Source organism: Dipodomys spectabilis, unplaced genomic scaffold (assembly GCF_019054845.1).
Source record: "Dipodomys spectabilis isolate Male_0828 unplaced genomic scaffold, ASM1905484v1 ptg000297l, whole genome shotgun sequence".
NCBI classification, from domain to species: domain Eukaryota; kingdom Metazoa; phylum Chordata; class Mammalia; order Rodentia; family Heteromyidae; genus Dipodomys; species Dipodomys spectabilis.
In genome coordinates, this window is record NW_024870974.1 from 22,228,455 (window position 1) to 22,355,911 (window position 127,457).

General features: G+C 43.0%; 4 protein-coding genes across 5 annotated transcripts; 3 read left to right on the plus strand and 1 right to left on the minus strand.

Moving 5' to 3' along the window:
- Window positions 1–12,895: 12,895 nt before the first annotated feature.
- Naa15 (N-alpha-acetyltransferase 15, NatA auxiliary subunit) lies at window positions 12,896–76,653 on the minus strand. 2 transcript variants are annotated; one of them, XM_042701570.1, is made up of 20 exons: window positions 76,435–76,653; window positions 58,192–58,276; window positions 54,421–54,525; window positions 52,918–53,075; window positions 51,211–51,345; window positions 49,008–49,161; window positions 47,894–48,013; window positions 46,645–46,740; window positions 44,797–44,903; window positions 42,663–42,735; window positions 40,260–40,429; window positions 37,071–37,223; window positions 34,769–34,897; window positions 33,202–33,415; window positions 27,361–27,554; window positions 25,135–25,243; window positions 20,647–20,745; window positions 18,244–18,387; window positions 17,361–17,458; window positions 12,896–15,573 (listed from the first exon to the last, which is right to left on the minus strand). In XM_042701570.1, exons 1-20 carry the CDS (start codon window positions 76,486–76,488, stop codon window positions 15,373–15,375), a joined length of 2,598 nt encoding a protein of 865 aa, XP_042557504.1. In that variant the 5' UTR covers window positions 76,489–76,653; the 3' UTR covers window positions 12,896–15,372. The 2 variants fall into 2 exon arrangements, with proteins under 2 accessions (XP_042557504.1, XP_042557503.1); XM_042701569.1 differs by having other exon boundaries at window positions 18,244–18,390; window positions 76,435–76,649.
- LOC122127062 (THO complex subunit 7 homolog) lies at window positions 71,895–72,640 on the plus strand. The gene has a single exon (XM_042701571.1). It carries the CDS (start codon window positions 71,928–71,930, stop codon window positions 72,540–72,542), a length of 615 nt encoding a protein of 204 aa, XP_042557505.1. The 5' UTR covers window positions 71,895–71,927; the 3' UTR covers window positions 72,543–72,640.
- A 5,755-nt stretch (window positions 76,654–82,408) lies between the features above and the next one.
- Window positions 82,409–86,759, plus strand: Ndufc1 (NADH:ubiquinone oxidoreductase subunit C1). The gene is made up of 4 exons (XM_042701770.1): window positions 82,409–82,492; window positions 82,839–82,942; window positions 85,170–85,247; window positions 86,608–86,759. Exons 1-3 carry the CDS (start codon window positions 82,426–82,428, stop codon window positions 85,227–85,229), a joined length of 231 nt encoding a protein of 76 aa, XP_042557704.1. The 5' UTR covers window positions 82,409–82,425; the 3' UTR covers window positions 85,230–85,247; window positions 86,608–86,759.
- A 7,561-nt stretch (window positions 86,760–94,320) lies between these two features.
- LOC122127205 (mitochondria localized glutamic acid rich protein) lies at window positions 94,321–103,434 on the plus strand. The gene is made up of 4 exons (XM_042701818.1): window positions 94,321–94,446; window positions 97,690–97,793; window positions 100,205–100,298; window positions 102,623–103,434. The coding sequence occupies exons 1-4, from the start codon at window positions 94,365–94,367 to the stop codon at window positions 103,060–103,062; spliced, it is 720 nt and encodes a 239-aa protein (XP_042557752.1). The 5' UTR covers window positions 94,321–94,364; the 3' UTR covers window positions 103,063–103,434.
- The last annotated feature ends 24,023 nt before the right edge of the window (window positions 103,435–127,457 follow it).

Sequence of the window (127,457 nt, forward strand, 5' to 3'; positions counted from 1 at the left end):
GCCCCGCCCCGCCCCGCCCCGCCCCGCCACGTCCGGTTCCCGCTCACCCCGACCCCTCCTCCCCCGCGGAAGCACGCGATGACGCCAGGACGGTGCGCGCGCACTCTCTCGCGAGAGAGGCGGGGCGCGCGGGTGGGCGGGCGCAGAGAGAAAGCTAGGTCCGGGCCGGACGGCCCGCGGAGGCCCCGCGCTGGCCCGGCTGCTGGCCCGGCTCCTGGCCTGGCGCCCTCCCTCCCGCACGGTCCCAGGGCAGGCCGCACAGGGGCCCTGGGTGTGGCGGGGCTGCGTGCCGGCGAGCTGAGGCGGGGCACCGTGGGCTGCCTGCTCCGAAGCCGGGCGAGACGACACGAGGACGGAGGAGAGAGTGGCCACGTGTGATTAGGGCCGGGCGCCCGGCCGAACGAATCGAGCTCAAGCCCCAGCACCACCACGAAGATGACAACGATGTTCGTCCGTGAGGCGTTTACAGTCTCACGGCAGAAGCGTGCATAAGAGACCATTGGTGAATGCTCCGGTTTAGCCTAGAAGGGATGGAGAGGAGAGCTGAAGGAGCTTAAGGGTGCTCTGCGCCCTGCGCGCACACCGAGAGTTAGGCCAGCAGGTCTTGTGGTGTGCCTGGGCAGGAGCATTCCTATAGTAAACGACCCCAACTTGGAGCCTGGAAACATCTCTTGTAGGTGAAAAATGCAGTCATGGTGGCATCTCCCTCTCTCTGCTTTCAAAACATTACAATACACAGTTGTCTCTGTGTTTGTAAGCTCAGCAGGAATGAAGACTTTTTAAAAAATATCTGAGAATTAACATATTAAAGTTTATAACTTGCAGATAAAAGAAGGCACTGCATATGTGCATGCACTAGAATTAGGGCTTGAACTCAGGGCCTCGAGCTCTGCTTCTCTGAACTGCAATCCTCAGATCTCAGCCTTCAGTGAGTTTCACTTTCCTACAGTAGACTTGTGCAATCAGAAGTTTTCCCAAAACCAGATAGCAATTAATCTCTGCACACCTGCCATCTAGTGGTTGCCACAGGTCAATTTCTTTCTTTTTTTTTTTTTAAACCTATCACCTTTAGTAGAGGTGATAAAAAGTTACTTTGACGCTGGGAGCCCATGGCTCACCAAGCCTGTAATCCTAGCTACTCAGGAGGCTAAGATCTGAGGACTGCAGTTCAAAGCCAGCCCGGAAAGTCCATGAGACTCATCTCCAATTAACCACCAGAAAACCAGAAGTGGCAATGTGGCTCAATGGCAGACAGCTCCAGCTCAACTTGAGCTGAAGAGCTCAGGGACAGTGCCCAGGACCAGAGTTCAAGCCCCACAACCAACAACAACAACAAAAAAAAGTTACTTTGGGCCAGGCTCCAGTGGCTCACACCTATAATCCTAGCTACTCAGGAGGCAGAGATCTGAGGATCATGACTGAAAGCTGCCCAGGCAAGAAAGGCTGTGTGACAGTCTTTTACTTCCAATTAACCACTCAAACACCAGTAGTGGAGCTGTGGCTCAAAACAAAAAGAGCTCAGGAATGGCACCTAGGCCCTGAGTTCATGATCAAACAACAAAAAAATGTTACTTTGGGTTTGTGTGTGTAGCTCGATGGCAGAGCACGTGGCTCAGCATGCATGAAGCCTGCGTTCAATCTCCAGCATCAACATAAGTAAATAAAACCATCAAAAAGCCTTCAACATCACCTACATTCTACAGGTGTTAGGACAAAAACCTTAAGCACTTGCTACAGTGAACGCTGTTAGTAGGACCAGACAGTAGCAAACACAGAGCCTGTTCCTCAATCCTTCATATGGTTTTCTCATTCAATCCTCAAGGAACCATGGGGCAGGTCCTGTATTTCTCATTTGTCCTGAGGCTCAGAGGACGTAATAGACATATTTATCCAAAGTCATATACTGCTAGAGCCCGAAAATTCAAGCTGTGAAACGCGAAAGGACTGAGAATTTGGAATACCTTCTCCCAACATACTCTCAGAATGCAGAGAATTTCCTGGAAAGGGCAATCAGTCCAACCTTAACAGGAATTCAGATTTCTATCCTGGGTGTGAGCTAACTCCACCCTAAACTGTGTGGGAGCCTGAGTGCAGACTTAGGTTTATGCAAATTATAAGCTGGTTACTGTTTAGCTCTGCTTTCTCAGAATAAGGAGGTCAGCTACCACTTTTATACAAAATATTGTCACATGTGAAGTGTGTACCTTACTTCCTGTTTGGTGAATGGAATCTTGGCATCTGTTGCTGGCAGAAGGCTACAGATCCCCTGGTGCCCCAAACCTCAGTTCTGTGGTGGTCTGGTCTCCTTTACTGCCTTGCTCCTGGTGGCAGCTGATTAAGGAGCATGTGGTGGGATTTAACAATATACTTGGGACAAAGCAGCACTAGGAAGCCTGTCACCTCCTCTCCTGGACCTCATAGTCTCTGTTAGCCTAGACTTTCTACCCTATCCCACGGCTTCACCTCAAAATGTTCTGCTGATAATTTAGCATGTACTTGCGTTATGTTCTTCATAAAAAAAAAGCAGTATAAGAATTTCCTGAGAAGTGTAAGAAACCAAAGTAACCTCACCCCAGCTTCTTCTAAGACCCTGTCCAGATACTAGACTTCCTTAATACCACTGGAAGCCCTTGTTCATCTACTTCCTCCCCTCTCTTCTAGAACACCCCCAATTCTCAGGGAAGGCTCAGCCTTTTGCTCTACCTGTGAAAGACTAAACTTCAATCTCTTCCACCACCATGTCTCATCTGTCTTACTACACTTTGTAGAGCCTCTGCTAGTCCCTTTCTCGACATGGCCTAGATTTCATAATTCAACTTTCTGTGAACACACTCATGCTTACCCAGCCTGAGAACAACACAACTCTGTCCTCAGGCCTCCAAATGTCTGGGCAAAAAAAAAGATGTTTGGTTGTCTGTTAAAGAAATCAAGTGCAATAGTCAGAACAAAGTTTAATGGAAGGACACTGGGGTGGGCCTATGTCATTTGTCCATGGACAGGCCACGGTGAAGCTGGGCCTCAGCGACAACCCACACCAGGGACTCGCACTAATTTTTTTCCCCATATTATAGAAAATATCCTCAGGTATCACATCCCACAATTTCCATCCTCGGGAAATCACCCCTCTTCCTCTCTTTCAATCTGTTGGGTTTTTTGTTGTTGTTGTTGTTTTGGTGCTGGTCCTGGGGCTTGAACTCAAGAGCTTGAGCACTGTCCCTAAGCCTCTTTATGGTCAAGGCTAACACTCTACCTCTTGAGCCATAGGGCCACTTCTGGCTCCTTTGAGTAGTTTATTGGAGTCTCATGGGAACTTTTCTGCCCTGGCTGGCTTTGAACCTCAGTTCTCAGACCTCAGCCTTATGGGTAGCTAGGATTGCAGACATGAGCCACTGGCTCCCAGCTTGACCTTTTATTTCTTATAGGTCAGAAACCTGAAGACATGATGTTAATGTTAATTAGCTTAATGTTCCCTCACAAGTAAGTGATCTAGAATGGACAAGATTCTTTTCACTGGTAGCTTCCATTAGAAACATGTAGCAGAGTCGGAAAAGGAGCAGTTTTTCTACACAAAGAGTACTGGGCTACCCGCTACCCCAACTTCTGGAGATGCTTCAGAGGGACCCTCAGAACTGTCTTAAAATGCTTGTCCTTAAGATTTTTGTTGATTCTTTGTTCTCAGTTCCTTAATAATAGAATTTTGAGTGGCTTCATAATCATGTAGTACTATTCTTTCAGAACTTTATAAATTTACCTAGCTCTTGAGTTTGAACTCTATCAAATCTGATACTTTCCAAGTACTGATTATTGCATAGAGAGCTATGGGTGTCTGAGTTTGAAAAAAGAAGTGTTTATTCTGGAGAGATCCTGTAACCATGAACAGCTTGAACTTTCATTAGATCTAACCAATGCCTTCTCTATTAGTGACCACATTCTAAATGACACAACCACAGAGTAAGCTTAGGTCCTACTGTACCATGGGGACTCCAGAAGGGCCAGGTATACTTTGATGGCACGGCTCCTTAGCAAATGGATTGTTCTCCACGTGTAGAGCCCACAGTCCAAAGTGAACAGGCACTTGGGTAGAGATTGGCTCTTACTGATTTACTTCCTAATGGCTCAAATGATATGTTAACTTTTGAACAAAGGTAACATTTTGGCATTTGACTTTTTATTTCGAGACAAGATTTTGCTGTGTAGCCCAAGCTGGCCTGAAACTCAGAATGTAACCTCCATCTCAGGTCCTTGGCCGCTCCTACAAAACCACTGGATCTGGCCTGGCCTGGCCGCTTCTCTCACTCCACTTCCCAGAGCTGTTTTACCCCTAGCCCCTGACTATAAATTTGACCCTGAACAGAGAACGAGCGCCATTTCTCTCTTCCATGGAGAAGGTGGTCTTGTCAGCCTCAGCTGGCAATAAACTGCTTTTCCTGTATGTGACTGTGTCCATGTGTTCTGGGATGAGTGCTTTCAGGCTGGCCTCAAACTCACAGTCCTCCTGAATACTGGGATTACAGGCATGTGTCTGGCTCTTTTATAATTTATGTAATTTATCTACTTTCTAACCTTACATGAACTTCTAGGTTTTCCATCTCATAAGCTTTAGCAGCATGGTTCCTAAAGTCTAAAATTCAAGTTGGAGTGGACAATGATCTTCTAAAGACTTTTCAAATCCTGAGTCCCCTGCACAATCATGGGGACTATGGCTTGTCTGTATGACTAGTCTAAAGCGGACTAGACACCTTGAAGGATGATACTTGTTGTAGGAAATTAATACATGTAAACTGGTAGTCTAATTTAGTGAACAGCTTATATAAACTGACTTCCCAGAACTTTATCACCAGTAAGTAAATTTTTAAAATAGAATTCATGAACCTAAGCTGCAAAGCAGTATCCAACCCTCATCAGATAACATTCTATTAGGAAAAGCAGCCTACAGGTAAACTCCTAACTACCAGAGGTATAGGGAAATACAATTAATCTTGTTCTATGTCTTTATAAGTTGACTTTGATGATGGAAATTGTGCAATTTTAACTAATCAAATTAAGGGCATATCTGTCTTCCCAGTGCATTTTAAGGAAGAAAAGAATCCATTAATACTCAGGGAGCATCTCTGTCATCAAAGGTTCTACGATAAGGGCAGTGAAGTCTCATTTGGAGCACAAATTTCTATAAAATGTTCTGTCATCAAGAACAGAAAAGTGAGCTATCCCAAACATCATATTCGGGAAGGGGGTAGGGAAGGTTGGGGTTTTTGTTTCTGTTTTTTTGCCAGTCCTGGGGCTTGAACTCGGGGCCTGGGCACTGATCCTGAGCCTCTCTATGCTCAAGGCTAGCGCTCTACCACTTGGCCCACAGTGCCACCTCCATCTTTTTGTTTATGTGGTACTGAACCCAAGACTTCATGCATGTCAGGCAAGCACTCTACCACTAAGCCACATTCCCAGCCGCTAAACCTGTTATTCTGAAGTACTTAGTAAGGATGGGAACCCTGAACTCATAAAAGAAAGGCTCACCCTGGTTAAAAGGGTCAGGAGTACTCTGCTAGGACAGGAAGGAATGGCACGTACCCAATGAAGAAGTACACAAGCAGGCCCCAGGCACTTGCATTTCTTTTTTCTTTTTTTTTTGTCAGTCGTGGGGCTTGAATTCTGGGCCTGGGCACTGTCCCTCAGCTCTTCAGCTCAAGGCGAGTGCTCTTCCACTTGAGCCACAGCACCACTTCTGGTTTTCTGGTGGTTTATTGGAGATAAGAGTCTCATGGACTTTCCTGCCCGGGCTGGCTTTGAACCCTGATCCTCAGATCTCAGCCTCCTGAGTAGCTAGGAGGACAGGTGTGACCCCTGGTGCCCAGCTGGTGTGTCTTTTCTAAGGCTATAGGTGTGAATGCTATACTACAGTCAGCTGCTCATGCACAGTACTAAGCACAGTACTAAGCCTCCCTTACCCTCACGGCTTTCCTATACTTTACACATGCAAGCTAAAGAAAACAAGACTAGAACTCCTGCCCTGAGAGCAGTCTAGCTGGGCAAGCATACAGCTAAGCATTTTAGCATAGTATAGTGGATGCTAAAGAGTGAAACCAGACAACATTCGTAATATAGGAGTAAAGGGAAGAAGAGTAAATGGAAGAATGGAGGGAAAGGAGAGCAATGTGGAAATATGGGGCAGTCAGGGAATGACAGAAGAGATTCTGCAGGCTCCTTTCAAGCTTTTATTCCAGGAGCAACAGGAAGTTGCCAGAAATAACATTCTGGCTTCAGTACAGAGAATAGATAAAAAGGAAATAAGATCAGAAGCAGAGAGAGAAACACAGTTGTCAGGGTAATTTGGTCAAGAGAGAATGATGGTAAACTAAGATTATAAACATGGAAATGGAGAAAAGTGGGTGGATTTGAAAGATGTCTTGTAGAAACAGTAAACGTGACTTGCCAGGGAACTAGATGAGGAAAATGAGGTAGAGGGAAAAGCCAAAGCTGACTTCCATGCTTGACTTGAAAACCCAGTATGGGTTCAGCCCCTGCAAGGGTCCAGCAATCACCACCCCACCGTGTCACATAAACCTGTCCTCTACCTCACGAGGACACCCCTTTCAAGGACTCAGATGAGCTAACAAATGTATACTGTTCCTTGGCACACAGCACTGTTACTAGTCATTAACCCAACACTAAGAATCTAGATGAGTCTCGTGCCTCCAGTCCAGCTCCCCAGCCCACCATCACACTGGAAGTAGAACTGTCTCAAATGTGTTGTCCTTCTGTAATTCAGTAACTGTCCTTTGCTTATAAAAACCTAAATGTACCTATTATTTCTTAAAATTAAGCCATCTAATTCTCTAAGCCCCAACCTCATTGCTCACATTCTGTTCACCCTAGGCTACCTTAAATCTCTGAATACACAATCTTGCTCCATGTATATGTGCCTTCAGGCACAAACTATCAAAGGGGTACTAATTCCTAGGGAGTTATATATTGCTGCTGCCAATCCTATCTTCATCTATCAGTCTCCTTTAGGATCCTATTTAAATATGAGAGTAAAGACTATGTCATATACTCCCAGTATGAAACTTGGTGCCTGGAGGTGGCAGGTATTCATTCAGTAATTAGTAGATGGATAAAGGAGAGAAATCTGAGACTGTTCCCACTTCACACCTTGTAATAATTTTTTTTTTTTTTGGGGTCTGGTGGTGGGGCCTGAACTCTGAGCCTGGGCGCTGTCCCTCAGCTCTTCAGCTCAAGGCTAGCACTCTACCACTTGAGCCACAGGCCACTTCCGGCTTTTTTCTTTTTTCCACACCTTATAATAATTTTAAACAAGCAGCAAGGTGAAATCAGCTAGGTTTACTAACACTTTTCATGTTTTCAACAAATATCAAAATTATCATGGTGGATGGAGATACTAAACGACTACATGCTCTACTATGTAAATTAGTGATAGCAAATATAAAGTAAAATACAAAACAAATAGCCATCATTTGAGCCAACAGTATCTAGGAAAGTGCACTGTGGCTCAAGTGGTAGAGTGCTTGCCTTGAGCTGAAGAGCTCAGGGATAGCACCGAAGCCCAGAGTTCAAGTCCCATGACTGACAAAAAAAATTTTTTTAATGTATAAAGAATGATCTAGGAGGGAAAAAAAAGCAAGGACTTTGAAACCAATCTGTAAGCTCTTGAAAGTTCCAAGTCTGAGTTCTTTTATGTAAAACAAGTAAAAGTTAAATGTTACACTTACTTTGCTCTCTGACCTCTTTAGGGAAAAAAATTATTTTCAACCTCATCAGAAAATGGTTCTTTATTTTGGATATACCCTTAGGATCACTGTGGAAGGTAAGAGTGGGAAGGGAAGAATGAGAAGGCATGTTTATAACTAGAATGGACCCCAGATCATTTAAATCAGAACCTTTGAAGGTGGGCCTGGATATCAATATTCATTTTTTTCAATATTCATTTTTATAATCCCCCTTGGACTCCAATATACTGGCATTCAGTGCATGACATAAAGGATTCAACTACCCACTCCAAGTAGAGGATGTCCAGTGTGATAGGAAGCTATTGGTTTTGATGGCACTGACTGAGGTATCCAGAGAGAAGACAACAGGCTCCTACTACTGCTTCTTGTAATAATTACAGCACTATAGCCAGGCACTGATGGCTCACACCTGTAAGCCTGACTACTTAAGAGGCTGAGATCTGAAGATTGACGTTCAAAGCCAGCCCAAGCAGGTAGGTCCATGAGACTCTTATCTTCAAACAAGGATCAAAAAAGCCAGAAGTGGCCAGGCACTGGTGGCTCACGCCTATAATCCTACTCAGGAGGCTGAGATCTGAGGATCACAATTCAAAGCCAGCCTGGGCAGGAAGGTCCGTAAGACTTTTATCTCCAATAAACTACTAGAAAACCGGAAGTGGAGCTATGGCTCAGGGACAGCGCCCAAGCCCAGAGTTCAAGCCCCACGACAACAAGAGAAAAAAAAAAGCCAGAAGTGGGGCTGTGGCTCAAGTAGTAGAGAGCCAGCCTTGAGTGAAAAAGCTCAAGAGACAGGGCCCAGGCCTTAAGTTCAAGCCCAGGACTGGAACAAAAAGGAACAGACACTAGACAAGTTTTCAAAAAGTGTGTTCTAAGTAGGTAATGTATTACCAGGGCTCTGGTATTTTTTGAAAGCTCAATGACTAACTGCCAATCGTTGAGCAACTCAATTCCAATGGTATGACATTACCTGGAGGCTGGTTGCTAAAGACATGGGGATGGTGAGATTTCACTGCCAACTGGAGCCACAACTGAGAAAATTAGAGGACAGTCTTCCAGGCATCTGCTTCCTATGAGGCCAGTACAACCACTCCTCTGTCCAACTATAAAAACAAACAAAGAAAGGGTTACATGTGAGAAATATCCCCATAGCACAAATATAAAAGATCTAAAGTATTTTGAAGGAACTCCTTAAAATCAACAGAGGGATTAGATGACAGACAGCAGTATCCTAAATCAACTACATAGAAGAGGTTAAAAAAAAATTTGTGAGACTTTACAGATAACCTGAAAGTTAACAGTACTTTATTGCTATTTTTTACAATCTGTAGGGAAACCATATTCACAGCAGACTAACAAGGATGGGAGTTACTACTGTGCACTGTCCTAGTCACTCTATCTTCACATCAAAATGTAATAACCACCGCAAATTCGTATGATTTCATACAGTACACCAAAAGTGGATTTACAGGAATCTGAACCCACTCAATAATTTAACTTCATGTTGTAACTAGACAGTTCTCTCAAATAAAAAGCACCTTAGGAGGTAAATAAAAATGATATGCCAAATGGAATGTTTGAGACAAAAAAGCAAAAACAAAAAAACACCACTCCAGAACATTTTGGGTATTAAAAAATTACAAGTGAAGCAGTGAGCTTATTTTTAGGTCTTTTATTAATAAAGTGTATTTCTTAATCCCAACAATACTAGAACTTGAATTCAAGGCTTCACACTCATTTGGCTTCCTTACCATTGGTGCTGTAACACCTGAGCCACATCTCCCTCCAGTCAGGCTTTTTTGGTGGTTAATTGGAGATGGGAGTTTGACTTTCCCGCTTCAAACCATAATCCTCTAGATCTCAGCCTCCTGAGTAGCTACTACAAGTGTGAACCACCCATGGCTGATTTTTAATATTAACTGAATAGGGGTGTGTGTGTGTGTGTCTGCATATGCGTGCTAACCACTTGAGCTACAGCTCCATTTCTGACTTTAACTGGGTAAATATCTCCTGGACTTCGTTGCCTAGGATGGCTTTGAACCACAATCCTCAGATCTCAGCCTCTTGAATAGATAGAATTTCAGGCATGAGCCACCAGCACTTGGCAATTGCTTCAGAATATTTCTACACTATTAAATATGACCCAGGCTCAGAGTTCAAGCCCCACAACCGACAAAAAAAAAAAAAAAAAAAACCTACCTTAACAAAAGAAGCAATTAGCATTTAGTATTTCAGAATCACAAAATTAAGATCTAGGTGTGTTATTACCTATTTCAAATGGCCACCTTTTCATTTTCAAATCAGTAATAAGGCAAATAAGTAGTTCACGTGGAAAGATGACAGTAGCTATTAACAAGAGAGTTCTGGAAGAATACTTTGCCCATTTGTAGTGAGGCAGGTGGCACTGGATAGTCCACCTGACAAGCTTGCACACTCACCAGAGTAAAATTTTATGTAAGTCCTAAGAGAAAACAAGGTTAGTGTGTTGGTAACTGAATATAGAAGAGTTAGTTACTAGCTGAAAACAGGCCATGGAATCCAAGGCATTCTCCAAGAAGTTCCTCAGCTGCTATTTGTAAATAAACTGGCAATTTGTACTTCTTGGGGCCAAATGGAAGATTTAGCAATAGAATCTTTGTATCACAGAAAAATTTCCAACAGATTCCCCATCATAGCCGGTGGCTCATGACTGTCATACTAGCTGCTCAGGAGGTTGAGATATGAGGATTGCAGTTCAAAGCCAGCCCAGGCAGAAAACTCCTGGTGAGACTTATGGTCCAATTAACCACCAGAAAACCAGAAGTGGTGCTGTGGCTCAAAGTGGTAGAGCACTAGCCTTGAGCTAAAAGAGCTTAGGGATTGCGCCCAGGCTCTGAGTTCAAACCCTATCACTAACACACACACACACACACACACACACACACACACACACACACACACACACACACACACACACACACACACACACACACACACACACACACACACACACACACACACACACACACACACACAAATTTTGTTAGAAAGAATCTTTCTACTTGTATGAAATAATGCAGACTGTCTATATCGTTTTGATACATTGCAAAGAATCAAATTTACTTTTGGTACAAGCAGACTAGAAACAAAATCTTATTACTTTTGGCACACATAGTTCTATAAAGAGCAATTTATGATAAAAGTATCTAAGCTTGCATATAATTGTCAGTAAAAGCTCTAATTTATTCAGAATGTATTTTCTTTCTTCAGGCTATAATCCTCCAAATGTGTTTCAGAAGCAAGTGGATAAACTTTTAGACAGTAGTGAGAAACTCTTACTTCCCTAAAATATACTGCTTATTTTCACCTTGAGACAGTCTTTGTTGCTCAGACTGGCTTCATGAGTGATCCCATGACCTCTGCCTCTGCAGTACAGGGATTATAGCCATTAACTATCAAGTCAGCCATTCTCTGCTCATTTTCAATGTTATAATTGGGTATGTAGAAGTGGAAGTGAAAGTTTATAGTTTCACAACCTAGAGAGAATAGAAAGATATTCTGCTTCATTAAAACAGAGCATTTTCCAATAGGAAGTGTACTCATTACCTTACTCATGTAACTGTAACCCTCTGTATAGTATCTTTACAATAAAAAAAAAAGACATAAAAAATAAAAATAAAAACAGCAATTTTCTCCAGAACCTCCTAGACACTATCAAAAATTTGATTTCTATACCCATCTTACAGGGTTGTGTACTGAAATACACAGGTACAATTAGAGACAATATTTTCTAAAGATGCCGGGCACCAGTGGCTCACACCTGTAATCCTAGCTACTCAGAGGGCTGAGATCTGAGGATCGAGGTTCAAAGCCAACCCCAGGCAAGAAAGTCTGTGATACTCTTATCTCCAATAAACCTCTAGAAAACCAGAAGTGGCACTGTAGCTCAAACGGTAGAGCGCTCACCTTGAGCTGAAGAGCTGAGGGATAGCACTCAAGCCCAGAGTTCAAGGGCCACGACTGACAAAAAAAAAATGCACATAGATATTCCAAAGATGTTTAACTGCCATAGGTGGTGAGAGTTGCAACCATGAAAACTGGAACAAAACTGGTTGTTTCCTACAGTGTAACAGCATTGCCATTTCATGGGATTTGACTTTTTAGACTTAGCCAAATTTAGGAAAGCTTAGATGACAGAAAAATGGTACTGTACCAAGAAATCTTTAGATTGCTGAGAATATAGTTCATATGCTTGCTTAGCCTGTGCAAAGCCCTTAGCTTGATCCCCAGTGACACACACACACACACACACACACACACATATTTTGCTGGGAATAATGCATTTTTATAATCCCAGCATTCAGTAGGATTACCAGTTTGAGACCAGCATGGCTACACTGGTCAAACACTCCCCAAAGAAACCTTTACTGAGAGCAGAAGCTAGAATAAAAAGACTTTTTCTACTTGAAAAGGCGTCTTTTGAGTTCTCAAGATTAATTTGAAAACTCAAGGCTATCAATGATCTAAGACAAACATATTACTAGCCAGGTACTGGTGACTCACACCTGTAATCCTAGCTACTCAGGAGGCTGATAGCTGAGGATCATGATTCAAAGCCAGCACAAGCAGAAAAGTCTGTGAGATTCTTATCTCCAACTAATCACTACAAAGCTATAAGTAGAACTGTGGATCAAGTGTTAGCGAGCTATCATTGGGCAGGAAAAGCTCAGGGACAGCACCCAGGCCTGGAGTTCAAGCCCCAGGACTAGCACAACAACAAAAATATATCCCCATTTTGCCCATTCACATTTTAACTTTTCCCAAAGGGATACACATGTCAAGTGAAGTATTCCTAGAAGTTGTACAGCTTTCCTGGAACTTACCCCTGTCTGAATCTGGAACAAGCTGTTCTAACTCCTTCATACAGTCACATTTTTCACTCTACAGCTCTAACAGCAACATGCCATGGTGTACAAACATTGTGAAAACCTAAACCCAGATAAAGTCCTCTACTAACACTGGCACTACTTTAGTCATGCTATTGTAATTATACTTTTATTGCTGTGCATAAATACAAAAAATGGTGAAAATATATGACTCAACTATGTTAAAGTGGAGAAAACTAACCTAGTCAGTCTAGATTTTCAATGAGAAATGACAAGAGTAACTGAATATAAAGAAAACAAAAAGAACTTTACTTTCCTATGTTAATACAGGTCAAGGGACCCTTTCTTATCAAAAGGGTTGATAACACCAGTTCTTAGCAATAAACATAAGGCACTTGGTTTGGATTACATCATCACTGCATTTTTTTCCACTTGTTTCTAATCCTGTCCCCCCACGCCCACCACATGGTATTATTAGGAAATAAAAGAATGATTGAGGAAACTGTGACCAGATCCAGGTGGTACTACTTAAAGCAAGAAAGCATACAGTACAATGTTTTAGGGGTGATGTCTGGACACAAAATGAACCCAATCAAGGTCCTCTGACACCAGACAAGGTATCCAACTTGTCAAGTAAACCTGAAAGAAAATATAAGATTTATTCAATAATTCCAGTAAATTGGGTTGTAATACAATATACATGTTCCTCATGGGTGGCATCTGCCTTAGAGCTCTGAATAGTCATTCAGAGACAATCTACATCATTTGAACATTGTCAAGACATATAGATGAGCTTTGTTTTAATACACAGTAGAGTTCAAACAAAATTCACATACACCTCCTATATGGCTGGTGCCTCCTCTGAACACCTCATCGGTGGCAGAGGTAGCACGTATTCTTTCCCAACAGTAAGTTCAGTTGCCACTCACAAGGGGAAAAAAAAGGCTTTGTTTTTTTGCCATTGGTTAAGATGTTCCTGAGACAGGGTCAGTTAAACAAAAGAAAGCACTGGAATTCAGTCTGTACCTCTTTTCCTATCACTAACTAACCTGTCAGACTGGGATGTGGAATGCAGGTCATGTACTATGAAAGAAAAGGATCGGGTGTTTTGAAAATTCCCTTTCGAGTATATACTCGAAAAACTAAAAGCACTACAAAAGGTCTGATAATATATACATTTGATACATTTTATTTAATTTTACTTGCTCAGAACTTGCAAATGCAATGATTATTGAGCCCGAGGCTAGTTCTCAGTGAACAGGTATGACATGTTTAAGGCTCATTTTCTTAATTAAAAGAACAGTTTTAGCTTGCTTTTCAGATTATGCATTCCATTCATAGCACCTGCCACCATCCTAGTCCTCATCAATCTTCCCGCAGAGAAGCCTTCTACCTCACTTGGAACTTCCCTGACACCAGCACTTAACCTGCTGTAAAAGCTCCCAGCCAGGATAGCGGAGTAGTGCCTTTACACTGAAACCTCTGTTTCCACCTGTGTGTTCTCACAGAAGCCCAACACGGATTAGTGGAAATATTCACACAACTGTTTTTCAAAACAATTTATTGCATCATATTTGGTACCTTATGTTTGACAACAAAAAAAATTACATCTGTAATTGCAGGAAAAAGAAGCTGGTCTGTTACTGGAAAAAAAAAATCTTGGGCCCTTTAAAAATTACAAAGTCTTGGGCTTGCCTGAAACAACTGAGCAAGAAATATATTCTTAGAAATGTAGGGCTTCAAGTATTACAAACCTGTGACACTGTGGAAAAATTCCAGAGGTATCTAAACTGCAGCACTTTTTCTGCATATCGTGAACAAGGCCTGCTGAGGTTTTTAACTATTAGTCTCTTGATCAGTCATAGAATGGTAGTCAGGAGTTCTGCTCTTTTAACTTCAAGCCATGGTAGATTTTCTTTTTTCACTCTTGGGTGAAAAGTTCCTGCTTACTATTAGTTGGTGCCACATCACAGTGCATTTGGTTCTTGCATTACAGTTTTAACAAGTTTGGCCAAAACAATGCTGAAAGGTTTGCATTGTTATTTTAGTTCTTCAAGTTTTAGTTAAAATTGAGATTGTTCCAACTGGTTCCTTCAGGTTAAAAACTGTGGTACAAGAACACCAAACTGATCATGTACAGTGAATTTTGGAAACACAACAAGCGTATTCAACACCTTCTAGGTTTCTTTTAATCCTGCGTGGTATCTATATGTCCCCATTTCTACAACATCAAGCACTGTTGTAGATTCTGTCAATAGTGATTCACATTGCGTACTTCCTATGGTCAGAACCAACCCCGTAACAAAATCAGTCAGATGCTAAAGCCCCAACAACTCTTTGTGCTCAGTGAAAGAATCCAGTGCTAAAACAGCATTTATGCTGTCTGAGATATAGTAAAATCTCACAAGACAAACTTAAAGTAATATTTCTGCCACACACCTGCTTTGTTAGCTGTAACAGCCTCCAAATTGTATATAAATTAGTTTAAAAACATGGATGGGAAGGTAGGAATAGGATAGGCATCATTTTTTTAACCCTTCAATTTTAGCAGCTTTTAATTTTTTTAAGAAACTGAACCTATATCCTGTAATGTGAGATAGTTTATATATATTTTCAGCAGGATAAAAAACGTAAAACACTATTTGAAGGCAAGAACATTTACTCCTCTCATTCTGTGAAAGTTAGAGCAATGCAGCAGGTGCGTGACAAAAATATTATACACTAGATATGGTCCAAAGTCATCCCATTTGCTTGTTTAATGATGTTCAAATTTCATTGGCCAGCTCTTCAGTCTCTGCAGAACTATCTCCATTAACCGTGATCTTCAGGTCCTCTTCACACCCGGGAGGCAGGAAAGCCAGAGCGTAAGGGAAAAGCTTATGACAACTCGCTCTGTAAGCTTCAGCAGCTTCTGTACAGTCTCCAAGACTACCGTCACGCAAGGCTGTCAACACCTCCATGCAAGTCTAAACAAAGAGAAAGGCCCCATCAGGACTTGTCTCATCGTGAGTTCATGACACATTTCAACATTAATGTATTTTGAAAACAACAGAGGAAAAAGGGGCATATTCACTAAGAAAGATGGTAGCATTTACCCATATCCCAGATTATTTCATTAGTCTATTCTTAAAGGTCTAAAAAGGGGGCAGGAGGAAATTGCTAAATACGGACAAGACTAAGTGAGTCACTGGAGCTGCATCTCTGTAGATGTGCCAAACACGTACACACCGCCCTAGGTAACAATTTTGCTATATGCACCAACGCCATAAATTTTTTTTTGCAGGTTTACAAACATTTTCAATTTTCTATATTCAAATTAAGAAGAAATCTTAAGTAATACCCTATAACTTAAGTAGAAGATGATCTCAAACACAAGGATTATATTGCAACAAAACACAAGTTCAGGAAAATCAATATTTCAACACCCCAAGCCTTTAACCAAGTCTATTTCTTATATTTTTAAATGATTCATGTGGACTTACATTCCCCATTTTCTTAACTGTTTCAGTAAGAAAGCACTACCTACTTTCCATTACGTTAATAGGATTTTGATGTTTCTAGCAGTGGTGCGTGGACTTAAAACTCAAGAGTGCTTACTCATCTTTCTTGCTTGGCTGAAACCCTACCACTTAAGTCATGCTTTCAGCCCACCTTTGAGCTGTTTCTCTCTCTTACTTTCTTTTCTAATTGTCCAAGACAGCTTTTGCTCATTGGCTGACACTCTACCACTTGACACATGCCTCCAACACTTTAGCTGCTTTAATTTTTGAGAAGAAGCTGGAATTACAGAAACGAGCCACTTATATTAGCCTTATTCTCAAGTTCTGAACTTAGCTTATGATAAATAAGTAAGTCTTCTTTTTTTTGGTCAGTTGTGGAGCTTGAACTCAGGGCCTGGGCAATGTCCCTGAGCTCTTTTGCTCAAAGCTACCACTTTGAGCCACAGTGCCACTTCTGGTTTTTAAGTGGCTAACTGAAGATAAAGGAGTCTCACAGAGACTTTTTTGTTTTGCCCAGGCTGGCTTTGAACAGGGATCCTTAGATTTGAGCCTCCTGTGTAACTAGGATTGATTACAGGCATCAGCCACTAGTTCCCAACAGTGAATACATCTTAAAAACGTAAGAAGCTCTCTTACAGCTATTACTTACTGAGAAATACATATATAAAAATCAATCTCTTGGGGCTGGGAAGGTGGCTCAGTGGTAGAGTGCTTGCCTTGCATGCATGAGGCCCTGGGTTCGATTCCTCAGCACCACATAAACAGAAAAGGCTGGAAGTGGGGCTGACGCTCAAGTGGTAGAGTGCTAGCCTTCAGCTGAAGAGCTGAGGGACACCACGCAGGCCCAGAGTTCAGACCCCACAACCGACCCCCCCCCCCAAATCAATCTCAAGCCAACTATGGAGTCTTCAAACCACTTTTTGATAATTTTGTTATTATTAAACTGCTGTATAGAGGGGTTACCATTTCGTAAGTCAAGTAGTCTTCATATAATTTTACTGAGACATTTCTTAAAGTCACTCCCAAATTGCAAATGTGAAACTAGTTGTATAGAGCCAAACAATGGTGTACATACATGTATGTATATATACACACGCATTTGTACATGCAAACAGTCCTAAATAAATTTAAAATAAGGTAGGTTCCAGGCAGATTCATAGTAGTTTGGAGTGCGGTATGCATAATTATTTCTCTCAGGAAAAAGTGAAAATGTATTTACATTCTTACAGAGGGATTAAAAAAAAAATCTTTACCTGGAGATTTCTGTTAGTGAGGGATTCATCGAGTGTTGTTACCAACTCTATAGCTCGTTTCTGACTAGAAGACTCTAAATAATATATCATTTTGGCAGCTAAATGAGAAGAAAAGAGTAAATTTATTTTAGATAAAACTAAAATATTAGCCTCTACCTATTCATATAAAATACAAGGTATTATGTGCAGTGTTGTTTTTATTAGAAAAAAAGGGGAAAAGCCATTTACTTAAAAAAAAAAAACTGAAGTAGAAGAGATTAAGGTACATTATGGATACCCAGTAAAATTTATCAGTAAGTGCACAAAAAGATGAATAGAAATATTCTAGCAAGACTGTCTAGTAATTTGGTGATAAGGGGAAAACTGGAGGCTGTAAAAGGAATAATGAGTAATACCTAGTACCTTGATAGTATTAAGACAACAAACTGAATTTAGCTTTCTACAAAGATATGCAAAAGTAATGGGTCTCTTAATCAGGTATTAAGCACAAACTACTTCAGCCCTACCCATGTAATCTCATGTCTAGCCTTTTTTTTCATGGCCACAGACTTATGCGTTACACTCCTTTGAACTACAGGTGGTTTTAGTTATTTAGTACTACCAGATATGATGCTCAGACAAGCATGAAAAACGGAAGGTGATAGTCACATGGAATAAGCACAATGATGGAAGAATGAGAAGAAAGTTAAGTTCAACTTCCATCGTATATAATATTCATTTAAAGCCCACTGCTTCAAAATATATAGGTAACAAAAACTTCCACAGGATTAAAATGTACCATATATGCATACATCTTCTGAGAGCTGAGAATGTACACCTTACCTACTCACGGATTTAATACTGGAACTGATTTTGATGGTCAACAGAAGGGCCAATTAATTACCTGATAATCTGTGTGGCAATGAATCAGAATTTCTTTTCAGAAAAGTTTCATTAAAATTCTTTGGATTTGTTGCTCCAAAAAGGCGATTCATTTCTTGTTTTAATACTGTTCTAACGGTTTCAGGTAAATCTTTACTTTCACACACTGCTGAATAAATAAAACCAAAATCTCTTACAAGTTAGGTACTCTGATAAAGGTTTATAGTAATTAAATTACCTACTTAAATAGGCTAATAAAATACAGCAATTATATGCAAAGACTAAATAACTCGGCATTTAAAAATCTACCTATAGGGCTGGGAAGGTGACTCAGTGGTAGAGTGTTTGCCTTGCATGCATGAAGCCCTAGGTTCGATTCCTCAGCAACACATAAGCAGAAAACGCCTGAAGTGGTGCTGTGGCTCAAGTGGTAGAGTGCTAGCCCAGGCCCAGAGTTTAGGCCCCACGACCGACCAAAAAAAACCAAAACCAAAAAACAAAAAAAAAACCCTACCTATACAAATTTAAAGTGTGTGCATGTGTGTGTATGTATATCTCAGCAGAACAATGTAATGGTTGTTTTAAAAGCAATGAAAGAGTAGCCAGGTGCTCATGACTCACACCTGTAATCCTAGCTACTCACTCAGGAGGTTAAGATCTGAAGATCCTGGTTCAAAGCCAGCCCAGGCAAGTAAGTTCTTGAGACTCTCATCTCCAATTAACCATCAGAAAACTGGAAGTGGCACCGTGGGGCTCAAGTGGTAGAACTCTTGCCTTGAGCTGAGGAACTCAGGAATGGTGCCCAGGCCCAGAGTTCAAGCCCCATGACGGTCCTTTGCCCTCCCTTCTCCCTTACCCCCCTCCCCCCCAAAAAATTTTCATTACAGATAAATTCATTCCAGGAACTAAAAAATATATTTTAAAACTAGTTCCACAGCCTTTTAAGGCCCTAAGGTTGTCCCTTGCCTGCCTGATAAATAATGTCACAACAAATAAGTAGTGTGAAAGACTTGAGACTCTTATCTCCAATTAACCACCAGAAAACTGTAAGTGGTACTGTGGCTCAAGTGGTGGAACATTTGCCTTGAGCTGAAGAACTGAGGGACAGCGCCCCAGGCCCAGAGTTCAAGCCCCACAACCGAAGAAAGAAAAGAAAGAGAGAGAGAAAGAGAGAGAGAGAGAGAGAGAGAGGGAGGGAGGGAGGGAGAGGAGGGAGGAAGGAAGGAAGGAAGGAAGGAAGGAAGGAAGGAAGGAAGGAAGGAAGGAAGGAAGGAAGGAAGGAAGGAAGGAAGGAAGGACTGTAGAGGAACTGGGTATGTGGAAGGAAGGAAGGAAGGACTGTAGAGGAACTGGGTATGTGGCTTAGTGGTAGAGTGCTTGCCTAGCATGTATGAAGCCCTGGGTTTGATTTCTCAGTACCACATAAATAGAAAAAGCAGGAAGTGGCACTGTGGCTCAAGTAATAGAGTGCTAGCCTTGAGCAGAGAGGCTCAGGGACAGTGACCAGGCCCTGAGTTTAAGTTCCAGGACTGGCAATAAACAAACAAACAAACAAACAAACAAGAAATGTAGAGCCAGGCACTACTGGCTCATACCTCTAATCCCAGCTACTTAGCAGGCCAAGACCTGAGGCTCATACTTCAAAGTCAGTCAGAGCAAGAAAATATGTTAGACTTTTATCTTTAGTAAGTTACTCAGAAAAAGCCAAAAGTGACAACACACACACACACACACACACACACACACACACACACACACACACACACACACACACACACACACACACACACACACACACACACACACACACACACACACACACACACACACACACACACACACACACAGAAAAAAGAAAAAGCCAAAAGTGGAACTGTGGCTCTAGTCGTAGAACACTACTACTCTTGAGCAAAAGAAGCTCAAGGACAGAGCCCAGGCCTAAAGTTCAAGCCCATAACAGGCCAAAAAAAGAAGAAATGAAAAAATAAACAAGGTAACCATTTTACAACCCTTAAAATTCTGTACAAAACAAACTTAATACATGCAAATTGACATCTGCAAGACAAATAAAGGAGAAAGGTAGCCAATTTCAATTTAATTTTAAAACAGTTTAATTAAAGGCTTATATAAAACAGTAATCCTAAACTTCAATTTACATGTAACTTTTTAGAAAAGGAAGGAACCAAAGGTAGAACTTTCAAATATCTTCACTGAAACATTTTATTGCAAAATCAGGTAACATTTACACAGCTTCAAAGACCTTTACCTTCAAGAAAACAGCCCTATTTTGCCTTCTGCTATTTTAAGTACGCAACAGCTTTGCTTCAAAATGACTGATAAAACTTATGATAAATCTGTACAGATTACTTCTACAGTCATCATCAACTACTTAAGTGAACACCTGAGTAATGGTAAACAAACTTACCAGTACTGAAGAGTCGAATCATGCACTCATGAAGCCATGGATGACTAGAATCAATGGCAAAGGCCCTCTTCACTGATTGTAACATCAAGAGAAACTTTTCTATAAAAATCAAAAGAAGATGACATAAGTTTCCCTCCTTTGGATTACTGAGACCATATAAATAGAAAAGGTAAATTTAAATACAATCACATAATTGAAGTAAACAACACCTAATTGAAACATGCAATCTTCATCCAATTAAGAACATTAGCTACTTCTTTTCTTTCTTAATTTCTTGAAGTACTGGGTTTGATTTCAAGATGTGTGCTCCCTGGGCAGGCATGCTACAACTCCAGCTATGTCCCTACTCATTTGTTTTAGTTACTTTTCAGATAGGTGTTGTTGCCTGGGATTGGCCTGGTGAGCCTCCTACCTAGGCCTTCCACACAGGTGGAATTATATCGAGCTTGCTGCTTGAAATTAAGCCTAATTATTTTGCTTAGGCTGTTCCCAAACTGTGTTTCATCCTACCTCTTTCAACAGAGCAGCTAGTTAGTTACAGGTGTGTACCATACCACCACATTCTTTTTCTGTTTGTTTTTGGGTTCAGTCGTGGGCCTGAACTCTGGGCATGGGCGCTGTCCCTCGCTCTTCAGCTCAAGGCTAGCACTCTTACCACTTGAGCCACAGCACCACTTCTGGCTTTTTTTTCCTGTTTATGTGGTGCTGAGGAATCCAACCCAGGGCCTCATGCATGCAAGGTATTTTTCATAACATCTCTCAAGAAAAAAGGTTTTACAAAATGTCGAAGCCTTATACAGCAATCAGTAATATTCAAAGTATTTCCATATAAACAAAGAAAATTTAAAGCCAGTTCATTTCCTTTCTGCCTTTAATTAAAAACCTTGTTTCAAACGGTCCCCCTTGTATCACACTATTCCTCCTCTCCTGTCCATCTCTGACTCACCCAGGTTGAGCTGCTTCCAATGTCTCTCTATGCTTTCCCTATTACCATTCTTGATCTTTTAAAGCCTCCATAGTGTTTGCACTTGTTAAGTAGATACTTGCACTCTAAGTCTTCTTTATAATCACTTTTGTTGAGACGTCCCTAACTTGGTACTCAATATTCTCCAATGACTGAAATATAAAACTCCAAGTTCTTAAAACAGTTCTGTTAATCCTTGTACCCAACACTCAGGAAACTAAAAAGACCACTGTGCTATTTGTCATTAACCATTTCACACTACTATAGAAGAGACAAAGAGTGCAGAAACCAAATTGAGGTCAAACACAGCCATGACAGAAACCTAACAACAGGCTTAGACTGTCCTTCCCTACCTTTTTTTGTCGGTGGTGGGGGCTTGAACTCAGGACCCGAGCCATTGCTGAGCATTTTCCTCAAAGCTAGCACCCTTTGAGTCACTTCTGGTTTTGGTGGGTAACTGGAGTCTCATGGACGGGCACCACTGCCTCATGCCTATAATCCTAGACACTCAGGAGGCTGAAATCTGAGGATCACAGTTCAAAGCCAGCCCAAGCAGGAAAGTTGGTGAGACTCTTACCTCCAATTAACCACTAGAAAGCCAAAGATGGCACTGTGGCTCAAGTAGTAGAGCATTAGCCTTGAGCTGACAAGTTGAGGGACCTAGACCTAGACCAGGACCCAGGCCTAGACCTAGAGTTCAAGCCCCACGACCGACAAAAAAAAACCCAACTAACAAACAAGAAAAACATCAGAATTACCCAGCCAGGTACTGGTGGCTCACACCTGTTATCCGTACTCAGCGCAGTCCAAAGGTAGCCCAGGCAAGAAACTCCATGAGACTCTTCTCTCTAACCACCAGGAAACTGAAGTGGCACTGTGGTTCAAGTGAGCCGAAGAGTTCAGGGACAGTGCCCAGGCCCAGAGTTCAAACCTCGAGAGTCTCATGGACTTTCCTACCTGGGCTGGCTTAGAACCACAATCCTCAGATCTCCGTGTCCTGAGTAGGTAGGATTACAGACATGAGCCACCAGCCCCAAGCTCTTCCCACTTCAAACAAAGCAACTTTTTAAAAAATCTTATTTCAGGGTTCAATTTAAGAAATATTTCAATTCTTCATTTTCTTATTTATCTTTGAGACGTAGCCCAGGCTGGCCTCAGCTCACTGATCTTCCTTTCTTCCACATCCTAAGTAGAATTACAAATGCCTAACACTACACACAATTCTAAAGTATTTTTGGAAAGTGAGGTTCTCTAAGACTAGCAGTGGCTTACACCTATAATCCCAGCTATTCAAAAGGCCAGGACTGGGAGCATCAAGGTCAAGGCCAGCGTGGGCACGTTTTATCAAGCCCCTACCACACACTGGATATGGGCCATCCACAGCTGAGTGAGTGTGTGGGGTGGCTGCACATCGGAAGGCTAAACATGAGCAGAAGCGTATCAAAGTCCATCTAGGCTGGCCCCTGGCACAAACACACGACCTGTCCAAAAGAGCCCTCAAAGGGGCTTTTGGTACATCTCAAATATTAGAGCTCCTCTAGCAAGCATGAAACCCTGAATTCCAACCTTAACACTTCCGAAAGAATGGGCTTATAAGAAGTTTGAAAGTTACCGATTAAACTTATTTTCTAAGTTATACTTGTGGAAAATATACAATACAATATATATGTAACCACTCAAAATGTACCTTTCTCCCAGTTATTTCTGTCTTATATACATATGGAAATACACTTATTGTAATAAAGATTTGGTAGCTAGTGTATTACTTTGAAATGGAACAATATAGTGACTATCTCACGTTTGTGTTTTTTGTTATTTTTTTTCCTAGATAGCCTCGCTGGCCTTTAGCTCCTTAGTTTGAAGCAATCCTACTGCCTCAGTATTCTAAATACCTTGAATCTGAGGCATGAATTGCCATTAATTTCCCAAAAATTAATTCTGGAATCTGCAACCTCTTGTTCAATCTTTTTTTTAACTATCAGTTCTTCTTCCTTTCACTATTTTGTTAAATGAACCACTTGGAATGCACCAATTCAGAACTATTTATGTATATAACCAGCATCTAGACCTGAAAAACAAGACTCTTGATTTAGCTTTTACTCGGCTTTAGCAATATATGTACCAACATCAATTACAAAATCTTGAATTGCCTTAATGGACACTCTTCCTTTTCATTTATCTATTCCATTAGAAAAAGGAACATGACCCTTCTTCTAGAAGGAGCACAAAGATAAAGCTTTCAGTCTGTTTGTCATGCCAGTACAGGAGCTTTAACTCAGAGCCTGGGTAAAGTCTCTTAGCTTTTCCCTTCAAGACTCTACCACTGACCCTCACCTTCACTTCTAGCTTTTTTGCTGTTTAATTGGGCTAAGAGTGTCCCACGAACTTTTATTACCCAGGCAGTCTTCAAATAGCAATCCCCAGATGTGAACCTCCTCAGTAGCTAGAATAACAGGTGTGAGACATCAGTGCCCAACTTATCCCTGTAACAGCTAAAAGTTACTGAAGGCTGGACACTGGTGGCTCACACCTGTTATCATAGCTACTAAGGAGGCTAAGATCTGAGGATCACTATTAAATAAAGCCAGCCCAGGCAGGAAAGGCCGTGAAAGGCATATCTCCAATTAACTACCAGGAAACGGGAAGTGGAGCTGTGTGACTCAAGTGGCAGAGCACTCACCTTGAGCTGAAGAGCTCAGGGACAGTGCCCAGGCCCAGAGTTCAAGCCCCACAACCGAACAAAAAAAAAAAAGGTTACTGAAGAGCTGGACACTGGTTGTGCAGGTCTGTAATCCTAGCTACTCAGGTGACTGAGATCTAAGGATCACTGTTCAAAGCCAGCCCAGGAGAGAAACTCCATGAGATTCTCATCTCCAATTAACCACCAGAATACCAGAAGTAAAGATGTGGCTCAAAGTAGTAGAGCACTAGCCTTGAGCAAAAGAGCTCCGGGAGGGGCTGGGAAGGTGGCTCAGTGGTAGAGCTCTTGCTTTGCATGCATGAGGTCCTGGGTTCGATTCCTCAGCACCACATAAGCAAAGAAAAGAAAAAAGCCGGCAGTGGCGCTGTGGCTCAAGTGGTAGAGCGCTAGCCTTGAGCTGAAGAGCTGAGGGACAGCACCCAGGCCCAGAGTTCAGGCCCCATGACCGGACTCAAAAAAAAACAAAAGAGCTCCGGGACAGCATCCAGACCCAGACTTGAAGCCCCACAACCGAGGGGGGGAAAAAAAAAGAAAAAAGTCATTGAAGTTTTATCCACAACAATATTATTTTTCATTAAAGCATATACAAGTTAATATCCAAATTTGATCATAACCCTGGTTATGTAAGTATATCTAAGGTTGGCTTTTAGGTCGCAAAAGAGGTAATTACATTGTTGTACTTTACCACAATTCTGTATCTAACAGCTGTTTCTGTAAGGAAGTTGTATTAAGCATTTCAAAAAAAACTACAATGATGAGGCTGGATGACTATACCTAAGTAATTATCAGCATTATATGGACCTGTTATTTCTTAAACACTTACCTTTCCTAAAGTAAATCTCAAAGGCAAAAAGATGAGTTTCTATCTTGTTCTTCACCAAGTTCTTCAAAGGTGTTAAAAACTTAATAGCTTCTTCTAAAGGAGTTTCAACCTAACAAAAATAAAAGGTAGTATCTAAATAAAATTGATTCTTGAGGAATTGATTTTATTCTACTAAAGATAACACTTTTGTTAGCGGAAAAAAAAAAAATCACTTACCAGTCGCCCAGAAATGCATTGCCATATTTTACCTTCCCATGATCTAAACAAAGGAGATTCTGAATAGTATAGTTCTTAAATGATTTTTAACCACAGATATTACATGATTTTGGAGAGAAACTACCCAACAAGACATGAAAAAAAGAGAGCCGGTGAAAAATAATCATACAAACAGGTCAGATCGTGAAAAGGAAAAAAGATAGATTTGAAATATGACAAAAGGGGGTATAAAGGAAAAACTGTAGAGAACATTACCAAATGAATGTTCTTTATAATCGAACACTATGAACTGAAATCAAGCTATTAAAAATAGTATCCTATCCATTCTATAGTACTTTGTTCTACTACAAATTCTACATTTCATCTTGGTTACAAGACTTTTATTCAAATACTATGCTCAGAAATGGCACTTAAGGGGCTGGGAACGTGGCTCAGTGGTAGAGTGCTTGCCTTGCATGCATGAGGCCCTGGGTTCGATTCCTCAGTACCACATAAGCAGGAAAAAGTCAAAAGTGGTGGTATGACCCAAGTGGTAGAGTGCTAGCATTGAGCTGAAGAGCTGAGGAACAGTGCCCAGGCCCAGTGTTCAGGCCCCACAACCGACCAAAAAAAAAAAAAAAAAAGAAAAAAGAAGAAAAAGAAAAGAAATGGCACTTAAATGACCTATATTTGTAGAACTCTTTCCTTCCCATCCTTTAATAATTACAAAACTTCCTTATTAGTTATGCACCTATAATCCTAACTAGTATAATGTTTACTATACGATGGTGCTAGTGTTATACTTGTAGGCTGAATATTGAGACAAGACTATTCCTGCACACTGCACACCATACTTATCAAAGTGATTCTGCATTCAATTTTCTCATCATGAAAGCATTAACAATGTTTTCAATACTTCTATCTCCAGAGTAGTTGGAATTATAGTCATGTACCACCATTGCAAGTTGCTCTAGTAAAATACTAAAAAAATTTCTAACTTTTGTTTGCTTGCTATTATAATTCTTCCTTAAATAAGTGTTGTCAAGAAAGTGAGTTTTAATTTTTAGTTATTCATAAAACTAAAATTAAAGTCTAATATACTGCTTTGGCGTAATGAATTATACGATTATTTTCATACAGAGTAGGATATCAAAAGTACATACATATATCTAAAGACTTTAAGATACTAGGTTCAAATTGAGAAGACCAGTAAGAATACTGTCAACTCACATGGGTGATTAAGAGACACATGTTGTTCTTGGTTTACAATAAACTCAATTCAAATCAGATATAAAGACTTGCATGATACCAAATGTAAGATAAATGCTTTTAATGTGTACCATATCTCTAGTCTTGTAAAGATTTACCTTAATTCTGTTTTATAAATGAGAAAACTATCAAAAAGAGGTTAGACCAAAGTGTCCAAGCAAACATAGTGGAAGCTTTACAACTGATTTCCAAATCTAGACCAACGTAATCCAAAAGCCAAAACTGTTTCCATTATACTATACCAGGATCACCACCATTTCAGGTTGTATGATTGGAAGCAATATAATGAAAGAGTATTTAAAATGGAAGTAACACAGCTGGATGGTGGTGGCTCACACTTATAATCCAAGCTACTCAGAAAGCTGAGATCGGAAGTGGCGTTGTAGCTCAAGCAGTAGAGCGCTAGCCTTGAGCTGAAGAGCTGAGGAACAGCGCCCAGGTCCAGAGTTCAAGCCCCACGACCGACCAAAAGAAAAAAGAAAAAAAAAAAGAAAAAAGAAAGCTGAGATCTGAGAATTACAGTTCAAAGCCAGCCTGGGCAACAAAGTCTGTGAGACTCTTATCTCCAATTAACCACCAGAAAACCAGAAGTGGCATTGTGGCTCAAGGGCTAACAGCAATAGCCTTGAGCTGAAGAGCACAGGGACAGTGCCCAGGCCTAGCAGTCAAGCCCCATGAATCACCACCCCACACCAAAAAAAAAAAAGACAATTGTGGGATATGAAATGTCACTCAATCAGACTAAATATTGCTGTGAGATACCTTGGCCAGTTTCTCTGGAATAAGTTCTTCCTTTGGACCTCCAATCTCTTCATCATCATCATCTTTCTTCTTTTTCTGATTTCTCTGCTGCTTTTCTTTTTCTGCATTCTTTTTCTCTTCTTCTATTTGGGCTTTCTTTTGAGCTCGTCTTTGTTTGTTACGTAGTTTCTTTAGCTCCTTGTCAGACATATTTGCTATAGGCAAAAAGAGTTCATGAAATTATAAGCAAGTTAATGAGATTAATAATTATCAACTACTATTTCCTAATATTCTCAACAACAATAAGATATTCCACAGCATGCAAATAAACGTGCCTGTCACCACCTAGAATTCTAATGGTTCGTATCAGGTAGCAAACAAACTAAGCCTTTATGAATTACATATGTGCAAACAGCACAGCATCTAAGTTCCACAAGTAGTATTAAACTACCTGTAATTTTAGAGAAAAGCAAGGTGCTCCATGCAGTACTTCTGTGGTTCTGGACTGCACACTCTCTTAATTTGTACTTTTTAAATGTGTCCACTTTCATTCCTTTCTCTCTTATCACAGTCTCTACTGATATGCCTGCTTCTTTTTTATTAATTTTTAGTATAATGCTGAGGACTGAACTGAGGGCCTCAGAGGTATACCAGACACGTGGCTCTACCACTGAGCCAAGTCACTACTCCTTCATCTCTTTTAGATTGCATGCTCCTTAGTGGACAAAATCTGTATTACTGGGCTGGGAAGGTGGCTCAGTGGTAGAGCACTTGCCTTGCATGCTCAAGGCCCTGGGTTCAATTCCTCAGCACCACATAAGAAAAAAGCCGGAAGTGGCACTGTGACTCAGGTGGCAGAGTGCTAGCCTTGAGCTGAAGAGCTGAGGGACAGCGCCCAGGCCCAGAATTCAGGCCCCACGACCGGACCCCCCCCCCCCAAAAATCTGTATTACTCATCATCTCCATATTTTCAAGGCTAGCACAGCAAGCAAAGCATACAGGACATAAGCACACATTTGTTGACAGAACAAATAAATAACTCTACAATAAATTAAATTTTTATATAAAAACTATCCTTAGCGATATAAAGTTGGGAGTATCTCAAAAGAAAAACTGGACATCAATGACAAATGTTATAATAAAAGGAAAGTTGTAAACTGTTTAAATTACAAGTAACAAATTGGAAAACGACTTGCTCATTTGTCAGTATTGAAAAATGTCATTCCAAAATACCTCACCAACTGTAGTGCTTCGAAAAGATGTTCAGAAATTCTTATCCTGAAGGTAAAGACTATTCCCCTCCTCAAATGTGGACTACATTCTTAAGTGACTCACTTGCTATAAAATAGAAAGTATTTAAAAATGAAAGTACAAGCTGAACACTGGTAGCTTGTACCTATCATCCTAGCTACTCAGAAGGCTGAGATCTGAGGCTTGTTGTTCAAAGCCAGCCCAGGCAGAAGAGTCCATAAGACCCTTATCTCCAATAAACTACTCAGAAAAAGCCAAAGTGGCGCTGTGGCTCAGGTGGTAGAGCACTCCAGAGGCCTTGAGTTCATAAAGCCTAGTATTTGGCCAGACTAGGACTATAGATTTATCTGTGTTTTTTTTGTTGTTGTTGTTTTGGATTACTCAGAGGAGAAACTAGCTGCTATGCTAACAGGAGATCCAACCAAACTTTAGGAAAGACCCAAAGGACCAAGAACTGTGGGCTATAACAATAAGAGTACACCATCACAGAAGCAGCCCAAGTCAATTCTTTGAACACCTTTGTTGACAACTGTCCTCAAGTTCCTGAGTCATATGGCCAAAGGATTTAGAATTTCTGGCCCACACAAACAGTTGAGAAGTTTTGCTGTGTAAATGTGCTAAATTTTGAAGTAATTTGTTTTGTACTAGTTTGTCGAAAAATGGCTGATGACGGGGGAAAAAAACCCAAGGCACTGTCAGGAAAACATCTCAAGAAGGAAAACAAGAAGTTTGCCTTTAAAATCTTTTAAGACTCAGAACTTAAGGACTGGGGATATGGCTCAATGATAGAATGCTGGTTTAACAAACATGAAGCTCAGAGTAGTTAAAACCCTAGTACTATCAAATAGACACACACACACAGAGAACTCAGAAAGATGGCACATCTGAGGACCGGTCTGCTTTGAAGGAAGGATTTCTAAAATTTTAATGGTATGATTCAAAGATGGTCTCAATCAATAAATAAAACTTTTTATTTTTACTTTTGGTCTGTCAAGGGGCTTCAACTCTGGGCCTGGGTGCTGTCCCTCAGCACTTCAGCTCAAGGCAAGTGCTCTACCACTTGAGCCACAGTGCTACTTCCAGTTTTCTGGTAGTTTATTGGAGATAAGAGTCTCACAGATTTTCCTGCCTAGGATGGCTTTGAACTGTGATCCTCAGATCTCAGCCTCCTGGAAAGCTAGGATTACAGGTATGAGCCTCTGTCACCTGGCTGTAACAATAAAATTTTTTAAGAAATTTAAAGATGTTGCTCCCTTAGCAAAACCTCAATGTGCATTCTGATTCCAACAAAATTCACAAAAAGATATGATGTTCTTTTAGAGATAGTACAAAGGGCACAATTTTACTGGCAGAACACAGAGAAAGTATGCAGACAAATGCACTTCCAAGGAAAATGAAGAGATGATTCAGAAGGTAGAATAAAGAACTCAGACAGCAGAGCCAAGAGCTATAGAAAGTAACTCTAACATCTTCAGTGTACTCAAGTAACTTTTAATTTGTGCTCTACTGAACTGTGATATGAACCAGCAACCTTTGTGAACTTTTGTTACTTGATAAACATTTTATTCTGGGTGTATAATGGGAAATATAACTTGACTGTTTAGTTCATAGGAGTTCACATCAATGGCTATACTTGAGAAGCTGTACTCTAAAGGAAATAGGGCTCTATACTCAAGGTGTCCCACCAGCACCTATATTTGATTTATATCGTAACATTCTGATAACATTCTGGTTAGGTTAATAATGCTATATGGGATTAAACTTCTGATAAGTGTGGGAAGAGTGACTGTATTTTGTAAATACAGAACAATGCAAATAATTTGTAGCATGTAGTTAAAATGTCCATAAAAAAATTCTTCAGTTTTCCTTCCTTGTACTTGGGGACTTCTTTCCAACCAATTAAGATGTAAAAAAGTAAGAGGATATGATAAAAGTACAAAACATTAAAAAGTATTATGGCTTTGTTCATGTTCATTTGATGGCTAGTCATAATGAGGCAAGAAATTCTAGAAACCCTCTGGAAAGACTAGTAGCTTACTAAAGCTTACTACCATCAGCCATGTGAGTGAGCCACTTAGGACATGGACCCTTCAGTCCCAGTAAGCCATCAGGAGACTGCAGGCTCAGTTCAAATCAACACTACAACTTCGTAAGAGACTGGTGTGGTGGCACAGACCTGTAGTACCAGCACAGGGGAAGCAGAAGCTTCAGGAGAATCCAGAGTTCAAAGCCAGCCTAAGCTATGTAGCACAGCCTGTTTCAAAAAAAAAACACACAACTGAGGATGTATGTCAGTGGCAGAGTGCTTGTCTACCATGCCAAAGGCTCTGGGTTGGATCTCCAGCAAAATAAAACCAGTAATATAAAACACTCCATGGAAGAATCTAAGCTAGAACCACTTAGACGCTTCTTAATCCCGGACCCACCAAAACAGTTGTTTTAAGATGCCAGATTTGGGGATGATTTATTATCCAGCAATATATAATATTCATATATCACCAAGAAAAAATGTATGGGTTTTTTTTATGGTAAAGAATCCCTAAAAACACAAAATTACAAAGACAAAAAAATTGCATTTTAAAAGCAAGACCTTATTAATGTATGAGCACATAAATGTTGACTTAAAACAAAACACAACAAAATTTTATGGGGGATGGGTTTAGGGGGTAGGCCTCACTGTTCCCTGGACTAGGCTCAAATTCGTGACCCCAAGTAGCTGGGATTACAATACAAGTATGCACTTTAAAGGCTGGCAATGCTAACTTCTGAAGGATTTGTAAATTGCAACTCTGCCACGTTACATACAGTGCATACACACTTAATGTTTTCCAACAGGATGTGAATTAAGAACACAGTTCCAGAATCTACATCTCTATGCCAGAATAAAACTAATCTCATCTCAATACTAAACTTGTAGACTTTGTTTTTTCTGAGTATTTCCTAAACAATATAACAACTGTCTATATAGCATTTATATCACTGTAGTAGATTTAAGTCAGCTAGAAGAGGTTCCTGGAACCCATCCTGAGGACACTAAGAGACAACTAGTAGAAAAAAAACAAGTACCACAGGGTTGAAAAGGGTTAAATTTGTACTGTCTTTAACAGCTCAAGACAGTAAAAGACATAGTAAAATTTTAAATCTACTGTGACTCCAAAGTCTTTAGCTTTTTGATTATGCTACAATACACAAAGGGTCAGCAAACTTCTGCAAGAGTACATTTAGCTTTTTAAGCCAGAGATGGGTCTCTGCTGCAACTGAACAGCCTTAGCACAAAGACAGCATAAATAATATAAACATGGGTTTTGTTTTATTCCAATAAAATTTCATTTGCCAAATCAAGACTGCTGGTTGGATTTGACTCAATGGACAGTGTTCCATGTGTGGTCCTTCTTTCCTTACCTCCTCTCCTTTTCTTTAAAAGGGAGGGGCCAGAGTTTCCTGGGAATCAAACTCAGGGCCTTGAATATACTAAGAAAGAACCACTGAGCTACATCTTTAATCTTCAGTTTTTGGATTGAGATAGTATCTTATATTATGTTCTTCAGTTAGCTTGAATTTACTCTGTGATCAAGCTAGCCTCAAATTCTGTCTTTCCAGGTTCTACCTCCCGGGTACATGCACCATCTGGCAGTGACTGTATTCTGTTAACTGACACTATTTTTGTTTTGTTTTTCTTTTAGTACTGATGACTGAACTCAAGTTTTGTGCTTGCTAGGTTGGAGCTGTACTGAATCATTCTTCTAGCCCTTCTATCACTGGTTATTTTCCAGGTAGGGGAATGCAGCCTAGGCCCAGGCCTAGCCACTGGCTGAGACGGAATCTGTTGCAAACCTTTTTTGTTTTTTGGTGGGGCAGGCATACCCAGGGGTTTCTGCCCAAGCTGCTACAATCACAGGCTTAGCTACCTCACTTGGCAACTTCCACTATCTTAAAATGATACTTGTCAGTTCAATACAGTAGTTGCCACAAGTCACAAAATACTTATACACACAATTACTTTATATCCTCCTGTATGAGAAACCACTTTCTGAGATATGTCTAGGGAAGGCTTCCCTAAAATGCTGATCCTGCTATAAAACAGCATTTTTCTAATTTAATCCCAAGATGATTTTTCATATTAAAAATTAACCTATTTTACTAAATTAATCATAAGTTACTATTTTAAAAAAGAGTAACTAGTTTCACTAACAGTCAATAGACTAATTGCGTAATTACAATACGAAGTACTATAATTAGCTGTGTAAATTTTGTGTTTAATGCAAAAATTTATGAAATACCTACTTTTACTTAAGAGGAATAACTAGTTCCAAATGAAATCTATGGGGTGGGGATGTAGCACACTGGCAGAGCACTTGACTGACATTCTGAAGGATATGAGTTTAATCCCCAGCACCACAGAAAACAAATAAACCAAATCCTTAATTGAATTTGAAAGTATAAAATATTTTTCTTCTGTTGGTCAGAAAAATTCACACAACATTCATCATTTCCTACCTCTACATAATATCTTCCCATAAAGATGAAAAACAAGAAACTCAGAGGGGGGGAACCCTCAAAACAGTATCTACATATACACACCAGAGTCAACAAGAAATCTGAATCTTATACCTGTGTCAGCCTCATGTTCTTTATTCTCATCTGTAAGAGGGTTGTCGTGAAGCTTCAAATAGATCTCTATAGCAATTCTTGCTGCCTTGAAGTAAAATGGATGCTGTCGAAGTACATCTTCTAGTTTTAATAAGTCCACATATGATCTAAGGGTAATCTTCCTCATACAGTATGTATGAAAGTCAAACTGGTCATCAGTGATTTCTATAAAATGCTAACAAAATTACCTTCTTATTATTACAATGAACTATAGCAATGTGTAAGAAAACTATAAAACTGAAAAGCTTGAAAATAATTGTACCATTGGCATGATAAATTTGTAAAAACACAAAACACTTTAAAATTAAAATTACAATTATTCCATACACTTTGCATATCAAATAAGCAAAACAGTTGGCGATTATATAGCACATTATATGACATACAGACACTGAATTGCTGAAAATACAGAAAAATATTTAAAAAACATTTGTCTGTAAGTATATATCCATCCTACTTAAGAAAGTTATTCTGACAAACCAACCATAATTGGTCAAAATCTAAAATAGAGAACTACAGTACACACGATGTGAGGTTTTGTTATTTAGAAAAATTTATGAAGGATTAAAATATGTAGATTTTTGACTTTTTGAATCTATAAAGGAAATCAAGAAAATTTTATCAGAAAATGAACAGGATACAAAAACATTATAAAAAGGTTTGAAAGTTAGGCTCTTTAGGGTTAAACCACACAACCCCATAGTAAACAGTATTCTAGGATCATTTAATGAAATCTTACATAGTATGGAACAGGCAGCTGCAATTCCAAAAAAGATTAAAAATCACTAAAAACATAGCCACAGGATTTTAATAAAGGCTAAAAAACTCCTAAAAGAAAGAATTAACATTGGAAGTGCCTGAAAATATAGTATATCCACTGAAAAAATTGAGAAGTATAATAATGAGTTTAAAAATCACCTAATCTAGGTGACTGTGGCTTATGCCTGTAATCCTAGCTTCTTTTTTTTTTTTGGTTGGTCGTGGGGCTTGAAAACTCTGGACTTGAGCACTGTCCCTGTGGTCTTCAGCTCAAGGCGAGCTCTACCACTGGAGCCTGGAGCCACAGCGCCACTTCCGTTTTCTAGTGGTTTATTGAAGATAAGAGTCTCACAGACTTTCCTGCTGGGGCTGGCTTTGAACCATGATTCTCAGATCTCAGCCTCCTGAGAGCCACCAGCGCCCAGCTTCCTAGCTTCTTAAGAGGCTAAGGTCTGAGGATTACAATTCAAAGCCAGCCAGTCAGTAAATCCAATTAACCAGGCCAAAGCCAGAAGTGGGGATGTGGCTCAAATGGTAAAGCATCAGCCTCAAGCAAAAAAAGTGAGGGACCATGCCCAGACACTGAACTGAGCTCAAGTCCCAGGACCAGCACAAAAAAACAATAAACCTCTACCACTACCAAGACAGACAAGACAGACAGACAGAGACACAACCACCTAGTGTGAAAATAAAAAGGGGGGGAGAATTATTTTCCCCACTTAATTTCTAATAGAATAAAACAAGAAATTCATATGTATAAGGTACTTACTCTCTCAATTTCATGACATTTTTTAAGTGCTTCACCAAATTTATTCATTGCTTTATAAGCTTGGGCACATTCTGTCTGGAACCACATGCACTGCATCTCATTCAAATTCTCTACTGCCGATGCTCCTTCCTACGTGAAAATCATATTCAAGACCAGTTCTCACAAAATATATCATTCCACCACAGGAGCAAAGAAGGAAAAGATAGATAGATGGTCAACTAAATTCTTTCAAAAAATGTTTAAAACTAACTATATGGAAAAGGAGGAATTGATTATATGTATGAAACTGAAATTCTCCTATACACCACTGAAAAGTAATACTTCCAAATAGACATTTAAGCCAGGCACTGGTGGCTCACGTCTGTAATCCTAGCTACTCAAGGAGGCTGAGATCTGAGAATCCTGGTTCAAAGCCAGCCCAAGCAGGAAAAGTCCATAGTTGTTTTCTTTTCTTTTCTTTTCTTTTTTTTGGGGGGGAGGGGGGGGGGGGATTGGGTTCAGTCATGGGGCTTGAATTCTGAGCCTGAGAGCTGTATCTGAGCTCTTCACCTCAAGGCGAACACTCTACCACTTGAACCACAGCACCACTTCCGGTTTTCTGGTGGTTAATTGGAGGTAAGAGTCTCATGAACTTTCCTGCCCAGGCTGACTTTGAACCACAATCCTCAGATCTCAGCATCCTTAGTAGGTATGATTACAGGCATAAGCCACCTCCATGAGACTTATTTCCAATTAACCACCAGAAAACTGAAGGGCTGATTGTGGCTCAAAGTGTCCTAGAGCACTAGCCTTGAGCAAAAGAGAGCTCAGAGGCAGCTCTTAGGCCCAGAGTTCAATCAAGGACCATAACTGGGGACGGGAGAAGAGAAAAAAAGAGGAATAATTAGGCAATCAGGACTAACATAAAAAAAAAAAAAAAAATCTAGGGCTGGGAAGATGGCTCAGTGGTAGAGCACTTGCCTTGCATGCCTGAGGCCCTGGGTTCGATTCCTCAGCACCACATAAGCAAAAAGAAAAAAGCCGGAAGTGGCGCTGTGGCTCAAGTGGTAGAGCACTAGCCTTGAGCTGAAGAGCTGAGGGACAGTGCCCAGGCCTAGAGTTCAGGCCCCACGACTGGACCCAAAAAAAAAAGAAAAGAAAAAAGAAAAAAGCCAGAAGTGGCACTGTGGCTCAAGTGGTAGAGCGCTAGCCTTGAGTGAAGAGCTGAGGGACAGCGCGCAGGCCCAGAGTTCAGGCCCCACGACTAGACCCCCTCCCAAAAAAAATCTAGGGGCTGGGAAGGTGGCTCAGTGGTAGAGTGCTTGCCTTGCATGCATGAGGCCCTGGGTTCAATTCCTCAGCACCACATAAGCAGAAAAAGCCTGAAGTGGTACTGTGGCTCAAGTGGTAGAGCACCAGCTTTGAGCTGAAGAGCTGAGGGACAGCACCCAGGCCCAGACTTCAGGCCCCAAGACCGGACCCCCCCTCCAAAAAAAAAAAACAACTAGCACATAGAAACACATTCCAGGGGCTGGGAAGTTGGCTCAGTGATAAGAGTGCTTGCCTCACATGCATGAGACCCTGGGTTTGATTCCTCAGCACCACATAAGCAGAAAAAAAAGCCAGAAGTGGCACTGTGACTCAAGTGGTAGAATGCTAGCCATGACCTGAAGAACTGAGAGACAGCACCCAGGCCCAGAGCTCAGCCCCCACAACTGACAAAAAACAGAAACCACCACATTCTATTTGCTACTAGTTCCCATAACTCCTATAATACAAGAGCATAGTGGCTCATGAATGTAATGCCACTCCTTGGAAAACAAAGATCAAAAGGATTGTGGTTTGAGGATATCTCCAGCAAAAATTAACAATACTGCCATCTCACTCTAAACTCTGGGGTTGGTGGTAGTTACCTGTCATCCTAGCTACATAAGAAGCCACAGGTAAGAAAGGAGATCTGACGCTAGTTACAAAAAAACCTTACCTGAACAATAGCTAAGATAAAGAAGAGCTAATGCTAGTTAGACAAACATGTAGAAACCTTACCTAAAAAACAGCTAATGCAAAAAAGGGCTGGGTATGGCTCATGTGGTAGAGCACTTGCATAGCAAGTATGGAGCCCTCAGTGCAAACCACAGCACCAAAGGAAAAAAAACTGCACAACTAGGTAGAAAAAAAATTTATACTAAAAATGACTTTAATGTTTTTCTAATATTAAATATATTTTCTAACATTAAAATATTAAAAGCTTTGAAAACAGAATAAGGTAAAGCACAAATTGGTTCACATCCTGATTATTCGTAAGAACAATGGCAGTACAAACCCTTGTAAACTTTGAGCACATTTCTTCAGCTTCTTTAATCAGATTGGCTTTTAGCATATATTTTGCACACTTGGAGTTAATAAATCGGTCTGCTGTATCCAGGGCCTGGGCTTCATCCATCCACCTTGCAGCTTCCTTAATATTCCCAGCATGCTTACAAGGTACAAATACAAAATAAACCAGTAAGTACACTAATTTTACTGTGTCAGCAATTTTTTCCGGGTTGATAAATTATTAAAATAACCAAATAAAAGATACCTTTGACTTGTAACATGCAAATTAATATAGAAAAGCAAAAAGTCATTCCTCTGTAAAGTTTTATACCTTCTGGCAATCTAGAAGGTAGCATAACAATAAAGATTTGTATTAGTAGAAATATCTACTGTTATATTCCTATCATAAATAATACTACCTGGCACAAAGGAAATACTAGAAAAAAAAAAGACCAAAGGAAAAAAGAATCTTTAAGTCAAGAATAACCTAATTAATAACCTAATTAAGTCAAGAATGAGTGCCAGTGGCTCATGCTTATAATCCTACTCAAGAGGCTAAATTCCAGGGTATCATGGTTTGAAACCAACCCAGACAAAAAAGCCAAGCAAGCATGAGGCCCTTAGTTCAAGCCACTACCAGCAAAACCAAATAGGTGATTGGCCAGTGTCTCACACTTATCATCCTAACTACTCAGGTTCAAAGCCAGCCCATGCAGTAAAGTCCATTAGACTCATGCAGGAAAGTCCATTAGACTCTTATCTTCCCATTATCTCCCCTACCCCAACCCAAAAGAGCCACAGTGGAGGAGTTGTAAGTCATTTACTAGAGCACTAGCCTTGAAGTAAAAAAAAAAGTTAAGGGACAGTACCCAGGCCCTGAGTTCAAGCCCCAGGTCTGGCACTCACAAAACACCAAATGAAAAACCTTCAATATGAAGGTCACAAAAGGGAAATTGATACTCTAAGGTAATCAAGAAAGCATTACTACTGGACATTCCCAGTGATCCCCATTTTTAACTCATCTAACTGTTTGGCCTGGCCATGCCCCAAAACTAAAGGGTAAAAATTGGCTTTAAAAAGTGCTGGGGGGCAGAACTGGACACCAGTGGCTTATGCCTATAATCCTAGCTACTCAGGAGGCTGAGATGTGAGGATCGCAGTTCAAATCCAGCCCAGGCAGGAAAGTCAGTGAGACTCTTAATACCATAAGTGGCGCTGTGGCTCAAGTGGTAGAGCACTGCCTTGACAGTACCCAGACCCAGAGTTCAAGTCCCACAACTGAAAAAAAAAAAAGGGGTGGGGGGAGACCTGGGGGATCATGCATCAGTGGTTCACACCTGTAATCCTAGCTACTCAAGAGGCTGAGATCTCAGGATTGCAGTTTGAAGTCAGCCTATGCAGAAAAGTGCTGTTGACACTCTTTTGTCTCCAATTAACCACCCCAAAACCAGAAGTGATGCTATGGCTCAAAACGGTAGAATACTAGCCTTGAGCACAAAGAGGCTCAGCAACAGCACCCAAGCCTTGAGTTCAAGCCCCACAACGAAACCAAAAATACAGTGCTGAGGGGTGAGCACGTGTAGTTCAAACCTGTTTATTCAAACTACTCAAGAGGCTGAGGTCTGAGGATCATGGTTTGACACAGCCCAGACATTAAAGTCCAGGAGATTCATGTCCATGAAGTACTCAGAAAAATCAGGAAGTAGACCTATGGTTCAAGTGGTAGAACACTAGCTAGCCCCCAAACCCTGAGTTCAAGCCCAAAGACTGGCACAGGCATGTGCATGCATACATACACACACAAGAGCTGGGGCAAGTTAAAGAGTTATAGAAGCATATTATTTGCATATATATCACAATGTAGCCCTTGTATAAGTATTTAAGCTAATAATTTTTTTAAGATTTAAAAATACAACAAACAAAAATGTAAAATAAATAAAAAGTGGTGCCTGTGTTAAAGTCTAACAATTCCAGAGGTTGAGGTAGGAGGAATGTGAGTTCCATGCTAGCCAAATACAAAGAAAAGCTGTCTCAAAGCTAAACAAAAGCAACACTTGTAGAATACTTACTTGCCAATAAAACCTAGGTTCAATCTTAACATAATCAAACAGACAGGTGCTTTCAAAATGTTAATGACATTATTGCCTGGTTAAATTATTAATTTCTAACCACTCCCTCAAAGATTTGATTAATTACTTGCAAGAAGAGAATGGTCAAATTAAAGGAAATGATAGGACACGTGAATGGTCGTACATTCCTATAATTCTAGCTACTTGGGAAAATTGACTTCTAAGGTAAATTTCAAGTAAAATCAATACCTCTCTTAAAAAGTAATCTAAAAACCAAAAAGGACCAGGACTATGGCTCAAGTGGTAGATTATCAGCCTAGCAAGAATGGGAACCTAAGCTCAAACCTCAATACCTCCAAAGAACACAGAGTAAAGCTAAGCTAGGAGGGCAGGCTACATGCCTGGGAATTAAGGAGTCCAAAAAGATCATAATACATAGTATTCAGAAGAAAATCATCACTGTTTTTACTTTATCAAAAGTATCAGGTACACTTGCAGTAAATAAAATTCCTTTGGCTAGGGACCAGTGGCTCAGGCCTATAATCCTAGCTACTCAGGAGGCTGAGATCTGAGGATCACAGTTCAAAACCAGCCCAAGTCAGGAAAGTCCGTAAGACTCTTATTTCCAATAAACACCAGATAAACCAGAAGCCAGAAGTGTGCTGTGGCTCAAGTGGTAGAGCACTCGCCTTGAGCTGATGAGCTGAAGGACAGCACCCAGGCTCAGAGTTCAAGCCCTACAACCAACAAAAAATAAATAAATAAAATTACTTTTAGATTAGCTATATCTTTATTTACTCAAGCAAGGAATCAGTAGATATGTCTGACTACACACACACACACACACACACACACATATGTATATATATATGATTAGTGTCATGTGTGTAAGTCTTACACATACATATATGGTTAACCATGACAATTCTAAAATCATCACACTAACATGAATTTTATTCCATATTTTTGATTCTTTTAGTCATGTAATTTTACTTACATTTAAAATCTATAAAATACAAATGAGATGCAGGAGAGGGAGAGAGGTAGAGAGGGAGGGAAGGAGGGAGGGGTAGGGGTGAGAGAAAGGGAGGGTGAAGGAGACCGTAATATAATTGAAAGACTTTTACCTTGTAGATTTTAGCTTTAACAAGAAAGAGTTCTATCAATGTAGGTGTACTTTCAATAGCAGTATTTATGTATTCCAGAGCAATAGATGGCTGACCAATTTTGTCATAATGTTGTGCCAAGTAGTACTGGACCCAAAGTAATGTAGTTGGTGGTTCCTCCTTTCCATCATCTTTAAAATACATGGCACAGGGAGGGAGAGAAAAGAAATCAAGATTACGTATTGTGTAAATTTTTCAAAACCCAATGAATATAGTCCTTATATTTATAAGGAAAAGTAATTGGAAAATGCTGATCATCAAAGGAACACAATGATGATTAATCTATAAAACATGGCCAACCCCTTTCAAAAGGTACAATTAAATTTAGTCTGAGACCTAGAAACAAGGAGCAACTTAATAGTAATGTAAGCTTCAGGTCCCAAAAGTAGCTTCCCTACTGAAGGAACAAGAGATCCTCAGGAAAAACAACCAATTCTAGATCTTCTGAGGCAGTGTACTACAATGTACAAGAGAAATGCTATCAGCTTGTACCATGGTAGAAAGATGGAACCATTTGGTATTTGAATTACTGAATACAATTAACTCTGAGTTCCTAATTTTTTGCTTTTTTGTGCCAGTCCTGGAGCTTAAATAAAAATTAGACCCGGGTACTGGTGACTCACACCTGTAATCCTAGCTACTCAGGAGGCTGAGATCTCAGGATAGTGGTTCAATGCCATTCTGTATCTCTAATTAACCACCAGAAAGCCAGAAATGGTGCTGTGGCTCAAAGTGAGAGAGCTCTAATCTTGAATGAAAAAGCTCAGGGACATCACCCAGGACCCCGAGTTCAAGCGCCACGACTGACCAAAAATTATTTATATATATATATATATATATATATATATATATATATATATATATATATATATATATATAATTTGTAATCTTTAAAGAATACGTCTACAGTTTGTGCTTTTATAGAATTGTTTTTGGGGGGGGAGGGGCTGGGAAGGCTCAGTGGTAGAGCGCTTGCCTTGCACGCATGAGGCCCTGGGTTTGATTCCTCAGCACCACATAAGCAAAAAGAAAAAAGCCAGAAGTGGCGCTGTGGCTCAAGTGGTAGAGCGCTAGCCTTGAGCTGAAGAGCTGAGGGACAGCGCCCAGGCCCAGAGTTCAGGCTCCACGACTGGACCCAAAAAAAAAAAAAGAATTTTTTTTCGGGGGGGCACTGATCATGGGGCTTGAACTCTGGGCCTGTGTGCATTGTCCCTCAGCACTTTAAATCAAGGCAAGCACTCTGCCACTTGAGCCATAGCACCACTTCCAGTTTATTTTGACGGTTTATTAGAGGTAAGATTCTCATAGGCTTTGCTGCCTGGGTTGGCTTTGAACCTGGATCCTCAGACCTCAGCTTCCTAAGTAGCTAGGATTACAGGTGTGAGCCACCAGCGTCCTGCAGTTTTTAAAGAATGTTTTAAATTTTAGGCTTTAGGAGGAAAAAAAGTGTACTTATCATGTTCTTCCTATGTAAATCCTGAGTCAAAACATATATAACATGAAATTCTATTTTCAGATAGAAACACTAACTGCCAAGTGATAGAAGTAATCTTGATTATTCCCTGTTATGTTTAGAACACAAAAATCAAACCAATCAAATGAGCAAACCAAAAATATCACATCAAATTTCATCAAACTTGGAATTGGACCTATCCATTAAAAATTTCTACAAAAAAAAAATTTCTAGCGGGGCACCTGTGGGGCACTAGAGGCTCACGCCTGTAATACTAGCTACTCAGGAGAATGAGATCTGAGGATTGCAGTTCAAAGCCAGCAAAGGAAGGAAAGTTCATGAGAGACTCTTATCTCAAATTAACCACCAGTAAACTGGAAGTGGTGCTATGGCTCAAGTGATAGAGCCCTAGCCTTGAGCTGAAGAACAGGGGAACAATGCCCCAAGCCCAGAGTTCAAGCTCCACGAATGACAAAAAAAAAATTAATTATAGAAAGGAAAAAAGAGGAACTTATAGCCATGTTAGTACGACAATTGTATAATGATTATGTTTTAAGTCTTTCAGACACATTGAAATATTCATAAATGAAATGATGTCTATTTTGGGATTTTCATTAGAATGTAAGAATAGAAGCTTAGTGCCTTCGGATGAACTATGTCTAGGTATAATCAAAGCTTGTCAAGCTTGTATTTTCACTTTTAGTTTCATTCAAAATTGAGATACTTTATCCCAACTAGTTGCACTCTCAGTCAACTATTACACAATATGCAAATTAGTGAGTTTCCATCATATTGGGAGAAAAAAGTATATACACAATGCTAATCGAACAATTAGCAATGACCCATTAACCCTTTCATAATGTACTAAAAAATTTCAGCATATTTTTAAGGTATAAACTACAAACACTTACCATTAGGGTTAAATAAACGACAGCTTTTCAGAGAAGTTTCATAACCTACAACTAATTCTTCTATGATCGCCACCTACAGTACAAAGACAGAAGCACACTTTAATAGAGAAAAAATAGATGGTTACTATTTTTGTAAAAAATGTGTTATTTACACAAATGCCCCTTTATATAATTTTTTTGAGGTGCCAGTCCTGAAGCTTGAACTCATGGCCTGGAGGCACTGTCACTGAGCTTTTTTTTTTTTTTGCTCAAGGCTGGTCTCTACTATTTAAGCCACAGTTACATTTCTGGCTCTTTGGTGGCTAATTAGAGGTTAAGTTTCTTTTGCAAATTTTCTGGCACAGGTGGCTTTTGAAGCATGATCCTCAGATCTGAGCTTCCTGAGTAGCCAGGATTACAGGTTGAGTCATGAGAGCTCTCTCCTATAAAATTTTATCTCTGGGCTGGGAAGGTGGCTCAGTGGTAGAGTGTGCTTGCCTTGCTTGCATGAGGCCCTGGGTTTGATTCCTCAGCACCACATAAGCAGAAAAAGTCAGAAATGGTGCTGTGGCTCAAGTGGTATAGCACTAGCCTTGAGCTGAAGAATTGAGGGACAGTGCCCAGGCCCAGAGTTCAGGCCCCACCACCGACCAAAAAAAAAAAAAAAATTTAATCTGAGTAAGAAGTTTTAAAGAATCATTTTGAAGATATACCGTAGGATATGACTTTCTAAAAACTTGTAAGTGAACTCCTTTTCCCTGTCAGAAAATAACGCATGCGCAGAGAAATAGATGGACGTAGAACAAATGGTTTTAAGTGAAATAAGTCAAGTCAACCTCAGAGACACAAATGGCACATTTTGTCTCATGTGCAAGTTAGATCTAAATTACACTGGGTCATGATACATTATATAAGATTTTAGTAATTAACACACACTGAGACCAAAGGAGGATATTCTTAGGAAAGGAAAAAAAAGATGCAGTGCTTATGTACATGTGATCACATAAACCAATATTCATGGAAATGAACTCCAGAAAATGGAAACAAAGTTTTTCCTTTCTTTTTATCTCGTTCATCTGTCGTTAAGATGGTAAGGGTGTGGAGCACAGAAATGAAGGGACAAAGGGTGAACAAATCAGCAGTGGTGCTCACTAGACACTATGTTGAAAATGAACTATACAACTTGTGGGTGGGGATGGGAGTGAAAACCTGGGAGAGGACAAGGGAAATGTACTTTGCCTGACTTACGTAATTGTAACCGTTTTGCACATCACCTTTATAATAATTATTTTATTTTTTTAAACAAAAGAATGCATCAGCAGAACCAAAAACTAGTAAGGGGTAAGACAGAATCAGTGTTGTAGATGATTTATATCTTCATTCATTTCCACCACAAACTATATAAATAACAACCACAATTAATCATCTGCTCTTTAAGAATCAAGAATCAAAAAAAATGCTTTGTGAAAAGGGCATTTTCTGTAAGTACATGGTAAGTCAATTCTCAATTTCACAATCAAGAGAATTAATAAAACTTAATCATTAAAGAGTAGGGTATCTGAAGTGTGGGAGAATATATGTCTGGTCCACTTTTTTAAAAAAAACCAATAAAAAGTAATTAACAGTGGTTGGGAAGGTGGCTCAGTGGTAGAGTGCTTGCCTTGCATGCATGAGGCCCTGGGTTCGATTCCTCAGCAACACATAAGCAGAAAAACCCAGAAGTGGTGCTGTGGCTCAAGTGGTAGAGCACTAGCCTTGAGCCGAAAAGCTGAGGGACTGCGTCCAGGCCCAGAGTTCAGGCCCCACAACTGGAAAAAAGCAAAAACAAAAACAACAACAACAACAAAAAAAAACAGTCCTGTTAGGGAACTGGACATGGGACAGGATCAGCAGAAAACTTCATTAAGTACACTGATTCATTACAGCATAAAGCTGAAACCAAGGAAAGTATAGTAACAGTAAATTATTGAGGGCAGAAAGAAAAGAAATGGTGAAAAGGAAGAAAGAGGTATACATAGAGGCATTAAACTGCTTTCTAGGAAAACATTATCAGAGTTACGAAACATATAATACTGGACACAGATAATCAAAAACTAAACATACTGAGCAATGGAATAATAGAAAAGGAAAGAAAACATTATGTTTTGATTTTTACCTTTTCTTTGTCTTTGTATAGTGATCTCAAGGTATTGAAGACTGGTGGACAACCCTTGCTAAAATTCATCCTCAGAAACTTATCCAAACATTCCTTAAACTTCTCACCTTGGAGAGAAAAATCTGTTGGTTTACATTTATCCATACAATGATGCATATCATGAGACTTCAATATGCAATGCACATTTTTTAAAAATCAAGGAAAAGTGGACACTGATGGCTCACACCTGTAATCCTAACTATTCAGGAGGCTGAGATCTAAGGATTGAGGTTTGAAGTCAGCCCAAGCAGGAAAGCCTGCAAAACTCTTAAATCCAATGAGCTACCAAAAAAACTGAAGTTGAGGGCTAGCCTGAAGCACAAAAAATACAGTGCCCAGTCCCTGAGTTCAAGTCCCAAGATCAGCCTTCCCAGCCCCACAAGAAAGGAAACCTTAGCCTAGGGAGGGCAGTGGTTCAAGTCTAGCACTTGGGAGGTAGAGACTGGCAGTTCAAGGCTAGACTCAAACCAACAGTTAGGTGTGGTGGCCCATGCTCATCATTCTATCTATGAAAGAACAACAATGGCTGGGTACAAAGGCACACACCTGTGATCCCCAGTGACATCAAGAAGTATACACTAGAGGAACAAAGTTCTGGTTAGTCTAGGCAAAAAGAAGACCACTCTTTAAAAAGTATCAATGTGAAACCAGGTACTGGTGACTCACACCTGTAATCCTAGCTTATCAGAGGCTGAGAGCTGAGGATCCAGGTTCAAAGCCAGCCTGTGCAGGGAAGGCCACAAGACTCTTGTCTCCAATTAACCACAGAAAACTGGAAGTGGCTATTGCTTACGTGGTAGAATGCTATGCTGGAGCAAAAGAACTTCAAGGACAGGGCCCAGGCCAGAAATTCAAGCCCCAGAACCAGTATATTAAAAAAAAAAAAAAAAAAAAGCCGGCACCAATGACTCACTCCTGTAATCCTAGCTACTTAGGAAGCTGAGATCTGAGGAGGGCAGTTCAAAACCAGCCTGGGCAGGAAAGTCCAAGAGACTCTTATCTCCAAATAACCACTAGAAAACTGAAAGTGATGCTGTAGCTAAAGTGATAGAGGACTTGCCTTGGGCTAAAGAGTGCAGGGACAGCACCCAGACCCAGAGTTCAAGCCCCACGACTGACCAAAAAAAAAGGGCTGGGAAGGTAGCTCAGTGGTAGAGTGCTTGCCTTGAATGCATGAGGCCCTGGGTTCCATTCCTCAGCAACACATAAGCAGAAAAAGCAGAAAGTGGTGCTGTGGCTCAAGTAGTAGAGCACTAGCCTTGAGCTGAAGAGCTGAGGGACAGTGCCAAGACCAAGAGTTCAGTCCCCATGACTGACCAAAACAAAAACAAAACTATTAAAAAGGGGGCTGGAGATATGGCCCAAGTGGTACTTACTTACCAAGCATGAGGCCCTAGTTCAAACTCCGGTACCACCAACCAAAATAAAATTAACTTGAGCCAGGCACTGATGGCTCATGTCATGAGGCTGAGATCTGAGTATCAAGGTTCAAAGCCAGCCCAGACAGGAAAGTCCATGAGATTCTGCTCTTCAATTAGCTACCAGAAAACCTGAGAAAAGCTGTGGCTCAAAAACAGTAGAGTAGGGGCTGGGAAGGTGGCTTAGTGGTAGTGCTTGCCTTGCACGCACAAGACCCTGGGTTCAATTCCAGGCCCAGAGTTAAAGCAGCATAACCAACAAAAAAATAAAAGGGTAGAGTGTTAGCCTTGGGCAAAAGAGCTCAGGCACAGTGCCCAGGGCCTGAGTTCAAGCCCCAAGTAACTTTAAATTGTAACAGCATTTTCCTTCTTTTAAAGTGTTCTCACTTACCAGATAAAAAGTTTAATGGCAGCCTTCTTGGCACCAATCCCCTAGGGTATTTAGTCCAGGCCTCCTCATATATTTTTAGCCGTTCTAACATATTAGCTGCAGACAAAGAAAAATAGTTGTATTTTACTAGCAAATCACAAGTTTCTCAAAATAATTCTTTAAAATCACAATTCAATTTTATTAATAAAATTAATTTCCATGTTTTCCTATCTTAAATACATATAATCATATAAAATACATAATTTATTTTATCCTATTCTGATTTAGGCAAGCTTTCAAACTGCAAACTTCTGAGTAAGTCTCAGTTACTATGCATTACTTGGAATAGCAGAATAGACCTGAAACTTCTGATCTACCTTCCATTTCTTCATATATTGTTTCTTTTACTCTCAAGTGCAAGTGCTAAAGTCTGTCTCCAGTTTAATCTTCCCTTCACTCATTTTCCCTGTCCTCTATTGTGATCTATCTCACTTTCAGTCTAGTAAGATTTTATTTCAGTAAGTAGGCCTTACATTGCCCAGATTCCTCCTTAGAACTCTCTCCTAGCTATTTGTTTCATGGTTATAATTCCCCATTTATCTTATTCCTCTATCACTTCCACCACCACATTACTAGCACTAAATCCTATGAAAACATCAATCTTTTTTTTTTCAAAGTAATCTCCAGCAAGGCTTCTCTTGTATGTACCAATGGAATTTAAAAGGCTTACTACCACCCTTGAAGAAAACAAGTGTGCCATACCACATCAGTGGGCAAGAAAGGATACTTCCTATTTGTTTCTGGATCTGTCTCCACAGTGTATACTTACTCGTAGGAGACAGTAATGAGCAAAGGGCACACAGACAGCCTTTGAGTTTCAGTGGTAAAAATTTACTCTTTTCAAAATTTACTCTTCCAGGCTGGCTATACTCATGACTACAGGAGTCCACTCTTTTTCTGTCAGTAAGATACATTGCATTCATTATTGGAAATAACACACTGAATTCCCAACACATATTTTGAATGCTACTATGAATTTTTAATTTTTTTTCCTGGAGTTATTTCTGCAGTTCTGTTCTATATCATTTCTATCAACTTGTAAAAAAAGAGATTTCAAAACATGCTCAATCTGCAACATGAAACACAAGCAATATACTTTTATATTCAGGGTCTGAACCAATGGTTACCTACTGTTTTTATTGCTGTGCTTTACTGAGTTAACAAGCATTAACAAAAGAGTTTACCAAAGCTTAACTTTAACCAACTCTACCTGGCTTGAGTGCTTTTTCTAAGCCTTTGTAATAGGCCCAGTTTTCAGGATTTCTCTCTTGCAATCCTCTATAAACATCAGCAGCATCTTCCAAACGGCATAATTGCAAGAGAAGCTCCCCTGATTAACAAACAGAAACATCAACCAAAATGACCATGGAAAAACCTTACAAGTTTTAACTTTTTAACTTTTCCTAAATGTTTCTCTTAAAACCTCATTTTGAATCAATGTAGGGAAGTAGATGGGGCTGATATCCCGCTGAATTCCCAACTCCACTGAAAACGATTGTTTATCATATTGATTTTATTGTCTTGTTTAGAAATATCATGTCTACAAGGGAAGCTGTGGCTCAAGTGGTAGAGTTAGCTTTGAGCAAAAAACTCAGGGACAGCCCCAGGTCCTGAGTTTCAAGCCCAAGGACCAGTACGCTTCAAGAAAAAAAGAGGCTAGATAAGAAACGTCGTCTTCACAAGTTCAATTCTTCACAAGTTCAACTCAACAATTAAAAAAAGATGCTTTACTAAATCACTCTATGGAATTGTGTTTGCAGTTCTCATCTCTTATACCCATTGTGAAGGTAAGCATTTCTCACTTCACAAATTACACAGTGTAAGGACAGGCACTAGTGATCATGCCTGTAAACCTAGTTACACAGGAGCCTGAACTCTGAACATTATAGTTCATAGACACCCCAGGCAGAAAAGTCCATGAAACTCTTTCACTCCAATAAAACTACCCCCCCCCCAAAAATATATTTTTAAGTGAATCAACAATTTTCTACCATAAAAGGCTAAAGATAGTCAGGCATTAGTGGCTCACACCTGTATACCTAGCTACTCAAGTGGCTGAGATCTGAGGATCATGGCTTAAAGCCAGTCTGGGCAGGAAAGTCCTTGAGACTCTTACCTCCAGAAAACCGGAAGTGGCACTGGGGCTCAAGTGGTAGAGCACTCACCTTGAGCTAAAGAGCTGAGGGACAGCGCCCAGGCTCAGAGTTCAAACCCCATGAGCAAAAGAAAAAAAAGGCTAAAGATATTCAGTAGCAACTAAATTATCTTTCAGTCTTGTCTTTGCTATAATTAAATATTAGAATAAGTGATATTCTTTAAAATACCTTTGGTTTCTTCTACAGCAAGTTTATCACAAATTTGTTTTTCATAGGTACAAAGATGTTCCAAGGCTTCTCTATAGAGACCTGCTTCTCGAAGGACTTGATTCTGATATAAAAGAAGTTCACTGTATTCATAATCCACTTTATCGGGGGATGTCTGTGTAAGGATATAAGGAATACTAACAATAAGAATTTGCTTTCCTATTAGAAATTAATTTATACACTAAAATATAAAGTACAAGGATATCAAATTAAAAAAACTTTTAGAAATTCTTAAATACCTGTCTATGTAACTCTTAATTATTATCTTCTAATATTAGTTGAGTAAAAACCCACAAATCTTTAAAGAAAAATCAATAAATGGAAACAAGGAAAAGCTCTTCACAGCTGATGCAAACTAAGGAATCTAGGAGGGCTGGGCACGCAGTGGCTCACCCCTGTAATCTTAGCTCCTTATGAGGCTGAAATCTGAGGATCATGGTTCAAAGCCAGCCCAAGCAGAAAAGTCTGTGATTTTTATCTCCAATCAACCACCAAAAAGCTGGAAGAAGAAAAAGTAAGCACATTCACTGGTGGCTAAGACCAGAAACCCTACTCAGGCTGAGATCTGAGGACCACAGTTCAAAGCTAGCCTTGGCAGGAAAGTCTATGAGACTCTTTATCCCCAATTAACCACCCAAAAACTGGAAGTGGCACTGTGGCTCAAAGTAGTACAACATTAGCCTGGAGCAAAAAGAGCTCAGGGACTGCATCCAGGCCCTAAGTTCAAGCCCCACGACTTACAAAGGAAAAAAAATCTGTAAGGAAAACAGAGTCAGAGAACTTCCATATTGCAGCCACTACAGAAACGTTTGGGGGGGGTGGGGGGAGTAACCAACGAATACTAAAATTATTGGTTCATAGAATAGCTAAACCATGGATGCAGTCTAGGTACACATCCAATGATGAATGGGTAAAAAAAAAAATGTGATTTACACACACACACACAAGAAAGAAGAAGAAAACAATGCACTGGGCACTGGTGGCTCACACCTATAATCCTTGCTACTCAGGAGGCTGAAATCTGAGGTTCACGGTTGGAAGACAGCCTTGACAATGAGACTTACTTTGTCAGTTATGGGGCTTGAACTCAGGGCCTGGGCACTGTCCCTGAGGTTTTATGCTGAAGCCTAGTGCTCTACCACTTTGAACAAAACACTACTTCCGGGGCTGGGAAGGTGGCTGAGTGGTAGAGTGCTTGCCTTGCATGCATGAGGCCCTGGGTTTGATTTCTCAGCACCACATAGAAAAAAGACGGAAGTGGTGCTGTGGCTCAAGTGGTAGAGTGCTAGCCTTGAGCTGAAGAGCTGAGGGACAGCGCCCATGCCCAGAGTTCAGGCCCAGGGACAGGACCAAAAAACAAAACAAAACAAAAACACTACTTCCGTTTTTCTCATGGTTAATTGGAGATAATAGTCTCAGGGACTTTGCTGCCTGGATAAGCTTTGAACCACAAACATCAGATCTCAGCCTCCTGAGTAGCCAGGAGTACAGGTCTGAGCACCAGCACACAAATCTGTGAGGCTCTTCATCTCCAACTAACTACCAGAAAAGGAGCTGTGGCTCAAAAGTTGTAAAGCACTAGCCTTGGGCAAAAGAGCTCAGGAACAGCAACCAAGAAAAAGAGAAAGAAAAAGGCAAAGGAACAGGGACAGGGAAAGAGAAAAATAGAGCTAACTATATACAATCAGATTCCCAACTGGAAACTGTAATGAGGAAAAAGCTATTACAAGATATTTAAGTAGCACAATTAGTTAAGTTTCAATATGGATTTCATAGCTTCTATATATTAACTAACTTTGACAGTCTGTATGGTAATACCTATATAGTTATTAACCACTATTATTTATTATTAATATATTTGCATGTGCTGAGGATCAAATACAGAATGTCATGTATTCAAGGCAAGCACTTTGCCAATGAGTTAAATTCACTCTTCTAATGAAGAAAATTTAAATAGAAATATAGGTCAGGGATTTTAAAGCAAATATATCAAACACTTATCACTAGTTAATGTAAGTGAATTCCTACATTGAGTTCCTTTGTACTACTCTCACACATTTTTGCAGGTTTGAAGTTGTTCCTAAATAAAAGGTTAGTCAGACAACGTATACTTTTCTGAATGACATACAGAATCGTATTTAGTAAACGCTCTTCTTGATATTACCTGTTGTGTTTTCCTAAATTCTTCTAAAATCTTTGCTGCCATTTCATAATCTTCTAATAAATGGTAGGCAATAGCATAACCAATCCATGATGCTCTCTGTGCAGGTCGAAGCTGTAGTAACTGATATCTCGTTTCCTTTAAAGAGAAAAAACACATTCTCTTAGATTTCAGTCAAAGCAATCCTCCTTTGGAACATCAGATTCACTCATTCCACAGTACTATGTTTTTTGCAACCCAATGCTGAAAACAATGATAGAAAGGTTTAACCCATACCATGTAGCTGTACAGAGGCAAAAGAATACTTTTATTCAAGAATTACAATGAAGCCTTATAAACTAATGTTGAAATTTCAACTCAATACCAGGTAGTATCCTTCATTTCTTCATCTTTCTACTCCAAAAAGAGACTGGATCGATGAAGACAGTACAAAGGAAAAAATACTCAGAAGTTCTTTAGAAAATATAACACCTAATTAATAAGATATACAGGAAAAACAATTCCAACAGGTTACCCATGGAAGGTGGGGTGGTGGTGGGGAAGGACTAATAGGAAAGAGGGACTAAATAAATCCAAGACTGATTTGAGAGTTAATATTGAAGCTTTAAAATTCATCAGTTGGGGGCTGGGAAGGTGGCTCAGTGGCAGAGCGCTTGCCTTGCATGCCTGAGGCCCTGGGTTCGATTCCTCAGCACCACATTAAGCAAAAAAGAAAAAAGCCGAAATTGGCGCTATGGCTCAAGTGGTAGAGTGCTAGCCATGAGCTGAAGAGTTGAGGGACAGCGCCCAGGCCCAGAGTTCAGGCCCCATGACCGGACCCAAAAAAAAACAAAACAAAACAAATAAAATGCATCAGTTGAAGCTGGGCGCCATGGCTCTTGACTGTAATCCTAGTTACTCAGGAGGCTGAGATCTGAGGATAGTGGTTTGAAGCGAGCCCAGATAGCAAAGTCTGTGAGACTCATCTCCAATAAGCTACTCAGAAAAAGCTGGAAATAAGAGCTGTGGTTCAAGTGGTAGAACACTAGCATGAGCATAAAGGGGCTCAGGGACAGTGCCCGGGCCCTAAGTTCAAGTCCCAGGACTCTAAAAAAAAAACTTCAGCAGTTCCAACATAAAATACAACATCAATAATGAAAATAGACCCTGCTAAAAGCATCACAGTCTACTTTTTAACATAGTGAAATAACCTTATAGTCATTCAAATTTGCCTCACCAAAATATATATAATATATACTTTAATAACTAAGGTAGTAGGTGTGGGGGCTTTCCAATAAAATTATTTTTTAAAAGTAGAATGGGCTAATGAAGAACTCCAAAAGGCTGAATGTAGTGGAAATAGATTATTCACTACTATGAAAAGTTTTAAAAATGATATGGAAGACCGGGTGCCAGTGGCTTACGCCTGTAATCCCAACTACTCAGGAGGCTGAGATCTGAGGATCGCGGTTCACAGTCAGGCTGGGCAAGAAAGTCCATGAGACTCTTATCTCCAATTAGCCACCAGAAAACCGGAAGTCGTGCTGTGGCTTAAGTGGTAGAGCGCTTGCCTTGAGCTGAAGAGCTGAGGGACAGCACCCAAAGTTCAAGCCCCATGACTAACAAAAAAAAAAACCAAAAACTGAAAAGTGATATGGAAAATGAATGAAGAAGTAATCGAAGCTCTAAACAAAATCTTCAGCTTAAAATAAGTTTCCTCAAATCACTCACTCTGTACCCCTCAAGGTCCCTCATCTGAATCTGCAGCAGGGAGAGGTCCCTTAAGATCTGAAGGTTGTCCTTATCCCACTTTAGTGCATTTCTGTAACACTTAATGGCTTCGTCATACTTCTTGTCTGACCTCTGAAGAAGGCCATAAACATGCCAACCTGAAGAATTCAGTTAAGGGTACAACCTACAAGACAAGCATTATTCTACATCATTTTCCCGGAACCTTGGAAAACTATAGCAATTTCCAAAATTATGAACTTAAAAGAGGTCGGAGATACAAAGATAAAAGGGAACAAAACAGAAAAGAGCATAGCTTTTAGAGCCAGAGAAAAGGATGCCGAAGTCTGCTTTATTAACTCTGCAAGATCTCTTATGTTAGTCTCACTGATTCCTCATTTATGTTAGAAGATCCATACATGAAAGCAAAGTAGTAATGACTAAATAGGATACAATACATGAAATGCACACTGGCTGATATAAAATAAATGTGAAGTAAGTCTAAGGAGTTATCTTTATTACTGAAAGGAAAAAGAAAAATACAATACCATCTTTAGGACAGCGCTTAGTACAATAAAAGTTTCAAAAAGTCAATTACACATTATTATTATACATAATGTCAAAACATTCAAAGCTGGGTGCTGGTGGCTCACACCTATAATCCTAGCTACTTAGGAGGATGAGATCTGAGTGGTCTGAATCCAGCCAGGGCAGGGCTGTGAGACTCCAAATAACTACCAAAAAATAAAAAATAAGTCAAAGTGGCTCAAGTGGTAGAGAACCAAAATTTAAAGCACAATAAAATTCAGTAATGGAGCTGGGTGCCAGTGGCTCACACCTGTAATCCTAGCTACTCAGGAGGCTGAGATCTGGGGCTCGCTGTTCAAAGCCAGACCAGACAGGAAAGTCCATGAGACTCTTATCTCCAATAAACCACTAGAAAACCAGAAGTGGCACTGTGGCTCAAGCAATAGAGCACTTGCCTTGAACTGGAAAGCCCAAAAACAGCACCCACGCCCAGAGTTCAAGCCCCAAGACCAACCAAAAAAAAAAAAAAAAAAAATTTCCGTAATGGCCAAAGCTTGTCTCTGCTTTAAAGCTAACACACTAGCTACCTCCTCAAATGACCAAAGGGGCAAATTTCCTTAATTCCATTTATGAAGGCCTCTTTCCTCACTCCCTCCTTAATAACATCAAGTATCAACACCATCCCTGGTGATTAGGATTTAGCACATGAAGTTAAGTGTGCAGGAACACTTAGGCCAAAGCAAAGCCCCTCTCATTAAGGCTGGGAAAAGCTATCATGGATAATTTAAAAGGCAAGTCCCATTTTTCTGAGAGATAGAAACATCATTAAAACATGAAGGCAGCTTGTAGTACTCATTTAAAAATAAGTAATTTCCTCTGGAATTGCACAGTAAGAGGCATATAAACTTACGGTTCTGAAATTATGGCCTTAATTCAAGCACCCCAACTCAATTCTTAAATTTATTTCAAAAAGGATACACACATGACTCTTCAAGTCATTTCTCAAACCTCTACGAACCAGTTCATAAGCTTCTTCCTTTTTCCCCAAACAGTTCAAAGTTAATCCTTTCATAGCCAGAGTTTCTATTTTTAATAACAAATGGGAAAGAGAAAGATAAAAGAAATTAAGCATTAAAAATAAAAAGTTAGCAACAGACAGTCATACTTTCAAAACCAAAGACTATACTATGTTTAGAACTAATATTTTCAAGATTATTGATATTTTAAAGGTTTATATGGAACTAAAATGTTTTTCAAACCCAACAAAAACAGAAATTTCTAGATTTTTTCTTAGAGGCTCACCTACATTTTTTAGATAAAAACACAAAAAGCTCCTATGTCTAGAAAGATAAGTTAATGATTCATCTACTAACATACAGTAACTATTACTATTCCTTTTTTTGTGGGAGGGGCGCCAGTCATGGGCTTGAACTCTGGGCCTGGGCACTGGCCCTCAGTTCTACAGCTCAAGGCAAGTGCTCTACTACTTGAGCTACAGTGCCACTTCTGGTTTTCTGGTGGTCAATTGGAGGTAAAGAGTCTCATGGACTTTCCTGCCTGGGCTGTCTTTGAACTGTGATCCTCAGATCTCAGCTTCCTGAGTAGCTAGGATTACAGGAATGAGCCAACCGTGTTTGGCTATTACTATTCTTAAGAGAAATTCCATGAAAATATGAAAAGAAGCCAGGTAGTGATGCCTGTAATCCTAGCTACTCAAGAGACTGAGATTTGAGGACTGCTGTTCAAAGCCAGCCTTAGGCAAGTGCATGAGACAAGTCTTATTTCCCATTAACTGTCAAAAAGTGCAGCAAAAGCTGTGGAGTGCAGCTGTAGCTCAAGTGGTTAAGTACCAGCCTTGAATACAAAAAAAGCTAAGGTATAGACCCTGAGTTCAAACTAAGTACCTACACAAAGAAGAAGAGGAAGCCGGGCGCTGGTGGCTCACGCCTGTAATCCTAGCTACTCAGGAGGCTGAGATCTGAGGATCACGGTTCAAAGCCAGCCCGGGCAGGAGAGACCGTGAGACTCCTATCTCCAATAAACCACCAGAAAACCGGAAGTGGCGCTGTAGCTCAAGTGGTAGAGGGCTCGCCTTGAGCTGAAGGACAGCGCCCAGGCCCAGAGTTCAAGCCCCACGACCGACCAAAAAAAAAGAGGGAGAGGGAGAGGGTATAAAAAGGGTCAGGCCCAAATAGCACACGTCTATAATCCTAGCTACTCAGGAGACAGAGACAGAGACCACAGTTTAAGAACAGCTCAAAATGGGCACCAGTGGCTCATGCCTGTAATCCTACCTAACTCAGCAGGCTGAGATCTGAAGATGGAGGTTCAAAGCTAGCCAGGCAGGAAAGTCTGTGAGACTCTTATCTCCATTTAACCACCAGAAAACCAGAAATGGTGCTGTGGCTTAAGTGGTAGAGCGCTAGCCTTGAGCTGAAGAGCTGAGGGCCAGCACTCAGGCCCAGAGTTCAAGCCCCACGGCCGACCAAAAAAAAAAAGAGGAAGAGGGAGAGGGGAGGGGAGGGGGACGGGAGGGGATAGGGGGAGGGAGAGAGAGAGAGAAAGAGAGAGAGAGAGAGCGCAAACAGCTCAAACAAGAAGTTTAGAGATGCTTCTCTTAGCAAACCAGCCAGGTATGGTGGTACTTGAAGGTATATCATGGCCTGAGGCTAATATAGGCAAAAAAAAGTACAAGACCCAACCTGAAATATAGCTAATAAAAGAGATGGGGGCATGGTTCAGGTCGAGTGCTTGCCTGGCAGGCACAAAGTGTGAAGTTCAAACTCCAATTCCGCCCACCCACCACTCCCCCTACACATACTCACATACAACAGAAACAAACCAAACTAAAACCAGCAAAAATTTCTATCTTGAGGCTGGGAATGTGGCTTAGTGGTACAATGTTTGCCTAGTATCATGAAGCTCTGGGTTCAATTCCCGAATACCACATACACAGAAAAGGCCAGAAGTGAGGCTATGGCTCAATTGATAGAGTACTAGCCTTGAGCCAAAGAAGCTCAGGGACAGTGCCCAGGCCCTGAAGTCAAGCCCCAGGACTGGCAAAAAAAAAAAAAAAAAAAAAAAAATTAAATTTCTATCTTGAAAAAAACTTTCTAGGGCTGGGAAGGTGGCTCAGTGGTAGAGCGCTTGCCTTGCATGCATGAGGCCCTGGGTTCGATTCCTCAGCACCACATAAGCAAAAAGAAAAAAGCCGGAAGTGGCGCTGTGGCTCAAGTGGTAGAGCGTTAGCCTTGAGTTGAAGAGCTGAGGGACAGGGCCCAGGCCCAGAGTTCAGGCCCTACGACCCGACCCAAAAAACAAACAAACGAACAAAAAAAAACAACTTTCTATAAACCTGTTATACAAAGCTTAAATTAACCTTCCAATCATCAATATATACAATTATCTATATTTCTATCATTATTTTAAAATAATTCTGTGGATTATTAAATGCACAAGTTGCTAGAACATCAACAGATAAAAGAGTTGAGAAAGTTTTCAGAAAAGAAAAATAAATTCAATGTGTAAATATAATGTGTATCCTATGATGCATGAAGAAATGAAAATTCTCATGACTTGCCTAATTTTGAAGGCCATAATTTTAAACTTATAGAAAAAAAAAGCTATTTGGAAGAAAAAATAAATAAAAATATAATCATAAGGGAGATACAGCATGTACTACTTTTAATTTTTGTATTAGTATGTGGGAACTTAAAATTTTTGTATAACTAATGTAAGCTAATATAAAAAGAAAAATTCAGTTCAACATACTTCAAACAGTTTCACTTCATATCCAACTTGTTTTCTGATATGCTAAAATATGGGAGGGGTTACATTTTAGAACTAATGAAATAAAATGTGGAAAATTGTACTTTAGAAACAATAATTTGGTAACATTTCATACATATTATTAAAATTTCAAATTAACCAGGATATATACATTTCAAAAACAGCTATAAAACAGACTAATATCCAGATGACAAGGTATTTTTATTCATTCAGAAATGTAGTTTGAATTTAGGGCCTGCACTTGCTTGGCAGGTTTTCTACTACTCGAGCCACATTTCCAGAACAACAATATGAAAAGGGAATAATAAGGAAAAGGGAGTAATATTAAATACTTTTGTTCTTGTTGTTTTCTGTCTCCAAATTGCTGTAATAAGTTAAAACTGAAATGCTAGGGGAAGAATACTAAATGTAGGCAAAAGTAAAAAAGAATTTTAACAAAGAAGTAAGCTAGTAGAGAACGGTTGTTGCCCATCCTTTTCAGCACTAAATGTTAAGTAGTTGGGAGACATTATTTCTTAAGTCTGTTTCCAAGTCTGTATGCCCCACTCACCCTTTCTTTACAAACATCCAAACCATTTGTTTTCATATAGGCAAAAGCTAGTAACTGTCCATTATAATATAAATAAACATGACTCAATTTTGAAAAACTACAATTTAAATAAACAATGGTTCATAAGCAAGAACTTATCAGTCACTTTCTGTATAACGTTATTTTTTTTTAAAAAAGAAAAGGAATTCCAGTTCATTTCATACTTGAACAAGCTTGTTGCCCTATTAGGCCCTGCTTTTTCCATCTAAGTTCAAAACAGGAATAAACCAGCACTTAAGCAGAATATGTTATTCTTTTCTTGACACTAGATTAAAAATTCTCTGGAAAATAAGAGCCCAATAGAGAAACTAGATAGATATGCAGTAAATCGTCATCTATTTACACTTAAAGAAAACACTATTTGTTCTTACCTCCATGCTCAGCAAATTTGGGATTAGAGAGGATTTGTTTACAGAACTTCAACCCATTTCTGTATTGTTTATGTTCATAACATCTCTGTAAAAACAAAAAGAAAAAGGTGAGATTAGCAAAAGCAAAACCTTTAAATTCAATGTCAAGTATTTATTCTATAAAATGTTATTTCCCTATTTTTCCTAAGTCCCACTAAAAGTCTGCTCAAGATTACTAAAAATTCAATATATAGCTGATCATCAGTGGCTCACCCTATAATCCTACTCAGGAGAATGGGATCTGAGGATCTCAGTTTAAAGCCAGCTTGGGCAGGAAAAATCCTGGAGATTTTTTTTTTTGGGGGGGGGGGGGGGGGGGCGGGGCGGGGGTCTGGTCGTGGGGCCTAAACTCTGGGCCTGGGCCCTGTCCCTCAGCTCTTCAGCTCAAGGCTAGCACTCTACCACTTGAGCTACACCGCCACTTCCGGCTTTTTTCTTTTTGCTTATGTGGTACTGGGGGATTGAACCCACGGCCCCACGCATGCAAGGCAAGCGCTCTACCCCACGCATGCAAGGCAAGCGCTCTACCACTGAGTCACCTTCCCAGCCCCCTGGAGATTCTTATCTCCAATTAGCACTCTCCCCCCGACCCAAAAGAAAAAAGCCTAAGGTGGAGCTGTGGCTTAAATGGTAGAGCACTGAAGCTCAGCGACAGTGCTCTGAGTACAAGGCCCAAGATTGGGGGTATGGGGGGGGGGGGGGCTCAATATACAAAAAGTAAAATTAATGGGAGTATAGATTAAGAAAAAAAACAAAAATCCACTCCCAAAAATCTGACGATTGTTGAAGTAAGAGCAACAAAAAAGGAGATAAGTACATTTAAAAAATCAAATTCTGGGGCTGGGAATGTAGTGGAGTTCTTGCCTAGCATGGATGAAGCCCTGGGTTCAATTCCTCAGTACTACATACACAGAAAGAGATGGAAGTGGCACTGTGGCTCACGTGGTAGAGTGCTAGCCTTGAGCAAAAGAAGCTCAGGGACAGTGACCAGACCCAGCCCCAGGATTGGCAAAAAAAAAAACAAAAAACAAAATACAACTTTCTGCAGCCAGGCATTGGTGGCTCACACCAGTAATCCTAACTCAGGAGGCTGAGATCTGAGGATCTGGTTTCAAAACCAGCCTGGGCAGAGAAGTCTGTGAGACACTTTATCTCCAATTAACCACTAGAAAACTGTAAGTGGACTTGTGGCTCAAAGTGGCAGAGCACCAGCTTTTGAGAGAAAAAACTCAAGGACAGTTCTCAGACCCTGAGTTAAAGCCCCACAACCAATACCAATGACAACATCAACAACAAAAAATTCTAAGAAATTAACATGGAGAAATTCACGTAAAAAGCATTAAAATAAGAATGGTATTAACTTTGTATTCAAAATATGAAATCTGTTAAAAGCTAAAAGGTAAGCAAAATTAGGTAGAAAACGTGTAGATAAAGCAAGAAAATTCTAAGCCAGGTGGCTGTGACTCACATCTGTAATCCTAACTATTCAGGGTGTTGATCATGGTTCAAAGCCAGCCCAGGCAAGAAATACTGTGAGACTCTTATCTTTAATTAACCACCACCCTGTCCCCAGGCCAAAAAAAAAAAAAAAGAGCCAGAAGTGGTGGCTCAAGTAGTAGAGCAGTAGTCACACAAGCTTAGAGACAGTGCCCAGGCCCTGAGTTCAAGCCTTAGGACTAGCATGCACACTGATAAACGGTCAAACTTTATTTAAAAATATGAACACAAAGAACCAACTAGAGTCTTAAACTCTAAGGAGTATAAATAAAAAAGTTACAACACAAGCAGGGAGCCAGTGGCTCAAACCTATAATTGTATCCCTGAAACTCTTATCTCCAATAAACTACCAGAAAACTGGAGTGGCACTGTAGCTCAAGTGGTACAGCACTAGCCTTGAGCTGAAGAGCTGAGGGACAGCGCTCAGGCCGAGTTCAAGGCCACACGACCAACAAAAAAAAAAAAAAAATGTGCTGGGAAGGTGGTTCAGTGGTAGAGTGCTTGCCTTTCATGCATGAGGCTCTGGGTTCAATTCCCCAGCACCATATAAGCAAAAAGAAAAAAGCTAGAAGTGGCGCTGTGGCTCAAGTGCTAGTGTGCTAGCCTTGAGCTTTAGAGCTGAGGGACAGCACCCAGGCCCAGAATTCAAGCCCCACAACCAACCAAAAAAAAAAAAAAAGATTACAACACAACCCAAATTTGCTAAAAATTACTAAATCAGGGTGACAAAAAAAAAAAAACTCTTATAAAAGGTTCCAAATAATTACTTTAACCTTAAGAAAGACCCACGGGGGGGGGGGGGGGGGGTAAATTAAACCCAAAGATTTAAAGATAAAAAAAGGTAAGAAGGTCAATGAAAAATTTTTTTTTTTTTTTTTTTTGTCGGTCGTGGGGCTTGAACTCTGGGCCTGGGCGCTGTCCCTCAGCTCTTCAGCTCAAGGCGAGCGCTCTACCACTTGAGCTACAGCGTCACTTCCGGTTTTCTGGTGGTTTATTGGAGATAGGAGTCTCACGGTCTTTCCTGCCCGGGCTGGCTTTGAACCGCGATCCTCAGATCTCAGCCTCCTGAGTAGCTAGGATTACAGGCGTGAGCCACCAGCGCCCGGCAATGAAAAATTTTTTTAAGGAGAAAATCTGTGAAAACAAGAGCTGCTGCTATTTGAGAAGCATAAATTAGTATGCCTCTAAGCACACATGCACTTAGTCATAAAAGAATATTACCCAGCAGAAAAAAACTAAAGCCCCTTAGAATTCCTAGCCAGAAGATGAAAAAAAGTACCCTGAAAAAATCACTCAGTAAGATCACAGAAAAAGAGGAACTGTGGAGAGCAACCCTACAAAGTTGCTGTGAACTTTTGGGCTCACCCCTGAATTGCACATGCATAGACTTAATCTCACTCCCAACATCGAAGATTATGAGAACTGAACAGGAACTAGACTGGATGAGAGGGTGGTTCATACCCAGGATAGATACAAACAGGACTGAAAAGATTTTGAGAACTGGCATAAGGATCATATCCAATAAGAGTTAGGACTTTGCTGCTTTAACTGAAATTAAACCTGTGAATAAAAGTATCCATCTTCTTCACAACATTTCAACAAGACCAAGTCTAGCAAACTGATACTCAAGCAAGAAACTCTCATCTGGAAAAAGACAATCAATAGATGCCAACCAGAAATGAAAGGCCTATTTAGAGCTTCCATATTAGCTCTTGTGAAAATGCTCAAAGCAGCAACAGCGAACACTTATCAAATAAAATACTTCTTCCCAAGGTGGAGGATGAAGGGCATAACTTATGTTCAACTGCAAAATCAAAGTAATGGGAAAACTCAGTGTACTGGATACATTAACTAATTTTATCCAATCCAGAGAAAGAGGGGAGATTTTTTTTAAAAACCCAAACAGGGTAGATGGATGTGTCAGGAATCCCAAAAGAGGGGGTAGTCATCCTACCCCCTCTTAGTACCTTGAGAACAAGCATCTGAAACTAGCTTGTGAAGAAAAAGAATGAGAGTCATTTCACTGATGCTTCAGGGAAAACAATCTAAGTTCACCAACAAGAATTATTAAGGAGGGACCATGTATCTCCGTTTTGCCAAAATGTGCAAGGCCTGTGGTTCCAATCCTTACCACCAAATAAACAAAGGACAAAAAAATTTTGTGCTACATAGCATTTTGATCAATGACAATGGCCCCTAAGATCTTAACAGAATGGGAAAATCCCTATGTCCTAATGACATCATAGTTGTGGTAACATCAAAGAGCAATGCATTATTTAATGTGCAATAATACTGATGTAAAGAAACCTACTTTGTGGTCAGTCTGTACATTAGCTAATACTTGATAATGAAATTAAACTACTATGTTTTCTACATACACATATACACAGACATATATATGCATGCTAGTATTGGGAGCTTGAACTCAGGACCAGTGTGTTAGGGCTGAGATTTTGCTTAAGCCTGGTGCTTTACTACTTTAGCCACAGCTCCACTTGAGGATTTTTGCTGGTTAATTGGAGATAATATTCTCACCAACTGCCGGGCGCTGGTGGCTCACGCCTGTAATCCTAGCTACTCAGGAGGCTGAGATCTGAGGATCATGGTTCAAAGCCAGCCCTGGCAGGAGAGACCGTGAGACTCCTATCTCCAATAAACCACCAGAAAACCGGAAGTGGCGCTGTAGCTCAAGTGGTAGAGCGCTTGCTTTGAGCTGAAGAGCTGAGGGACAGCGCCCAGGCCCAGAGTTCAAGCCCCACAACCGACAAAAAAAAAAATATTCTCACCAACTTTCCTGCCCAATTTGGCTTGAAACCATGACCATTAATCTCAGCCTGCTGTGTAGCTAGAATTACAAGTGTGAACCATCAACCATCAGTTATATTTAATCATCATTTTAGACTGCACTCCCACTTGTAAAAAAAAAAATTCAGTACATCAACATGAGCTTCATATACCTTGTATTTACTACCACTTCTCTTGATTGTACCAAGAAGCATGAATGGTTGACCTATACAGCTGGTTTCTATAAAACTACGATGCTCACATAACTGTATCATCTATGACATATTTTTAAAACACATTCTCATCATTAAATGACACATGATTCTACACACAATTTAGACTTAGCATTAAGATTATATGTTTTCTTCAGCTTTCCATTATTTGCCTTCAGCTAATAAAAAACAAACTGCCTAAAAGGAGTTAAGCCTCAAATCTAGGCAAGTGATAAAAGTCAAACTTGAAATGATAAACAAGATTTCTCAACAAAATCCACAGAAGGCACAGCTAGAAAAGAATGAAACAGTAGATTACTAACAATGTTAGGAGGTGGAGTCATTAATTAATCTCTATATTTTGATGTTTAAAATTGTTCACAGTTGGGCTGGGATGTAGCTCAGTGGCAAAGCGCTTGCCTAGCAAGTGCAACGTCTGGGTTCGATCCCCAGTACCAAAAAAGAAAAGACAAAAAAAAAAAAGTTAAAAAATTGTTCACAGTTAAAAAGTTAAAAAGAACTACATACTGGTGGCTCACGCATGTAATCCTAGCTACTCAAATGGCTGAGATCTAATGATCATAGTTTAACAACAGCCAGGGCAGGAAAGTCCAGGTGACTCTTATCTCCAATTAACCACCAGAAAACCAGAAGTAGGGCTGTGGCTCAAAGTGGTAGAGCACTAGCCATAAGCAAAAGAGCTCAGGGGCATCACCCAGGCCTTGAGTTCAAGCCTCACCAATGACAAAAATAAAAATAGAAAGTGATAATAAAATAAAAATAAAAAGAAGCCATGCACCAATGTCTCACATCCTAGCAACTCAGGAGGCTGAGAGCCAAGGAGTGTGGTTGAAAGCCAGTCCAAGCAGGAAAGGCTGTGAGACTTTCATCTCCAATTAATCAACGAAAATGCCAAGAATGGAGCTGTGGCTCTAGGGGTAGAACACTAGCCTAGAACAATAAAGCTCAGAGACAGCTCCCAGGCCCTGAGTTCAAGCCCCACAACCTAGATAGATAGACGGACGGACGGACGGACGACAGACGACAGATACAGTTTCAGTCAGGCACACCTTGGGTCAGACCTGTGATCTCAGCTACTTAGGAAGCAGAGCAGAGATCAGAAAGATCACAGTCCATTTATTTCTACAGTCACTTTTACTTCGAGAGCAAAAAAAGCTTTCATTAAAAATTTAAGGATCCTTCCATATCACAGTAAGGAGGGATCAACATAATTCATACCTAGGATTCTTAATTCTTCTTACCTAGGAGAAAAAAAAACTAGTTTTTTAGTTTTTAAGTTACAACTTTAATAAAAGTTTATCTATCTTGTATTGCAGGAGAAGGAGAGGCTGGCAGTTAAAGTTTATTGCCAACATTGGAGGGAAACGTTCCTGATCGTCAAAAATACACTTCCACATTCTAACACTGATACTACTATCACTCTTTAAACTTCGTTTGTATGTTTTAATAGCAGTGCTGGAACTTTCTTTTCTTTTTTTTTTTTTTTTTTGGTCCTGTCGTGGGGCCTGAACTCTGGGCCTGGGCGCTGTCCCTCAGCTCTTCAGCTCAAGGCTAGCGCTCTACCACTTGAGGCCACAGCACCACTTCCGGCTTTTTTCTTTTTGCTTATGTGGTGCTGAGGAATTGAACCCAGGGCCTCAGGCATGCAAGGCACGCGCTCTACCACTGAGCCATCTTCCCAGCCCCTAGAACTTTCTTTTCAGAACCCATTTTCATTCAGCAGCTAAAGTTTTCTCGCTTCCACAGAGATACTGCCTGTAAACAGTGGGGCTATATCTAGATATTTGTCAATGTTGATAGCTGGCTAAACTCACTGGTTAAGTGACTTGGTTGTTTCCTACACTGACTTCCTGGACACTTTTCTAAATTCTAATAATTCAGCTCAACCTGAATTTTAAATTTTCTGAAAAACAAAAAAGCAAATCTAACCTACAAAATTTCCCCCAACGTATTATTTTCCTATTTCATAATAAATACTATGATCCTCAACCCTAATTGGTATAAAAATCAGTTAGAAACAGCCGGACACTGGTGGTTCATGCCTACCCAGGAGGCTGAGATCTAGCTACCCAGGAGGCTGAGATCTGAGGATCATATTTGAAGCCAGCCAGGGTGAGGAGTCCATGAGACTCTTATCTCCAAAAAACTACCAAAAAAAAAAAAAAAAGCAGCAAAGCTAAAGTGGAGCTGTGGTTCAAGTTGTATAGCACTAGACATGAGCAAAAAAGCTTAGAAAGTCCAAACCCCAGAACTGACACCAAAAAAAAAAGGGGAAAAAATCAATTATAGAGCTCCATGAAATCACACATGACAAATGACTATCTGAATATTCTAATTTGTCCGTCTCTGATAACCAAACTTACTAAATTCTGATACAATTTTCCCCTAACACTAAAGCAACTAAGAAACAGTACTAAGTTTCTTACTATGTTCTTTAACAAGAGAAAGGCCACTTAACTAGTAAGAGGTCTCCATTCATAATACAACTCAGGGTGAATAAATGAAGCAGTGGTACTCACTAGACACTATGCGGCAAATAACTATACACTTGTGGGTGGGAACTGGGAGGAAGAGAAGGAGAGACACTGTCCAAAAAGAATGTGGCTTAGAGGCAGAGTGCTTGCCTAGCATGCATGAAGCCTTGGATTCAATTCCTCAGCACCACATAAACAGAAAAAGCCAGAAGTAAAAAAAAAAAAAAGAGCCAGAAGTGGCACTGTGGCTCAAGTGGTAGAATGATAGCCTTAAGCACAGACAGTCTGAGGCACAATGCCCAGGCCCTGAGTTCAAGCTCCAAGACCGACAATAAACAAACAAATCCAACTTAACTCCCTTTTCCAAAAATATTCACACAAGCAAACATTCCAAATTCCTCTCTCTCTTGCCCTGAAATCATTGCTTAAATCATTTCATGTAAGAAGTTACTGTGCCAATCGCTAGTGGCTCATGCCTGTAATCCTAGCTACTCAGGAGGCTGAAATCTGAGGGCTGAAATCTGAGGATCATGCAAAGCCAGCCCAGGCAGGAACATTGGTGAGACTCTATCTCCAATTAACTACTGGAAAACCGAAGGGGTGCTGTGGCTCGATGGTAGATTAATAAATGTGAGCATGGCAATTTAATATGAAAGTTTCTATGCTTGAAGAATCTACATTTTTGATGGGCTGGGAAGGTGGCTCAGTGGTAGAGTGCTTGCCTTGCATGCATGAGGCCCTGGGTTCGATTCCTCAGCACCATGCACGCAGAAAATGCCAGAAGTGGCGATGTGGCTTAAGTGGTAGAGTGCTAGCCTTGAGCTGAAGGGCTGAGGGACAGCACCCAGGTCCAGAGTTCAAGCCCCACAACCAACAAAAAAAAAAAAGGACCTACATTTTAATTGTTGAAGTTTTTAAGATAAATATATAGAAAAATATAAAATGCTGTTAAGTTATATTGGAGAAGATAAAGCAGGAAAAAAGAGAAAATAAGGCTGAGGAGTACTCCTGATGAGAGATAGCTTCTGAAACATTAGAAGGACACACAAGTGCTGTCCTGTACAAAGTAGGATAAAATAGCCATGCACTGATATAGGAGAAAATTCTGAACAAACAGTCCTTTGCATATGATATCTTATATGACCTGGCTTTTTATGTCCAAAGACCCTTTTATGAACAAAGGAAGATATATTTGAATCAATGCTCTTGACAGAACTGCATTGTCAAAAGCAGAAGTATTAAAGGAAATAAGGACACACATTAAGGGAAGATATCAACTCAGGTGAAGCTGGATGTCACTAGCTCTCCAGTCTACCATTCACTCAGGGAGCCTGTACCCCTCTGCAAACAATCCCTTTAGTCAATGCTTCAAAGCAATAGTTGAATTGCAATTCTATTATCACCAAGTAACTAGTATGTGTGAACCCTAACAATCACCTAAAACGACTGTAAAGCTTTGAAATACCTTCAGAATCTAACATTAAATTCAGTTCCCTACAAGGCTTTTGTCTGCTTTTCTGAGAAAGTAGTGTTGCTGTCTATTACTATGAAAAACTAAATTGTGGTCATTCTTTATTTTACTAGGATATCCTATTCACCCCCATAATCTACCAAATATATATTTTTAACCTACTCTAGACCTGAAAGAATAATTTTCAAAAAATATCCCAGAGTTCTAACGTATCATTTTAGAATATATGTTTTTGTCAATTTAAAATAAAAACGCAGGGCTGGGAATGAAGCTTAGTGATAGACTGCTTGTCTAGCATGCATGAAACCCTGGGTTCAATTCCTCAGTACCACATAAACAGAAAAAGCCAGAAGTGACACCATGGCTAAAGGATATGCTATCACTTTAGCCATGGTGCCACTTCTGGCGCTGTGGCTCAAGTGGTAGAGTGTTAGCCTTGAGCTGAAGAGCTGAGGGACAGCACCCAGGCCCAGAGTTCAGGCCCCATGACTGGACCCCCCCCCCCCCAAAAAAAAATCTCACTAGATAACCTAGGCTGGCCTTGAACCTGTGATCCTCCCTCAGATTCTAGAGTGCTGCAATCACAGGCATGTGTCACCAAGCTAGAGACATACCCATTCTGGTACCAGAAATTTAGTCCTTTTCTTTTCTTTCTTTAGAACTGGAACTCAGAGCCTGGGCACTGACCCTGAGCTTCACTTGCTCAAGGCTAGCACTCTACCACTTGAGCCACAGCACCACTTCGGCTTTTCTTGTATATGTAAGTACTGAGGAATCGAACCCAGGGCTTCATGTACGCTAGGCAAGCACTCTACCACTAGGCCACATTCCCAGCCCCCAGACATTTATTCTTCTAGAGCAGGGAGTAGAGTTTTAGCTGTGGAGTCCTTACCTGGCATGCATGAAGCATGAGTTTGATCCTAAAAAACACCCACAAAAAAAAAAAAGAAAGAAATTTCTTGTAGTTCCAACTTTGATGCCCTCCTAGCTACACAAGGTATCACAGCAAATGAAACTTTCATTTTCACTTTATTTTCTGTTATATATTCTACACATATGCAGTACAAGCAAAATCACAAAGCTAGAAATCTGTCACACAGAAGTTTAATTTAAGCCTAGCATGTGTACAGCCATGGATTTTATTTCCAGCATGACCAAAGAAAAAAAGTATCAGCTGACCTTTTATCATGTGCCTACTTGGTAACAATTCCTGATATGAATTTCATTGGTACCTAAAGCTAATATAATGTCATTACAATAAAAACAGCACTTTTCCTGAAAGCAATAAACCATATGTAAAATAATTTACCTATGGTAAGCGCAACTACCCAACAGTTATTATAAATCACAGGCCATTCAGAGAACTTCCTCTCCCCTCTCTTATAGATCTCCCTTAAAATAAACCCTAGACAAGTATAATGTAAGTGCCCTGAAAAAAATTTTTGATTCTTGACTTTTTTTTTTTGCCAGTCGTGGGGCCTGAACTCTGGGCCTGGACCCTGTCCCTCAGCTCTTCAGCTCAAGGCTAGAGCTCTACCACTTGAGCCACAGCACCACTTCCGGCTTTTTCTGCTTATATGGTACTGAGGAATCAAACCCAAGGCCTCATGCATGCAAGGCAAGCACTCTACCACTGAGCCACCTTCCCAGCCCCCCAAAAGAAGTTTGTAAGACCATTTTGACCAATGTCTGGGTGCCTGTTATCCCAAGCTATTGAGACACAGAAATAGGAAGATCACAGTTAAGGCTAGCCCGTGCCTAAAATGAGACCCTATCCTGAAATAGCCAACACGAGAGGGCTGATGGAAGGACTCAAGAGGCTGAGCACCTGCCTAACAAGAACAAGGCTCTCTGTTCAAAGTAAACTATCACCAATTTTTTTTTAAGCCCACACTGAAGTTTTAAGATTTAAAAAAGGAATCTAGAAAGTGCTCTTTTTAGAGCTGGGCATGGTAGTGTACATTGTAATCCCAGCACTCAGCAGGCAGAGGAGACAGGAGGATCTTGAGTTGCAGGCCAGCCTGTGCAACATAAGGAGATCTTGTCTCCAACAAAAGTGTTGTTGCATGTACAAAATGGTATTCACAGGGCTGGGAAGGTGGCTCAGTGGTAGAGTGCTTGCCCTGAATGTATGAAGCCCTGGGTTCAATTCCTCAGCACCACGTAAGCAGAAAAAGCCAGAAGCAGAGCTGTGGCTCAAGTGGTAGAGAGCTAGCCTTGAGCTGAAGAGCGCTCAGGCCCAGAGTTCAGGCCCCACGACCAGCAAAAAAAAAAAATTAAAAAATGGTATTCACCCTATTTGATATATTCCAATCAACTAAAAATTCAAATCAATTAAAAATTCAGTTTCTCAAGTACACTAGTCACATTTGAAGTGTACCACTGCTACACCTGTCCAATGGCAATGTATATCACAGCTGATAAAGAGCATTTCCAAGATTGCAGAAAATCCCACTGTGATTTGTTCCTTGTTACAGCCTCTAAGACAGAACTGGCAAATGGTAGGGCTTCAATAAATTGAAGAGTATTGTCACCATGCTATGTTCATCCCTCTTACCAGTTTCACTTATGTGTGTAGACAAGCGAGCCTGCGTCTTCAACTCCCAAATCAAGGCTGGCACTTAGACCACTTACTTGAGCCATGCCTTCACTCCAGGCTCTTTCTAATAACTGTAAATAAGAATCATGTGGATTTGTTTGCCTGGGCTGGGTATGGACTGTGACCCTCAGATCTCAGCCTCTTTCTTTGAGTAGCCTTAGCTACATGCATGAGCCACTGGTACCTGGCTCTCTTACCATTTTCCAGGAGAGAAATAATAACATACATCACCCAAGCTAGAGTCAAAGACCACATGTATTAGTAGTACACAGTATTTTAAGAATCCTCAACCTGGATTATTTTTCTTTATAGTTCACATTAATATTCGATTTCTTTTTAAAGTAGCGATAGCAAGTATCGTAGCAAGAGCTGACTGCAGGAATCAGGGCTGGTCCAACTTTTCCTAGTAGGCTAACCTGACAAACACATGTTATTTATCATAAACCTCAATCATAAAGTGGTATGATAGTCTGAGGCAACTCTCAACTATCAGGACTACCAGTAGCACCAAGGTTAAGCAAAGCTCACAATTTTCTAGTGACTTAATAATCTAAGTTAGAATGTGTTTGGGACTTTAACTGAGTATCACTATCCCACAATACTGTGAAATTTGGGAAATTATGTAACCACTTAATCACAATAAAAATTTTGAAAAAAAAAAATCTAAGTTAAACAGTCTAAAATTATAAGGAGAGAAGGGAAGAAAAGAGTTTCTGTCAAACAACTCTAAACAAAAATCTTACATGATCTACAACATATTAAAGTCATCTTTCCCTTTCTCTAGATAAATTATAGACAATAAACAGATATTTTAACCAAATTAAAACAAATGAATTTATAAGAAAAGGTCAAAACACAAGTTAATAGTTATCCTAGGCAATTAAACTACAAAACCTGAAATTTTTGCAAACTAATATATAAACCAGGTTTCTTCTGAAAAAATTAATTCATGGTTTTGAAACTGAGGGTCTCAAACTTTTGGAAAACACAAACTATTTCCTAAATTAGTTACAAACAAGTATATCACAATAAAAGTAGCTCAAGAAAATTGAATGGCCAGGCATCAGTGGCTCATGCCTTTAATCCTAGCTACTCAGGAGGCTGAGATCTGCCAACGGGGACAGGAAACTCCATGAGACTCTTACCTCCAATAAACCCCTCAGAAAACCTGAAGTGGTTCAAGTGGTAGAGGGTTCACCTTGAGCTGAAGAGCTGAGGGATAGTGCCCAAGCCCAGAGTTCAAGCCCCATGACCGACAAAAAAGAAAAGAGAATGGTGGAAACTACCAACATTGATTATAAACCATTAGAGTATTCCATCTTCTCCTGTATCTAACAGGAAAAAAAAAAAAATCAAATCAAGAGCTAACTTGCTAGAAAAGCTGAAGAAGCAGAAGCAATTCTAAAAAAGGCAATATAATCCTTTTGGTTTGGTAATATTTCTTCTTTCTTAATGTGATTTCTCAAGTTAGTTTTGCATAGTCTTCAACTTCACAATTTCATTTGCACTGTGATTTTCAAAATGTAATTAAAAGGTTTTGCTCCATTATCACCACCTACAAAGTAAACTGTTTAGGATGCTTAATTGAGCAGGGTGCTAGTGGCTCACACCTGCAATCCTAGCTACTCAAGAGACTGAGATGTAAGCATCTCGGTTCAAAGCCAGCCTGGGCAGGAAAGTCCTTGAGACTTTTTTTTTTGGGGGGGGTGGGGGTCGGTTGTGGGGTTTGAACTCTGGGCTTGGGCACTGTCCCTGCGCTCTTCAGCTCAAGGTGAGCACTCTACCACTTGAGCCACAGCACCACTTCCGGTTTTCTAGTGGTTTATTGGAGATAACAGTCTCAAGATTTTTCTTACCCAGGCTGGCTTTGAACCTCGATCCTCAGATCTCAGCCTCCTGAGTAGCTAAGATTACAGGTGTGACCCACCGGTGCCCGGCTTCCCTGAGACTGTTACCTCCAGAGACTCTTATCTCCCATAAACAACTCAGAAATCCGAAGTGGCACTGTGGTTCAAGTGGTAAAGTGCTAGCCTTGAGCTGAAGAGCTGGGGGACAGTGCCTAGGCCAAGAGTTCAACCCCCACGATTGACAAAAAAAAAAAAGATCCTTGAGAACTGCAATTCTATGAAAGGTAAAACTAGTTGTGGTAATTTCATGGAATACTACCAAACAGTAAAAAGGGACAAACTATTGGTTTGTTTTAAAATGGCAATAGAGGGATTCTCTGAACTGTAGAATCTATGTATGCAATAGCACTGCACAGAACTAAATACACATATGAGAAAATACACACAGTTGAGAAAAACCTAAATATGAACCAAATATTAGACAATACTAGAGAATGACTGTATGGTTTTATGGTATACAAGACAATGTCCTTACACATGACATACTTATTGAAGTGTTTAGGGATGAAGTATTTAGGGATATATACAATTTACTTTTTTTTTTTGGGGGGGGGAGTCCATTTTGGGGCATGAACTGAGGGCCTAGACAATGTCCATGAGCCTTGTTGTACTTAAGGCTAGTGCTCTACCACTGGAGCCACAGCACCACTTCCAGTTTTTGAGTGGTTAACTGGATTTAAGAGTCTCAAGGGGGACCTTCACCGCCACTGAGAAGACACGATCGGAGACGCCATGGGAACTTCCACGGATGATGAAGTCATACGGAAGTGTCTCCTAATTGATGGAGATGGAGCAGGTGACGATCGGAGAATTAATCTGCTAGTGAAAAGTTTTGTTAAGTGGTGCAACTCTGGATCCCATGAAGAAGGATATGGCCAGTACCAACGTATGCTCAGCACCTTGTCTCAATGTGAATTTTCAATGGGCAAAACTTTGCTGGTGTATGATATGAATCTCAGAGAAATGGAAAATTATGAAAAGATTTACAAAGAAATAGAAGGTAACATTGCTGAAGCACATAAAAAGATTGCTGAGTGCAAAAAGGAGATTCTTCAAGCAAAAAGAATACGGAAGAATCGCCAAGAATATGATGCTTTGGCAAAAGTGATCCAGCGTCATCCAGACAGGCATCAGACATTAAAGGAACTAGAGGCTCTGGGAAAAGAATTAGAACATCTTTCACATATTAAAGAAAGTGTTGAAGACAAGCTGGAATTGAGACGGAAGCAGTTTCATGTTCTTCTTAGTACTATCCATGAACTTCAGCAAACATTGGAAAGTGATGAAAAGCTCTCTGAGGGAGAAGAAGGTGAAGAGACTTTCATGGATATAGAACCTAAGTCATAGACAGGCTAGTCATTCATTCCCAAGGATATTAAAATAGTTACATGACTGGTATATGTAGAATATATATTCTTGAAATATTTAGTTTTGGCAGTGAAATATTTTGCTTTTTTTGTCGGTTGTGGGGCTTGAACTCTGAGCCTGGCCACTGTCCCTGAGCTCTTCAGCTCAAGGCGAGAGCTCTATGACTTGAGCCACAGCACCACTTCTGGTTTTCTGGTGGTTTATTGGAGATAGGAGTCTCATGGACTTTCCTGCCTGGGCTGGCTTTGAACCACCATCCTCAGATCTCAGCCTCCTGAGTAGCTAGGATTATAGGCATGAGCCACCAGTGCCCAGCTTCGATATTTTGCTTTTAAATATTTACATTTTATTCATATTCACAAAAAGAAAATGATTTTAGTATATATTTGGTTTTATTGAAATGTGGGGTTTTTCTATTAGTGTACTGGGGTTTGAGCTTAGGGCTGTGCTTGCTAGTCAGGCACTCAACAATATGAGCTTCAACCCCAGCCTGCATGTTTTATCCCCCTCCCCCACTTGCTTTTTATTTGTATCAGACATTCAATTCAGGACTCTGGGCTACCTGTTCTTACTCAAGCTTTCTTGCTCAAGAGTGAGCCATGCCTCCAGTCCAGAATTTCTTAGTGTTTCACTGAATTTGTAGTTTTCCAGATTTTTTTTTTTACTCAGGATTGCTTTGAACTGTGATCCGGAGATCTCAGCTTTCTGAGTAAATCAAGTTGCACTCCTGAACCACCAGCACCCAACTTGTTTTTTAGTCTTGAAAGTAGGAAACAACATGTAGAAATGTTTTAAAGCTGCATGATTTTGTTGCTTAGTACTCTCGGTAGTTTTTAACTGGTAACATTGTTTTATAAAATAATTTAGACTATAAGAAGGTGGTATTTCTAGTATATACATAAGAAAGTTAAGTCCATGAATAAAACTCCTGGGGGACCATGAACCTATGAAATTATGTGAATGACACTTGTGATCTGTATTCCTTGTGGGGAAAGGTTCCATGATGTTAGGAATCATTGATATAAGGAGAGAAAGCTTATGTATTTTAACTTAAGTGTTAAATACTAATACTAAATTTTGGTATTTAATACTTGCTTTAGTATGTAATACTGGAGAAATGTGGTTATTAAGTGTTTTGTTATGTTTTCTCTCTATGATTCCTTAAAATTCATTTTTAGTAGAAAAATAATGGAATAAAGAGTTGTTGGAGATAAAAAAAAAAAAAAAAAAAAAAAGAGTCTCAAGGGGTCTTTTCTGTCCCTGCTGGCTTCAAACCGAGATCCTCAGATCTCAGCTTCCTAAGTTGGTAGGATTACAGGTATGAGCCACCACTGCCTGGCTTAACAATTTACTTATGTTTCATACATATAGGGATAGAGAAAGCAAATATGGCCAAATGTTAAATACAAGTAAACATGTCTGAGTGCTTCTGGTACTCTCATCTCAACTTTTTAGCCTGATTTATTTTTTCAATGTAAAGACTTGGAGCCAGAGGTGCATGCCTCTAATCCCAGCACTCAGGAGGATGGAGAGTTCCAGCCAGTCTAAATTACAAAGCAAGACCCTGTCTCAAAACACAACCAACCAGTTCTGAAGGCGGGGCTCAAGCTGTAGTTTACCCAGCCCAGCAAGACAACTGGGGGGGGGGGGGGGGGGGAGTTGGGACAACTGGGCTAGAGACATAAATCAGTGTTGCTCATGCTTGATTCTGAATTCAACTCCTGGCACTATTAAAAAAAGAAAAAGAAAAAGCAGTGGCACTGTCCAGTTGAAATGTGCACATTATGAACTGTGAAGTTGCAACCCCTTTGTACACACCTTAATGATGAAATTTTAAGAAAAAGAAACATGAAAAGAAAAAAAATAGGTAGTTTAAGAGAAATTATGATTATATTATAGCTCTACCCACTTATCAATTACTTTTGCTGAAATACTAGGATTTGAACTCAGGGCTTTGGCTTGATAAAACTTTGTTAAGACAGCTAAGCTGGCACTCTACCCTGTAAGCCAAACCTCCAGACCAGCATATTGCTGGTTATTTTGTAGACAGAGTCTCATGGACTTTTTGGCCAGGTCTGGCCTGGAACCTCGATTTAAACATCTCACTCACCTGAGTAACAAGGATTACATGTGAGTCACTGGCACTCAGCTCAGTCTTTAGAAAATGGATTACAGGGGCTGGGAAGGTGGCTCAGTGGTAGAGTGCTTGCCTTTGCATGCATGAGGCCCTGGGTTCGATTCCTCAGCACCACATAAGTAAAAAGAAAAAAGCCGGAAGTGGCGCTGTGGCTCAAGTGGTAGAGCGCTCGCCTTGAGCTGAAGAGCTGAGGGACAGCGCCCAGGCCCAGAGTTCAGGCCCCACGACCGGACCAAAAAAGAAAGAAAGAAAATGGATTACAAAGAGCTGGGGTGTAACTCAGTGGTGGAGCTTAGCTTGCAACACAAGGCCCTGGGTGAGATTATCATTCTTCTAAAATGATGCTACAATCCCACCAACACTCCAACTAATCTTTTAACAAAAGTACAAGGATTTCATGTAATATCAGAAATGTGAGTGTTTCAACATGAACTAATCAAAGTTAGTTTTACACGAATGTTTTCCGAAAAGCTACATCTCTGAAATTCAGAGTCCTTCTTCACAAGCAAGGACGGTGGAGAAAAGGGTTACCACTTTCACACACATCCTCAAAATTTAACTCTGAAGTTTGGCAAATATAGTTAATTCTTTCTCAAAGGTATGCAAGAAAGGGGCGGCCCACACACTAAATACCAAACAAAACAAAAAAATGTGATACAATGTATTAATTATAGCGTAAAGGCTACAAGGACCTATTACAATGTACACAATCCCTACTAACTACATCTAAAATGCAGACTGCACGTATTTGAAATGGAAGGAATGAGCCTGAACTACAATCGACAAGATCCGTCTCAAAAGTTTTCTTTCTGTGCCGGTGCTAGAAGGTTGAACTCAGGGGGGTGCTGTCCCTTAACCTCCCCCCAGCCCGCCTCCAAGAGTGGCGCTCTACCATCCGAGCCACGGCTCCATCTCCAGCCCTGCTCCGGAGCCCCGCGGCCGTCCCTGCGCGGGGCCGGCTTTGCCCTGCGGCCCGCAGCCCTCGGAGCAGCTAGGAGCGCAGACACCCCACGTTCCTCTATCGGCAGCGGTGTGTGACACTTGGGCTTAGGGGAGAATCTCAACGCAGCGAACTTCTCGCTCCCGACCCGACCGCCCCCTCGCAGAGGACCCCGCCTCCCCGGGAGGGCCGAGGGGTGCGGACGCCAGAAAATAAACGCTTCTTCCTCACTCCGGAAGGGGCCGGGGCTCGAGCACGCGCGTCGCCGGGGCGCTGGGGTCCCGGAACGCTTCCTGCCCTCCCGGGGACTTGCCTCCCTTCTTCCCTCCTCCGAGGTCGTTCCGTGACCGGGGCCGGGCGGGGACAGGTGAAGCCCAGGAGGGGAGGAGGAGGGACGGAGGGACGCGTGCGGGCAATGAATGAGTCCCGCAGCGTCCGCACCACCTGTTCCTTCCCAGGCTGCCGCCCGGCCTGGCCGCAGGGCTCGGCACCCGCCCGAGGGGCCGGGCCGCCGCGCTGCGCCCCGCGCGGAGGGCAAAGAGCTGCGGGCCGGGCGCCCGGGGCCTAGTGCGGCGCCCCGGCCTCTCGGCGGCGCGGGGAACGGCCGGGAGCCCGCGGCCCCGGGCGCGCGGAGGGCGGCGCGGGGAACGGCCGGGGCGCACGCGGCGCCGCGGGCCGCACGCCCGAGGCGGGGTCCCGGCGGAGCGGCGGACGCGGGCGCCGCGGGCCTCGCCCGAACGCCGAAGGCGGGGTCCGGCAGGCCGCGCGCGGGCCTCCGCGGAGCCCCCACTTACCAAGATCCGCTTGAAGAGCGCGTTCTCCTTGGGCGGGAGGCTCACGGCCGGCATCGTTCCGGCTGCTCCCGCTGCTCCCGCCGCCGCCCGGCCCCGTCAGTCCGTTTGTCCGGCCGCCGCCGGTCCCTAGCCGCCTCGGCCTCGGAGAGCCCGGCCCGCCGCCACCACGAGGCCTCGGGGTCGCCGCCTCGCCCCGCCCGGACACCCTTTCTCCTCGTCGCCTTCCCCCCCCCTTTCTCACTTAATGCCGCCGCCGCCTCCCCCACGGGTCTCCGTCGGCGGTTCACGTGGTAACTGAACAGACCGACCGAGGCAGCCAAAATGGCGGCCGCGGAGGGCTTTCCCACCCGGGTCACGCCTCCCACTGCGCAGGCGCGGTGACCTTCTCTCCCCACCCTCCCTGTCCCGGAGCATGCCGGGAGCCTGGGGGCGGGCTAGGGTGAGGGTCTGCGCGCGCGGGCGGCCGGCAGGGTCGGGGCGGGGTGGGCGTCTGCTCGGGTGGCCTGAGTGAGAGTCTGCGCGGGCCGACCTGACCCGGGGTGGGGGGGTCTGCGCGGGCGGGACGCCTGCGGGGGTGAGGGTCCGCGCGCGGGCGGCCTGCGGGGGCTGGGGGTCTGCCCCCAGCTTGGGGTGCGGAGACCCTCGGAGACCGACACCTGGGAGCCAGGAGAGAGGGTAGCCCCCCCAAGGCGCTGATGGGGACCCCCTCCGGGTCAGAACTAGCCTGTGTGCTCCTGCCTGCTACGCCTGACTTCTCCCAGACTGGCCCCTGGTTGGAGCCTGAGGTGTCGAAGTGCAGGTGTAGGTGTTCCAGAAACGCTTCGTCGACCCCGACCCCGAGGCCGAGGCAGAATGGAACAGGATTTGCTGCCCCGGGACGACCATGTGACCCGGTCTGGAAAAGAGGCGTTGTGTGAAGGAGCTTGACTTGGGGGTACTGGGGGTCTCAGTGCATATGAGCTAAGTTGAGCCTAAAAAGGTGCTTAGCTAGATCAGAAGTGAGTGGCATACTGGTCCTGCCAAAGGAGTCTCTGGAGGTCGCAGTGTGCAGTTTTCCCCTTGTGAAGGCCATGCAATGCAAGGTTGAAGAACCAGCTCTGTGAGTCAACTTGGTTTGGTGAACAGGTTCAGAATCACGACTCCCCTGGAGGGTGGTTTCCCACTAGTGTTGGATACTGCCACTGTCGAGTCATGGCCAGAATTCTTCAGACCTTTAGCAGAAGAGAATCTGGCAAGAATGCTAGAAAGGAACTGCCTTAGTAAGGCAAGGTCATACCAGATACTGAATAGTTCCCTCTAGGTCCACACAGAAGAGTCATTATCCCTCTTCAGATCCTGAATTTGACCTGTAGCGATCTTTGTTCTTTGCATCATAAATCACAAATGTGCTCTTTAAATTTATTTACACAGTTACAATTTTCCAGTCTTTTTTTCATTAAGATGTTTCCCACTGGAAAAATTGGAGTCTAAAAACATGGGCTTTCTCTCTGCTGTGACCCTCTACTTTCACCTGGGACAAAAAATAGGGATTCCCAAAGTCAAATCTTGAAATTCCCTTGGATTCTGTAATCTCTCTTTAAAAGTTCAATTAGAAAAATTAGAAAGCACGGCTCCAGTGGACAAAGCACGAAGCCCAGTGTTCAAGTCCAGGTGCCATCAAGAAAAAAATTTAATTAGGAAACTTGTACATACAGGAAGTCCTGTCTTAGTATCAAAATGGGTAGTTTTAGGGGCTTGGCTGGGTTGTAGCACAATGATAGAGAACTTGCCTAGCAAATGGGTTCAGCCCCCAGTGCCATCACAGAAAGGGGTGGGGGGAGGGTTTGACTGTTAGCTTGGTTAGAGTAAATATAAAGTTAAAAACAGACTTAGAAGTTAATCTTTTAGGGCTGGGAAGGTGGCTCAGTGGTAGAGCGCTTGCCTTGCATGCATGAGACCCTGGGTTCGATTCCTCAGCACCACATAAGCAAAAAGAAAAAAGCCAGAAGTGGCGCTGTGACTCAAGTGGTAGAGCACTAGCCTTGAGCTGAAGAGGTGAGGGACAGCACCCAGGCCTAGAGTTCAGGCCCCACGACTGGACCCAAAAAAAAAGAAAAAGAAATTCATCTTTTAAAAAATCTGTAGCCATGCATTTGCTGATCATGTCTACAATCCTAGAGCTGCTTGCAAGGCTGAAAGCCTTCAGTTCAAAGCCAGCCCCGGCAAGAAAGCTCTTGAGACCTCTTTTTCAATCCATAGCTGGACACAATAGCACATGCCTACCATCTCAGCAATTAACCAAAGCCTAAAGGCGGCTTGGGGTTCAAGCAGGCCTAAGTATGAAGCAGACTTTATACTAAAAATAACTAATGATAAACAGGGTTGGAGGCCTGGCTCAGTGATACCTGCTTGCTAAGCATGAGAACCTGAATTCAAACCCCAGTCCTGCCTGGCACCCATGGTTCATGCCTGTAATCCTAGCTACTCAGAAGGCTGAGATCTGAGGATCCTGATTAGAAGCCAGCCCAGGCAGGAAAGCCTGTGAGTCTCAGTTTCCAATTAACCATCAGTAAGCCAAAAGTGGAGCCGTGTCTCAACTAGTAGAGCACTAGCCTTGAGCAAAATGCTCAGGCACAGCATCCTCCCCCCCCCCCAAAAAAAAATAAAATCTCTAAATGTAATCTGCAGATCCAGTGTCCTAGAGACCTTTCAACTATATGAAAAATTAAGATAATTGTTTAAGTCGGTGATAAATTTACCTTAGTCACTACTATCTCTGGTTTCATAGAGAAATCTACAGTAATACTATGGTTTCCTAAATTTCTCTTGTATATAATAATATGCTTTTCCTTGCAAAAGTAAATTTCTTGTCTTTGAGACAAAACCAGCTCGGCAACTGTTCATTCTTTTTGGCTGATATAAATGTTTTTCTTGTTTTCCACTGAATATTGAACTCAGGGCCTCATGTATACTAGGCAAGTGTTTCTACACAGTAAACTATAGTTCCCAACCCTAAATACCAATTTTTAAGGTTTAGCGATGATTAGTTTAATTTCAACATTCCTTTCCAAGGTAAAATTTTCCAACAGCTAACAGTCTGACCACACAGACTCAACAATTAAATATCTTCTCTCTAATTAATACTATTTGACTTAGATTTACTTAAGTTATAACAGCTAAGTTTCCAGGAAGTTTTCATACTTCCTGGTAAGATAAATGAACTAATTATCCTTGTATCCTGTTTACTTCCAGGTCTCTTATGGCAAAATGCTTCTCTCTGTGTGATGGTACATGACTGTAATCTTCCTACTCGGGAGACTGAGGTAGGAATACTGACAGTGTGGAGGTCAGCCAAATATACATAGCAAGAGTTCTATACTAGCCTGAGCTAGATACTGAGATCTAGTCTGAAGAACCCAGAGAGGTTTGATCCAAGCCCTGAGTGGTTGGGGCAGGAGAAGGGGAAGCTACTTCCAAAAACATTAACCAAAAATGAAATCATTTCAGCTTGCAAACTTTCGTTCCATTAAAGGGATGGAGTGAAATTTCTCTCCATCTTTATGTGTTTTCTAAGATGTTTTCTATTGATATTTTTACATCTTAATACATTTTATAAACAACCAAAGAAATTTATGTATTTGTCACCCAGCTTTAATAAATAATAACATTTCCCTATTCTGAGCTTTTTTGTGGGTTTTTTGCTTTTGCATTTTGTTTTGAAGGCATGTTTTTGGCATTACTGTAATCTGAAATCAAGGCCTCATGCTTGTTGGACAGGGACTAGAGATGTGCCTGCAGCCTGAACCTGCCTCTGGTTCTCCAAGCAGCTGAGGTTACAGGTGTGCAGCATCACACCTAGCCCCATACTCTGTTGTGCTACTTGCAGATACAGAGGAAGTCCATCCCTCTCCAGATCCTCAATTTGATTTGTACAATTCTTGTATTGTCATAATCAATAACCACATGTAGTGTTTTGCATTTCTTATAACTTTTTTTTTTTAACTGTTCCTTTCTCTAGCTCTCCCTGAGAGATGTGAGTTGAGTAAAACATTTCCTACTGGAAAAATCTAGGACTAAAACTGGTTTTCTAGATGCTAACTCAAATACCCTCTCTATTTACCTGGATCATGAATAATAGTCTTAGCACTCAAATTTTAAAATATTGCTTATAGCCGGGCACTGGTGGCTCACGCCTGTAATCCTAGTTACTCAGGAGGCTGAGATCTGAGGATCGCGGTTCAAAGCCAGCAGGGGCAGGAGAGACCGTGAGACTCCTATCTCCAATAAACCACCAGAAAACCGGAAGTGGCGCTGTAGCTCAAGTGGTAGAGCGCTTGCCTTGAGCTGAAGAGCTGAGGGACAGCGCCCAGGCCCAGAGTTCAAGCCCCATGACCGACAAAAAATAAATAAATAAAATAAAATATTGCTTATAAAGCTGGGCGCCAGTGGCTCACACCTGTAATCCTAGCTACTCAGGAGGTTGAGATCTGAGGATCATGGTTCAAAGTCAACATGGGCAAGGAAAGTCCATGAGACTCTTCAATTAACCACCAGAAAACTGGAAGTGGTGCTGTGGCTCAAGTGGTAGAGTGTTAGTCTTGAGCTGAAGAGCTGAGGGACAGCACCCAGGCAGAGTTCAAGACCACCACCAACAACAATATATATATATATACATATAAACATAGTTTATTAATATTATGAAGCAACTCCTACCAAAATGTAATAGTAATAGTATTAGCTTCTGGCTGAAACTGGTTCTTTGGGACTCCTTCCAAGATGGGGTTTTGGAAGTGGTATTGTGGCTCAAGTGGTACAGCACTAGCCTTGAGCACAGAGAGGCTCAGGGACTTTGTAGCCCCACAACTGACAAAAAAAAAAAAAAAAAGCTGCCTACTCCAAGTGTAGGATTCCATCAGCTCCAACGTGCTGAGAGCAGTGTTCTTATACTTCATCACTTTCCCAAAATATACACTAGTAAAAGGATACAGCGACCAAAAAAGCCTGAATAAGAACAAAGTAAAATTTTTTCCCATCGTAGGTACTGAGCTCAGTCATTTGCATACTAGTTCCGCATACTCTTGACTAAATGTGGATGTTGTTTTAACTTGTTGGAGACTGGCAAAAGTGTCAGGACAAGCTTCTAAGTGGTGGTGTTGACAGGCTATGTGACTGACGGCTGCTGAGTAGACAAGAAGCCAAGAAGTTGAGAGGCAACAACTGACTCAGCGCGCTAGTTAGGTGCTTTGCTTACTTGAGCATGAGTCCAAGAGGCACAAAGTCACTCTAAAGTGACTCACCATTTTAGCAACCTGTTTAGCCATCATGAGCATTTTAAAATGAGCCGCAAAGCAGTCTTTTTTTTTTTTCTCACTTTGGTAAATAACTTTTTTTTTAACTTTAAAAAGTGTTGCGTATTTGCTAACACTTGCTCTGCTTTAAAATGAACCTACATGGCATTAGGTTTGTAATTTGGGGAGGGTCAGAGTTTGAATTCAGGGCCCTGTTACTTGCCTGACAAGCACTCTACCACCTGAGTCACACCTCCAGCCCACGTTACATGGAAAGAAATGGCCTTAAAGGGTCAAAATCTATCATGCTACATATACACCTGCTCTTCAGACTCCAGATTGCTTAGGGACTCGAATGCCCAAATATCTGCCTCAATTGCCCAAGAAAACCCCCAGCTGGTCAGTGGAAGATCTTTTTTGTTTTTAAGCATATCGTCTTCCCTAAGCAGTTCCAAAGCCTCCCAACAAACGTAAAGGATCGGTCTTACAGGTGCAGGTTACAGGTGTAACACTGTTGGTTGAATTCCACACGCACTCACACGCGTCCCCTTTCCAACGCCGCCTTCCTGACCTACTTAGAAGCCAGGCGTGCGGGCCTGCGCGCTGGACGCCAGGCGCCCCTCCGGACGCCCGGGCCGTGCGGCTGCCGGCCGCCAGGGGGCGCACGGTCTGCGCCTGCGCGCGGACACCTGACACCTGAGCGGGGCGGGGCCTGGCTGTCAAGATGGCGCACTCCGCGCTGCTGCGGCCCTTGTCGCGGCTGCTGGCTCCCGCCCGGCTTCCGAGCGGCTGTGAGTGACTTTACCGGTGCCGGTCCGTCCCACCCCTAACCTAAGCGGGTCAGGACGCCCCGGGCTCTCGGGGACGGAACGACGGTGACCCGAGCCCGGTTCTGCTCTGACCTTTCTCGGCCGAGGCCCGAGCGCAGTCCCGGCTCGGCTGCGAGTGCCGGCCGGTGGCCTTCGCGGCCCGCGCCGTCGGGGCGGGGGGGCGGGGGGGTCTGACCCTGCTCGTGGCCCGGCCCGAGTGGCTGTCCTCCCCCACGCCGCGGGTGGGCGGGGAGCGGCCGCGCCTGCGCCTGCGCGCGCGCCTGCGCCCGCGCCCGGGCCGCGGTTCCAGCGTCTCTGTCCCTTGCAGCGGCCGCGCGGTCCAAGTTCTACGTGCGGGAGCCGCTGCACGCCCAGCCGAACTGGCCCAAGGTCGTGCTGACCTTCGCCACCACGGGCTTCCTGTGGTTCAAAGTGAGTACTGAACCCCGGCCGCTCGCGACTGGGTAGCCCCGGAGCTTGGGTGCTGGCAGCTGCCCCACGATAACGGTGTGCAAGGGACGGCCGACCGCCCAGGCCTCCCCGAAGGAGAGCCCGAGGAGGACTAAGAAGAAAGTCTGCAGCCCCGTGGGAAAACCCAGACGAGCTGGACAGTGCCATGCGCTAGTCTCCATTTCCTTTCTTTTTGGTGCCAGTAGTAGGGCTTGAACTCCTGGCCTAGGGGCCGTTCCTTGAGCTTTCTCGCTCAAGGCTGGTGGTTCTTCCTCTTGAACCACACTTGGACTAACAGCTTTCTGGTGGTTAATTGGAGAAAAGCCCCTCTGGGACTTTCCTGCCCTTACTGGCTTCCAATTGTGTGATTGTCAGATCTCAGCTTCCTGAGTAGCTAGGATTACAGGTGTGAAGCACCAGCAGTTAGTGAGCGTTGACACTCTTGAGTGTTTTGTGATTCTTTGGATCGAAGCTGAGAGACTGGCATTTGACAAGCCAGAGCTGTATACCACTTGAGCCCACCTCAACACTTCAGAGCTTCATGATGCCCGAAAACCATAGGATGACTTTCAGATGCCATAGGTGCAAACCAGCAGTGAACAAGCTCTACAACTCAATAGATTTTTCAAACATTTGTTTTAAAACAGTGCTCATGTAAATGCATTGTGGGAGACTGTACAGCTTCTTGCTGTCTTTCTGCTCAGGCCTGGGTTGGCATGGTTGGCCCGCACTCTACCATAACACCATTATATGGTATGTGCTATTGTTGCTGGCCCTTTACAGATGAATACTTGGAAATGTGAGGGTTTTTTTTTTGTTGTTGTTGTTGGCTTGTTAGTACTGGAGTTTAAACTCACGGCCTCACATTTGCTAAGCAGGAGCTCTAATCCCTTAAACCACACCTCTAGCTTGTTGAATCCAGTTACTCTTGATTTCAAAGGCCATATTGTACTGTAGACCACTATGAAACACCACCTCTCTAAAGATAAAAAAAAGTTTTTTTAGGGCTGGGAAGGTGGCTCAGTGGTAGATCGCTTGCCTTGCATGCCTGAGGCCCTGGGTTCGATTCCTCAGCATCACATAAGCAAAAAGAAAAAAAGCCTGAACTCGACCTGGGTGCTGTCCCTCAGCTCTTCAGCTCAAGGCTAGCGCTCTACCACTTGAGCCACAGCGCCACTTCCGGCTTTTTTTCTTTTTGCTTATGTGGTGCTGAGGAATCGAACCCAGGGCCTCAGGCATGCAAGGCAAGCGATCTACCACTGAGCCACCTTCCCAGCCCCCCAAATTTTTTTTTAATTGACTGAAAGTATGTTTACTTTGATACCTTGTGTGCTTGCTCACCCCTGTGATTCCAGCTACTTTGGGAAGTAGAGATCCAAAGAATCATGGTTTGAGGGTTATCCCTCAAATTGCTTATACCTATATAAGCAGATTATGATGGTATATGCCTGTGGTCCTGCTCTTCCCAAATCAGAAGGAGGGATCCCAGTCCAAGTGTGGCCCCCAGGCCATAATGTGCAGCCCTAACTGAAAAAATAAGTAAAGCAAAAAGAGCTGGGAGAATGGATCAAGTGGTAGAAGGCAAGCAGAGGATCTGATTCCAAACCCAACTAATGACAACCAAGATGTTTTGTTTTGTATTTGATGTGTTTGGGACTTCCTCCATTGCCATCCATCTTCAGCTCTAAAAACTCTTCTCTAAAGCTGGGTGCTGGTGGCTCATGCCTGTAATCTAGCTCCTCAGGAGGCTGAGATCTGAACATCACAGTTCAAAGCCAGCCCGGGCAGGACAGTCCGTGAGACTCTTATTTGCAATTAACCACTTGAAAACTGAAGTGGCACTGTGGCTCTGTGGCACTGTGGTAGAGTGCTAACCTTGAGCTGAAGAGCTGAGGGACAGCGCCCAGACCTAGTGTTCAAGCCCCATGACCGACAAAAAAAAAAAAAAAAAAATCATCAGTTAAAGTTTTTCCTTAAAAGCAGTTTGGTTACTGCTGAGCACCTGAAGAAGTGAGACTGAGTTTTTGCTCTGAATGTACCACACACACAGAAAAAGCCAGAAGTGGCGCTGTGTCTCAAGTGGTAAAATGCTAGCCTTGAGCAAAAGATGCTCAGTGCCCAGGCGCTGAGTGGGTTGGAACTGTTTAGTGTCTTTCTCTTTGAGTTTCCAGGACTATTGCATTCCTAACTTTAAACTTTTAATTTGCAGCTTATCACACAACATCAAGAAGATGAGTTAGAGTATAAAAGGAGAAATGGATTAGAATAAACTGGAAATGCTAATATAGTAAGTATTCAATTTTATAGTGTGAATAGATTGTAAAAGTTAATTTGACATCTTTTAAATGCAGTACTTTGGTTAGTTATTTTTGTTTTTTAATTTGAAACATCTTTAACACATTAACAAGTTTTGTGTGTGTGTATGCCAATCCTGGGGCTTAGCCAGTACTGGGGTTTGAACTCAGGGCTTGGGAACTGTCCCTGAGCTTTCTGGCTCAAAGTTGGCTCTGTACCACTTAAGCTTTTTGTGTTTAATTGGAGATGAGATTCCCATGGATTTTCCTGCCTGGCTTTGAACTGTAGTTCTCAGATTTTAGCCTCTTGAGTAGCTAGGATTACAGGTGTGAGCCACCAGCACCTGGCAAAAATGTTTGAAGTTTTCCATTGTCTTTTTTTTTCCCTTAATGTATATACACCCATACTGGGCTTCACTAAGGGCCTCAAACTCTAGTTTTTTGTTTACCACTAATGACCTACCACTTGAGCCAGGTGTCTGCTGCCAGCTTTTTGCTAGCTAACTAGAGATGAGTTGTAAGGATTTTCTGCCCAGGCTGGCTTTGAACCATGATCCTCAGATCTCAGAAACACTGATATCCAGCTATTAATCCTATCAAGTGAAAATGCCTCTTAAAAAAAAATCTCAACTGTGCTAGGTGCCAGTGTCATGAGCCTGTAATCCTACTTAGGAGGCTGAGATCTGAGGATCATGGTTTGAAGTCAGGCTGGGAAGAAAAGTCCCGAAAAGACTCATCTCCAATTAACCACGTGAAAACCAGAAGTGGAGCTGTAGCACTAGCCTTGAGCAAAAAGAGCTCAGGGACAGTGCGTAGGCCCTGAGTTCAAGCCCCATGATCGACAAAAACAAAACAACAAAAAAATTCAACTTTCAGGTGGGAGATGTGGCTCAACTAATAGAAAACTTGCTAGCAAGATGAGGTACTGAGTTCAGACCTTATTATTGTCAATAATAATAAAGTCAGCTTCCGTGGATTAGATTAGTAAAATAAAGAGCTTATTTCTGCTGGATAGAAAGCATAGTAATCACAAAACACATTTTTTTTCTCCACACTTAACTCTCAAGCTCAATAGTTGTGGGTTAGTTATACAAATCTATTACCTTTTTTTGGCTAATGACACCTTGCCCATTTTAGTGCTATACTGATCCAATGGAGATAAAAATGAAATTGGCATTTAAATCAAGACCAGATGGCTTTTGGAACTCTTTGACAGTTCAGACAAAATATATTTGTTTAACCTTAAAATGAAGTATTGGTACTATTTTAGGCTTATTTTGTAGACTTTGAAAGTAGTGTAATTTGCTATTTCTGGTTAATTCTGTAGTTTAACTTTTTCTTTCTTCGCTGTAGGTATGTTCCACATGACTATGGAAGTCCTTCTGAATTCCCATCTACTGAGTTGTGAGTGTGAGAGAAGAAGTTATATATGAATATGTATCAAGTCACCATTTGTGTTTGCATCATTAAAGGAAAGAAATAAAAATGCTTGTTTATTCCTCAAATAATGCACGTGGTGACAACTTGTAAACATTCCAATTCTAAGGTACATTACTAGAAGTATTTAATATGGAAGACATCTAATTTCAGGTTAATAGTATTTAAATACATACTGGTAAGAAAACTTGTACAAAAATGGGTTCAGTAATCACTCCCGATATACTATTTACAACTTTAATTTCTAATCAAAACACTTATCCTTTAATATATATATGAAGCAAGGAGGATTGAAAGTTTGAGACCTATCTCAAAAAAATAAATAAAGGGCTGGGTAAGTAGCTCAGTGGTAAGGTACTTGACTAGTGTGCATAAGGCCGTAGGTTCAGTCTCTAGTGCCATAATGGGGTGAGGGGAAAAGAAAAGGAAGGAAGAGGGTTAATACATAGTTGAGAGTAAGTCATGTCTTCTCTTGATGTTAAGTAGAAGAGTCCATTGTCTTGTAATTGTTATTGTATGTGTTTGGGGCATTGGCCAACACTCATTGTGGGAAAATCATGGCCCCATATCTTTGAACAACGCATAACCTAAGTTCAGTTACATTATTTCAGAATTAGTTAATGTAAATTCAATGAAAGGGCAGATATTGATGATGGTGACTATTACCTGGATTCAGTTTGGATTCCTGGCTGTTGGAAAGGACCGTAGCAGTGACATAGACCCATTTCACACAAAAACCAGAGCAGAGGTGACGAGTGATCTCCAGTCATCACTGTAGTAGTGGAATGGTCACCAGCAGAGGTGCTTAGTCCTCTCTAGGAACCAAGTTAGTTAGGTTATCTGATGAGGGGTGAGGGGTACAGCAGGCTTGGAGGTTTCTGACAGGCCAGCATTGATGGGAGATTTCTTTGGGTTATCCAGGTGGGCCAAGTGTCATTGCAAGAGTCTTTGTAAGTGGAAAGGAACACAGGCACAAGTACCAGAGTAATAGAGTACAGGAAAGAATCAACATGCCATTGATGATTTGAAGGTCAAGGCCAAGAGCTAAAGAATCCCAGGAAAATAAATTGTGTCTTAAGAGTTTGTCTTTGTGGGGTAAAATCTGCTGACAATGATTTTACTGCAGCGAGACACATATAGATCTACCAAGTTAATAAGTTTGCAGAGCCAAAAATGTGGCTCATGATTGTCACCCCAGCCACTTGGGAGGCAGAGATGGAAGGATTGCAATTCAAGGTCAGTTCACGCAGAAATTTAGGGAGACCGTATCAAGTTGGGTACAGTGGTTTACTTTTGTAATCTCAATTATACCAGCAGCATGAGCACAGTAGGGCCAGCCTGGACAAAAAGTGATTCCCTACCCAGATATGAAAGCAGAAAGGACTAGAGGTGTGGCCCAAATAGTAAGACACCTGCCAGGGTATATAGCAGCCCTGCTTTCAAACCCCAGGCTGTCGTGATTAATAAACAAGCACATAAGTAGATGTGCGTCGTTTTAGGCTACTGGGTTTGTTAGAGTAATAATGGGAAGCTGATAGTACAGAAACTGAGACCAAGAAACTAGATAACTCCAAATTAGGGACAATTAAGGACACATCACTCAATGAAACAAAAATTCTTATCTCTACGAGAACAGAAAATTTTAAAACATCTTTAGAAATTATATATAAACATACCTAATTATATGTGTATATACATATGTATGTGTATATAGTACATATTATATATATATAATTTATAAGATATACTATATATTATAAGATCTAGTGTATATTGTTATAATTTGTAATGCACTATAATTTGTAGTATATATAATGTACCACATAGGGTTTTGAGAATATAGCCACTCTTACATGGACCTTTCTTCGATTATGCCTGTGTAACACTAGAGGGAGCCATTCCTGAAGACTAGGGCTGTCTAAAGAACTTTCTGTGATGAAGCAAGCGCTCCCTGGTATCCAGTATAGTGGCCACCAATCCTACATACTTAATGAGCATTTGGAATATGATTTAACTAAATTTTTAGTGTGGTACTGAGCCTTGAACTCTGAGCACTGTCCCTGCGTTGTGCTCAAGGCTAGCCCTCTACCACTTGAGCCACAGCTCCAGTTCTGGCTCTCTTGTGGTTAATTGGAGATAATAATATAGGAGAACCTTCATAAAGAGAAGGATACAAACAGTCACATCCAGTACCAGTACGGCTAAGTTGTTATCACATCAGGTACAGAAAATACTGACAAGATCAGCATCTTAGAGACAATTATAGAATTACTTCTTTTAGGTTACTATGGAAATACACAAGACTTAACTAAGTTTCTAGTATACAAAGTAGTTATAGGTTGAATATGATCCTCAAAAACAGGATTACAGGTGGCTCACACTTGTAATCCTAGCTACTCAGGAGGCTAAGATCTGAGGATCACAGTTCAAAGCCAACCTGGGCAGGAGATTCCGTGAGACTCTTCTCTCCAATAAACTACCAGAAAACCGGAAGTGGCACTGTGGCTCAAGCGGTAGAGCACTAGCCTTGAGCTGAAGAGTTTAGGGATAGCGCCCCAGCACAGAGTTCAAGCCCCATGACCGACAGAAAAAAGAGACTACAGTCTGAGGGTTTTGCTTCAAAGCCAACTTGGGGAAAGATATCTGTGAGGCTATTCTCTCCAATAATGGCAAAAAGCCAGAACTGGAGGCTTGGCTTAAGTTGTGAGTGGAAAAAGCCAAGCAAAAGGCTCTTTTGAGTTAAAACCCTAAAAGTTGAAAGCCTCTTTCTTGGTGCTTGTCCTGGGGCTTGTACTCAGGCCTGAGTGTTGAACCTGAACATTTTTGCTCAAGGCAAATACTCTGTCTCTTGAGCAACATCTCCGCATCCTGCTTTTGGTGGTTAATTGTAGATAGGGTCTCCTAGGCCAGGTTCCAGTGTCTCACTCCTACAATTCTAGCTACTCAAGAGGCTGAGATCTGAGGATTGCACTTCAAGCCAGCCTGGGTAGGAAAGTCTGTGAGACTCTTATCTCCAATCACGTCACAGAAAAAGCAGGAAGTGGTGCTGTGGTTCAAGTGATACAGTGTTGGTCTTAAAACAAAGGAGCTTAGGTATAATGCCCGGACACAGCATTCAAGCCTCAGGAACTACAAAAGAAAAAAAAGGAGTCTGTCCATGCTGGCCTTGAACCATGATCCTCAAATCTCAACCTCCTAAGTAGCTAGGATTACAGGTGTGGGCCACTGTGCCCAGCTTTGAAGGTATGTTTATAAGTGACCTTATTTGGAAGCAAAGTCATTGCAGGGCTGGGGTGTGGCTCATTAAAGGGCTTGCCTACCATGGGTGAGGCCCCGGGTTGCATACCTAGCAGCCCTCAAAAAGGGAACTGGGTCATTGCAGATGTGGATTCATGATGACAACTTACTTTATACTGGAGAAAGGTGGACACTAATTCCAATGTGAGAGACACACAGCCAAGCATGGCAAATGTGCCTATTCGTGAGGCTGAGACAGTAAAGTCACTGGAACCCATTAATTTGAGGCCAGCCTGGATGGGGGAGGGAAGGAGGCAGAAGAGGGAGGAGAGGCACAGACACGGGGAGAAGAGAGCCATATAGGAAGAAATTGGAGTCATGTGTTTCCAAGCAGCTAGAAGATGTAAGGAGGGCTGGGAAGGTGGCTCAGTGCTAGAGTGCTTGCCTTGCGTGCATGAAGCCCTAGGTTCGGTTCCTCAGCACCACATAAGCAGAAAAAGCCGCAAGTGGGGCTGTGGCTCAAGTGGTAGGGTGCTCGCCTTGAGCTGAAGAGCTGAAGGACAGAGCCCAGGCCCGGCGTTCAGGCCCCACGCCGACAAGACAAAAAAAAAAAAAAAAAAGATGCAAGGAAACTTTTTCCTAAGGTTGGGGCGGAGGGGGTGCTGAGTAGAGGAGCCAGTACTTCTGTTCTTTTAAAACAAGTTTGTTGTTTGTTATGATATCTTTAGGGAAGAGCACAGAAGTATTTCTTTTGTTACAAAAGAGAAAATGAATAGAGATACTACAGAGTGACATCTAAGAATAAGAAATTACTATCAACTATCATTTTTTTCTTTTTCGGTTTTTCCTGTTATTGAGGTTTGAATTCCAGGATTTGTGCTCTTCAGCCTTTTTGCTCCTAACTGATATTCTACCACTTGATCCATACCTCTAGCCTAGCTTTTGGCTGGTTAATTGGAGATGGAATCTCTTGGACTTTTCTGCCCAAATTGGCTTGGAAGCTTGATCCTCCAGATTTCATCCACAAGATTAACCAGGATTACAGGTGTGACCTGCCAACACCCAGCTTCATTCACCATTTTTTAAATACCAGATCTTGGGGGGATGGGGAAGGATTATGGATTCTAGGCCAGATGCATAGCAAGACACTTTCTTTCCTTTTTTTTTTTTGGTCAGTCGTGGGGCTTGAACTCTGGGCCTGGGCGCTGCTCCTGTGCTCTTCAGCTCAAAGCGAGCGCTCTACTGCTTGAGCCACAGCGCCACTTCCAGTTTTCTAGTGGTTTATTGGAGATAAGAGTCTCACGGACTTTCCTTCCAGGGCTGGCTTTGAACCACACTCCTCAGGTCTCAGCCTCCTGAGTAGCTAGGATTACAGGCGTGAGCCACTGGCACCTGGCTGTAAGACACTTTCTTTAAAAACAACAACAGAAAATAACCTTTTCAGCCAGGTGCCAATGGCTCATGCGTGTAATCCTAGCTACTAAGGAGGCTGAGATCTGAGAGTGTGGTTCAAAGCCAGCTCAGGCAGGAAAGTCCGTGAGACTCTTACCTCAATTAGTAGTCACCAGAAAAGTGGGGAAGTAGGGCTGGACAGTTCAAGTAGTAGAGCACTAGCTCTGAGCCAAAGTTCAAGCCCCAAGATTGTCACCAAACAGAAAACAAAAAACCAACAACAACAACAAAAACCTTCTCTCTGCAGGCATTGGGGGCTCACGCCTGTAATCCTGGGAGGCTGAGATCGAGGTTCAAAGCCAGTCTGGGCAGGAAAGTCCGTGAGACTCTTCTCTCCAATAAACCACCAGAAAACTGGAAGTGGCACTATGGCTCAAATGTTAGAGCACTCACCTTGAGCTAAAGAGCATAGGGACAGTGCCCATGACCGACAAAAACAACAACAACAAAAAACTCTCCATTGTATGTAAATTATTTAGGGCAGGGTTGGGTTTTTTTTGAGCCACAGCACCACTTGCAGCTTTTTCCGTGTATGTGGTGCTGAGGAATCAAACCCAGGGCCTCATGCATTCAGGGCAAGCACTCTACCATCAAGCCACCTTCCCAGCCCAGAACAGGGTTCTTTTTAGGACTTTTTTATGGTTACCTTTTTTATTTCCTTTGCACTCCTAAATTGTTTTGCTTTCTGTCAATATTGATCTCTCAAAAGAAGAAAAAAATAGGCATTCCTGAATACATATATCTAGATAGATATATAGGTAGAAGATACATGTGTAAATCTAGATATATGTATTCAGGAGGCTGTAGAAGCATTGCCAGTTTGAGGCCAGCCCATGTTATACAATGAAATCTTGTCCCAAAGCAAAACAAAACAAAACAAAAAAAAACATATTGCAGCCTACAAACAGTACTAGGAGAAACTCAGCTGCTTTCAAGCTTCATGTGGAGTCTAGGAAATCACTAGTTCTATCAAAATTGCTTTTAATTGCATAGCTCTTAAGCTGTGAAAGAATCGCCAAGATTGTTATGAGAGGATCTTACAACATGCTTTCAGAATTCATACCATCTTCATCAGCAAGCAGGTTAGATGAAGGTCATCTGAGGTAAGCAAGCTATCTCTGACCCCAGATTCTTGTTTTTCAGACAAGAAAAATGCCAAGGATGTGCTCAAGGGCAGCCTCATGAATAACGGGACCAGCCAGTTGCTAGGAAGCTAGCTAGAGCCTGAAAGAGTCCTCTTTAGTAAAGGCCAATGTCACACTACACTGGGGTTCCAGAAACAGCTGGGAATTCAGAATGCAAAACAGCTTTAGGGTCTGCTGCTTACAACAGGAGAAAATAGCAATAAAAGGCATATATGCATTCATTCAAGTCCATTTACTTGCCTTTGTCGATGACAAGCCAGTCAAGTTTCATCCCCAAGTACACCAAGGCAAGAATGAGCTGCAGAAGTAAATAGATGTGGTTTGACTTGTCAGTCTGGCCTAGCTCCTAGCAGTTCAGTAACAGTTAGGTGCTGGTCAAATGTGGTAAGTGTACCAATCTGTTTTCCTATTTTCAGGAATACCACCTTCTTGGTGAAGGGTCTGAGGAGCCCTGAAAGGGGCTTCCCTAGTTGTTCAATGATTTACATAGACCTGCCAGTACTGTGACTTGAGCTCAGGGCCTCTAGCTCACTTGGTTTTCTCGCTTAGGGCTGGAGCTCTACCACTTGAACCATGCCTCCAGTCCATCCAGCTTTTTTGCGGGTTACTTGAGATGGAGTCTAGAGGATTTTTCTTCTCAAGCAGGCTATGAACACCAGCCTTCCAGATCTCAACCTCCTGAGCAGCTAGGATTCGAAGTGTGAGCCATGATGTCCAGCTACTTCTTCTTATAATGCTTTTTTTTGGGTGGGGGTGAGGGGGGAACAGTGTAATGACTTTAACCACTAGGAATAATTTCCCTCTCTTCCCTAGCCTCAAGCACTGTAAGCACATGCTCTACCGCCAGGCTACATCTTAGCTTCAGTGTCGGACGCACAGGAAGAAGCTCACGTTAGGAAATGGTCCCTTCCATGTGACCACATAGGAAACCGAGCACCTCAGCGCCCTGCGCTGACCCTGAACTTCTTGTGCTCAAGGCTGCCGCTTTTTTTCTGTGCATGTGGTACTGCGGACTCGAACCCAGGGCTTCAAGCATGCAGACGAGAGCACTCTACCACTCGGCCCCTTCCCAGCCCCGTCATGGGCACCGGGGAAGCCGCTGGTCATGTCCGGACAGCCTGCACGTCCGTGGTGCCTGGGGCTTCTGGGGCTTCTTCCTCCGGCCCCTCCCCTCGCCTGGTCCGCACAGCGCCTTCCAGCTGGAGCGGGAGAGGTAAACTGAGTCCGGAGCCCCCAGGCTGCGCTGGGGGGGGGTGTACCTCAAGATGCCGGACGGGATCCCTGAGATGCGTCCACCGACTCGGGGGCGGCGGGAGAGCGCCCGGGCGGAGGTGCGAGGTGCGAGGTGCGAGGCGCGGGCTAGCTGAGGCCTGCGATCCGCACGTCCGGGCGCGGGGCGGGGGCGCGGGGCGGCGGCGCGGGGCGGCGGCGCGGGGCGGGGCGGCGGGGTGGGGCGAGGTGCTCAGGGCCGCGGTGCTCAGGGCCGCGTGCCCGGGCGTCGGGGCAGCGGGGCGGTGTCGGGTCAGGTGGGGCGGGGCGGGGCGGGGCGGGGCGAGGTGTTTAGGGCCGCGTACCCGGGCATCGGGGCGGGGCGGGGCGGGGCGAGGTGCTCAGGGCCGCGTGCCCGGGCGTCGGGGCGGGGCGGGGCGGGGCGGGGCGGTGTCGGGTCGGGTGGGGCGGGGCGGGGCGGGGCGCTCGGGGCCGCGTGCCTGGGCGTCGGGTCGGGCGGGGCGTCGGGTCGGGCGGGGCGGCGCGGGGCGGGGCGCGGCGCTCGGGGCCGCGTGCCTGGGCGTCGGGCGGCGCGGCGCGCGGGACGGCGGCGGAGCGCGCGGGGACGCGATGTATCTCCGCCGGGTGGTCTCCCGGACCCTGGCTCTGCCCCGGAGGGCGCCCCCGAGCCCCGCGCCGCTCGGGAAGGACGGTGAGTGCCGGCGTCGGGCTGAGGAGAGGCGCCCCGACCCCGCTCGCACCCGGCCCCGGCCCACCCCGCGTCGCTGGGGACCCCGGCGGCCGCGTCCGTGGGCTGCGGTTGGCCCCGGCGCGCGGGCTGGGCCGCGGACCCGCGGCCGTCGCGGCGTGGGGCGGCCCGGCGGGGCGGGGCTCCCGGTGAGCCCGAGGGCCCGGCGGCCGGACGGGCGGTCGCTAAATGCCGTTGCGGGCCGGGCGCGGAGGGCCCGACGGGGCGGATGGGTTGCCCGCCGCTCCCCGAGGCCTGGCCGCCGTCCGGCCCGCACCCTCCTCCGTCGGCGGGCCGAGCCGTGAGCGCAGACCGGCCCGGGGCCTGGAACGCGGGGCACCGGCGTAGGCGCCGCGGCCCGGGGGACCCGGCGAGCGCCCCGCCCCCCCCTTCCCGTCGCTGGCTGGAGGACGGACCTCAGGGGCTCCCCTGGCAGGTTGTGTGCGATTCCGGCGCCGCACACCTGGGCCAGACTGGCGGGGCCTGGCTGGCTGATGTTTGGAGAGGGGGTCTGCCAGGGCTTCTACCCAGGCTGGCCTCTAACGGCAGTCCCCGGAAGCTCAGTTTCCCAGGAGCCAGAAAAGGGCCTGCAGGATATCTCTCCCCCCCACCCCCCTGCTAGGACATCCCCCTGCCAGGACACCCCCCCTGCTAGGACACCCCCTCTCCGGCCAGGACACCCTCTCCCCGGCCAGGACACCCCCCCTGCCAGGACACCCCCTCTGCCAGGACACCCCCTTCCCTGCCAGGACACTCCCCCTGCCAGGGGCTCTGCTTTGTGGTTTTGGTGAGGCCCAGGTGAGGGGGGGTGGGTGGAGAGGGAAATCTTTCCTCCTCTTATTTTTCTTGGGAGTGCTGGTGGGCTGTGAGGTTAGGGTTCCTCCCTAAAGCTTCCCTGAGTCTCTATGCCCAGCAGGAGAGTTGGTGTCCTCCCCCCCCCCCAAGAATAGAGCGAAAACATTCATTTAATTACATCTTTTGTTTTGTGCCTGCCCTGGAGCTTGAATTTAGGGCCTGGGTCGCTGTCTGAGGTTTTCTGCCCAAGGCCAGTGAGTGCTCTAACCTCCTGAGCCCAGCTCCACTTGGAGCTTTTTGGTGGCTAATCGGAGACAAGAATCTCATGGACTTTTCCTGCCCTGGTGATCCTCAGATCTCAGCCTCCTGACTAAAGCTAGGATTACAGGCGTGAACCACAGGTGCTGGTGCTGGACTATTTTGTACTGATAATAACTGGGCTGTTTTGATGGGAAGGAGAGGAGAAAGATGAACTCCTTTACTCTGAGCCTTCACATACCCTCATATGTGCCTTGTTTGCTTAGGTAAGCAGGTTTAGAGAATTCCTTCTCCAGCTTGAGGCAAAATGCAAGGAGCTAAAACATTTCTGAATGCATCATTACCAGTACTGATGCTAACCATATTGATTCTCCTTTTATTTTGTCTAATTAATATTTTTGTAGCACTGATTTATGTATCTTAAAGACATAGCATTGATAACACTTAAATTTGTCTTCATTTGAAAGCATTAATGAATGTTTTATTGGTACTTTCTACTTTGATAAATTGTTTCAGGGGTGTGTGTGTGTGTGTGTGTGTGTGTGTGTGTGTGTGTGCATGCGCGCACACATGCACCCACCAGTACTGGGGCTTGAATTCAAGGCCAAATGCTCTCACTCAGCTTTCTTGTTACTCATGCCTGATAGTGTACCATGTTACCTGTCCAGCTTAGTGATGGTTAACTTGTAGATGGAGTTTCTTGGACAGTTCTGCCTGGGCTAGCTTTGAACCCAGATCCTCCAGATTTCAGCCTCTTGAGTAGCTGACATAGGCCGTTAGCACTCCGTGTGCACTTATTTTCAAGCGCAAGTCAAAGCCATAACCTTTCATCATAGGCTACTGGGCCCCCTTTTATGTGTGCCAGTGAGGGGCGCGCGGGAAGGGGGTTTCCAAGAGATTGCCTTTTACATCCAAACTGTGATTTTGCTACTATGAAGGCTTGAAACTGTGCAGATGTCTTAAGATCTGCCTTGTGCAAGTTGTCATCTGTCGTGCTCAGTGTCGGGCCACTTCGGGTGACTGTGACCTTCTCCAGACACACCACCCCATGCAAGCAAGCACGCACAGCCTTCAGCCCTGAGCCATTTCTCTTCGGTTTATCTGACAGACTCCTGCTTACTTTTGAAATGAAGAGACGAGTCTCTTTGAACATTTATCTTGAGCCAGCTTGCTGATTTTTTTCTCAGCAATTTTAATCTACTGAACAACTATTACAACTCTTTTCAAACTGTATCACAATTATTTGTCTATAAGTCTTTTTTTCTTTTTTTTTGTCGGTCGTGGGGCCTGAACTCTGGGCTTGGGTGCTGTCCCTCAGCTCTTCCGCTCAAGACTAGCACCCTACCACTGGAGCCACAGCACCACTTCTGGCTTTTTCTGTTTATGTGGTGCTGAGGAATCGAATCCAGGGCCTCATGCATGCGAGGCAAGCACTCTACCACTGACCCACCTTCCCAGCCCCATCTATAATCCTTTCTACACACACATATATATATATATATACACACACACACACACACACACACACACACACACTTTTTCTAGACTTGAGCTACTAAGGGATTAGGGACCGTGTTTGTCTGGTCCACAGTGGTATCCTTTATGTTTATAACAATTACAAACATGTGGGTGCTCACCTGTATTTGTTGACTGAATGCGTAAATGTCTCTGCTTTTTCTTTAAATTAAAAATGGTAAGCTCTATGAAACTTAAGCTCCTAGCTTTGAGTCTATTGTAAAATTTTAATTCCAGGGCATTATAGTATGTACAAATTCTAGCACTGCAGAATAAATATTTAAGTAGATCTATTTTGTTTCCTTTCTTACTCTAAGTCATTTGTTTAGATTCATGTGCTGTAATTTTTTTTTTTTTTGGTCGGTCATGGGGTTCGAACTCTGGGCTTGAGCGCTGTCCCTCAGCTCTTCACCTCAAGGCTAGTGCTCTACCACTTGAGCCACAGTGCCACTTTTGGTTTTCTGGTGGTTTATTGGCTGGCTTTGAACTGTGATCCTCAGATTTCAGCCTCCTGAGTAGCTAGGATTACAAGTTTGAACCACTGGCGCCAGGCTTCTGTGCTGTGATTTTTTTTTTTGAAGATGTACAGGAAATGACTGCTGAAATGATGGTGACTCTGTTCAAACTTGCTTTCCATAGCATCCCTTCGCCAGATGTCATCCAACAAAACCCCTGGAACATCGAGATCCAATATGCTTTATTATCTGGTTGTTGGTGTCACAGTCAGTGCGGGTGGATATTATGTAAGTAGTGTTCAGGAATCCAAAGATTGACAATCCAAAGTTTGGTAAAACTCAAAACAGTGTTAAGATCAGGACATTGGATTAATGTAATCAGAGAATATATTGTCATGTTTTCATGAGAATTTAGTGTCTAGATGATTATGAAGATTTTTGTTGTTTTGTCAGTTGTGGGGCTTGAACTCAGGGCCTGGGCACTGTCCCTGAGCTGTTCTGCTCAAGGCTAGCCCTCTACCACTTTGGGCTACAGCTCTACTTCCAGTTTTTTGGTGGTCAGAGATAAGAGTCTCATGAACTTTTCCTGTCTGGGCTGGCTTTGAACCGTGATCCTCAGATCTCAGCCTCCTAAGTAGCTAGGATTACAGGCATGAGCCACTGGCACCCAGCTTAAAGTCTTACATGGAAGATTCAAGGTTCACATCTTTTTTTTTTTCTTTTTTCTTTTTGTTGGTTGTGGTCTTGTACTCTGGGCCTGGGCGCTGTCCCTCAGCTCAAGGCTCATGCTCTGCCACTTGAGCCACAGCACCACTTCCAACATTTTCTGTTTATGTGGACACATTGAGGAACTGAATCCAGGGCCTTATGCATGCAAGGCAAGCATTCTACCACTGAGCCACATTCCCAGCCCTCATATTCTTTTTTTTTTTTGTCGGTCCTGGGGCTTGAACTCTGGGCCTGGGTGCTGTCCCTCAGCTCTTCAGCTCAAGGCGAGCGCTCTACCACTTGAGCTACAGTGCCACTTCCGGTTTTCTGGTGGTTTATTGGAGATAGGAGTCTCACGGTTTCTCCTGCCCCTGCTGGCTTTGAACCGTGATCCTCAGATCTCAACCTCCTGAGTAGCTAGTATTACAGGCGTGAGCCACCAGCGCCCGGCCACCTCATATTCTTTATTAGAGTATTTATAAGACACTCAGAGATGAAAGTATCAGAGTGCAAAATTTTAGCTACACCCTGCACTGTTTATATGGAAGTTGAGGGGGCCTGGGGTGTCAGGTCTTCCTAAGACCAGTACAGAGGGACTGGCTGACAGGAGAGCCGTGCCTACAGGTTTAAAGAGACAAACACAAAGGTACAATGCCACTGTGCATCTGATCCTATAAAATAATATTTATTGAAATGAACACCAGGAAATGGAAACAAGGTTTTTTCTTTATTGCTTTTTCTGTTTTTCCTTTTTCTCTTGTTCTATTTTCTGTCTTTGGTGGGGTGGAGGGTGCATAGAAATGGAGAAAATGCAGCAGTGGTGCTCACTAAACACTGGTTGAAAATGAACGATACAACTTGTGGGTGGGAGCAGGAGGGAAAAACAGGGAGAGAGTGACATTGTCCAAAAAGAAATGTGCTCAGTACCTGATTTATGTAACTATACATCACCTTTACAGTAACCAAGCCCAAACCTTCCAGCGAAAAGAGAGCTAAAACAATACACACAGCTATATCTGGAGTGAGATTTTCTTTTTTTGTTTATTTGGTCATGGAACTTGAACTCTGGACCTGGGAGCTGTCCCTGAGCTCTTCAGCTCAAAGCAAGCACTCTACCATTTGAACCACAGTGCCACTTCTGGTTTTCTGGTGGTTAATTGGACTTTCCTGCCCTGGCTGGCTTTGAACCAGGATCCTCAGACTTCAGCTTCCTTAGTAGCTAAGATTACAGACCTGAGCCACCAGTGCCTGGCTAAAATTTTCATTTTTGTTTATTCATTTTTGGTATTAGGAATTAAACTCTGGCTTCCTACATGTTCTAGCTGAATGCAGGCCAGGGAGACTGAGTGTGAAATGCAAAGTAACCTATACATTGGTCTATTTCTGCACCATACTTTTTCCTTGGATAATCTGCATCCAGGTAATAGTGTTGTTTTTATGATGAACCCCAGCTTATCTTAATGAAGGTATCTTTGTTAGGCTCTAACTATGTCACTTGGGAATCTTTTTTAAAAACTTGTGTGTGAGGAGGGGTTGAATTCATGGCTTCATAATCACTTGATTTTTATTGTTTTATCATTCAGCCTGATTGCTCTACCACTTGAGCCACACTCCATCCTGGCTTTTTGCTGGTTAGTTGGCTAGGTTTGAACCATGATCCTCAGATCTCAGTCTCCCCAGTAGCTGGGATTATAGGTGTGAGCCACCAGCACCAGCTTGCCTTCCTTTGTCTTCACTGTATTTTCAGTTAACTCTGATTACCATTTTTAGAGCACGGTTCTCTTTTAGAATATTGTACTTAGTGGCAAAAGGTTTGTAAAGGGAGAGTAAATGAGCAAATGGCACGCAGAGATTTCTTTGCCACGCTGGGACTGTAGTTGTAACTTCTAATGATGATCACATGGAGAAGAACTATAAATGATTTTGAATTTGACACAATGATTTTTAGAGCTCAAGAAGTAAAACTAAACACATATTTTTCTTTCTTTCAGACTTATAAGACTGTCATATCAGAGCCAGCCAAACACACAGTACATATAACCAGTTTAAAAGGAAAAACAAAAGCAGGGTCACATCCATCTCAAGGTAAAGTGAATTTCTAATTATACTGTTCTTTTTTAGTTTTTTAGTCTCATGGAGCTGGGTGCTGGTGGCTCACGCATGTTATACTAGCTGCTCAGGAGGCTGAGATCTGAGTATTACAGTTCAAAGCCAGCCTGGGCAAGAAAGTCCGTGAGACTCTTATTTCTAATAAACCACTAGAAAACTGGAAGTGGTGCTGTGTCTCAAGCTATAGAGCTCTTGCCTTGAGCTGAAGAGTGCAAAGACAACGCCCTGGCTCAGAGTTCAAAAAAGTCTCATAGACTTTCCTGCCCAGGCTCCGAACTATGATCCTCAGATCTCAGCCTCCTGAGTCGCTAGGATTATAGCATGAGCCACTGGTGCCCAGCTTATACTATTCTTTGGAGAGGCACTAATTCCCATCATCTTAGCCTGGCAACGAACATTTGTTGTGGCTTGCAAACTTAAGCTGGAATGGCTCTGTGCAGAAGTTCATTCAGGAAGGAAAAACCCAACCAAACCCAAAGAATGTTTTCAGAGTTATTGGATGAGTGCACTTGATGAATGAGTGTTAATGTATACTGATGACCAGTGGTTTGACTTCCTTGCAAAGCAGTGTTATCTTTACCCTATTCAGACATCCATTCATGCAAGCCGGGTTTAGTATCTGTCTCTTTCAGCAGCCTGACCTTTCATATTCCTCATTACTGTTTTAAATCTTGCTACTATCTTTTCACTAAGACCACCCCAGGGTCTTCGTACAAAGCACACTAGATATTATAACCTGTGGGGGTTTTGTCTGTTTGTTTTGCCAGTTCTAGAGGCTTGAACTCAGGGCCTGTGCTCCGTTACTTAGCTATTTCATTGAAGGTTGGCACTCTATCACTTGTGCTACAGCTCCACTTTTGGCTTTTTGCAGTTTAATTGGAGATAAAAGTCTCTTGGGTTTGAACTCCCCAGGCTGGCTTTGAAACACAGTCCTCAGATTTCAGCCTCCTGAGTAGCTCAGATTACAGACCTAAGCCCCTGGCCCCTAGCATTCTAGTCCATTTTCCCAGTAGCCCTGTGAGGTAGGTAGATATTCTCAGTATTCCTATTTGACAGATGATAAAAACAGGTTGAGAGGATTTGTGATTTCCTTAGTCAGTAGCTAGAAAGGTGACAACATAGGAGGTTAAAGTTTCCCAATCTTTTTTTTTTTTTTTGGTTGGTCCTGGGGCTTGAACTCTGGGCCTGGGAGCTGTCCCTGAGCTCTTCGGCTTAAGGCTCTACCACCTGAGCCACAATGTACTTCCGGTTTTCTGGTGGGTTAATTGGAGAGAAGAGTCTCTCAGACTTTCCTGCTCAGGCTGGTTTGAACCATGATCCTCAGATCACAGCCTCCTGAGTAGTTAGGATTACAGGTGAGAGCCACCAACGGGCCAGCAAGTTTCACAATCTTTTTTTTTTTTTTTTTTGCCAGTCCTGGGGCTTGAACTCAGGGCCTGGGCACTGTCCCTAAGCTTCTTTTGCTCAAGGCTACCACTACCCGAGCCACAGCACCACTTCTGGCTTTTTCTGTTTATGTGGTACTGAGAAATCAAACCAGGGCTTCCTGCATGCTAGGCCGCATTCCCAGCCTATGTACATTTTTTAATTTCAAAAGCGTTTATAGGAGCTGGGTGCCTAGTGGCTCATGGCCTGTAATCCTAGCTGCTCTGGAGGCCAAGAATTGAGGATCATGGTTTAAAGCCAGCCAAGGCAGGAAAGTCCATGAGACTCTTAACCACAAGAAAACCAAAAGTGGGCTGGGAATGTGGCTTAGTGATAGAGTGCTTGCCTAGCATGCATGAAGCCCTTGGTTCGATTCCTCAGTACCACATAAACAGAAAAAGTTGGAAGTGGTGCTAGAGTGCTAGCCTTGAGCAAAAGAAGCTCAGGGACAGTGCCCAGGCCCAGAGTACAAGCCCCAGGACTGGCAAAAAAAAAGAAAGAAAACCAGAAGTGGGGCTATGGCTCAAAGTGGTGGAGCACTATCCTTGAATGGCAGTGCTCAGGGGCAGTGTCCAGGCCCTGAGTTCAAGCCCCAAGTCCGACCAAAAAAAAAAAAAATTATGGGAAAGATCTTCCATTTTCCTCCCAAGAGGCAGGCCCGAACCCCCACTTCTCTGAATCCTGAAGACTTCACACACAGCTCTGCAGAAGCATTCTCTCGCTTGCCTTGCACCGTGCAGTCCATCCTGCTGTCTGTTGCCTGCGCTGTGCTCGGCGCAGTGACCACAGTGTCCCGTTGCCCCGGCTTCTCTGAGGTAGCACTCTGCCTCGCGAGCTAAATCTTCTCGGCTTTCTGGTTTTCCTTTTTGTGCCAGAGGACACCCCAGAAGCTAAGGAAGAGTATTCAGGAGCCACTGAAGAGTGTGACGCGGGCGCTGAGGTGAAAAGCGCGGAAGAGACTCCAGCGGCAGCGAAGGGGCCGGTGGCAGAGGCCTCAGGGGCCACCCCAGGGGAGGCCACGGCTGTGGCTTCTGAGACTGGGCCCGAGGCTACAGCTGCGGCCGTGGGCGGAAACATGGAGGTCAGTTCTGGAACGAGCCCCGGGGTGAGTCACCCCGCACCAGAACAGGGGGGGCCCTACTGCCACAGCCACAGCCACAGTCACAGCCACATGGCCTGGGAGAGCCATGGCCCCGGGGGATGTCCCGGGCCAGACAAGGAAGCCCTGCGGGCTGCCTCCAAACCCTGCGCTCAGCATGGCTTCCAGGGAGAAGCCGGTGTGGATCCCGAGGTGGCCTCCGCCCGAGACCAGTAACCTGCTTCAGAGAACGGTCCACAGAAACGCCCCGAGTCTCTGATTGCCTCTCCTGTGCTCTCAATAACCTTAGCTCTTAGAGACTTCTCTGTAGAAAACATCGTTGTGCCTTGAAGATGAGGGGTATCTGCTGATTGATTCTTAGACTTGAGAGATTCCAGATGTTACATGGTTTTCTACTGTCTAAAATCAGACTGTGTCATTGCAGTAAAGCTTCCATAGTTTTACCTTTAAATTCACATTTCATATTATTGGAATTGAGTTAACTACACAACTTCGATTCGTTCTGCTCTATCTTTGCCTTACTTTATTGTGTGTAGATCTGAATTACTGAGTTTGGTTTGAACTCATTTAATAAAAAGAGAAACTGTTTATAGTGTTTTTATTTTTATCCACAAAGACATACAGTGCAGAAAAATACGCTGTATTGTACATGAATACACATACCACATGAAGAAATTAAACTTTTTCTTTTGGTCAGTCATGGGGCTTGAATTCTGGGCCTGGACACTGTCCCTGAGCTCTTCAGCACAAGGCTAGTGCTCTACCACTTAAGCCACAGCATCACTTCTGACTTTTTCTATGTATGTGGTGCTGAGGAATCAAACCCAGGGCCTCAGGCATGCAAGACAAGCACTCTACCACTGAGCCACCTTCCCAGCCCCTGAAAGAATAACTCAAGTTATCAATAATCTATGTCCCTTTCCCATCTGCATTACATAAGGGGTTGTACAGATGCTTCCAGTTCAGGTCAAACAAATGCGGGTTTACATTCATGTCAGGATTCATTCATGCGTGCATGCATGCCTGCATTCAACAAAGATTAACAGCACCTGCTTACTACTTATGAGACACTGTTTTACGTACTCCCCAGCTTATGCTCTAGAGTGGGAGTAGGTAATAAGACAGTCAATGGAAATAGACATTGTAGTGGGCTGAGAAGGTGGCTCAGTGGTAGAGCGCTTGCCTTGCATGCATGAGGCCCTGGGTTTGATTCCTCAGCACCACATAAGCAAAAAGAAAAAAGCCGGAAGTGGTGCTGTGGCTCAAGTGGTAGAGCGCTAGCCTTGAGCTGAAGAACTGAGGGCCAGTGCCCAGGCCCAGAGTTCAGGCCCCACGACCAGACCCCCTCCAAAAAAAAAGAAAGAAAAAGAAAATAGACATTGTAAATGCTGACTTATGTAGAAGTTGTAATTTTTATATAGGGTAGCCAGAGAAAGCGTGATTAAGGTATCTTTTTTGTTTTGTGTATATTCTGAGGCTTGAACTCAAGGCCTGGGTGCTATCTCTGATTTTTTAACTCAAAGCTAGCACACTACCATTTGAGCCGCAGTTCCACTTTTGGTATTTTAGTGTTTAATTGGAGATAATCTCATGGGCTTTTCTGCCTGGTCTGGCTGTAATGCTACTAGGGAGGCTAAGATGGAAGGATCTTGGTTCAAAGCTAGCCCTAGTTCAAGCTCCAGGGCAGACTCACACAAAACAAATTCAGTATTTATTTATGACACCTAAATGTTAAATAGTAATTACACATTTAAATATTTTCCAATAGTAGTAGCTAGAAATTCTTAAAATCTGTATTTTCACCTCTTTTTAACAACCAGGGCCGGGAATGTGGATTAATGGTAGAGTGTTTGCCTCGCATGCATGAAGCCCTGGGTTCGATCCTCAGTACCACATAAACAGAAAAGGCCAGAAGTGGCATTGTGGCTTGCAAGTTGGAGAGTGTAAACCTTGAGCAAAAGCAGCTCAGGGACAGTGCTCATGCCCTGAATTCAAGACCCAGGACTGGCAAAAAATTAACAACCAATATAATGAAAGTTTAACCACAATATCTCCTAAGCAACATTTTAGTGATTAGCCAGCCCAAGCAGGAAAGTCCATGAGACTCATCTCCAGTTAACCACCAGAACACCAGAAGTGGCATTGTATTCAAAGTGGTAGAGCAAACCTCAGAGACAGGGTCTAGGCCCTGAGTTCAAACCCCACTGTGGACTAGAGTGGGATAAAGTATGAGAGCTTTACTGTAAAGCATCTTGCAAAGGATGAAAACTGGCTGGGCACCGGTGGCTCACACCTGTAATCCTAGCTACTCAGGAGGCTGAGATCTGAGGATCGCGGTTCAAAGCCAGCCTGGGCAGGAAAGACAGTGAGACTTTTATCTCAAATAAACTACTAGAAAACCAGAAGTGGCGCTGTAGCTCAAGTGGTAGAGCGCTCGCCTTGAGCTGAAGAGCTGAGGGACAGCGCCCAGGCCCAGAGTTCAAGCCCCATGCCCGACAAAAAAAAAAAAAAAAAAGGATGAAAACTGGCAGAATCACTTAGACAAAGTAATTCTCTTGGACGTATGTCAGGGATTTAAAGGATGATTAGGTATAAAATGCAACATTTTCCAATCAATATTGGTTATCAAAAATGCATGGAGCAAACCTGAATAGTTATTTTGAGATTCTCATTAAAACAATGGACAGAAATAGTTGTCTCAAATACTATTTCTGTCCATTTTTTTTAAAATGAGAATTTTCTATTGCAAAGCATGGTATGTTCCACAGCCAGCATTTGAGAGTTGAAGCTGGGTTCAGGGAAGATTAGATTGTGAATGTGTTAGTAGTTTCCGTGCCAGCTATTTGCCCAATCAGATAGAACCACTGATCCAGCAGTAAATGATTAAGCACATTTAATAATGTTTCTCAGAAGTCACTAAAATGTCAGGAGAACATTTTAAGTTTTTGTTAAGTCTTTAGTGAACAAGTTGCAAGATTTGTGAACAAAGACTGTTTTAGGGCCTCACAAATGGCTTCTGAGTAGGATGGTGAGACTTAGGGTGTTGTGGCCTGTTGAATAGGGTTAAACCTGTGAAGCCAATTGTTTCATTGGCCATTTTTTTGGGGGGGGGGGGTCCGGTCATGGGGCCTGAGCTCTGGGCCTGGGCGCTGTCCCTCAGCTCTTCAGCTCAAGGCTTCTAAGCCCATTGGCCATGTTTTTTATCTTACAAAATGAGTATTTTTATTGGGCTTAGCCTAAATACATTAGAAAAATTGCATCTTGAGAAAAATGCAGATCAGTTAACTTCATTAAAATAATAGTTACCAGCCAGGCACTGGTGGCTCATGCCTGTAAGATCTCAGGAGGCTGAGATCTGAGGATTGCAGTTCAAAGCCAGCCCAGGCAGGAAAGTCCATGAGACTCTTATCTCCAGTTAACCTCCAGGAAACCAGAAGAACTGTGGCTCAAAGGAGTTGAGTGCTAGCCTTGAGCAAAAGAGGAGTTGAAGCCCTGCAGTCACCACCACCTCCAACAACAACAACAAACAAGATAATAGCTGCAGCCTTACACCCCTGGCTCACACCTGTAATCCTTAACTACCCTAGAGACTGATGTCTGAGGATCACAGCAAGCTAGGAGTCCATCAGACTCTTTACTCCTTTTTTTTTTTCTTGGGGGGGGGGGGGGGGTCTGGTCATGGGCCTGAACTCTGGGCCTGGGCACTGTCCCTCAGCTCTTCAGCTCAAGGCTAGCACTCTACCACTTGAGCCACAGCACCACTTCTGGCTTTTTTTTTCTTTTTGCTTATGTGGTGCTGAGGAATTGAACCCAGGGCCTCAGGCATGCAAGGAAGTGCTCTACCACTGAGCCACCTTCCCAGCCGCTCTTTGCTCCTTTTAACCAGCAGAAAAGCTGGAAGTGAAAGTATAGCTCACTTGGTAGAGCGCTGGCCTTGAACAAAAAAGCTGGCAGATAGTCCCCAGGCCCTGAGTTCAAATCCTAGTTCCAGTACACAAAAGAAATTACAGTTATGAGTAGCAACAGAACTTACTTGGGCTATAGAGTAATGAAATTTCCAGGTACATAATTTTCATAAATGAGTTAACCTATCTATTTTTCTCAGTTGAACGCCTACTTAGTACTGTAAATGGCATGTCCATTCTATTTGTACTTCATCTATGACTCAGGTCTTCAGCCATTGCCCTTTCCACCTTCAGCAGCAGTAAGCTCGAGAGGGACGTGGGGGTTGGGGCTGGCCGCGTGTGCCTTCCGTGCTTCAGGCCCAGCACCATCACACAGTCAGCTTCCGTGAGAACTGCGGCTGCAGGCAGATTCCAGTGCAATTACATGTGCCGCCTCACATTAGTGCAGCTTCACTGGGCCTGAGGAAAGCATTGTTCCAAGTGTTCAAACCTGACTCTTTAAATCAGAGTGACCAGCTTTCTCCCAAGCTGAAAGTTAAACAGTCACTCCAACTCATTCCTTAAAATGCATTCAAGAATCCAGTCAGTACAGTAAGTTTGGTATGAGAGCTTATGTAAGTGCTTGCACTGATACTGGTTTTCTTGCCCACTGAAGTCTCACTTCAAAGGAATTATTCATGAGAATAACAATAATGAAACTAGGTCCCCAGTACCACCTTAATTTGTTTTTACCTATTGGCTATTTTGATGACAGTAGTAGTTCCTGATTTTCTCAAAACTCAATTTCCTGTTTCTTCATGACTATTGGCAGAACTGCTCATAGAGTTTTTGTTGGCACTCAGAGCTGACCAGCGTCAGGACTGTACAATTTCTTCACATGGATGAGTTTTGTCTAATCCAGTCTCAAATGGAAATCTATATAAATAGTTAAAAATGAATGGTAAGGTGGGCACCGGTGGCTCACATCTGTAATCCTAGCTACTCAGGAAGCTGAGATCTGAGGATAAGAGGTTCAAAACCAGCCCAGGCAAGAAAGTCTATGAGGCTCATCTCCAATAAACCACCAGAAAACCAGAAGTGGTGATGTAGCTCAAATGGGTAGAGTGCTCACCTTGAGCTGAAGAGCTAAGGGACAGTGCCCAGGTCCAGATTCAAGCTCCCATGACAAAACAAAAATGTGATAAAGCTGGTGGCTCATGCCTGTAATCCTAGCTACTCAGGAGGCTGAGATCTGAGGATCGTGGTTCGAAACCAACCCTGGCAGGAAACCGTGGGGACTCTTCAATAAACTACTCAAAAAAGACAAAAAAAAACAGAAATGGTGCTGTGGTAGAAGTGGTAGAGTGCCAGCCTTGAACAAAAGAAGCTCAGGAACAGTTCCTAAGCCCTAGCTCCAGGACTGGCAAAAAAATACACACACATACACATCTGGTAAAAATAAAGATAAGGTGCAAAGGAACTTGCCTAACAAACAAAAGGCCCAGAGAGAACAAACCCTGATAAAGCCTATATATATATATATATATATATATATATATATATATATATATATATATATATATATATATATATATATATAGTATGGGGGGTTGGAAGCATGGGTCAGTTGGTAGAGCGCCAGCCACTGAGTGTAAGCATCACAGCTCGCCCAAGAAATGTGGAAAGCCTTGCTCCCAACAGCTAGATGTGAACTTAAGAGAGACCAAGGTCACGTGACATCTTGCACGGCCTGGGCCGTGGTGGGCAGCCCCTTTATACTAAAGATGAAGGCTAGTGTGCTCCTGCGAGGCCTTGCTAAAAATCCAGGAGTCCAAGAGCCAGGATCTACACTGTGGAACTTTCGAGCTCTGGTGGATGAACTAGAATGGGAGATTTCCCACATGAACCCCAAGAGGATGTGGCCTCTTCCCCACAGCACCAGCTAGTGGTGACAGTGTCACATCCCCGGTCAGAGGCCCCTCCCAGGGCTGCTAGAGGAGGCTGGGGCCAGAGGAAGGAAGGTGGGAGCACTGTTCACCACCCACGTGTATGGAGCAGCACAAGGAAAAACCCAATGAGCTGGACCTAGTGGACATCTTAATTGATCAGAAACCAGTAGCACTCCCAAATCTGTGTGAGAATACTGCAGGGGAATGTGAGAATTAACTTACTGAATTCTTTCCCACAAATGTTAACCATGTCAAAGACAGAGTTTGTAGCAAGCAGACAGGCTCATGTGGCCGTGTCCTGCACATTTCTCAAGAGCAGCTGCCATCAGCTGGATGGAGCATCCTCAGGACCATGTGGGCTTGGAAGGTTGGCAGTGAATCCAGGCTTCAGATCCAAGAGTTTGCCCACTGGGAAAGCTCTCTTGGATGTAGTTATCCGTGAAACAAGAGACGTGGGTTTGAGACATTGCCTTGACAGTGACTCATGGCATTCAAGGTGATGGACAGCTGCTGGTGGGAGATATGGAAGGCTGCAGTTCATCCACACAGAGGGACAGGGACCTTCTGAGTCCCATCTGGAAAGGGCAGTGCTGTGCTCAGCGGCAGTAGCTAATGCCTCCCAGTGACTACTCAGCTGCTCCACAAAGTCCTTGGTCTGGCTCCAAATGTTGCCAAGCATATAAGGATGCTCTCTCTCTCTCTCTCTCACTCTCTCTCTCTCTCTCTCTCTCTCTCTCTCTCTCTCTCTCTCTCTCTCTCTCATGCAGGGGCAGCATGTATGCATCACAGGCAGGAGACACGGTCAAGGGCACTGACTGGCTTTCCCTCTCCTTTAGCCTGCTGGCCACAGGAGGGCGGGGCAGGACCTTGTCTGTCCCAAGACACAAATGATAAGTAATTCTGTGAGAAGGGCGTCCAGATATCGTAGCCTCCACAGCTGAATGATAGGAATACTAGCTTTAAAGCAAACAATAAACAACCCTCCCTCCTTGAGTCTTAAAGTATCAGCTGTTACTTGGTTTTTATCCTCTTTGGGAAATTTTAATTAAAAAAACCCACAATTCTGGGGAGGAGGACAGATAATTAAAAAAAAAAATCCCATTCCTCCAAATAGTTTGAAAATAATTCTTCTTTCTTTTCAGACATTTTTTGGAGTAATTTCCTGTTTCATTTTCAGAAATGTCAAATATGTGGTGGGGATAAGGAAAGATCTTCTTGAATTTAGGACAAATAATACTTATGTAAGGCTCCAGCTAAAGTAGCTCAAGAAAAAGTATGCACTTGCTCTCTTTTGTATTTGGCTTTAATGATTAGACTAAAAAGCAAAAAAAAAGTTGTTTCTTGTTGTTTTAATAATTAGAATGGCAAAGGGCTCCAGGTGAATTGAGGTTGCCTGAGCTATAGGACCAAACACCCACTGGCTCTGGTTCCCTTCTGATTTTGTTCCTGGCTCTGTGATTTGCTAAGAGATCGAAGACTGACTGTCGTACTGCTTTGTATGTGTATCTCTCTGTCAAATGGAAATTCATGAACAGACTTTCTCCTTAGCCATCAGTGTTGCAGGTGTGAAGCTAGGTTCTTACTTTTTTTTGCAGGGTCGGGGTGGGGGGTGGGGTCAAGAGAATTAGGAATGTGTCATCCTAAGCCTAGGAGAGTATGAAAGAGCCCAGATCTTCAACATAGTCTTTATACTTTCTTCTTTCTTGTATTTTCCTGGTTTCAAGCCCCAAGACTGGCAAAAAAAAAAAAGTCACATTTCCTTTTTTCCAACTGTATGTGATCTTACTATACATATTATATAATTCCCTGACCTTCAAGTATACAATTCAGTGATGATTTTTTATACACATTTTACTATTTCACACATGCAACCATTACCATAAGACAGTTTTAGAACACTTCTGTCACTCAACAAAACCCCTCGAGTGTAGTCACTGTGAAGCCAGGTCCCTAGAGCCCCTGCCCAGGAAACGGTGGGGCCACGAAGGGCTGCATAGAGCCTTTTCTTCAGCCCTCTCATAGGAACTACAGCATACAGTGCGGACACTGGTGTCTACTTTCTTTCACTCAGCATAGTGCTGTTATTTTTTAGGAAGAACCTGGAGAGAAATATTTGTGGCTGATGAATGAGTTTTATTTGAAAGTAATCTTTCCCAAGTTCAAGAATATACAAGAAGGTTTTTATTCAACTCATGCCAGGGAAAGAAGCAGCACGCACTGTGATCCAATGAGAATCTCTGGGTTCTGAGTTTTCTGACATCCTACTCTTCCCCCTAGTGGCCAGAAAAAAAATGCTAAAATAATAGATGTATTTCTTAAGCAGGAACCTGGTGGCTCCTGCCTGTAATCCTAGCTACTCAGAAGGCTGAGAGTTGAGGATTGTGGTTTAAAGCCAGCTTAAGCAAGAAAGTTTGTGAGACTCTTATTGCCAAAAAAAGCCAGAAGTAGAGCTGTGGCTCAAATGATAGAGCACTAGCCTTGAACAAAGAAAGGCCAAAGACAAGCCACAGACCCTGAGTTCATGCCCCAGGACTGGCAAAAAAAAAAAGGTAATAATAAATTAATTAATTAAAAAATATATTTCCACTGGGCACCGGTGGCTCATGTGAAACTCTTATCTCCAATAAACCACTAGAAAACTGGAAGTGGTGCTGTGGCTCAAGCGGTACAGCACTCGCCTTGAGCTGAAGAGCTGAGGGACAGCGCTCAAGCCCAGAGTTCAAGCCCCACGACCGACAAAAAAAAAAAAAAAAAAAAAAAATATATATATATATATATATAAAATATATATTTCCAACATGCTTTCAATAAAAAAATTGGGTAAGGTGATAGGTTAACTAACTAGATTGACTATTGACTCTCTAATATATACCTAGATTAAAATATTACATTGTGTTCCCTATACATAGTTATTATTTATCAATTAAAAATAAATTTGCTGGATGCTAGTGGCTCATAACTTGTAATCCTAGCTACTCATGGTTTGAAAGACCATGGTTTGAAGCCAACACAAGCAGAAAAGGCCATGAGACTCTTATCTCCAATTAACCAGCAAATTGCTGTGACTCGCCAGGCATCGGTGGCTCACACCTGTCATCCTAGCTACTCAGGAGGCTGAGATCTAAGGATCACGGTTCAAAGCCAGCTCAGGCAAGAATGTCCGTGAGACTCTTATCTTCAATTAACCCCAGAAAACCAGAAGTGGCTCTGTAGCTCAAGTGGTAGAGCGCTCACCTTGAGCTCAGAGTTCAAGCCCCATGACTGACCAAAAAGCTATGCCTCAAGTGGTAGATCATCAGCCTTGAAAGAAAAAGCTAAAAGACAAGGCATAGGCTCTGAGTTAAAGCCCCAGTACTGGCACAAAAATAAACAGATAAATAAATTTTAAGACTTCATTTTTGACAAAAAAAAACCAACAACAACTGCATCGCAGATTCCTCAAAAGTTCTGAAATGAAAGGCATTTGTCTTTGGAATATCACGTAAACATTGTTCTTTTTTATTTATTGTAGACCTCTTTTTTTTTTTTTTTTTTTACAAAAAATGTATTGTAGGGGGCTGAGAAGGTGGCTCAGTGGTAGAGCGCTTGCCTTGCATGCTTGAGACCCTGGGTTCAAATCCTCAGCACCACCTAAGCAAAAAGAAAAAAAAAGCTGGATGTGGTGCTGTGGCTCAAGTGGTAGAGCACTAGCCTTGAGCTGAAGACCTGAGGGACAGCGCCCAGGCCCAGAGTTCAGGTCCCACGACCGGACCCCCCCCCCAAAAAAAATGTATTGTAATAAAGGTGATGTACAGAAGAGTTAAGTTATGTAAGTCAGGTAAAGAGTGCATTTCTTTTGGAATAGTGTCACCCTTCCCTCACTCTCTCTGTTGCAGTCTTCCTGCAAAACAACTCTACAACTCCCCCCCCCCCTCACTCACTCACACACAGTAAACTGACCAGGATAAGCTCCCTCTACCCATGCCCTCCTCCCCCTCCCCCCCCCCCCCCCCCCCCGGTCTCCCAGGGGCTGCCAGGGTCCCAATCTTAGTGAAACAAGCAGCAAGACTTCAAGCAGAACCCATGGGCTATCTACAGCACAGTAAATGATAAGCCAAGCTGCCAGGCTAACAAAGTCTATTTTGTCCTCCTACCACCATGAGAAATAAACCTCCAGAGCAATGTAATGGAAATGTGTTTACAGCTGTGGTGTTTCATATGACTAAAAATTGGTAAAATATTAAAATGAATGAATTTAATCATTACTGCACATATAATAATTACTCCAGTTTTCTACTGATGCATAGTAAAGACAATCATAACTCATAAATATTTATGTTTTCACGATTTTCATTTCATAAACCATCAGTTATTTAGTTGTAATTAAGATTTTCACAATGATGTTTGCTAATGTTATGATTCTAAGTTCAAAAATAAAGCATAGCTGCATCCGAAGGGCAAAAAAATCTGAGGGGCTGGGAAGGTGGCTCAGTGGTAGAGTGTTTGTCTTGCATACATGAGTCCCTGGGTTCGATTCTTCAGCACCACATAAGCAGAAAAAAGCCAGGTGTAGCACTGTGGCTCAAGTGGTAGAGTGCTAGCCTTGAGCTGAAGAACTCAGGAACAGCACCCAGGCCAAGATTTCAGGCCCCATGACTGGCAAAAAAAAAAAAAAAAAAGAGTCTCATGGACTTTTCTGCCTGGGCTGGCTTTGAACCATGATCCTCAAATCTCAGCCTCCTGAGTAGCTAGGGTTACAGGCGTGAGCCACCAGCACCAGGCTTTAAGGGTTTCTAGAAAGGTAAATAACCACCTATTATTGTGCTTTCAGTCACTATAAGAAATAACAGAGGTGAGCACCTTAAACAGAAGACATTTGTTTGGCTCACAGGTTGGGGATCCCAGTCCATGGCTGGTGGGTCCCAGAGGCTTGGGATTTGAGGGTGCAGCACTGCATGGGAGGAGTGCACAGTAAAGCCAAGCTGCTCACTTCCTGGCCGGGACACAGAGGAGATAAAGAGCAGTGGTGTGGAGCCCCAGCCGCCCTTTGCAGGCCACTGCTTCAGGGACCTGCTAGCACTCACCTTTTTTTTTTGGAATGATAAAAGGGTGACATTGACCTAGACCCACTGTGCTCAGAGACCGACATGCTGAGTCGGAACCTCTTTGTGCAACTACCTAAATAATTTTTAACAATAAATAAATAAAAACCTGGCTGCCAGCTCACACCTGTCATCCTAGCTACTCAGGAGGCTGAAATTGGAGGATCAAAGTCCCAATCCAGCCTGGTCAGGAAAGTCTGTGAGACTCTTATCTCCAAATTAACCACTAAAACGCTGCAAGTGAAGCTGTAGCTCCAGTAATGGAGTGCTGACCTTGAGCACAAAAGCTCAAGAACAGCATGCAAGCTCTGGGTTAAGCCCCATAACTGGCATCTGTATAGGCAGGCATGCACTCACACACACACACACACACACACACACACACACACACTCACACACACACACACACACACACACACACACACAAGTTCATGTTTGGTAGTCCTGTGATTTGAACCCAGGGACTCAATTTTGCTAGGCAGGCATTCTATACTACCTGAGCCATGCCCCTAGTCATTTTTGCTCTTATTATTTGTCAGTCGTGAGCCTTGAACTCTGGGCCTGGGTGCTGTCCCTCAGCTCTTCAGATTAAGGCTAGTGCCCCCCTTCCCCACTTAAGCCACAGCGCCACTTCTGGCTTTTTTCTTCTTATGTGGTGCTGAGGGCCTCACACATGCGAGGCAAGCACTCTACCACTGAGTCACCTTCCAGCCTAAAGACTGCATTCCCTCCAACAGTGCCATTCTGAGAACTGAGCCTTCAACATATGGGCTTCGGGGGGACATTCAACATCCATGCTATTTCAATTACCTACTTAGTTTTCCAAAGAACATTGATCACATGATTAACACATGTTTTATCCAAAACTACGCAGGTTGACTATAAGATGGCTGGGCTGCATAACCAGTATGTAGATGGTGGTGGGAAAGATGCTGAACAATTCTGAATGTAGCTCATAGAACTCATTGAACTTCTGCATATCAGCGGGGTGCTTGGGGTAAAACTGGCAGGGTTCTGTTGAGGACTTTCAAGCAGGCCTTCACAGAAAGGCCCTAAGGCCTCACCGCGAGGTGCACTCTTGCAGGGTACGGGACTGAGCATTTTGGAAATAGACCCTCTGTACCAGCCACACTTCCAATTACACACCTAGCCAACCGCTGACGACAACATCATGGAAGACTGAGGGGCAGAGCAGCCCAGCCACTCCTGAACTTCTGATCAACAGAAACACTGAGAACTGATACGTGATTATGGATATTTTAAGATATTAAGTAGCCCGTGATTTTTGCATACTTCTATTAGCATCAGATAGTTGTACAAGGGTGTTTCATTTTGAAAATGATCAAACTTCTACTCCCCTTCAGTCTTCCTTGTCCTAGATGATTTTGTTTCACAACATTCCACAATGAATACAATCACCCGTATACAAATATAACTGTCATGTGCTGTGATTACAAATAAAACATCAGTTCAAAGCCCGGCACCACTGGCTCATGCCTGTAATCCTAGCTACTCAGGAGGCTGGGATCTGAGGATCACAGTTCAAAGCCAGCCCAGGCAGGAAAGTCTCTTATCTCCAATAAATCACTAGAAAACTGGAAGTGGTTAGAGCACTCACCTTGAGCTGAAGAGCTGAGGGATAGTGCCCAAGCCCAGAGTTCAAGCCCCACAACCGACAAAAAACAAAAAACACAAACAAACCAAAAACACCAGTTCATGAATAGCTCTAGAACTACAAATTAGAACATGAGTGAAAGCAAGAAAATTTTGGTCTTAATATGTATTTCTCAGCCTTTCATTGCAGCAATGAAATACCTGAAAAAAGCTAACTTATAAAGTAAGGCAGCTAGCTGGCGCCAGTGGCTCACACCTGTAATCCTAGCTACTCAGGAAGCTGAGCTCTAAGGATCCCACTTTGAAGCCAGCTCAGGCAGAAAAGTCCCTATGAGTCTCTTATCTTCAAGTAACCACCAGAAAACTGGAAGTGATGCTATGGCTCAAAATGGTAGAGCGCTAGCCTTGAGTGAAATCGCTCAGGGACAGCATGACTGACAAAAATAAATAAATAAAATAAAATGAAGTAAGGCAGCTGATTTTATTCAGTTTTGGAGATTGAAAGTCCAAATGCCCCGAGTTCAAGCCCCAAGGCCAGCACAAAGAAAATAATTTCAGGGGCTGGGAATGTGGCCTAGTGGTAGAGTGCTTGCCTAGCATGCATGAAGCCCTGGTTCAATTCCTCAGTACTACATAAACAGAAAAAGCCAGAAGTGGCGCTGTGGCCGAAGTGGTAGAGTGCTAGCCTTGAGCACAAGAAGCTCAAGGACAGTGCCCAGGCCCTGAGTTCCAGCCCTGGGACTGGCAAAAAACAACAAAACAAAACTAAAAAAAGAAAAGAATTTCAGGGGCTTGGAAGGTAGCTCAGTGGTTGAGTGCCCTGAGTTTGATTCCTCAGCACCACATAAGCAGAAAAAGCCAGAAGTGGCACTGTGGCTCAAGTGGTAGAGCATTAGCCTTGAGCTGAAGAGCTGAAGAGTAGTGCCCAGGCCCAGAGTTCAAGCCCCACAACTGACATAAATATATAAATAAATAAATACCAAAATAACAATAACAAGCTCAAGAACAGTGCCAGTTCAAGGCCCAGTACTGCCCTCCCTCCCCCAAATAAAACATGACTCAGTCTCTGATGTGGGCTGCCCCTTACCTTTGTAACTGTGACTGACTGGTTATACAGGGAAGATTTAATGGTTGCCTTTCCACACATGTGTACAATTTATTCCAATCAATCTCACCCTTTCTCCCTTCTTCTCATTTTAAAACAATTTTGTTGACTTATAAAAGTGTTGCTTTTATAAGTATTCTCTTAATCAGAAGTATTGGGAATTTAAGAGATATTAAGCAATGGTTTTGGAAAATGAAAACAAGATAAATCCAGTGTTCAGGTATACTTTCTCAGGGAAATGAACAGAAATCCTTTTGGATTCTTTTAGGTTTGTTCCCATTTCTAGCTCTCAGGCTTCAGGGTGCACTAAGCATATTAAACAGAAGAGGGCGCACAGTCAAGAGTTTTAAACAACTTGCTCTCTTATGGTAAAATAAAGAGGCGCTGAACAAGAGCACGGGAAGTTTGGGCCAGGAGAGGGAAATGGTTGGAGCCGGACAGAGGGACAATTGAGTGATGGTTGACGGGGATTCATAATTAAACTCATTTTCATTTTGAGAAGGAGAATTGCACATGAGAAAGAAAGTGAATAATTCATGTGATTTCTCTTTCATTCTGGAAAGCACAATTTGGTACTTGGAGGGAGAATCTGTGAGTGGCACTCAAGGAAGAGGAGGTGGTGTAATAGACATAAATTCTCAGTGTAACAACAACAAGAAACACTCACTGACTAGATCCTTCCGTGTGTTTCTCTAAATAGGCTAGTCTACAACAGGACCAATCATTTGAATCAGACTGACACTTCCTGTCATCAATTTTGTTTAAACATGAAAGTCTTTTAGTACGTTCTAGACACTTTATGCTAGACAGGAAATAGGATAATTTATGGTTTTGTTCCACATTGGGTAAATTATTAGGAGGAAGGTCAGAGGACTTTTTTAGTTTCTATTCTACAAAGTAAAACTTTCTAAAATGATTGTGTTGGCCCACATTTTAAGGTGTTAAACTGAAAAGCCAGCTTGCTATAGAGAGAGGTTGTGGCGGGGCTGGGAAGGTGGCTCAGTGGTAGAGCGCTTGCCTTGCATGCATGAGGCCCTGGGTTCGATTCCTCAGCACCATGTAAGCAAAAAGAAAAAAGCCAGAAGTGGCGCTGTGGCTCAAGTGGTAGAGCGCTAGCCTTGAGCTGAAGAGCTGAGGGACAGCGCCCAGGCCCAGAGTTCAGGTCCCATGACCGGACCCAAAAAAAAAAAAAAGAGAGAGGTTGTGGCCTTCAGACCGATGGTGGCAACTTCATCTGCAGAGTGAGGGTGCATCAACCCTCACCAAAGCAGGAGTCTGTTTTTAAAAGAGAGAGAATGTGTGGAGGGAGGGGAAGTTCATTTTGCCTGCCCCCCCCCCCCCAGCCTCAACTACATATTCTTTTTTTTCTTGTTGTTGTTTTGTTTTGTTTTTTTTTTGTGAACATACTGTACAGAGGGGTCAACTACATATTCTTTATCCTACTCTTACGTGTACATCAGGTTACTAGAGGAAAGTGCATACATACATAACTGCGCAGTTATTAGAGGATATTTATTAGACTGGCTTACACTACTGGAGGCTGCTAGCCCCATGTTTGTACACTGGAGAGCTAGAGAACCATGCAGCAGCTCAGTTCAAGACTCTGGGAATGAGAACTTGAGGAACCGCGGACGTGGCCCCCATCTGAAGCTGTAAACCTAGAAGCTCCCTGGGAAGCCGCTGGGGTGAGTCTGTGCTGTGTGGCTAAGGAAGATGGTGGTGCAGCAGACCCTCCGGGTGGGCTTCCTCGGATTTCTGCTTTTGTTCCATCCAGGCCCCAAGCCCAGCTGCTGTCCCTCGTGCCAGCAATCTCTGGGAAGTCCCTCACAGACACACCCAGAAGCGTGTGTCTCTCACTCCAATCAAGCTGACAGTCAAGACTAACCAGCACCCAGGCGCTTGTGGCTCACGCCTGTAATCCTAGCTACTCAGGAGGCTGAAATCTGAGGATTGTGCTTCAAAGCCAGCCCGGGCAGGAAAGTCTATGAGACTCTTGTCTCCAATTAACCACCAGAAAACTGGAAGTGGCACTGTAGCTCAAGTGGTAGAGCGCTTGCCTTGAGCTCAGGAGCGTGGGGGCAGCGCCAGGCCCAGAGTTCAAGCCTCACGACCAACAAAAAAAAAAAAAGACTAACCATCACAATACAGTTTCAAAAATGGTCTTGCCTAGCCACTGTGTGGCCACTTACATCCTTGTTCCCTCTCTAGGAACTTTACATCACATCAATCTATGGTAAAGATGGAGGAGGCTACTTATCTCCTTAACACCTATCAATAAGCAATAAATCCAATGCACATGTGCAATGGTGGAGGGAAGGTAAAAAACATTGCTTCGTAATGTTCAAAGGGAGGAAGTGAAAAAACAACACTGAGGGCTGGGAAGGTGGCTCAGTGGTAGAGCGCTTGCCTTGCATGCTCGAGGCCCTGGGTTCGATTCCTCAGCACCACATAAGCAAAAAGAAAAAAGCCGGAAGTGGCGCTGTGGCTCAAGTGGTACAGCGCTAGCCTTGAGCTGAAGAGCTGAGGGACAGCGCCCAGGCCCAGAGTTCAGGCCCCACGACCAGACCCCCCCCCCCAAAAAAAAAAAAAAAAACAACACTGAGGCAGGCACAGACCACTTCTTCTTGAAACACAGAGCATTCAATCTTGGCTTGCCATCTGTAGACTGTGCCATTAAGGCACTAACAATTATGCCCAACAGTTGAATGACAGCATGGTGAACTTACATAGGTTACAGCTGCTACTCTTTCCATGTAATAACTCTGTGTGTGTGTTTGTGTGTGTGTGTGTGTGTGTGTGTGTGTGTGTGTGTGTGTGTGTGCACGCGCGCATGCGCCAGCCAGTCCTGGAGCTTGAACTCAGTGCCTGGGTGCTGTACTTTAAAGGCCAGCACTCAACCTCTTGAGCCACAACTCTACTTTTTGCTGAGGAATCGAACTCAGGGCCTCTGGCATGCAAGGCAAGTGCTTTACCACTGAGCCACCTTCCCAGCCCCTAGAGCCCGTCTTTTAAACACACTTACATCTGTTTGTACTATGCAATCCCATTCTAGATTCAGTCTTACACAGTGAGGGATGAGGGGAGAATTGAGATAGATAGGGCAGTTGCTCTTCTCATTCTATTGGGCCACAGATGGAGGGAAGGACAGGAAGAGACTCTCTTGTTCGTGAGGAGGGAGAGACATGGCCTGTCTGGCTCAGGCCTTGTGACCCTCTTAGTTCGGACTTCTTGCCTAGCTGGAGTGAAATTGCTTTGAAGATTTTTTTTTTTTTGTCAGTTGTGGGTCCTGAACTCTGGGCCTGGGTGCTGTCCCTCAGCTCTTCAGCTCAAGGCTAGCACCCTACCACTTGAGCCATAGCACCACTTCCAGCTTTTTTCTGCATATATGGTGCTGAGGAATCGAACCCAGGGCTTCATGCATGCAAGGCAAGCACTCTACCACTGAGCCACCTTCCCCATTGCTTTGGAGATTTTACTGTTATTTTGTTAGGGTCCTTCTCCAGCAAGCCTCATCTTTCCATTAGTGCTTTGCCCTGTGGCAGGGACTGTAGGAGACAGGGAGGATACAAAGTTTCTCTCTACATTGGCATCTTCTTAAGAAATTTCCAGGAACTGTTTTGAATATAACAAAACATTTTTTTAATTGGGCCTTGCTTGTTGACTCTGGACTTTAACCCTTCTGAAGATACAAAGTTGCTGTCTGCAATAATTATAATAATTATACAAAGTTGCTGTCTGCAATAATTATAAGCTAAAGTCGAATATAAGGTTTGCACTGAGCTAGAGGGAGTAATCCATTTTGGAGGGATGGGGAGTGTGTTGGGAAACCCCAAAACTTCAAGAAGATTGTGTGTGAGCTGGACTCTGGACTCTGATGGCTAGCTAGGCCTGACAGGAAGGAGAGAGCTCTGTGTGTGTGTGTGTGTGTGTGTGTGTGCGCGCACGCGCACGCTTGCGTGAAAGAGGGAGAGAGAGGAGAGAGAGAGACAGAAAGAGAGGAGAGAAACAGAGAGAGAGAGAGAGAGAGAGAGAGAGAGAGAGAGAGAGAGTGTCCTTGGGGCTTGAATTCAGAATCTGGGCATTGTTCCTTAGATTTTTTTTTTTCAAGGCTGGAACTCTAGCACTTGAATCCCACCTCCACTTCTGGCTTTTCTGCTGGTTAGTTGGAGGTAAGAGTCTCTTGGTTTTGTCTGCTTAGGCTGGGTTTCAATGGAGATCCTTAGATCTCGGATGAGTCGCTGGGATTACAGGTGTGAGCCACCAGCACTGGATTAGGAGGGAGCTTTGTGTCAGAGGATCATTCTGAGCAAAGAAACCTGGCTGGGGAAGTGACCAATGAGTAGTCACTTATGGCTGTGCACAGATTCCTGTGAAAAGATGCAGGTAGACACGGGCTGCTCTGCAGGCTTTCCATGTGGGAGGTCCTGTGTGGAGACATCATCAGGCAGCAGCAGACCAAGCTTCCCCGAGATGAATCTGGAGGGACATATAAAAGGCACTTGAGTTTCAATGTGTTATTTAGTAATCTGCACAAAACACAATGGATCCTTTAAATGAGATACTTTGGTTTGAGAACAAGAAGGAAATGGGTGGATTCCTCAATCCAGTTTTCGTGGCTAGACTCCAAATTTGGAAAGCTTTGAGTTTAAAACTATTTGGAGGGACCTTCTTAAAAAAAAAAAACTGGGAAATTATAACACCAAAAATAAGTGTGAGTATGAATATTTATTTAGAATGGGAAATAAATCATTAAGAAACAACAGATTTTCCTGGGCATGGTGACTCACGTCTATAACCTCAGTAGGCAAGAAGCAGACATGACCTGAGCTCATGACTCAAAAAATACCTCCCAAAATTAAAAGTAAAAAGCATGGCTTAAAATGGCAAATATATTTACTTATGACAGATTTTAAAAGCTCATAAATACTTCTAGTATAAATAAAACCCATGACTTCTTTTAGAAAAAGAAAAGCAACAACAAATCAATCCCATTTACAAACTAAAGAATTTTATTAGTGACTTAAAATCACTAACAAAATACCTTCATGTAGGTTTTCTTTCATTCATTGCAGGTCCTGGGTCTTGAACTCAAGCATGGGTGCTGTCCCTAAGCTTTTCGGCTTAAGTCTAGCATTCTAATACTTGAGCCACAGCTCCACATCTGACTTTTTGTGATAATTGGAGATAATTGTCTCAAGGACTTTCATCCTAGGGGGGCTTCAAACATGGATTTTCAGATTGCAGGCCCCTGAATAGTTAGGATTACAGGTGTGAGCCACCAGCCCCTGGCTTTCTTTCTTTTTTTTTGTCAGCTGTGGGGCTTGAACCAGGCCTGGGTGCTGTCCCTGAGCTCTTCAGCTCAAGGCAAGTGCTCTAACACTTGAGCCACAGCACCACTTCTGGTTTTCTGGTGGTTAATTCGAGATAAGAATCTCATGGACTTTGCTTCCCCGATGGCTTTGAACCCCGATCCTCAGATCTCAGCCTCCTGAGTAGCTGGGATTACAGGTATGAGCTACTGCTTCAAATATTTCAATAAAATAATAAAATGGGGGCTGGGAAGGTGGCTGGCTCTGTGGTAGAGCACTTGCCTCTCATGCATGAGGCCCTGGGTTCAATTCCTCAGCACCACATAAACAGAAAAAGACCTGGAAGTGGCGCTGAAGAGCTTTAGCTGAAGAGCTGAGGGACAGCGCCCAAGCCCAGAGTTCAGGCCCCATGACCAGTAATAATAATAATAATAATAATGATAAGTGTTCTTTAAAAGCAATTAATGTACAGATAGAATAGAAAAATTTCAGCCACATAGTGGTTCATATCTGTAATCTTAGCTTCTTGCTTCTTGGTTCAAGGCCAGCCTGGGTAAAAAGTTAATAAGCCCCTCTTCTCAACCAGTAAAAAATAGCTGGGCATGGCCATGTGTATTTGTAGCAGCTATGTGGGAACTGCAAACTGGAAGCTTGCAGTCCATGTCAGCTAGGGCAGAAAATGAGAGCCTAGTTCTTGTAAGCTCACCAAACCAACTTCCAACTAAAACACTGTTTTAAAGACCAAACTGCTTTAAAGTATAGAAAGAACTCAAATCACACAATGAACTTATTTTTCTTGAAAATATTCTGTGAAGTTCCACATATAACTCATGAGGACCTAACTTCCTTGTACATGGTGTTTCTTCAAAACTGTATACTTTCTGCTTAATCTGAGTTTCTGCACTGATATTTAGCACTCTGCCATTTGAATCACAGCTCCATCTCATACTTTTTTTTTTTTTTTTGGGTCCGGTTGTGGGGCCTGAACTCTGGGCCTGGGCGCTGTCCCTCAGCTCTTCAGCTCAAGGCTAGCGCTCTACCACTTGATCCACAGTGCCACTTCCGGCTTTTTTCTTTTTGCTTATGTGGTGCTGAGGAATCGAACCCAAGGGCTCAGGCATGCAAGGCAAGCGCTCTACCACTGAGCCACCTTCCCAGCCCATCTCATACTTTTTGATGGTTAACGGGAGACAAGAATCTCACAGACTTTCCTGCCCAGGCTGGAATCTAGAGGATCAAAGTTCGAAGCCAGCCTGGACAGAAGCACTGAGAATAATGTCTGCTACAGGCATTGTTTGAGCTGGGCGCTTGTGGCTCATGCCTGTAATCCTAACTGTCCAGGAGGCTGAGATCTGAGGATTATGGTTCAAAGCTAGCAGGGCAGGAAAGTATGTGACATCTTTATCTCCAATCAAGTACCAAAAAGCCGGAAGTGGAACTGTGGCTCAAGTGGTGGGGTATGTTTTTTTTTAATCCAAGAGATTTTTATTTTTTAATTTTTTGCCAGTCCTGGGGCTTGAACTCAGTGCCTGGGCACTGACCCTGAGCTTCTTTTGCTCAAGGTTAGCAATCTACCACTTTGGCCACAGCATCACTTCTGGCTTTTTCTGTTTATATAGTACTGAGGAATTGAACCCAGGGCTTCATGCATGCTAGGCAAGCAGTCTATCACTAAGCCTTAGCACCATTTCCCACATTTTCTGTTCATGTGGTCCTGAGGAATCGGACTCAGGGCTTTATTCATGCTAGGTGAGCACTCTACCACTGAGCCACACTCCCAGCGCAGAGCATTAATCTTGAGCCTAAAAACCCTAAAGAACAGGCCCCGAGTTCAAGCTGCAGTATTGGTGCACGTGCGTGCACGCACACACATGCGTGGGCACATACACACACACAAATTGTTTTATTGGATTCTGGAAACTTAACATGTCTCCTGACCCAAATTTTGTTTGTAGTGATTAAAGTGGATAGACCTTTTTATAACTTGTTTAGTATACAATGTATAAATGACTGTGGTTCACAAAAGGCAAGATATTACCTAAATCAAGGAGGAGTTTGGGAAATAGGTCCCTCTTTTTTTTTTTTTTAATTGTGAAAATACCATACAGAGGGGTTACATGGGCAAGGTAATGAGTACATTTCTTATCAAGCATTGTTACCTCCTCCTTGGTTTCCCCTTCCCATCCCCCCCTTTTCCCCCCCCCAATCCTCCCCCCTCTCGCCCCCCCCCATCCCCCCTTTTTTTAAGGGAACATTTTACTAGCTTCATAGAACTGTACAACCTTTATAGTGAGATTACTTTATATGAAAAGTGGCCAATACAGTTAACTGTGGCACTAATTTTTTTGTTGTTGTTGTTGTTGGTCATGGGTCTTGAACTCTGGGCCTGAGCACTGTCCCTTAGCTCTTCAGCTCAAGGCTAGCGCTCTACCACTTGAGCTACAGCGCCACTTCCGGTTTTCTGGTGGTTTATTGGAGATAAGAGTTTCACTGAGTTTCCTGCCTGGGCTGGCTTTGAACTGCAATCCTCGGATCTCAGCCTCCTGAGTAGCTCGGATTACAGGCATGAGCCACCGGCTCCTGGCTAACTGTGGCACTATTATAGTATATCTAATTCCATTTTAATCAGTCTTCGGCATACTTGAGTCAGACATATAAATTCATAAAGTCAGTAACATGTATTCTGGTAGGTCCCTCTTTTTTTGCTTCAAGCCTTTTAACTGCTAGGCAGGCGCAGTACTTCTTGAGCCACACCTCCGGAACCAGGTTTCTTTGCGGACCCAGAGAATAGGAGACTTCTATACACCTTGACTGTGAAAGCCCAGGAAAGGGGAGGGGAGGGATGGATGTACAGGCTCACAAAGGGGCAGGTGAACACCAGCCTGGATTACCGCCAGAACCACTTGCTCTTGAGAGGCCATGGGTGAGATTTTTCTGACTGTTCTTGTGAAGTCTGCAGTCACGGGCAGGCAGGGAGTTTGCCAACCTGCAACGAGGCACGAGTCTGCTGCCGTGTGGGTCATGCGGAATCCACTTGTGGGAGTGCTCTTGGCGGCCAGCTTTGCGCAGGCCCCTTAGCCAGGCCCATTCCCTGGGATTCATGTGGTGGGCTGATCAACTGTATATCGCAGATGGAATGGTGTGGGACTCCTAGTGTGGGGGGAGGTTGGACACAGCGCACGTGTGCTCTCTTGAGCTACTGACTTTCGATTATTCGGGGCTGTGCTTTCTTTTTACCACTGATGACCCAAACACCCTGGGGTTGGCCCAAGAGCACATCTGCAAACTAGGAGAGGCAAGCGGGTTTCTGGCCAGGCAGAGAATTCAGTTTTCTCTTATGTTTCTGTTCTTGTCACAGCCACCCCCACAGGGGTCCCTGGGCCTGAAAGGACCTCCTCCCACTGAACACTCCAATACACAAGCAGGAAAACTGCTTTTTTCTTCACTTAGCCTGTCATGCTGTAGACAGGCTAAAATTTTTAAGGACTTTCCTATATAATTAGAACACAGGGGAAATAAGCAAAGGGAAAAGAATATTAAAGCATTCTACCTAATGCACATGTTACATAATACCCTATCTATTAGATGCATACACATGGATATAAGTACCCAGAAGACAAGTCTGGAAGCTATATCTGTGAGAGAAGAGGTACAGGATTTTTAGCTACTCAAGAGGCTGAGATCTGAGGATTCCAGTTCAAAGCCAGCCTGGACAGGATGTCTGTGAGACTTTTACCTCCAATTAATCACAGAAAAAGCCAGAAGCGGAGCTGTGGCTCAAGTGGTAGAGCACTGACCTTGAGCTGAAGACCTGAGGGGATGTGCTCAGGCCGAGTTCCAGCCCCAGGATGCCCCCCCCCCCCCAAGTCTCACAGACTTTTTGTCAGTCATGGGCTTGAACTCTGGGCCTGAATGCTGTCCCTCAGTTCTTCAGCTCAAGGCAAGCACTCTACCACTTGAGCCACAGAGCCACTTCGGTTTTCTGAGTGGTTTATTGAAGAGTCTCTTGAACTTTCTGCCTGGGCTGGCTTTGAACCTTGGATCCTCAGACCCCAGCCTCCTGAGTAGCTAGGATTACAGGCGTGAGCCACTGGCACTCAGCTTCACAGACTATTTTGACCAGACTGGCTTTGACCAGTGGTCCTCATCAGTCACCAGAGTAGCAAGGATTACAAGCTTGAGCTGTCACGCTTTATTTTTTTCAGTTGTGGGGCTTGAATTCGGAGTCTGGGCACAGGCCGTCTCTGAGCTCTTTTGCTTAAGGTTAGCAGTCTATCACTTTGAGCCACAGCAACCCTTCCAGTTTTCTGGTAGTTACCTGGAGATGAGTATCATGGCCTTTTCTGCTTGGGTTGGTTTTGAACTGCCATCCAGAGATCTCAGCCTCTTGAGTAACTAGGAGTACAAGTGTGAGTACCCAGCTCAGCACCTGGCTTTACACATTTATTTTGTATTTCATGAAAAGTATTAATGGACGCTTTGTATAATTAAATGATGTGACACAAACAAAAGTGAAAGCAATGCAGTTAGAACATGATCACTGCTGGGATTTCTGGCTATCACAGACCTTTCCTTACAGCTCTGAGGCCTTTGGAGTGCTCTGTTGAAGAACCTTCTGGGTGTCTTACTTGGCCTGCTTCCCCAAGGGCTGTCTCTTCCCATCTCACGGGAATCGGCCTGAGCACCTTTAACTCTCTACCTGGTGTACCAGGCAAAGACCTCCAACATCGGTTCTGGGAAGCAAACACCGCCCAACTGAAGGGCTTGACAGAGCAATCTTGCTGTGCCTAGTGGCTCACACTTGTAATCTCAGCACTTGAAAGGCAAAGGCTGGAGATTTCAAGTTCCAGACCAGTTTAGGCTACAGAGTGAAACCTGGTCTCCCAGGAAACGCATCCCACCTTTGAACTACAGGTCACTGGTTCCAGGTTAGGGGTGGTTCCAGACTGGTTCCATCGCCCCGCCTCACTTTTCTTGGACCAGCAGACATGTTCTTCACCTTGAGGCAGACCGGAGTGCCAGGGAGGCAAGTAGAAACGTGCAAAACCGCTGGAGCCCGCGTTCAAAGCCTGGAGAGCCCCGCTTCTACCCATGGTCCTTTCACCAAAAACCAGTGGAGAACCAGGTGGTTCATGCCTGTGATCCCAACTCAGGAAGCTGAGATCTAAGGATCCTCGTTCAAAGCCAGTCAAATCCTGCAGATTCTTATCTCCAGCAGAAAGTTGGAAATGGAGGTGTGGCTCAAAACATGGGGTGCCAGCCGGGAGGGAGGGAGGGAAGGAAGAAGGGAAGGAGACAAAGCTAAGCAACAGCAGCGAGGCCCCGACGTTAAGCCCCAGGCCTGGGGGCACACCTAAGCACCGCAGAAACGAGAGGAAGTAGAAATCTACATTTCATTGCAGGCCAGAAGCAGGGTGGAAAACAGAGAGGGTGTTAGGCGCGGGACTTTCCAGCGTACTTCCCCTTGGCGCTGGGAGGTAAGTTTCTTTTCAACCCAGCGAGTTAGCTCCTTCGGTCACCACTGGAAGTCGGGCTGTGCCTCCGCGCTCCCGCGCGCTCCCGCTCCCGGAGGCGCCGCGCGGCGGTGTGTCCCGACTCGCAGCCTGTCACCGGCGACGGCTCCGACCGTCCTCAGGAGCGGTGCGCTCCGCGGCTCCACCTGCTCGGAA

Coding starts and splice junctions, on each gene's coding strand:
- LOC122127062 (XM_042701571.1), top strand. CDS start 71,928: ATGGGAACTTCCACGGATGATGAAGTCATACGGAAGTGTCTCCTAATT.
- Naa15 (XM_042701569.1), bottom strand. CDS start 76,488: ATGCCGGCCGTGAGCCTCCCGCCCAAGGAGAACGCGCTCTTCAAGCGG. Junction 40,430..42,662: donor TCGTTTATTTAACCCTAATG/GTAAGTGTTTGT, acceptor TGTATTTTAAAG/ATGATGGAAAGGAGGAACCA. Junction 20,746..25,134: donor TGAGATTTACTTTAGGAAAG/GTAAGTGTTTAA, acceptor TGATTTTTATAG/AAAAGTTTCTCTTGATGTTA.
- Ndufc1 (XM_042701770.1), top strand. CDS start 82,426: ATGGCGCACTCCGCGCTGCTGCGGCCCTTGTCGCGGCTGCTGGCTCCC. Junction 82,493..82,838: donor CGCCCGGCTTCCGAGCGGCT/GTGAGTGACTTT, acceptor TGTCCCTTGCAG/CGGCCGCGCGGTCCAAGTTC. Junction 82,943..85,169: donor CGGGCTTCCTGTGGTTCAAA/GTGAGTACTGAA, acceptor TTTAATTTGCAG/CTTATCACACAACATCAAGA.
- LOC122127205 (XM_042701818.1), top strand. CDS start 94,365: ATGTATCTCCGCCGGGTGGTCTCCCGGACCCTGGCTCTGCCCCGGAGG. Junction 94,447..97,689: donor CGCGCCGCTCGGGAAGGACG/GTGAGTGCCGGC, acceptor TGCTTTCCATAG/CATCCCTTCGCCAGATGTCA. Junction 100,299..102,622: donor AGGGTCACATCCATCTCAAG/GTAAAGTGAATT, acceptor TTTTTGTGCCAG/AGGACACCCCAGAAGCTAAG.